Genomic DNA, 144179 nt, shown 5'->3' with positions numbered 1-144179 from the left:
TGCTGGCTAGGCGCCCGCGTTGGCGTCTCCATGCTTCCTTTACTTAGCTCTTCTCTTATTTCTCAGGTCTGGCATCCTTGCCTTGATCTGTTTCTTAGATGTTTCCTTCTCTTTTCCTCTCTTCTCTTTCTCTCCCTTTTCACAGGCCAATGTTGCATATTTTTTGCTCATTCATGTTCAGTTATTCTCTTTATTCCCCTCCTTGTCTTGTATCTTGTATTCTCTAGTATTCCTCATGGTTATCCTTACTTCGCTATATGGACTGTGATGTTCCTTCATATTTTGTTCTCCTGCATTTGCCCGTTGGTTATTGCTAATATGTATGTCTTCCTTGTATCTCCCTCTAGTTCCTTACCTGCAGTGTACCGGACCCAACTGTTACCCTCCTCCCTTACCTCCCATCATGTGTAACTTCGTAACGTGGAATGTTCGTGGTCTTGGTAACCCAGTCAAGCGTCAAAAGGTACTGTCCCACTTGTCCAAATTGAATGCCCAGGTTGCTTTTCTCCAAGAAACGCATTGTTCAGATGTTGAATCACTGAAACTCAAAAGGGCTTGGGTGGGTCAAGTGGTGTTTTCTCCTGCGATTGATAAAAAAGGGGGTGTGGCTATTTTATTCCGTAAAGGTCTTGATGTTCAAATTTTGTCCTCCCAGTCGGATGCTGAGGGACGTTGGGTTATGTCAAAAGTGTCTATACAAAGTAAAACTTTGGTGCTACTTAATATATATGGTCCTGTCCGTCCTGACCCTACATTCTGGAATGATATTAAAATCCTCATTTCCTCTATTGACTGCCCCAATGTTGTCATAGCTGGTGATCTTAACCAATGGTTAGACCCATTCTCGGATAGATTATCCTCCTCCAAATTCCACCCGGATAAGACTCACAAAGCTTTCCAATCTGCAATTGCCTCCCGTCCCCTTTTTGACGTTTGGAAAACATGTAATCCTGATTCACTCGAATATACCTTCTACTCTAATGTACACCATACCAGGTCCAGAATTGATTACATTCTGGTTAGTAAATCTCTTCTCCCTGCTATCCACAAATCGGAAATTGGTTCTATTTTTCTTTCGGACCATGCACCTGTGTATGCTACTTTTGACATGTCCCATACTACCACCTCTTTCAGTCGCTGGAAATTTAACACTTACCTTCTCTCTGATTCGGAATTCATGACTAAAGTTAAGAATTTTATTTCTGAGTACTTCTCCCTCAATCAACCCCAAGACACATCAGTTTCGAACAATTGGGATGCTTTTAAAGCTGCACTAAGAGGGTTCACAATTTCTTATGTATCTAGGAAGAAGAAACTTAACAAGGCCAAATACACTGCCCAACTCGCCAGTATTAAGACCCTGGAACATGCGTACTTCTCCTCCAAGGACCCTGACTCTCTTCATCTCCTTATTAAAGCCAAATCTGAACTTAATCAAATTGCCACAGTTGAAGCTTGCAACACCCTGTTAAAGATTAAATCCAAATTTCATGGGGGTCAAAATAAGGCTGGGAAAATGTTGGCTAATTACCTTAAAATCAAATCTGAACGCAAATCAATTGGCTCTATTCTTAATGAAGACACTAACACCAAGGTCTCCTCTGATGAGGAAATTGCACAGGTTTTCCATAATTATTATAAACTCTTATATACAGACGATACACGGCCTGGAGATGAGGACCTTTCTCGTTTCTTTGAAGGCCTTCCCCCCCCTCCGTCACTTCCTACTGAATTTCAACAGTTAGAAATTGACATTACACCTCAGGAAATACTCAAGGCTATTACTTCCCTTAAAAAAGCGAAAGCCCCTGGTCCAGATGGTCTCCCTATCGAATTTTATGCCAACTTGCACTCCATTTTTATTCCCCAACTTTTACAGCTGTTTAATTCTTTCATTGCAAATGCCAAAGCGTCGGGTTCATTTTTAGATGCCCTTATAGTCATAATTCCCAAACCGGATAAGGATCATTCCCTTTGCAAAAATTACCGCCCCATATCCCTCATTAACTACGACTGTAAGATTTTTGCCAAAATCTTAGCTGCCCGTCTAGAATCCCTTATACCTCTATTAATCTCGACTGATCAAGTTGGCTTCGTAAAAGGAAGACTTGCTGCAGACAATGCCCGTGTTTTTACCAATATTATTTCCCATAGCAACCGTTTTAAGGCTCCTCTTGCTGCCCTTTCCCTAGATGCAGAGAAAGCATTTGATCGAATTAACTGGCAATTTATGTTTAAGACTTTACATTGGTTTGGTTTTGGCCCCCAATTCATTTCCTTAGTTAGACTCCTTTATTCTGCTCCTCGTGCTAGTGTTTTTGTTAACAATCAATTCTCTAAGTTTTTCCCCTTATCTAGAGGAACCAGACAAGGTTGTCCCCTATCCCCATTACTCTTTATTCTCTGCCTTGAGCCCTTCCTTATTAAAATCCGCTCCAACCCCCTCATCCAGGGATTCAAACAGTCCTCGATTGAGACAAAAATCTCGGCATATGCTGATGATGTTCTGGTCTATATGGCCAATCCTGTTTCATCCCTCCCCCCATTCTTGGAAGAGGTTCGCCTCTATTCATCTGTTTCTGGGTATAAACTTAACCTTTCCAAAACAGAAGTTCTGCCCCTTAACTCATCCTGTTATCAGTATATGTTTGATTCCACTGATTTTGCATGGTGTCCCTCCAAGATCAAATATTTGGGTATCTGGTTTTCCTCCACCCTACGTGACACACTCAAACTCACCTTCACCTCCCTTACTCAGAACCTTCAATCGCTCCTCCAGACATGGTCTCCTCTTTTCCTTTCATGGTGGGGTCGCCTAGACACCATCAAAATGATGGTCTCTCCACACATATTATATACTGTCTCCATGCTTCCTGTAAAAATCCCTAAATTGTACTTTAATAGACTAAATTCCATCTGCTCTAAATTTTTATGGAACAACAAGCGTCCCCGAATTTCCTTACCAAAACTTCTACGCCCTAAATCTGAAGGGGGGGTTCGATTCCCTGACTTCCAATCATATCATTCGGCCTTTTTACTAAAACAAGCCTTTTCATTGGCGTTTGATTTCACTGATACCCCGCTGCCCAGATGGATTGCAGTTGAGAGATCTCTATTAAAGGATTTCACTTTTCAACAATCCCTTTTTATGTCCAATTGTTCATTTTTGTCGCAGTACCCCGTGCTAAAATATTCTCATACCCTGCTACACAATGTTTTTTCAAAAGATTTATCACCCTTGCAAATTTTCCTTTCCTCCAGTATTTGGTACAACAAATATCTTAAATACAAGGGTAAATCTTTCTACTTCAAGTATTGGAAGGAAAAGGATATTATGTTTGTTTATCAATTCTTTTCAGGTTCATCTATTATTTCTTTTGAGGACATGCGTATTAAGTTTGACTTATCTGTACAACACCGTAATGAATTTGATATTATTATTCATGCCATTACGTCTCACTTATCTACCCTTCCTATGTTTGACAACCTTCCCTCCCTTACCCCTTCCACCCCTCTTTACCCGTTGTTCATCCAACAGATCCCCAAAGCTGCTTTAATTTATAAATTATTATTAGAGAATGTTGGTCCTAGACCAAAAACTGTTATAGAAGTTGCTTGGGAAACTGATTTCTCTTTTTCGTTCTCTATTGATACTTGGGATCGATTATGGTCCAAACTGTTTAAGACTTCGGTCTCGGCTCGTATTACTCAGTCTCTTTTTTTCATTTACCATAGAGCTCTGTTCACCCCTATAAGCATTTCCAAATTCTCCCCTTCCTCCTCTCCCCTTTGTTGGTCCTGTTCATCTCACCCAGGCACACTTAAACACCTATTATTTGATTGCCCAAGGGCTATCTCGTTTTGGAAATCAGTTTGGAAATACTGTATGCGTATTTTTCATTTATCTGAACCGTTTTCATCATTGCATATTTTTCTAGGTTCTCTATCTGATGTTTTGGACTTACATTCTCATAATGCAAAATTGTTTGACCTCTTCATTGCTATTGCATACAAAGTAATCCTATCTTGCTGGAAGGATAACTCTAAACTGTCTGTACAGACATGGTGGAATTTTGTGTGTGATGAGCACAGAATTGCTATTGCTTCTTCTACATCTGTCACCTTAAAAATTAAATCTGATCTTATCTGGCTACCTTTCTCCAACTTCCTATCCTCTCCTCCCCCCCCTTAATCCCCCCTTCCTTCCTTTCTCTTTCTCTCTTCCTCTTTCTCCCTTTTCTTCTTTCTTCTTTTCCTTCTTTCCTCTCTATATGGTTTTATTCCATTACATGATTATACTTTCAAGTTTCTTTTCTTTATATCGCAAAAAATGTCTTTCATGATTATATCCTATTGACTTTACATTGCCTTATGTTATGATATTATGATGTATCATTTTGTTTTCTTTCCTTATGCTCAATAAAAATTTCTTAAACTGGTATTTATTTAGAATTAATTGTAAATTAATTATTAATTTGTAATTAAATAAAATATAATTTGTAATTTATTGTAATTGATTAATTGATAATTATGTTACTTTTATTAAATTAATTTCTGTAGTGGGTTGTGTGTTTTTGGGGAATGGCTTGTGAGGTAATTTAATTGTAAGTAATTACATTTTTGAATAAAGCATTTATTGAGTTAATATTTCAAAATATATTGTTAATTATTTTATTATTAATAGGTAAATAATTAGTATTAGTATGTACTTTTTATTTTTAAATAATTTTTATTTGTATTTTAAATTGATTATTTAATATATTTTACACAATTGTGAAATATTTTAATTAATTTGTAATTGGTGTTACTATGTATATTATTTATATTTAAATAAGAAGTATTTACTTGCCCTACTGTTGCACTCACTTTAGTTGGAATAGTAATTTTAACCCTACGCTATCCAACGCTTTCCCTACTGTTGCACTCACTGGAGTTGGAATAGTAATTTTTACCCCTACACTATCCAACGCATTCCCTACTGTTGCACTCACTGGAGTGGGAATAGTAATTTTCACCCCTACACTATCCAACGCTTTTCCTACTGTTGCACTCTCTGGAGTGGGAATAGTAATTTTAACCCTACACTATCCAACGCTTACCCTACTGTTGCACTCACTGGAGTTTGAATAGTAATTTAAACCCCTACGCTATCCAACGCTTTCCCTACTGTTGCACTCTCTGGAGTGGGAATAGTAATTTTTACCCCTCTGCTATCCAACGCTTACCCTACTGTTACACTCACTGGAGTTGGAATAGTAATTTAAACCCCTACGCTATCCAATGTTTTCCCTAGTGTTGCACTCTCTGGAGTTGGAATAGTAATTTTTACCCCTACGCTATCCAACTCTTACCCTACTGTTACACTCACTGGAGTTGGAATAGTAATTTAAACCCCTACGCTAACCAACGCTTTCCCTATTGTTGCACTCACTGGAGTGGGAAAAGTAATTTTTACCCCTACGCTATCCAACGCTTTTCATACTGTTGAACTCTCTGGAGTGTTAATAGTAATTTTTACCCCTACGCTATTCAATGTTTTCCCTACTGTTGCACTCGCTGGAATGGGAATAGTAATTTCTACCCCTACGCTATTCAATGCTTTCCCTACTGTTGCACTCACTGGAGTTGGAATAGTAATTTTAACCCCTACGCTATCCAACGCTTTCCCTACTGTTGCAATCACTGGAGTGGGAATAGTAATTTTTATCCCTTTGCTATCTAACGTTTTCCCTACTGTTGCACTCTTTGGAGTAGGAATAGTAATTTTTACCCCTACGCTATCCAACGCTTTCCCTACTGTTGCACTCTCTGTTGTGGGAATAGTAATTTTTACCCCTACACTATCCAACGCTTTCCCTACTGTTGCACTCTCTGGAGTGGGAATAGTAATTTTTACCCCTACGCTATCCAATGCTTTCTCTAAAGTTGCACTCACTGGAGTAGAAATAGTAAATTTTACCCCTGTGCTATCCAACGCTTTCCCTACTGTTGCACTCTCTGGAGTGGGAATAGAAATTGTTACCCCTACGCTATCCAAAGCTTTCCCTAATGTTGCACTCTCTCGAGTGGGAATAATGATTTTTACCCCTACGCTATCCAACACGTTCCCTACTGTTGCAATCACTGGAGAGGGAATAGTAATTTTTACCCCTACGCTATCCAACGCTTTCCCTACTGTTGCACTCTCTGTTGTGGGAATAGTAATTTTTACCCCTACGCTATCCAACGCTTTCCCTACTGTTGCACTCTCTGGAGTGGGAATAGTAATTTTTACCCCTACGCTATCCAATGCTTTCTCTACTGTTGCACTCACTGGAATAGAAATAGTAAATTTTACCCCTGTGCTATCCAACGCTTTCCCTACTGTTGCACTCTCTGGAGTGGGAATAGAAATGTTTACCCCTACGCTATCCAACGCTTTCCCTACTGTTGCACTCTCTCGAGTGGGAATAGTGATTTTTACCCCTACGCTATCCAACACTTTCCCTACTGTTGCACTCGCTGGAGTGGGAATAGTAATTTTTACCTCTACGCTATCCAATCCTTTCTCTACTGTTGCACTCACTGGAGTTGTTACAGTAAATTTAACCCATTTGCTATCCTACGTTAAAAATATTGTGTATGTTTTGTAAATAATATGTGTATATATATATATATATATATATATATGTATTAAAAATATGTATTTATTTTTAGTTACATTCATTATTTCTTAATTTTTCGTTTATTTAAGTATTTTAAATATGTTTATATTAATTTAATTTATTATTATAATACTTTTAATATACTTTTAAGACATTTAAAAAATTCGATATTTTGACAGCCTATATTTTTTACACTTGATATTTTGGAGTCGATATTTTTGTACTTACCTGTTTAAAGATAGGAAGTCGATATTCTTGCAGTCGATATTTTTACCTCTATATTTTGTCCTTTCGATATTTTGACTGTCGATGTTCTGTCAGTGATCCGTTCTATTAAATCATAGCATTGTGGAAGCAAAAGCCAAAGGGGGCGTCATTGAGGTAAACAAGCACTAAATATGCATTGACACTGATCTTTCTCCACCACATATTACATTTTGTCAGCAATAGATCTAAATATTAAGAGGACATGAAACTAGATCATGCTGAATTTTTATTACATGATTGTACGCTGGTATAGATACCATCTCCTGGGCTACTTGTAACTCACATCATTTCCTGTTTTCATCATGCTTATGCTACTGCATAGCTTTCGCACATGATTGTTGGTTCTAGCCAAAAAGTCTCATGGACTTTCATGAGGGAAAGGTACACAAGATCATTTGTTCTGGCAAACAGATGTTGAAAATGGTTATCTCACATTGAAGAGCATGGTGAAAGTCACTATTTGTCCTATGGACAGCCTCCTCGTGTAGCATTCATTAAAATGTGCATTTCCTGTGATAATTACATACTCTATGAGCAAAAAATACACCCACCCCTAGATGAAGCCTGTATTTATACATCCATGCGTCCATCTTTTTGCCTGATCATCCTTCAGTTCATCTGTATGTGCCTTTTCGATTATTTTTTAATATACATTTGCTGTGGGGGCTATAGGTGAATTTATAGGTTTGGTGCCTGTTTGTTAGACTGTGTTGGGTTTTATAAACTTGTGGTTAGTTTATGCTCTTGGGTACCTGACTCTCCCTGTCTCACCCTGGCATCTGTCTAGCAGCTTACCATGTATCTTCTCTGCGAAACTCCAATTCCTTATTACACTGTTTACAACCTCTCTTCATTTAGAGCTCTTAACACCGCCTGATTATAATTTCCATCTCACGCAGTGTATTTAATTCTCCGGCTTCCTCCTTTCCAACCACAGGCTCAAAGTTATCTATCAATTACCACAACATGTTTGAGGAAGCTAATTCCATTCACAAGACTCATTTCTCATTCCATGTATTTTATTCTTTCCTCTCTGCGCTTCTCTCACCTCTAGTGGTTTGAGGCAGCTTTAGGGCAGTATAAAGTGCTACACAAGTAACCAATGTATAATTTACACGTCTCTTAGTCTGTGTGTAGGATTCACTATATATAAGGTGTCTATGTGCATTGGTGCGTGTAGGTGTGGGTACATGGGTACCGGTTTGTCTACCAGTTCCTGTCTGAGGGGTGCTGTATGAGTGTCAGTCAGTATATGTTCAGAGAATGTCTTCGGATATTTTGCGCTGTCTGCCAGCTTACAAGTGCATGTCATGCCAGTAGGGTGACTGTTATTTAAAGGTTTGTTGCTGACATTGGCGTTAATCTACAGGTAAAGAGTTCAACTCAGCCTTTTATCCTTCTGAGTTTGATTAATCAATAGTTGGTAAATTAGATAAGCGTGACACTTGTTAACTACAGAAATTACAAGTTGCAGAAGAATGGTATACAGTGTCACATAAAAACGTCACTAGTTGTAGCTTTCAGTGTGTGTGCATGTACTATATAAAAGTCAAACCTACTCGCGGTGTCAGTGCTTTTTTAAATAAATATGGGAAGGTTAGGAAGCAAATGTTCCTTGTTCCTACTCCGTGCTGATATCCAGGTGGCAAAACATTTGTAATATTTAGGAAACTTTCTTACCTTTCAGATGAAAATGATAACATCTCCGAGCAGAAAGCAACAGGTGCTACCGCTGCTTGACTCTCAGCCCCTATCAGAGGTGCCGTGGTGCCATTTCTCCCACCTTAATTAGACCAATTACACGAGTAAAATAGATGAAGTTAAAGACTCCGTAACTAATGGGTTTACGGCTCAGGGGCAGACCTGGCCTGGTTCAAGGGCTGCGGGAGGGCAGGGGAGTTACAGACAGAGGCTGGGGAGATGACAGAGGCTGGGGAGATGACAGAGGCTGGGGAGATGACAGCCAGGTAAGACAGCTTGAGGTTGACTGACACGGGAGCTGACAAGGAGAACAACGAGAAATTTGCAGTGTTTTAGAGGGAGGTCGATAAGGATAATCGAGAAGATTTTTAATTGGAGGTTTTATTTCTACTTAGCACCTTTGCCCCTTTTCCCATCACTTGCTGGGCGCGGGGTTTGAGAAGATGGAAGGTGCCTATTGTCTGCGTAAGGTTAGACAGAGCCATTTTGTTGCAGAAGGGCTTTAACGCTCCGCGAGCACACAGAAAGGCCCAGCAGCAGGGTCGGATTGGAATCACAATTCGGCCCGGGCACTGACGAAAAAAGTGGCCCACATTCAAGAGGCGTGGCCCATATTTAAGGGGCGTGGCCCACATTCAAGGGGCGTGCCTTTTCATGAAACACCATTTACACAGGCAAGGAATGAAAGTGGGAGGATACTGTTCTTGCACACGACACAGGGCCAAGGTGACAATGGCCTACATGCTGAGCAACTAAAATAAATAGCAAGGCCCCGTTTTGTCACAAAATTATTCCAGCCCTCCAGCACAGGAGCACCTGAAAAGCAGCAAAGCCCCTGCTATTACTAACCTACTTAGCCCTCCCCCGACCTTCAGCTCAGGAGCACATGAACAGAGGTAAGGCCCCTGCAATTAGTAAATTAATCAACCCTCCAAGCCTTGGGAAAATGTCCTGCAGGGGAGCACAAAACACAGCTTTCTGGGTCATCCAAGGTAGCCAGGGGGGAGGCTGAGGTGAAGCTGGTGCATGGGAAGTGCCTTCCCAGTGTGTTCTGGCAGTTTGACTATTTACCATTGTACCTGTGTATGGTACCCTTTTGTAACTTGCATAAGTCACTTTTCTCTTGTAACACACTGTTTGCTACCTCTCCCTTTTGTTTGCTTTAGATATTTGCACAAGTGCCACCATTGCCTACGTAACGTTTGTTCTTGTGCTGGAGTGTCTGCCATTAATTGCAGTATTATACCTCTACTTGTATTTTGTATGCTTTTGTAACCAGCACACATATCTCTTTTTCCTCCTGTAATGTATCGTTTGCTCCTCTTGTATTTTGGTTGCTCACTATTGTCACTTTTGATTCATGTAACTTAACGCTTGCTTTTGTAATTTGTCCACTTATAATTTTCTCCTCATGTATTATTGCTGTTCCTAGTGTGAAGCGCTCTGACACCTTCGGGTAAAGTCCGCTCTACATAAAATCGCATAAATAAATAAGTAAATAAAGCAAAAAAATTCAAAACATCAGCAGGCCCCCACAGCAAGACCCATTCTTCCTCGTCCACAATGCCCTGAATGTGAAGGGCTGTGGGCGAGGTGTTAAGACTAACACCGTTTCTGGGCTGCATGGGCGCCAGGGGGCCGAGGTGCAAATGGCTCAAAGGCCTGAGAAATACCTGACCCCCAGGGAGGCCAATTATTGCAAACAATCACCCCTCCCCAGCCCAGCCTCAGATTGATTGCTTGGCAGGGTAGGGGTGAAGGAGAGCCCACAGCTGACAATCGCTGTCTGGCCGCACAGCGACGCTGCTTTCATTTTCTGTCTCCGTGCACTCTGTGGGCCGTTTTTTTTCTCCTCTTTCCTAGTCCACTCTCTGTGGACTGGGACAGGGGAGAAAAAAAACGGCCCACAGAGGGCACTGAGGCACCGGCCCTTTGGCCCATTCCCGAATGCCCGCCTTGCCAATCTGCCGTTGCCCAGCAGGTACCACTCACATTGCTCCAGATACCGTGCACCTTCTATTGACGATTATATATATAGCACACGCCACATAGAGCAGTCTCTCGGCGCTTGAATAATAAAAGGAGTGTTATCATTATTCAATTATGCTCGTCTTTTCAGTCTTGGGTGGGCGAGAAGCTGCGGTGTCATAACAAATTAAGTCACGAGCAGGTCATTACGGAGACTGTTTTCAGCACCGGACTAGCGTGCTAGGCTAATACATTCTGGGTGCTGTGGTCTCGTTTAGCTTCCATTTTACTTATTAGACTAAACCACTATACGCAGGGCAACAAGCAGAAGGTAGCAAAATATTTATGTGCAACACTGGGCACAAATATAAGCCCAGATGGAAAGCATGCAGGGCAGAGTACACGCACAACCTGCAGGGTGACATTCTCGGGGTCACTGAAGGGCAAACACGAGGAAAAATATCTCCCGCACACCCTTGTTCACCTTTATATAAAACTTTCAAAAAATAAAACCATCTGAAAATCTACTGTTCTTCCGTAGGGACCCACGCGCAGCTCTGCCAAACCACATCATTCCTGGTCTGTAGCACACTGCTGTTCCAGCACTGGAGTCCGAACAGGGGCAGGGCTCTTCCAATGCACCTCATTCCTTACCATCAGAATGCTGCAACTCCAGCAGTTAGAGCCGCGCACAGGCCGCTGCCGGGTCACTGCATGCTTTGAGCCACAAGAAGCATCCCTCGCGCGGCCCCCGTCCCCAAAAATGCTTGTTAGCCTTGAATTTGCTTTTCTCTGCAGGTTCATGCATACCACTCGTGTGATCTTGTTTATGCACCCAGCTCTCACACCTGCCCCAGTTCAGCAAATGTACTTGAACCTTTTTATTGATCCGGTAAAAGATGTCCCTGTCATGTAGGTGTTTTAGTCTCGAGGTGCCCACGGCTGCACATCACACACCTTCTCCGCGGTGTCCAGTCCTGCCCTGGGTGCAGGCGCTTGATCGGCCTTGTGGCAGGGTAGTAACTCACCCGGACCCAGAGCAATCACTTGGGAAGATACGTCAGTGACGTGTACAGAGATAGACAAAACGGGATGAAAGAACCCTCGGAAAAAGGTTTGTTGCACATTTGAAGCCAAATAAATAACAAGACGTGAGCGAACCCGAAAACTGTTGTGCGCCGCGACCACGGAGTGCCTGGCCAGAGGAGCAGTGGTGATGCAGGGCTCCCAAGCTCGAGGGAGAACCCCGCGGAGGCTGCAGAGTCCGGAGTGGCGCAGATGCGGTGAATGGGGTTAGTTTGGGGGGGGTCTCTGTATGTGTGCGTGTGTGCGCTCGTGTGTGTGTAGGTGTGGGGGCAGCAGCGACGAGGGGGGAGGTGTGGTGTGTGTCTCTGTATGTGTGCGCTCGTGTGTGTGCGTGCGTGTAGGTGCGCTTGTGTGTGTGTGTGTCTCTCTGTGTGTGCACGTGCGTGCATGTGCAAAAGCAGGGGGAGGTGTGCCTGTGTGTGTTGGAGGCTAAAGGAGACAGGAGATGGTGAACCCGCGTGCGACCTGATCCGATTACGGCAGGCTGTGCGTGCACATCTCTTGTCTCCTCTTGCCTCGTTGTAAGCAGAGCTAACGACTATAGGTCTTGCGGCTTCGCGCGCTTTTGCCAGGGCGAGACCTAAAAGAAGTGAAAGTGCTATTGATGAACACATTTCTGTCTAGTTCTCTACTCTCTGGACCCCTATAAGGCACAGGGACTACATCTGAGTTTATTTCCAGATATTATTGCCTTGTTTTGATGATTTGTCAGTTGGCGCCTAGGTGGTGTTTCACACCCTCCTTGGAAATGCCCCATCGTGCACCACTCTTGTGATTGTTGCTATTTGCTACTGTTTGCCTTACCTGTTTCTTCTTCCTTGACCATTTGTAAAGCATTCTGTTACCCTCTTAGGTCATGTTTGGGCTATAAAAAACTCTATACATAAATAAATACACACTCTTATGTTCAGTTGCAGTCCAGAATCTGAAACAGTGGGAGATAAAGGTCATAGATTTGATTTGAACTATGGTTGAGCCCCCTCAAAGTCACACCGATCTGGCTCTTATTTTGTAAGTTATTTTTATGAGAAATACATGGCTCAACCTCTGTAGCTTGAGATATGCTTCTAGAACGTTCCACCCCCACTTGATAAACCCTGCACAAGGGAGAGACTGTTAAGAACCCATGTGATCTAAGAACATAGATGCTGGAGAAATGCCCAGATGGAAAGAGAGGAACATAACCCCAGAGCAAGGATGACTTAACTATTTTGACTTCAACTGACAATCAGGAACTACAAGCATGTTTCCTTGGGAAGTGGTGCTGGCCTCATTGCTCCCTCTGAGGGACAGTGGAGAAATGGACCTTCTTGGAGGAATACCTATCTGCTGATATACAGATGTCCTGCTGATGACTTCCTGGGGAGTACTGCAGTGAATGTTTCCAGGCTGGAGGGGTGTGGAGGGGCAGTGTAGGAGCGTTCAGGTGAAGGCATGGCTCAAGAGCCCAGACATGCAACAGTTCCCACCTCAGGAGCAATAAAAACATTCTTCAGGATTACAAGCTCCAAAGTTTTTAAAATTAGCCAATTAGGGCCAGAGTAATACCCTTGGGAATTTCAGTCCCTCGTGCAGACCAGAAAGGAACTGGATTGCATGGTCCTTCACTACAAAGTTTGAGAATACCTCTAGGGTAGGCCATGGGTCAGTGGTTGGCACACAAAAAAACTGTCCCTATCATCTCAATCATACAAGATGTCCTCAGGGGCTCCCATCTCCCTTGGGGCTAAAGCAAAACTCTACTGTCCTGGGTGCCCCCATATTCTGGGACAGGCAACTGAGGGTCTCCTCCACTCCCTATGCCTATGTCTGGCAGAAGCAGTGATCACACAGCCAAAACTACTTTACTCGGTCAGATGAGGACAACAGACTAAAGAGGATGCCTCTTCCTTGCCAGCACACAACAGCTGTGCTGGCAGCATGAGGTGGTGGCCTGTACATGAGTGGCCTCCCCCTGCTGCCCTAGTATTGGCCCAACAAAGGGATTGGGACACCCAGCATGCAATTACATATATAAAATGTGGGGGATTGCCCCATAAGGCCACGTGGTCTGATGAGCTGTGGAAGAGGCGTGTCATAAACCTCTGCGAGGCCCTTAAAAAGTTGCATATGAGGGTTTGTTGTGTTACAGGGAGGGCGGGTCACTTAATGGGGAGTGATTCAATTCAGGACTGTGGAAGCTGGAATCAAAAAGTAACATATCTATATTGGGTTGCCTCCCAGACAATCAATTATCATGATTTAATACTTAAGGATCTTAAACATTATCCCTAGTAGGTTTCTCTCATTAACATCTGTCTACTTGCAGAAAATCATTTTTGGTGTAGATATTTTTTTAAACTCCCCACTTCCAGGTTGTTAATTTACTGACCCGCACAGTTAGTAAACAGGTCTACACTGCGACTTGTTTTCAATTCAATACCTTATAACAAAAAGTAATTTTTCAATTGGAAATAAGCAAAGACAAACATTTATATATACAATCACATCATTGTGGTGATAATCAATCAAAACATGTACATAAGTGACAAATATTACTAACAAGTATTACAAGTGAACCAAAATGTATTGTGACTGGGTACATCAACTTAAATTACATTTACGCTAATCCCTAATATTTTATTGTGACAAGACAATTTGTCATTCATCTATGAGTTAAGTCATTGTTTCTTCATGATAGCACAGATTACAAACATTGCTTTTACAAACACAGCTTAGAAAACAGTGTCATGTGTCCTTTTTCTTCAGTACTGGGACCTAATGGCATTATGTCCTCTAATGCTTTCAAGTACTGGTGTTTTATAGCAGTCCTGGTAAGGTCATAGATGTTAATAGAAGGTTTAAAGTAGCGCCCTTCCTTGCACTTACTAATCGGTGCCTTATGTGCACTTGCTGATGGTTCAACTAGTTTCTTGACCTTAAAATAATGTAAGCCAACGCGTTTCGACCTTCAACTGTGGACCTCAATGTTTTTTTTAATGGAAGGTCTTCTTCAGGGCCAAAGGTTCTTAGTGTGGACACTTGCATTCTTATCAGAGGTGGACTAGCTACTGGCTAATGGTTTATGGGCTAGCTCTTTCATGCGAGGGAGTCTTCCATATGGTGCTCCTACAGACTGAGCGCCTCTTCTTACATTTCCTATGTCTTGTGCTTTCTCTGGAGCGCTCCTTGTGTAGCCGTTTCCTTACCTTCTCCTGGAGGCACGTTTTTGAGTCTGGATGTCCAATTGACTTCCTTATTTTAAACAATAGAAATCCAAGTGAGCTAGGGCTGGAGCACCACCAAATATTTAAAAAGTGTTCTGGGAACTGCCAGGAGTGCAGAAGCCCCATCCTGAATCCACAACTGTTTTTCCACTGTTGCCCTAAGTCTCCTAGGGGTCCCATAGATGACCATGGAAAATGTTTCACGTGTTTTTGACTACTCCTGGGAGAGCTTTTGCCCATAGGCTCTGGAGTGTGGAGATCCCTGTTGATGAGCCCAGAGGTGCATTTTCAGCTTGATAAAGATAGAAAAGACTCTTGCACACATTGAACTGATAATGCTGAATTAATATTGACAATAATAAAAATGGAATGGAACATTGCAAGGTCATGAAAATGTTTTATTAAACAGTACAAAGTTAGCAGTCAAGCATTGTGTCTTGTAATTAAGGTCATTTACATATATTAAAATGTTTTTTGGCAACTTGAAAGTTAGCAGTGAGTCATGACAAGCATTAAAAGATTTCCCTGTAAGAGGTACCATCCGTAATGATTTTAGCGGTCTTGCATTTGTTTTGTGTCAACTCTTTCTGCCTTTTCTATATTTTATCTAGTGTATGTAGGGGTACTGTGGTCTTAGGGTTGAGTGCTTGCTAGTGGTGTTAAATGTAGTCACCGTGAGTGCTTCCAACTGCCCCTTCATATAATTGTACATTAATGTATAGTATTCAATAGCATATGCGTAAAAAAGTAATTTTACATTTTATAAGAAAAAGCACTGAGTAGACAATTATTTATTGAGTGTTCTTTGTTGCATACCTGCAAGCTGGGGTACTAACCAACACTACCTCCTCTTGGTAGGCCTTGGACTGCTCTGCTTCATTACCCTGAGAGAGTGAAGTGCTACAAATGAGTACTTGGTTTCCAGTACATGGAAAGTTGCAAACTTAAACTTTTGAATGACTCACAACCTTAGCAGCTAATAAGCCACTTTCCTATGTTTCTTTTTGCTAAAAGGAGCATTTACTCAAAAAGCTTGGATAAACTACATAAGTATTGTTACAAAGTCATCCTTTTGCCCTGTTCTCCCTCATTTTTGATGAATGATACTGGTGGTAACTGACTGACTGTACCCTGGGCTCTGCTAAGCATGTCCAGGGCCAGTGATATGTTTGAAAAGGTACATGTACTAGGGTACACTTACAATTGGCAATGACAGAACCTATAAGTCCCCAGTAGATAACAGGGAGAGGGGATGCAATCAACCTAAAGGTCCCTAGTATATATTAGGGCATGGAGGAAGATACTGCCATGACCATGAAGAGCACTCACTCAGGATCCCAACAGACTCCTGCCTTATGCACATCTTCCACAGAGCAATAACACCCAAGCTACAACGCACCATCAGTGCCACCTGCATATCTGGCACATTCCCCGATGACTGGAAATGCAAAGAACTTAGTCAAGCCCCTACTCAAGAAACCCTCTGCAGACCCGACGGAACTGAAAAACTACCAACCGATCTCTCTCCTTCCCTTAGCGGCCAAAGTCGCTGAGAAGATCGTCAACGCCCAGCTGACAAACTTCATCAAAGAGAGCACCATCCTCAACCCTTCCCAATCCGGATTCTGCAGAAACCACAGCAACGAGACCGCCCTCCTCGCCACCACAGATGACATCCGCACACTCCTCAACCAAGGCCACACCGCTGCCCTCATCCTATTCAATCTCTCCTCAGCCTTCAACACCATCTCCCACAGCACACTCACAGCCAGACTTCACATTAGGAACCCCCTTGGTCTTCCATAGGTGTCCCAGGGGTGGGGGCAATGTAACTATAAGCAGGGACCTTATAAAAGATATTTGATATGCCTTAATGAGGGAGCAACTGTCCATTTCATTTTCCCCATTGTAGCTACGTAGCTCCACAGGCTAACATTGCAATATTTTATGTATATATAACTATTGCTTGGAAAGGAGTTTGTGTTGATAAATGCAACAACTTGCCACTGTTGAATTTATCATAACTACTATAGAAGAGAAGTTATGGAACTTGTTCTCCAGCAAGTCAAAATCCAGCCTTTTAGTGGTCTCTGCTGATTGGTCAGCCTTAACAGGCTTAGCGAGACTGCTTTGATTAGGTGATAAGCAGACTGACCTGAGCAGAGGTTATCTGACTGAGAGACCTCTGGGGCTGGGGAGGATGGGTCCTGCAGAGGGGCGAATCAAAGAGAGAGCAGATCAGTAAGGAATGCCAGGCATACCTACCCGCACATCCTGTGCCCCATCCAGATGGCAGGCCTAGGACAGGAATTTGCCGGTGTTAGGGGGGGAGCTAAAGGAAATGGGCCACACTGTGGGATGATTTAGGTAGCTCTTACTCCTCTAGAGAGAAATTGTCCTTGTTCGATTTTGGAAGTGTAGTGCTTGAAAAGACAAGAAGATGTCACACTTTGGAAGAAGTTGTCTTGCTTTTGATTGACAAGCAGTATATCATTGGAGAGAGGTGCATCCTGCCTGTTGACACATAACAGTGAATAAATATGTGAGAGCTGCATCGTCTCTCAAATCTGCTGCCTGAAACTAAAAGGACAAGTAGGACTGCCCTGTTGGAATCTGGATATGCACCCAAAGGCCTGAACTTTGAATGACTGCGCCGGCTGCACAATTTGGTACTACAGCCATGGGGACTGTGCCAAGCTTCAAGATGGATTAAGAAGTGAACTCCCTGCAAGCTACAAGTTAACAGAGCCCACCTGCATCTTCTCCACCAAGAGTCCCCAACCTGGAGTGCGTCCAGTGGACTTTTAAGGATTTGGCCAGGTACATTGTGGGGACTGTAGTCCAGACATCCCAGGGATCATTTAGGAGATTCTAGACCTTTCAATTGGTGTTTTGGACACTTTGAATCTGCAAGGAGACCTTCAGGAAGCACCACCTGGAGTTTGGAAAGCTCTGGAAAACTTTTGTGAAAAAGATCTATGAGGTGATTGACCCGACCTCGAGAGTCAAGCTGACCAACTTTAACTGCGACACAGCCAGGATTTCATGTTTGTCCCACTGAAACCTCCGGAGCTCCGGACTTCCAGGGTTTGACCGGGGCCTTGCGGAAAGTCAAGCCAGAGAACCCACACCGAATCCACCCGGCTGTGGAGGTTCGAGCGAAGTCGGAAGAAAAAGCTCCAGAAAGGTTTCTAACTGTGAAGGTACAATTTTTAAGGGGGCTCCCACTTAGTGTATCTGACCAGGGCTCCATTGCGGTCAGTCTCAATTTTTTACTCTGTCCCAGTCAAGCACAGCCAGCTATCTCAGGGTGGCACTATATGTTTTTAAGCACTGTAAAGTGGTTAATCTTTAAAAGTTTATATCTCAGGTTTCCTACATTGGATTTATGTCGTTTTGGTGTGTTTTTGATCATAAATTACTTTGTATTTTTAAAAATGTTTGTGGGATTTTATTGTGTGTTATGTCCTATTTGAAGTATTGGTGTTTTTAAATGCTTTACACTCCTGTCTCCTCAGTTAGGCCTGACTGCTCGTTATCAGCTACCAAGGGTTGAGCAAGATGCTAATTTACTGAGACCTTTACTGGAAACTATACTGTGCTAGTGGCCTTATTACTGGTGGTAGGTGCATACTTGCCCCTTCCAATAACCCACTTTCCAACAAGCAGTATATCCTAAACATTCATACTATCTAAAGTCTATTACCTTCCATTTAATCTGCCTGTTTGACAGCATTTCTGATTTCTTGCAGAAGCCACTTTACGAAGTTAGAAAAGAAAGACAGAATAATACTTACTTTAAAATATATTATATATATGAAGATTTAACACAAAAACTGTTTCATAATGTATTATCATAAATAGAGGTAACTATTTTTAAGGCTCCCTGTTTTCAGTTTTTACTGATTTTTACAGATAAATACAGACAGAAAAACATTTATTTTCCTGTCTGTATTTATTTTTAAATGTGGATAACAATGGAAATTGGGTGCTTTTTGAGTGATTCTAAATACACTTTGCCTTGACTGCTAGGCCAATAACTGTGTGGATTGATAGGTAAGGGGGGGGGTTAAAGAAAGGAATTGTAGTAAAGAGGCTCAAACAGCAGTAGATATGCACAAGGCTGATACTGAAATGTGTATATTTTCACTTAAGAGCATTGATGTAACTTCTGCAGGTATTCAGATCAATGTAACCTGGCAGACATTCAAGCATGACTGCATATTTATTGGTTAAATAAATGTGGAAATATACCAGTTTCAGCTTTATTTTTTTCAGAAACCCATATTAAATGTGGATAAATACAGATGGAAATGTCCAAAAAATAAATACCATAAAACCGGGAGCCCTAATTATTTTTAAGACGAAAGACAATTATACCTCATAACATTTCCAGTGATACAGGAACAGTCCAAGAACATAAATCTGTGACAAGGCAGTCACTTCTTAAAATGTGTGACCGCAGCTACAAAGGGATTCAAAATAATCCTTTTGATGCCCCAGAGTAAGTATATTTGGTTTTCATGTAAGGCATCAATTGAGATCACCTCACTGAACACAGCATAAAGACATCCTGTAGACAAGGTGTTCTTACAAAAGACACCACTTCTAATTCAGACCTAGATGACAGCAGAGTGTGTCTATTAACATGGGGGATAACTTCTGAGTATTATGGTACAGGAAAGCCTCTGTTCATTAAGCAGGTGAGCACTCTATCAATCTGTGCAGTAGCTTAGCGTAAAATGGTGCCCCCCCAAACCCCCCTGCAGCATGTATAGCTGGACCCCTGAATGACCCATATCTCACAAATGTCTATTGGCCTTGGGCGAAACAGGGCCACTTTGATGGGTTTAAGGTCCCCCTGCACCGCTGATAGCCTTTGTAACGCCCCATAATCTGTGTGTTCTGCTAATGATACTTTGATCAAGGTATCTTCCGATGATGGTATTGTGCCGCCAAATCCGCTCAGTAGAGAAGAGTCATGTTACCTTTAGTTACAGGTGCCCTTCAGGACCCGGTGTTCTTTTTTAAACTCCTTCACACCCTAATACAGCCAGTCCTGGGCTATAACAATCGTATCCTGCCCATAAAAAGAAGTTTCATAACGCACCTTCAAGTAATGGCATCAGTACCTCTAGTTCTCAAAATATCGATTTGTCCCAGGTGTAATAAACAGTTAGAACAATGCTATTTTGTGCACTTTTCACGTTTACAACACTGCTTTGATCATCAGGATTTCCAAAAATAGCATAGAATACCTTGTTCTAAATGGGGCCGTCACCTTCCATAGTTTCTACAGCCCACACAGTGCGCTACCCATCCTGTTTATATTCCAACACGCATTGGTAATGCATTAATTTCGCCTATGTAATGAATAAAGAGCTGTTTTCACCAGTCATTGTCCAGGAGAAGGAAAGAACTCTCTGACTGAGAACACAGGAGTTGAGAGGATGCAGCACAGCAGCCAGAGCTGCAGACTCAAGCGGTGGGGCTCCCGGTTTGAGTATAGGCATGCTGCACAACATCCTGTGATTCTATGCAAATCATTTAATCTCTCTGGTGACAAATTGTTATGTAAATACGCTGTAAGAGTAAAAGGCTAATCTTTATGAAAATAAAGTTCCACCAAAGTGGAGTAAACAGTATTCCGGTGGAGGGAAACTGATCAGAGAAGCAGACAGGGAACAAACATTGGCAAATGCAGGAAAATATTCTACAGCCTAAAGAAATGGAGGAAAGGCAAGTGGCACCCATAGGAACAAATCCCTCATCTCCTTCCCTTCAGGAAACGAATCAAAATATGGCTCTTTCCTCCACCCCTTTAAACCAGCCAGCCATAGTCCATCCCCCCCCGTCAATAAACCCCAGGAGTAGCTACCAGCGCCAGGATACCTGCCAGGTGACAGATGCGCTCTATAAATATTTTAAATAAATAAATAAAATAAGGAACCAATGAGAAGTCAGGAAAGAGAGGTGGTGAGATCTAAGTCCCCTTTAAGAACAATAGATTTCTCTAGCACAGCCCAACCTAAATATCAAGGAACTCCCTCCAACATCAGCCACTCAGATATGTGAGCTGGGACTACATTTCTCATCACCACAAATGAGCTAGCTGATACCACACGTCCCGGTAGCGCTCACATTCGGGCGCATCCGACGTCCCGCACATTTGCTGGAAACGTCCTCTCAAAACAACACTTCATTAACACAGGACTGATTAATTTTAGTGGCTTTTTTCAGAATCTGGTTTTGTCAAAATATCCTATTAAAAATGCGGATGCAAAGGATGAGAGAAGTGGAGCCTGTTTCTCATCTGGAGGAATTCATTTTCCTCAGTGGTGTGGTGTGCGAGGCCTGGGCCTTGCACGTGGTCAGGAGCATGCACAAACGGACACAGAGGCAGGTTACAGTCGTGTGCCGGAAGAAGACCTCGAGCGATCTTCCGCCCATTTATTTTATACCCCGGAGCAAGCCCGCCCAGGGGGTGTGGGGATGCATGCCTTGGTAGATACAATGTATTGAGAGTCCCGGGTGGCTCTCTACATCCCTCCTTCAATTTAGTTTGTCCTTCTGGCCGGGTCCTATCAGGGTGAAGCCCAAGCAAAGTCTATCAGTCTCTGACTCGGGCCCAGATTAGGCCTCAGGTTGTAATGGCGGTTCCGATAGGCTGGTGAGGCCACAACCCCAGCCGGGGTTGTCTCGCTCCTCCCTGGTGGAGAGTCCATGCACGACGAGGTGGTGTTTCGTGCAGTCGTGGGACTGACGTCTCCGACTGGTCTTCCTCCACCTAGGTGTGGGGAGGGGGCCCCGGCCCATGGCTCGCCATCATCTTGAGTGTGATTGTCTTCCTGTTCTTGCCTGATGGCTTCCGCGGGAAGGCCAGCCGGCCTCCCTGCCTTCTTGAAACAAGAAATGTTCCGGGTCACCGTCTGATGACCCCGACGAACCGTGACCATGGTCCCTTGAATCTTTTCTACAGTCCATTTTTCGGGCTCATAAGACGTTCGGAGTTCCATCCGGGGTGTCGATCTTGCACCACCACGGTGTCTCCCTCTCGTAGGTTCGGTTGTCGGGCATGCCAAGTCTCACTCGCCTTTTGGTTGGTGGTCTGCCTCCGGGACTGGATAGCTTCTTCATCTCTCACCTCCGGTGTCCAGTTGGATGCGGTCGGGATATGGCCTCAAGGTGCTTTCTTGAAAGAGCTGTTTCAGGGTCGTCTCCATTGTCCACAGCAATTCGGAGTGCTCTGTTGAGTGTTCTCATTAGCCTCTCTACTTCCCCGTTTACCTGGGACCACAACGGTGTTATCTTTCTGTGTCTGATTCTGAGGTTCTCCAGGTAGCTTTGGAACTCCCTTCCCTGGAATGGCGGTCCGTTGTCGGATTTTATCTCCTCTGGGAGCCCCAGTGTGGTGAAGATGTGGTCGAGGGCCTTCTTGACTTGAGGGAACGCTACTGACGGAATTACTTCAACCACCGGGAATTTGGAAAAAGAGTCTACTACTACGAGCGTGTGTCTGCCATCAGGGAGGCTCCCGAAGTCGACGCTTAGGTGAGTCCATGGGGTTTGAGGGGCATCTTCCGTAATGGCTGGCGCTGGTGCCGGGTCCCCTCCGGTAATGGTGCAGGCATGGCACGCACATATCATCTCGTCCACCATGTTGTCCATGGCAGGGAACCAGACTTTGTTCCTCAGTCTTGCCTTAGTTTTGGCCATTCCTTGGTGTCCCGCGTGTGTGATTGTCAGCATGCGTCGCTGCAGACTCTCGGGCACGACAATCAGATGCCCTCGGAGTACAACTCCTTCGTCTCCTACACTCAGCTCCTTCCGGATCTGTCAAATTAGTTGCCGGGCATGACTGACTTCCGGCCTCAGACTGTGGACCCTGTCTAGGAAGCGTGTCCAGCGGTTATCCTAGAGAGCGCGTTTGACCCGGGTTAGCGTCTCGTCATTGGCTGTGGCCTCGCCTATCTCCTGCAGCGACATGGTGTCAGGGCAAGCCGCTTGAGATATCATGTGGACGAACTCCTCCACCCCTGGTTCATCGGCGAGAGGAAGAGCCTGTTTCGTCACGTCCGGATGCCGGGAGAGGTAATCTGCAGGGTTGTGTGCTCCTGGTCGGAACAAGAGTTTAAAGTTGTATCCTTGCAGTTGCACAGCCCACCGCTCTATCCTTGGGGGTGCGAGTCTGGACGATCCCGTAAACAGCGGCAGCAGTGGCTTGTGGTCCATCACTACGGTGAACTCTTGTCCACATAGGTATAAGTGAAAATGCTTGCATGCCCACTTTATGGCCAGGGCTTCACGCTCAATCTGAGCGTAGCGAGTCTCCGTGTCGGTCAGGGCCTTACTTGCGTATGCCATGGGCTTCCACTTGTCTGGCCCATATATTTGCAGTAGCACAGCCCCCAGGCCCACTGGGCTGGCATCCACGATCAGCTCTGTCTTCCGGCGTGGCTGCAAATATGCCATGACTGTTTTGTCGAGGAGGCTTGCTTTAATGTCCTGGAATACCATATTAGCTGTGCTGGTCCACTCCCACATGTGGTCCTGTCGAGTGAGTGCCCTCAAGAGTTCTGCGAGGGCCGCTAGACTGGGGATGAACCGGCCACAATAGGTGGCCATGCCGAGGAAGCTCCGCACCTCGGAGGGGTTCCACGGAGTGCTTGCGTCCGGATTGCTTCCGCCTTTCTGGGGTCAACTTTCAGCCCTTCACGTGTAAACGTGTACCCGAAGAAGTCGATGGACTCTTGGTAAAATGAACACTTGGACCGATGCAGGGTCAGCCCGTGTTCCACCAGCCGCTGCGGCGTGGCTCTCAGATGGGTAGGGTGTTCTTCCAGTGTGTTGGAGTAGATGAGTATGTCGTGGCTGAGGTTGATTACCCAACTCAGCCCTGACAACACCTCTCGTATTGCATTCTGGAAAACTTCCGCAGCGGAAGACAAGCCAAAGCTCAGCCGCCGGTATCTTCGAAGCCCTACGTGGGTCGAGAAAGTGTTTATGTAGTGACTCTCGGTTCCAACTCGAGGTGATGGTATCCCGAGTTGAGATCTAACTTGGAGAACCACTTTGCTCCGTTCATGTCCGCGATGATGTCATCCATGGTCGGGGTGATATGACGCTCTCTCTTCACGGCGGCGTTGGGGAGTCTCATGTCGACGCACAATCTTATAGCGCCGGGTTGTTTGGGTTTGGATGCTACGACCAGTGGAGACACCCATGGAGTCGGGCCTGACACCTTTTCTATGACTCCCAAGTCCTCTAGCCTTTTGAGCTCAGCCTCCAACTGAGGTCGGTGGTTGAATGGCACACGCCGGTGTCTGAGAGCGACTGGGCGCACTGAGGTGTCTATGTGTAGACAAATTTTCTTTCCTTTTAGCTTCCCCAGTCCGCTGAATAACGTTGGGAACTCCTGCAACATGTTGTCCACATGCGATTGATGCACTTGATTTGCGAAGAATACCAGACCTAAATCTTCGGCTGTATGACAGCTCAGAAGCGTGCCCTTCTTTCCTTCGGTGATATGGAATCAAGCTTCCATCGAGTATTCGCCATTCACGATGGTGGTGCTGATGACACCTTGCTGTGGGAGCGGGTCTGTGCCTCCGTAGGTGTAGATGCGTGCACTTGAGGGTGCCAACGCCGGTTTGGGTGACATCTGCTCATATTGTTCCGAGTCCATGACATTCACAGACGCCCCTGTGTCTATGAGTGCTCGCATTTCGGTGCCTTCCACGGAGACAGTACACATAGGCGGTGGCCTTCTCTTCGTGGATAGTCTGCTGACGTACGAGATGACGTATACTTCATCATCATCATCATCCTCGTACCGCGGCCTTCTTTCTTGAGCTTGGTTGTCAGGGGGCGGATGCTCTGACTCCAGAGACAGTTGCTGGACTCGCTGTGAGAATTGCCTGGGTCCATGTCCTGCCTGGGATCTTGGTGCGTTCGGCCTGTATCTCCCTCCCTGGCACACCGCTACGAAACAATTCAGTCGGCCACACTTTAGGCACATGTTCCCTTTTGCACTGCATGTCACAGTCGTCGGGTGGTCCTCCCCGCAGTATGCGCACTGTGTGCCTCTGGAAGGCATTTGTCGTGGACGGTTTAATTGTGGTCTTCTTTGTATCACGTCTACTCTTTCTTCTTTGATCGGCACCATCTTGGATGCTGCGGGGAGCGCCATCGGGGAGCGTAGAGCAGCCTCCATCTCTTCGGCTCGCGCATCTGACAGTTCGTGCGAACGGGCGGGGATAAGTATTTCATCTAGAGTTATACCAGGTTGTCGGATGATAAGCTTTCTCAGCAGTTTTGAGCGACACCCCACGATGATTTGGTCTCTTATCTCTTCTCTGGGATTGAGGAACGGGCAGCTGCTGACCAGCCGGCGCAGCCTGGCATAGTACATGTCGACGGACTCGGATTCAGTTTGCCACGCTCTCTTGAACTTGAACTTTTCGAAGTCATTGTTTAGTTGGGGTCGAAATGGGCATTAAGCGCGTTAACTGCCGCATCATAGTTGCCTTCCTGTCCGGTGTTAGGGAGAGTCTCGAAGAGGTCATATATTTCGGGGCCTCCATATAGGATGAGGAGGGATCTCTTGACGGTTGCGTCTGTCTCACGGGTCCCTCTGAAGTATAGAGTGAGTCTTCCGAGCCACGCCTTCCACCTCGGCGCTGCCGTCGCAGGGTCAGCCGACTCGCTGAACGGGGGAAGGGGCGCAACGCCGGTGTGGGCATCGCTGACTGCTTGGGGCCCAGCAGCTGCTGCGTTTTGGTTTTGAGCATTTCCTGCTGGGCCAGGGGCCGTCGCCGCGGGCGCTGCTGCTGCTCCTGGCGCCTGATTGGACATGGTGGGCACCCTCACCAAGCGTGTCGCAGCTTCTTGGGGAGTGGTATGCTGTGATATGCTCTCCCTTTCTCAATGCTGTCGCAGTTGCTACGGACAGTCTTCCCCTTCTTCCTTCTGTACTGGGCAAGCGTGTCCACTGATGACTGGTGTGAGCAGGGCTAGCTCGTGGGACTGTGGTGTCTCTTGCAGCTGCTAAAGCTTGTTTTATTTTATTTCTATATTTTCCTCTGATTTTGTTTCTCTTTCTTTCCAGGTGATGTGGCCGGTAAGCTGTGCCTCTGCACTGACTGGAACGCCCAGGGCTGGCAGGCGGGAGCCAGGTAGCAGTGTGATAGCTGGGAAATGCGAGGCTGGCCAACAGGATGCCAGAGCAGACGTGCACCGTAGCTCTTCTTCGTCCTCCACCCCTTGAGGCTGCGCGCGTGTCACTCGCGCGCCGGGGGGGGGGGGCAGTGTGAGCCCTGACACGGGTCGCGGGACCAAAGTTGAGAGGGCCGCTCGGTAGCGGAGCAGGTGGGGCCGCAGGGGGGGGGGCACTCATCCGTCTGTTGCGTGGGGCGAGTCCCGCCTGCCGAAGGCGCCCTCCCGAGGGAGAGACACGTGGGCGGGCTTCGAGCCACCACATGAGCAGCGCGGATGGCCAGAAATGTTCTTGGTCCGTGCGGGTGGGCTCCGCGGCGATCTTCACTCGGTGCAGGCAGCGCGCCGACGTGCAGGAACAGGAGGCGGTGCGGGGTGTAGTAAACTACTTCTCTGTGGTGCTCTACTGATTGGAATGTTGATGACATCATAGAATGCCTGGGGTGACTCTCTGGCTCTTAACGTCAGTTGATCTAGTCAGGCTGAGCTGATGAGAGCTAGCTCCTGGTGGGGTTCTTCTTATCTACTTCTGTACTTTAATATCTTGGAAGGAACATACAATAAAGGAACCTATAACTACAGTGGACTCCTGTACTTCCTTTACCACAGTTTGGCGACGATATTTCCAGGTTGTTTTTCCTGTGGTGTACCCTACTTTGGGGAGGTTGTGATTTTTAAGTATTAGTACCCTGTCTTCCCTACTTTTGGTGGAGATTGTTTAACATCGTTTCTTTTTGACACTCTGCTTTCGTCAAAGTCTACCTGCCTGAGATTCGTGGCCAAGGGTTTCATGTTGGTGGGACTTTGGGTGAGAAGTTTCATTTTTCTCTGTCAGATTGTTTTGTTAGGGGAGCTTGTAAAGGGTCTGTGTCTACGCTTGCCTTTGTTTTTCAGGGGGTTTCCTCTCTGGTGTACCCAGTTGGCAGCGTGACCATTTTTTTTCTTTGCTACTCTGCTCTTTATTCATCAATGCCATGTTTTTACTCTAAGGGAAGGGGATGTGGCATATAGTAGCATTTAGTAGTTTCTTTCCATCTAGAATTTAGCATGTTTTTCTATTCCTGCTCATACTTATGATTATAGCATTTCTGTTCATGCTAATCATACCTCATGCAGTACTTGTTGTACTTTATTTATTTGCGTACTTCACTTTTGTACTTTATGCAAATGTCACACTTGAGGTATCTTTGTTTGTGTTTTCTTCTTTCTTTCCTCATTCACTAAGGAGAGAGGATGTGTAGTAAACTACTTCTCTGTGGTGCTCTACTGATTGGAATGTTGATGACATCATAGAATGCCTGGGGTGACTCTCTGGCTCTTAACGTCAGTTGATCTAGTCAGGCTGAGCTGATGAGAGCTAGCTCCTGGTGGGGTTCTTCTTATCTACTTCTGTACTTTAATATCTTGGAAGGAACATACAATAAAGGAACCTATAACTACAGTGGACTCCTGTACTTCCTTTACCACACGGGGCACGCGCGAGGTAAGCGCCGGCCTCCTCGCCAATGTGGTGCGCGAGGCCTGGGCCTTGCACGTGGTCAGGAGTATGCACAAATGGACACAGAGGCAGGTTACATTCGTGTGCCGGTAGAAGACCTCGAGCGATCTTCCGCCCATTTATTTTATATCCCAGAGCGAGCCCACCACGGGGGTGTGAGAATGCATGCCTCGGTAGATACAATGTATTGAGAGTCCCGGGTGGCTCTCTACGAGTGGTTCACAGAAATTAAATCATATCCAGTCGCTGTGAACGATTAAAGTTAGAATGACGCTTCCATAAGTACCAAGTTAAATATTTCCTGGGATAATGACAGTTCGTAGATCTCCATTTTAGCCCTGATAGCTAGGCCAATTGTCAACGGTACTTGGAGTATGGCTTTCATAGGTTTTGCTGATCCTCTTGAAATGAGGGCCAGGCTGCCTCCCTACCACCCCCAGCTGAGACAGCACTCATGTTACTCGCCTCTTCCACTAAAGATAGGGGACTCACACGGCACTGCCTCTCTATAGCCAGTTCTCATCGCTTGGAATGGTGTCAGGGTGTGATACTAGAGGGGAGATCATGGAGGAAGCAGTGGCTGCGAGGGAGAGACAAACAGTAATGAGAGAAGTAACCAGCCACCTCTCCACATCACACACATCTAAAGGCAGCTTTGGAGCCAATATATTTCCGTAATTGATCGAGTCATTTGAGGCTCCTTGTTGATGTCTTGCTTATGTCCCAGTGCTTTCAGGCACAGGCTTCGACCTTGTAGCACTATGAGTAAACATAAATTATTATAAGATATCGTATTATTTTCCGCCATGTTTCAAGCACAACACCTCAGCCAGGTTTACCAACTCAGGGTTACCTTTCCCCATACTTTTTAATGCACTTTATGCTTCGCCGCAATACCAAAGTAAAGCCTGTAGTACCACTAAGTTATATCAGCCCTATGCAAAAGTGTATGCACCTTACAATGAATAGTTTGGAACAAAAAAAAATGAATTTGTCTTTGTGTAATGTAACCGGTGCTCATGTAAAGCGCTCCAATACCTCCAAGTCGAGTTCGCACTATATAAATCTGCACAAAAAAAATAACAAAAAAATCACTTAATGAGCAGTGATTTTCGAGGTCCACTATCTGTATATAGAGTCGGACTGGGAAAGGAAACAGGCCCAGCACCAACATAAAAGTGACATCCAATAGCTAATTAGAGAGTTAAAAAAGTAGCCTAAGTGTGTGATTCAGGGCTGATCGGAACTTGTAGTATCACGCTAAAGTGTTTTGCAAAGAAGGTATGGGAGACTATATACATCTGTGCCGGCTTCAGGTAATATTTTAGAAATATCAAGGAAATCAACAGTAAAATCCGTCCCAGCAGACCATTAAAAGGTCTACAAACTGCCTTAAAAAACAGCCCACACTTACATGTCAGAGCAGCCCTTCGGGCACTGCCAGATTGCCTATTGGCCACTCCCACCCTGCGTATATTGCCAATGTGTTGCGACTTTCCGATTACAAACACAGCGTCCCTGCTGAGAAGAGGCAACGCTCTCTCACGTTGCAAGCGTGTCATTGTGCGCTAAAACTACCCTGTGGCTGCCTCAGTAAAGATGCATCAGCCATGCTAGAAATGCTAGTACTCCCTGATAGAAAGAGAAACAGCGCTGCAGACAGGCACTGCCACTGAGCTGTATTCAAATTATAGCATGCGTCCTCGGAAATTTTAATTGTCAAATTATTATGGAATCTCTACTGACACCAGTCAGTCAAGTGCTCCTTAACTGAGTAGCAGTTTTTTGTCGGAAATGCTTGTGGTGCCCTTATGTGTATGACAGGTCTACTAGGAATGATCTTTGCTGTTTCAATTAAAGTAGAGATGTAGGGAGACTGCGCTATTAACAGCACACTGCCAGGCTGATTGTTGTCAAAACTGTTCTATTTAAGATACTTAATTCGTATTAATACTGATTTACTCATAAGGCAGTCTTTCTGGCGATCTCAGCAGCAGTCACATTAACGCACAGAGCTATATTCTCCAATAGATCAGGCTCTAGGACTGGAGTAGTATTAGTCAAATGCAAGACATACCTGACTTTATTGATTCATCTTCTTACCGGTATTCTAACAACAACCCGAAATGGAAAGCTGCAGCTTTAAAAAGACGCCGGTGTGTCTCAGACGGTGTCATCTCTCTGTCAAGCATGAAACTGGGTAATTTGTCCGTAAGAGTGAAGGAGGAGTTAATAGTCCCTGATAGTTCAGTATTTGGCCTCTCTACTCAGACAGTCAATAATGAACGCAAATATAAATGTCCAGTTACTCATGATATGCTTTTCACCGGCCTTTTTTCACCACTTCCATTTCCGCAGACATGGACACACATCGAGAAGGAGGGGACTATATTGAGATGTTGATCTGCCCAAGAAGGCACAGGGCAGGATTACAATACAACTGTTCACTATATTTCAGCTCTGCATTAATACCCTTTTTTGGAATGTCACAACGCAAGTTTAAGTGGGCAGACATGGGCATCCGCAGAAATTTTTCCATGGGGGGGGCTAACCCGGCAAATGAAGGGGTGTGGCTAATGTTAATCAATAGGTGTGGGGCTAAAATGGCAGACAATCAGGATCGGGTAATGCTCAGGCCAAGCTGAGAAAAAAAGTAGTGAATTCTGCATTGGAAACTGGACAACAATTAGAGCACACATGAACCCTAAAATTACCCCCTGGCTGCTTAACCCCTCCCACGCTCATGACGAGCTCATGAGCCACCGTTCTCGTGTGCTCATGACGAGCTGAGCTCGTCCTGACCGTTGAAACGCTCGCACGCGGGGATAATTCCCCTGCTGTGCTGAGCGTTCCACGGAAACGGGTGTGGCTATGACGAGCTCAGCTCGTCATGAGCACACAAGAACTGTGGCTCATGACGAGCTGAGCTGAGCTGAGCTCTTCATGAGCACCAGGGCGCTGTGAGCACCCCCTTCCCCAGCACAGCGAGGGAATCAAGCCAGCAGCAAAAGGGTTAAAAGTCATACATTCCCAGATCCCTAACATTAGCCCCCTGGCATCCCAAAAGCCATACCCACCCTGAACCCTAAAATTACCCCTGGCCCCCAAAACTCATATCCGCCCTGAACCCTAAAATTACCCCCCTGGCCCCTTACAACCCATACCCGCCCTGAACCCTAAAATTACCCACTGGTACCCCAAATTCCATACCCACCCTGAACCCTAACATTATACCCCTAGCACCCCAAAACCCATACACACACAACCCTAAAATTACCCCCTGGCACACCAACAACCATACCCACCCCAGGGGGGTTTATTTCGACAGACGATGGCGGGAACAAATTAAATAAATAATTCATTTTCGCTCGTCATTGTCCATCAAAATCCCCCACCACCCCCACAGCTCTTACCTGCACAGGATGCTGCTGTCGGATATGAATTAAGGCTGCTGCAGGCAGGTTCTTGTCAGCACTATCACAAATGAACAGGAGGAAGTGAAAAACTGCAACAAATGGCCTAAATTTTCCTTGTAATTATGGGAATTACTTTGATAAAAGATCAAATGTAATGTTGCCTAGGACTCTGAAATTACCTGCATCACAGCAGGTGTGCAGGATCCAAACTGCGGTTGGCTAAAACGCCAGGACTCACAGTGATAAGTTTCTCAACTGGGGCCTCTTCATAGCAAAGTGCAAGGACACTAGGTCATCAACATTTGCACAGCACAATTGTGCTGTATGTAAGACCCCATAGCGCTCATTCTTTTTCAGCTTGTTTTCAGTTAATGGTTGCTTTTTGTCTGCCTTTTAGAAACATTCTCATGAAAGACAGCATCACCTGGACCATGAGCAACAGAGGAGACTCAGAAGCACCTGTTTGCAAGTTAATAAAATGTCCTTGAGGAGAGAGAATGCAGGCACCTCCAGTATCTGCCACCATATAGTGGTTGTTTGCATGATTTAACATCTATAAATAGATTTTAACTGGCTGCTGCTACAAAAATCTGTTTAGCAAGCCCATCTACTGCTGCCTCTGCGACTAGCATGACTAGTGCCATCCAGCCTGGATTTTGTGGCACATGGCCCAAGGCAGTGTCAACTTACCATAACTGCAGGGCTGGAATCATCTGTAGTAACAGACAACAAATCTAATTTTTCAACTGACAAGGGAAAGACAAAACCAAAACGTATTGGAGGTTTTAGAGTTGAGGGGAGATCCCTCTCTGAGTTCTAAGGAGTGGGAGAAGTGTTGGGAGACTCAGTCAGTGTCAGACTGGAGTAGAAAAGGCCCGGATACCAAAATAAGAGACCCCACTTATGAACTGCGTTCATAAAGCAGAGATTAAAAAGAATGAACAAGGCTCGTAGAAAGAGAGAGGTGTAAGGTGGTGAACAGTAGAGGCATGAGCTGGAATCAAGAGTAAGCAGCCTTGGTATTTGGCCACCCTGGTGTTCAGCAGTGCTGCTGGCAGCTCCTAAGAAAAAAACATTGGGTCACTAAACATATTTATTTATTTTTTTGCAAATTAAGTAATGGAAATAGCACTGGAAACGGTACTATAAGAAGACCAAAAGAGAAATGAAGAGTGGGAGGATCGAATAGAAACATACTCTTCCTGGTTTTATGTAGTTTGTGCACATTGTACAGTAATTAAGCCAGATCCAGTGCAAGGACTGAGAAAAGTACCCCTGAATGATCTGGAAAGTAGACACCCCTTCCTCACAATCAGACAGCAGCTGTAGTATTTTAGCCCTTATGTCAGCACTCAGAGCAGTGGATTCAATAAAAAGAGAACACCCACTCCATCAGAAAGCTTCAGTACGAAATCATTGGCAATAGTAAGTAGTACACAATGTAGTTAGTCTCAGATCATCGTGAAATGTCCGAGTACATCCACTTGGCCTCTCAAGTGATATTACTTGCACTTGTAATCACAGTCATACTCATAGCTGGTTAGCCTCAAATAAAAATTCCAGTGATCCGTAGTGTACAACTCATGCCACTCTCTGGCCTGGTAGATGCATCGGAATTAGCTTAAGTTTCAGAGTGGATTCGAAGCACAGCAGAAGGGGTGGTGAAAATATATTTAGTCCCAGACCAAAGGCGCAACTGGAGCCCAAATTTCGAGGGGTGGAAGGCTACTACAAATTTCGGTGGGGGTAATTCTTCCAGCAATAGGCAGAGTGGAGATGAACGAGTGAAAAAACAACAAAGCCTCACAAAAAGCCTTGCTAACACGTAAATGATCTTTTAAAGACCTGTGAAGTACTCGGGTGCGGCTGCAAACAAGACCGTTGCCAGCCCAGGAAGCTGTCTCAACCCGGGCTGACACACACGAGGGGGGGGCAAGGAGGGGTGCTCCGGGGGGGCAAGCGCCCCTCCTTGCCCCTCCTTGCCCCTCCTTGCGGACACCCATGGGCAAGGATCACACACAAAAGTAAGCCATTATAAACAAGGCAGCATTTCATTTAGTCATTGGAATGTTTTATTGCATTATATCGTAGGAGTCCCCTCTGATGGTGGAGGAATGTCATAGTGCTTTATTTTGAAATATGAGGTAAAAAGCCTGCAGTTTTTGGCCAGAAACCTGCAGCCGGCACTGTCAAAGTGCTGCAGAATATTGTGCCCTCATTACAAGTGTGTGCGATCACCTCACAAACACTTGTGGGGAGCATGTTATATCCCTGAGGCTCAGATCAGGATGCCAGCAGACTAGTCCTTTGAGTCACTCTGGGTTCAAAATGGGATCCAGGTCCAATTTGTTTTCCCCTGGCAGGAGGGTAGCAGGTCAACACAAGTCAGCAGTTCCTTCAGAGTATCAGTCCAGCAGAGTGGCAGTCCTTTCAGCAGCACAGCAGTGCTTCTTCCTGGCAGAATATTCACAGGTCCAGAAGTGTACTGAGGTGATGGTGTCAGTGGTCCAGTCATAATACCCAGTTGGGCCTTTGAAGTGGTAGAGACTTCAAACAGATGCCTTTGAAGTGCGCACACAGAGTCCCTACCTTCCTACCTTGGCTCCAGACTCACGGGGGGGGGTATGCAGCCCTTTGTGTGGGGACAGGACACAACCTTTTCAGATGTTAGTGAGGCTGTTCCCAGTTCTACTCTCCCGACCTGTCAGGATGACAAGCAGGTAATACCTAAGCTCCCGTTTTGTGTGGCAGTCTAGGAGTAATACATAAAGCCCAGCTGTCACCCAACTCAGATTTGCAATCAAAGACAGACTGCAGGCACCAAAGGGCTAAAGCAGGAAAAAGACAACTTTCTAAAAGTGACATTTTCAGAATCGCAATTTAAAATCCAACTTCACCATTAGGTATGACTTATAATTGTGATTCCAGCGGCACGAAACTTGGGATCAAATCTCTTCCCAATTTGAAATTACACTTATAAAGTGTAATAAGGTAATCCCAACGTTGTTGTATAGGAGAGATATGCCTTGCAGTAGTGAAAAACGGATTTTAACGTTTTTTTACAACTAGGACATGTAAGATTTTAAAGTACATGTCCTGCTTTTTAAATGCACTGCACCCTTACCTTGGGCTGTCCAGGGATTTACCTTAGGGGTGACTTATTTGTATTAAAAAGGAAGGTTTGCGCTTGACAGTAGGGTTAACGTGTCAGGTCGACATGGTAGTTCAAAACTGCACACACAGGCTCTGTAATGGCAGGCCTGGGGCATGTTTAAAGATGCTACCTACGTGGGTGACCCAATCAGTGCTGCAGACCCTCTAGTAGCATTTAATTTACAAGCCGTGGGCACATGTAGTGCACTTTACCAGGGACTTCCAAGCAAATTAAATATGCTAATTGTGGATAAACCAAAGTTACTATGTTTTAGAGAAAGAGCAAAAGCACTTTAGCATTGGTCAGCAGTGGTAAACTGTGAAAAATATTAAGACCAGCAAAAACAGGAAGTTTGAAGGCAAATTTTCAGGGAAAACCACGCCATAGATGCCAGGTCTAACAAATGTTTACTGCCTGCAGCCTGTGCCAAGATGAGAGTCATGCCTCTATGCAACACCCCCGACTCCAGTAGGCGGCGGGCCTAGGTTTTGGGTCGTCTATTGCCTAAAGTCCTCCTCAGCAGCAGCCCTGCCAAGTTTAAAAGGGCTATGAGTTCTGAGCTACTCCTGTCCAGGATTTTTCTTTGAATTCTGGGACTTGTAGTCTTGTTTATTCTTTCATAAAACAAAGACTACAAGTCGAAGAATTGAAAGGAAAAAAAACATGACTGCGCAGCTCAAAATTCATTGACTTGGGAATCTTGGCAGCTATGCAGCGCTCATCCCGCTTGCTGCTTTGAATCTGACCTTCATGCTGAAAAAGTGGAAAACAATGTGCCACACATCCAAATGGCTGCAAACTGCCACTGCCAGGTAAGAGATTATTGTTAGAGTGTAATCATGCACACTACAACAAAAATAACGAAATATTATTTAATCGTTTTGCTGGTGTTTGATTTACAGGTAAATCTTACGGAAAACTTTTCTATTCTCTCAACTTTTCAAAGTTTGCATACGTACTGCACTTCAACACTTTTACCACTTCGTGTGTACATGGTAAAGTGTTCACTTTCACTCCAAACATGTCGACTCTTGGATTAGTACAGAAAGTAAACAACAATAAATCATAATTGAGAACTGTGATTACGTTCCTCACTTTCTATTTTAGTTCAGAACTATGTGATTGTGTACTTTATTGGCGCCTGTGCACTTTGTATAGAGTCAATGGAAAGTCCCCAAGCCTGTCCCCCTCCAGGAATTCAGCGTCTTCTACTGCAGGGCATATAGGGGAGAAAAGGGGCAAACATCAGCATGACCTAACAGACCCCGAGGGCTGCCCCTGCTCTACAGCGTCCAGCTCCAGCCCTGATTAATGTACAAATGCATAGGAGCTTTGAGACTCAGTATTCGCGTCATCAGTTGGTCAATCCTTCTTAATACCTACATCTTTTTTAGCAAAGCAAGTCAACACCCCTATGTTTTGAGGTTGTCTAAAATGGTGCTAATGGTCTTCAGAGGCCGCTGGGTGTAGGTGTGAAGACCACTCACGGCCTTCCAAGCTCTTTGCAGCTACGTAACCAGTAAATCAAATAAACAACGTGAGCGCAATTTAATTACAACCAAACTGCGAAATCCAGATTCCTTTAACGTGTAACGAAAAGGCAAAAGATGGATAAATACTCACGTGCAAGAATCTAGGGAGTCGCGAGATGGAGCGCGCACTTTGGAAATGGAGCGCCGCTGTCTTTAACAAGTTTACCAGACGCTGTGCGCAGGAATCCGAGGCAGTGTGTGCGGGCTGTGCGGCGCGCGAGAGGACACGGTCTATAGAATCGGTAAAATAAGGAGAGATGCTCGTTACTTTTATGAGATTCTTTATTCTAGGACGGAGCGCCGGGTACACACTTCTGCTCCGGGTGAAACGGTCGGCGCCAATGGTTACAACGGCCGCCTTCCGTCTACGCATTGCGTGTTTCCTGTTCCGCCTAGCGGAACACTAGTGCGCTGACGCAAGTGCATCACCACATATCTCCCCCCTTTACACATCGTAAATCAACAATAAAAGTTCTTACTTCCAGTCCATATTGAAGTCCTTGAATCTCTCTGGTGTCTTCACTTCTCTTCCCCTTCTGGTTCTCACCTTCACCGTTCCCTCTCTGCACTCCTGTTCCATGCTCTCCTTCACTTGCGTACCACTCTTGTCTCTCATGTCCTTGTCCATCTCTCCGTCCCTTCCGCTCCTCTGCTCTTCTTGCTCTCCTGCTCCGTTTTCCTCCTCGGCTACTTCCTGCTGTCCTTCTTCCACATCCACGTACCTTCCTCTGTTACTTCCTTCTTCTCCGTCTCTTCTGACATTCTCTAGACCATCTTCCACATCACATTCCTCTTTGATCACCCTGCTGCACTTAGCCATTCTGTCCTGCGACCATACCTTTCCATCGCTTAGCAAGGCTGATCGGTCATACGGTTCCAAGACTTGTAATGGCGGCGAAAACTTGCTCTCACCCTTCTTCTTATGGACTGCCAGCTTGACTCTGACCCAGTCCCCTTTGTCCAGCTCTGCTTCCTTTACTTTGTGGTTCTTGTTGAAGTGAGTAGTATAGATCTCCTGTGCTCTTTCTAGGTTTCTTTTCACTATTGCCGGGGACCATCTACTCTGTATCACCAACTTCCTCCACGCCTGATTGTCCTTGGTGAACGCTTCTCTTCCTCGCAAAATTTTGAATGGGCTGTACCCGGTGCTGCCTGGGGTGATCCTGTATGCCCATACCATCTTCTCCAGTTCCTTCTCCCAATCCAACCCATCGTTGATGGCCGCTTGGATGGTTCCCATGATCACACGGTTAAACCGTTCCACTTGGCCATTCCCTGCGGGGTGGTAAATGGGTGGGTGCTTTACTTCAATCCCATTCCTTTCGGTGAAGGTAGTCCATCTTGTTGAGGTGAACTGAGGACCGTTATCACTCACGATGATCTTGGGAATGCCCTCTCTTAGGAACGTGGTTTGTAAGAAGTTCACCACCGCCTCTGTGTCCATGGTTTCCCTTACTTCGATTTCAGGCCATTTGGAGAATTTATCTACCAGCGCCACCACATATTTCTGAGTGCCTGTTTTGTTCAGGACTGGTCCCAAGATGTCTACTGACAGCACCTCCCACGGGCCATCCGGTATGGGGAACTTCCCAAGGGGCGGTCTGATCAGGGTTTGAGATTTGTCTGCCTTCGCGCAGGATTCGCACTGTCTCACGTGCCTTTCTATTTGCATGTCGACAGCCGGCCACCAGTAAGCCTGTCTGGCGAGGGCTTTGGTTTTTGTGATGCCCTGGTGTCCTTCATGTAGTAATCCCATCAGGTGTTCCAGTACTCCCTTGGGTGGTATCACCTTATCTCCTCTCAACAGGAAGATGGAGTCTTCTGCCAGAGATAGTTCCTCCCTGACCTCCCAGTATCTTCGGAGTTCTTCTCTCAGGTGCCTTTTTTCCGGCCACCCGTGGACTACATATCCCTTGATGGCTTCCAGATCTTCATCCTCCTTGTACGCCTCCTCCCACTCTTGTCTGCTTATTGCCTTCTCTGTCTCCTGGATCGTGGCGACCACATAGCCTGCCCATTCTTGATCTTCTTGGTCGCTCCTTGCTTCCATGGCAGCCGCCCTGCTGAGAAAGTCCGCTACCTTGTTTTGAGGCCCGGGAATGTGTTCCACATCGTAGAGAAAGTCTAATAGACGCAGGGTCATCTTTGCGATCCTTGGGGTGGCATGCGCATGGCCGCTTGATGTCAATACGCGGACTAAGGGTTTGTGATCCGTTTTTACAAGAAATCTCGCTCCCCATAGGTACTGGCGGAATCTCTCCATGGCCCATACCACTGCCAGCATCTCTTTTTCCACCACGCTGAACTTCTCTTCGTTGGGGGCCAGAGACCTGGAAGCGAAGCTGACTGTGTGCAAGTCTCCATTTTCAGAGCGCTGCATTAGGACTGCTCCTAATCCTCTGTCACTCGCATCTGTCGTGAGGATTGTCTCTGCCTGGGGATCGAATCCTTTAAGTGGGATGGCGGTGCTCATTTCCTTCTTTAAGTTTTCGAACTCTCCTTGTTCCGCTTGACCCCACTGGAATCCGTTCCTCTCCTTGAGCAGCTGTCGTAGGTGGTGCGTTTTGGAGGCAAATTGCGGCACAAACTTGCTGTAGTATTCGGCCATTCCTAAGAATGACCGAACATCTTCCTTTTTGCTCGGGGTGGGTGCGTCTTGAATGGCCTTCATGTTGGTGGCTTTGGGCCTGATTCCTTCTTCACTTATCTCGTGGCCTAAGTAGGTAACAGATTTCACTCCTAATCTACATTTGGACCATTCCGCTGTCAGACCGTTGTCCTGTAGGATTTTGAACACCTTGTGGAGCTTCTCATTGTGGTCGTGTATGGACTTCCCCATTACTAAAATGTCATCCTGAAAGAATTGGACGTCGACCACTCCTCTCAACAATTTATGCATCATCTTTTGAAAGACTGCCGCTGCTGAAGCTAGGCCGAACGGCATCCTTAGGAATTCGTAGCAGCCAAATGGCGTGATGAAGGAGGTGAGGTGCGTGCAGGAAGGGTGTAGTTTGACTTGATGGTATGCCGAGGACAGGTCCACTGTCGAAAACCACTTGATGTTTTTGGTCTTGGACAACATCTCGTTTATGCGTGGCAGGGGGAATTTGTCAACGAGTATGTTTTTGTTCAACTCTCTCAGGTCCACGCATAATCTGACCTTGCCATTGGGTTTTTGAGCTACCACCAAGGGGGAAAGCCACTCTGCACTTTCTATGGCCCTGATGACCCCTTCCTTCTCGAGTCTGTCCAATTCGTGCTGCACTGCCTCCCTACTTCTGAACGGGATGTTCCTTACTTTGTGCATCACTGGCTTCGCACCTTCCTTTAGTCTGATTAGGTGTTTGTATTTCGCCAGCTCTCCAATTTGGCCATTAAACACTCTTGGGTACGCTCTTCTCCATGACTCCACATCGTCACTCTTATCCATGTCCATGAGCAGGATTTTCTCGATGCCTCCCGGATTCAACTGGATCCCTAAGGCTCCCTGATCTCTCCAGCTCAGGACTGAGGGGCCTTTCTCTGCTACGTACAGTTTGCACACCGCTTGGCGGTCTCTGAATTCGAATGACAAAGGACAATACCCCAACATTGGGATCCTCTGCCCAGTGTACGTGACTGGACGCAAGTCCATGGGACGCAGTTTCTCACCATGTGTGGATGCAAATTTCTCTTCCCAAACCTTCCTTTGGATGATCGAGATGGGGGCTCCGCTGTCCGCTATCATTTCTAACGGTATACCCCCTATGTGCATGTCCAACCGGGGCTTGTCATTGCCTGAGTCATCCATCTCTAAAACTTGGACATCAATGTACAGTATTTCCTCCTGGTCGTCGGTACCCTCGGAGTCATTGGTATCGTCTTGCTGTTCTCGGTCAACGAATGTCACAGTGGCTCCTTTAGGTTTCCGGCGGCATACCTTCTCGTAATGGCCAAATATTCCGCAAAACGAGCACTTAGCTCGGAACGCCGGGCACGCTTTATCATTCCCCAGATGGTTGACACTTCCACATCTGTAGCAGCTCGGACGTCCACCCTTAGCTCCTCTCTGGTCGGTGGAATACGTGGACTTCTGCCTTCTGCCCTCCGGCTTTTTCTGTGGCTCCTTCAGCCTCGGGCGGTCCCCTTTCTGTAGTGTCGATATTTGGCACACCGACTGCGTACCTCCTGAGTCTTTTTTGGCTGCTTGGGCACAGCGTTTTGATAGTTCGGCCTTCTTGACCATGGCCCAAATTTCTTTGAGTGGGGCATCTCCGTTTACCCACAGTTTGTCTTGGACGTGTGAGCTCGACGTATGCATGATGATTTGGTCCCGGATGAGCTCGTCGTGTAGAGCGCCGAATTTGCATGAGATGGCGAGTTTCTGTAGGGCAACCACATATTCATCTACTGTTTCGCTACTTTTCTGTTTTCTTTGGAAGAAATTGTAGCGGTCAATCGCGACACAAACCACGGGCCGAAAGTGCGCGTCCAAATCGGCAATGGCGTGGCTGAAAACATTGTTGTCCGCTGCGTCTCTTTCTGCTTTCACAATGGTGTCGTAGATCCTTATTCCCTCCGGGCCCAGGTTGTGTAGCAAGATCTTCTTTCTACGTTTGCTTGAGTATGGAGCGCCTGCCTCCTCCTCTAGGGCGTCGAGGTAGTTGAGGAAGTACCTCTTCCAGTCCTCCCATTGCCTCTCCGGTTCACCTGGGTTGGTCAGGAATGGCACCAGTTGCGTCAGGGACGACGAGTGCACCGCCATTTTGCCTTCTCTGTTTCTGGAGGGTTGAACAGAGACCGTCTTCCCCTGGGGGCTGCCCGGAGCGTTGTGCTTGGCGGGGTCCTCTTCTTCTGGGTCACTCTCACTGTCTACACGTAGTTGTGCGTTGGAAGGGGTGGGTGGTGGTTGCACCCCAGCCCCTGCTCCTGCCTGTGCTCCTGTAGACTCTTCAGGGCGAGTGTTCGATGACTCTCCCCTGCTTTCACTCTGTTCCGCCAGCTTGCTTGGCTGGTCCAGTTCTCCTTGGGGTGGTGCTCCCCAATGCCCCTTGGTCCGCTTCTGTTGGTGCGGGCCCAGTCGCTACGCTCGCTCGCCTTTCCGAGCCTCCGTGGCGCCTGGTGCTTCGTGTGTCTGCAGGCCTACCTCTGCCGTTGTGCAGTCCTGCGTGCTTCGAAAGGGGTGTGCGCCGTGTGGAGCCAGGTGTAGGCCTCTGCCACGCTCCGTCCTGCTGGTCAGCACGTGGACATCAGTTCGCCGAAGGGATCAGCGTTTTCCGATCTCCACGCCGATTGCTCGCATCCGGGGTTCTGTTTCAATCCCATAGACTCGTCGCCATTATAGAATCGGTAAAATAAGGAGAGATGCTCGTTACTTTTATGAGATTCTTTATTCTAGGACGGAGCGCCGGGTACACACTTCTGCTCCGGGTGAAACGGTCGGCGCCAATGGTTACAACGGCCGCCTTCCGTCTACGCATTGCGTGTTTCCTGTTCCGCCTAGCGGAACACTAGTGCGCTGACGCAAGTGCATCACCACACGGTCGCTGTCCTGCTCCTTTAAATACCGCTTGCACGTGTGCAGTAACTCTTCTCTTTCATTAGACGGGCTCTTGGGAACATTTCCCAGGGTAATCTACCTGTCTCAAAGGAGTCAACAGGGTAATGGAGCCAATTATGAACTGCTTGCAGGGCAGTGTGCAACAGTAACAATGTTCACGCGTCTTGCATGGAATAAGCATAGGCAATGCCAATCGCGTTAACTTTGGATTATTGAAAGATCAGATGTTCACAAGTGGAACACGCAAAAGAGGTACCACGTTGGTAGCACATATGAAAGGGTATGTACTGCTTCTGATTGTTCTGTTTCACTGCTGTGTTTTAATGAAGATTGCTGATTAATGCTGGTTTCATGTCCAGGCCTGAGTAATTAATGCACAGTTTGCGAATACCTGTATCAAGCAGAGACTATGGTCATTTGGACGTTTAATTAGTGGGAGTCGTATCACATTTGGGGGGCCATGGGGCAAACAGGGATGACCTCAGCCTTGGGGGCTGGTATACTTTGCCTCTGATATCGTGCGACCTGCCCTAAAATCGCACTGCGGACTGGGCCAAACACCAGCCCTCAATAATTCGCCAGCAGTGCAATAACTGAATGACCAACCAATGCTTTACATAATCGAACAGCACTCTAATCTTTTTTCTTAACACATAATATTTTACAGCATACTTCTCGTACCAGTGCTTTGGCATCTGTCCATTGTGTTCTGCTTCACCCTGGTCCTTTCTACGGTGGTCCCTTGGTTGGCAGTTCTGGGTAACCCTCCCTCCTCTCCTTTGCTCTAGGTTTGAGTGTCTTTCAATGCTTAGGTGCAGATTACCCTTAAACTCAGTTCTCAGCACTCAGCGACTTTGGCAAGTCTTCGATTTTTCAGTCTCACTACAGTGCAGGTCGCGGAGTGCGATTTGGCGCTGCCGGGGGCCTACAGGAGGTCTCACTTTGCTCCCATTTATGGGAGAGATGGGAGGACAGGATGCTTGACTCAAGATCTAGGGAGGATCATAGCAGAAGAGAAGTGGGAGCTGATGTACGACCTTGCAGACAGGCACCACATCTGGTGACAAAAAGCCCCTCTTCTAGGCCACTGGAGAGTTGTAGTAAGTGGGCCACCGAGGTCAGAGGTCACAGCATCACATGGGCAGCCACCACAGGGGTCACAAGGGCCTCGCCACAAACCGTCTTTATGGTGGCATGCTGTGACTAAGACACACGCTTTCTGAAGGCAGTGGCAATGAAATCTGTCAATATTTCCTCTGGGAATCATCCACACGAGGAATCAACAGCCATCATGGCTTTAGGGCTCACAGAGTGACAGATCTGTGGAGAAGTGTGGCTCACTGGTTAGAGGAGGCAGACCTGGAAGCAGAGGTCAGCCCGGGACCAGGGTTCAATTCCCGGCTCGGTGGGGTCTTGAGTCCTAAAATGTCCATGGACTTGACAATTCTCGCTCTGGTGCCTACTCGATTCACGGGTTCACACTCTGCGCCCCTCGCAGCGGGATGCCTGGCTTTCACCTTGCGGATACCCTGCCGGGGTTATCTCACAGGGGAATACCAGGACGGGTTCCCTAAGCAAGCGCTTAGAAACTGCTCGGTGATTTGCGCTATATAAATTCCTGTACATTTACATTTAAGTCTTTGTTCTGAGGTTAAGTTGCTTTGGTGCTTTATGTCAGTCATACCTCTGCAGGAATGGAAGGTTCCCTGCCACTCTCAACAGCAGGTTGTCTTCAATTCTGGGTAGCTGGCTCACAGGCAGACACCATATCTGGTTGGGCCAGCACTCTTCTGAGTACTCTATGAAGCACTGACTCTCTTGGCTTAAGAGACCTTGGAACTGAAATATGCAATTTGTTAGTGACTCCTTTTATACAGGCAAAACAAGCAGAGTGTAACATCTCTGTCTGAACTTTAAGAGCCAGTTTGGGTGGTTATTCTTTGATCTGTCCTCCCAAGCTGTTCCCAGAAACAGCCTTTATGCAGAATGATGCTCTTCATAGGTTGTTAGTGTGTTCGTATTTAGCCTGGTGGTGTGAGCTTTCTGCATCTAGCATTAATAGCCTTACTGGAAATACATGTGCAGGTATTTACAATTTGCTGTACGCTAGAGAAAATAACGTCCTTCAGTGCAGACTTTCCTCTCAAACCAACAAGACTGTGGCATACTTAGGAGGAGGCGGCGATGCCGGAGAACCACCGCCTCATGGGAAGTCGCAATTCGACACTGGGAGGTAGCAAGGCAGGCATAGTGGGGGAGTCCCACCTGCATAATTCCAGTTTTGAGAGTTCAGAAGATGAAGAGATACCACTGGAAGCAACAATAGAATCTCCCAGGAGGTCTATGAAAGTTAGAACCACTCCTACAATTTCTGCTAGTAAACCTGAAGTTATGGTGAATCAGACAGAAATACGCCTAAAAGGGGGAAAAAATGACAAGAAAGAGGAAGGGGGAGAAAGGAGTTCCCCTCTTCGTGAAAAAATCGGCACAAGTTACCTCTGAAGGACTGGGCTATTCTAAGGCCCAGCGGTGCCAGGGGACAACACCTGAAACCTTCGTGGGTTACCTGTTCCGGCGTACAAATTACAGAGACACGGGACACTTCCTTCGGCGTCAAAGATCGAGGTTTATTTACTGCAGGGAACACAGAAGTCACAAGAAGTACAACGCATGTAGGTTCTAGGAGACTGCTTCAAATTGCAACTGTGGATCGCTCCTTTTATACATATTTCTGTCATAGCACAACATGGCGAACAAAAGGTTACAACTCAGTTCCCACAGTAAACTTCAAAAGGGTCGCTTTCATGTATTCAGGGTCCCGGAACATAATTACAGTAGCATCGCCGGTTCCCAACTGTAAAAGTACGTTTCTCATCATCAAGTACATTCCATTCCGGCTGTAAACGAGTTTAAGGAAGAAACAGAAACAGGTGCAAGGAAGACAAACAACAGATTGAAAAGAGTGTAGGTGGCGATATCGGAAACACGATTGCAGGATCAAAGGAGACGTGCCTAATGAATGCACGGCTGAAACAATAGACCGGCACGGCAAGATGAGCCTCGAGCGGGGCCATCTGCCTTTGCAGTGTCACCCCCTCGTCATAAAGACACCCTCAAAGGAACACGTGTCTTCCGCAAGAGCTTGGAAATCCCAGGGTCGCGAAGCGGACAATGTCCGTTCGCTGGCTACTTGAGGGCAAGAGACAAAATGGCTGCTGTATCTAAAATGGAGCCCGTGGGTTCAGATGAAGAAACCCACAAATAAAACGAACGGTTCTGACCAGCGTAGCGAAAACGCGTACACCCACTAAACTCGTCATTTGCGGTTCATAGATACCAAACTCGTCCATATTCGAACGAGTCGAAAGCACCACTATTATTGTCACGGAACCTCAGACGCTCCTTTTGCCCTCATGTAGGCAAGCACTAGTCGATATCAGAATCGATCTCGATATTCATCAGATCATTCAGATGTTGCTGCAACATCATTCTATCCATCAATGCTTCCTTGGTAACAGATGGCCGTCTTATACACGTTGTAGCACAGAGGCCACATAAGGCAGGACCACACTGCACACAAAGACAACACGTGAACAGAAATGCTACAACAACCCCAATGATCATCAGAATCTTTCAACCCCACGTCGACATCAGGCCCCAAAACCATCCTAGTAGCGTCCAATCACCTACGTCCACGTGTATGGACTCGGAGATCTTGTGCAACTTCGAGATAGCTTGATAGACAGTTGGAGCGTGATCAGGGATGAAAATGCAGCAACTCGAATGGATCACCTTACATACACCACCTCTATCTGCAAGAACAACGTCTAAAACCATACCATACGGTTTTGCAACGTCATAAGCCTATCCGCCTGAAGCTCTGCTGTCAGATTACCAAGAGCACTTGCAGTTATATTAGCAGTCGATTCCACCATGCGAGTCAACTGTCTCAGGTTCCTACTATTGATCATAGGTCCCCAAAACGGCAAGAAACCCTTAAAGAAGTCTCCTGCTTCTTGACCGGCAGTGTCTTCTTCGCTAATAACGCCTCTCACAACTCTAGTCTTGTGATAGTCCAAGCACTCCTCCCAAGCTGAGCTCGCGGACTTCGGCCAAGACCCTTCAGGCAGAAATTACCGAGATGGGGTACGATCCAGATCGGAGACGAGCTTTTAAGCTGTCGATCACCCACTGACATACTATACTCAGCCTAACTCAGATCCTTGTATGCTCGCACCTCTTCCTCTGGGATGAGCGATGCGTCAAAAATATCTCTATCTAAGTCAGCAATCGCCCTTGCCAAAGGCTTGTGGTACGGGCCGGGACCATGATCTGCAGTGCGTGGCTCTCGATGGGGGTAGGAATCTAGTGCGCTACGAAACATAGTTTGGAATGCTCGAGCTGACCCCTGGGAACTATAAGGAAGAACCAAATACGGAATTCCCTTATCCATGGTATGTGGCATTAACCCACACACCCAACAATTGGTAGTATTCATCACCAACTGATGTTGATGAAGAAGCTGAACAAAGGAGTTATTCATGAATTCCGCATGTCTAACCTGTTCGTGTTGGGGCAGAGGATGAAAGGAATGTGGGGAAACAGTGGAAGTAGATTTTGGTTCAGAAGAAGAAGTAGGTAAAGCAGAAGGCGATAACGATTGCATTCCGAAATACACTCCACCCACAAATAACATGGAAACAGTCAAGAACAGCAGGAACACCTGAAAAAGAAAGCATTTTGTTCGTACAACCCTGTGTAGTATTGATCTTTGAGCTAGAGTTTTCTCCACTTCCGACAACGTTGAGAATTCCATCCTCTAAAAACCGTCCGCAACGTTCTTGACGCACTTCGTTCTGAGTAGCGATTATCAATTCCCAGGAGTTCCCAGGAATCGACAAAAGTACCGACCTAGTGTCAGGAACCTGCTAAACAGAAGGAAGTACCTGCACGGCCCTATGGTCAACCCGGATGTAAGGTTCTTTAATCAAGCATTCAAGTTTAATACGAAATCTCCGAGCTGTGGAAAAAAACATACATACGTGGAAAAGAACTCAAAAATTAAGAGAGGATGCAATTGTTCATAATGTTCAAAATGACAGTAGGGGTAATATGAACTCAAAAAGGGGAAAAAAAGGCAAAAAGTGTTTTATTAGTCTTTGTTGTGAGAACGAAGAAAATATCTGCTTCTTCCAGGACGAGTCTGCTCTTCAAATAATTGTTCAGGTTGCGGAACAGAGTCCCGTCGATCAGATGATAGTTCAAGTCTCGAGTTCTCCAATGCCAAAGGTTCAACAAATGTATCTGACTGCAATGACGTATCTCCTACAGGCTGAGCATCACTGAACCGCACAAATTTTACTGGGGTTTCTGTTTCCGTTGCGGCGATTCCTGTCCTCATCCACGAATCTGCTGGTAAAGGAATAGGCACCTTCTTGGTGTGGGTGGCATGCACCCAGTTTTTCCGGCCTTCCAGACGAACTGCAGTTCTTGTGGCAAGGAGGACTTGAAACGGGCCCACAAACCTTGCCTCCAAATTGCGCTTCCTGACGAAATTACGGGTGACCACCCAGTCACCCGGTTGGAGCGATGTCCAGGACCCTCTGTCTTTGCCGGTAATGCTTCAAAGACCTGTTGATGAATTAACCTCAGTTTAGCAGTCAGATCATGAAGATAATCAATTAACATTGGGTATTCGAGACTATCGAAGGCCTTAGGCCTAGGGACTCCCCAAACGTTCGCAGGACGGCCGAACACAATCTCATATGGGCTAAGCCCTACTCGAGAGTGTACAGTCGCCCTGGTCGACAAGAGAGCCAGAGGCAAGGCATCAGGCCATGACAAACCAGTCGTAGCTTGAATCTTAGCAAGTTTCAGTTTCAGAGTACCATTGTACCCTTCAACTAAACCCGCTGACTGGGGATGATTGGCACTGTGGAATTTTTGTCGAATTCCAAGGCCCTTACACACACTCTGCATCACACTCCCCACAAACTCACTTCCATTATCTGACCATACAATCCGTGGCATTCCATACCGAGGAAAGTATTCCTTCGGTAGGACTTTCGCTGTGGACAGGGCAGTATTGCCTTTGAGAGGATAGGCCTCGATCCATCTAGAGAACCCACAAACCACGACTAAAACGTACTTCAAGTTATTGCATCTCTCCATATGGATGAAGTCCAGTTGGATAACCTCAAAGGGACATGTAGGAGGAGCAAAATGGCCAGGTGGTGTGGGAGTGCCCTTGCTGGGATTGTACATCATACATACCATACAATTCTTAACCACTCTCTCAGCACACTTAGCGATACCAAAATTCTTCCATACAGGGGACAGCAACTTGCATATACCTTTCGCGCTAATATGTGACAAACCGTGCGCCATAGTTACAACGGCTAGCACATATGCATCCGGCAACATCCACTTCTGACTTTCCGACAAATCAATCGATCATCCGTGCACATCTAACTTTCCCATGCTTTCTTTCCACTTAGTCTTTTCAGTTTCGGTGGCCTCATTCTGAATCGCTTTCATGCTCTCAACAGTGTCCTCACACATACCAGTCTCTGCAGGCCACCTTACTGAACTCGTAACGTACATTCAGGTTGCAAGGTTCTTGGCTGTCTCTTTAGCAATCTCATCCGCAAACGCGTTACCACGACCAATATCATCCGTAACTTTTCGGTGCGCGCTGCATTTAATAATTGCCACCTGCTTAGGCAATGCAAGTGCGTCTAAAAGATCGTTCACGAGCTGTCCGTGTTGGATCTTCGTGCCATGCGATGTCATAAATCCTCTTTCTCTCCACAATCGACCAAAGCTATGTGCAACGCCAAATGCATATTGGCTATCAGTAAACACATTCACTCGCTTTCCCTTCGACAAAACACACGCTCTCGTCAACGCAATCAACTCCGCCGCCTGCGCAGAATTCTGACTCAATCTCGCAGTTTCCACAACCGTACTCAACGTCACCACAGCATACGCAGTCGTCACATCACCATTCGACAACTTAAAACACGAACCATCAACATACAAAGTACCATCGGGATCTACCAATGGAGTGTTTTTTAGGTCAACACGACCCTTCGTTTCTTTCTCAGTTCGCAAATAGCAATCATGTGGTGGTACATCATCTGATTCCATATTAGTTGTCAACAATGTCGCCGGGTTTAGTACATTACAACGTTTTATTTGTATATGACTTGCCAAAAGCGTCAACTCGTAACCGGACAACCTTGCGCTCGTCAAGTGTTGCGTTTTTGTACGATTCAAGAGAGTGTCAACTGCATGCGGAACCATCACCGTAAGCATATTATCCATGACCAATACTGCAGATTGTCGAATGGACACCGCAGCCGCCGCTGTCGCTCTTAGACAACTCGGCAATGCTCTAGCTTCTGGGTCCAAGGTCGAGGAAAAATATGCACATGGACGCTGCTTACCACCAAATAGTTGCGTCAAGACACTCAATGCACAACCCTCTCTCTCGTGAACGTATAGTGTAAACGGCTTACTGTAATCAGGAGTACCTAACACAGGGGCCGAACACAACGCATCACGCAATTCAGAAAAACTTTTCTGACACTCTTCAGTCCATGGCAAAGGAGTTGGAACATCCTTGCACGTGAGTGCTACCAATGGCTTCGCTAGCAATGAAAAATTTGGAATCCATTGCCTGCAGTATGACGTGATACCTAGAAAGGCACGCACATCTCTCTGAGTTGTTGGCACAGTCATTCGAGCGATCGCTGCAATTCTCTCTGGGGTCAACCTTCTTCCCTCCTTTGACAATAAGTGACCTAGATAGGTTACTTCTTGACAACAATATTGCAGTTTAGAAGGTGACACCTTGTGATGTAAGTCACAGAGATGCTGTAACAGCGATACCGTAGCAGTTTTGCAGATTTCTTTAGTGTCAGCAGCCACAAGCAAGTCATCAACGTATTGGATCAGGGCCGCACCAGCCGGTAACATAAGCGCATCAAGTTGACTCTTTAAGGCTTGGCTGTATATCGATGGACTCTCACAGTAGCCCTGAGGAGCGCGTTTAAACCTAAAGCTGCGACCACCTAATGAGAAGCCGAATAGGTCTCTGCTTTCCTCAGCAATCGGAATGCTAAAGAAAGCATTCTTCAGATCGATCACTGAGAAACAAAAGGCAGGGGCTGGAATCAGAGTCAGTAAAGCCGTAATGTCAGGCACCACAGGAAATTGTGGAATCACAATTTTGTTCACCTCCCGTAAATCAATAACAAAACGGTAAACAGGAGGCTTGGATGGATCAGTGCGTTTCAAGATAGGTAACACAGGACTATTACACACGTTTCCCCGAGTTTCCTCAATAACATCTTTCTCAATCAAGTCATAGATGATCGCTAACAACGCTCGTTCACCATCAAGCGAGATACGATACTGGGGAATACGTGGTAATCGCACATTCGATTTCAATTGGACAACATAAGGTGAGATGTCCAGCAGGCCCACATCATTGGGACCTGTTGCCCACAAAGACTCAGGAAGAGAACTCAATTCCGGTGGGAGCTTATCAGTTGACAAGTACATAGGAGAGATCACTCTCTGACCCAATGTAAGCTCCACTCCCGCAGGAGAACAGTACAAGGTCGCATATAACCGCTTCAGCAAATCCAGGCCGAAAAGATTTTCACCACAACCAGTAGTCAAAATCAAAGGAGCTTTCAGCTCACGAGGCCCAATGGTGAGAGGCAAAGGGCTAGAAACCGGATTGCTAACGGGGGCGCCAGAGAATCCAACGGAAACATTTGTTAAGCCAGACAAAGGTGCGCCAGGGAGTTTCGTATGCATGATGGAACTTTTCGCTGCACCAGTGTCCAACAGAAAAGGCTCAACTACGCCCGATGTGGCAACTGCGACGTAAGGCCCTCTCTGATCAACCGGAACTGATACTACTCCCTCTCTTTGTCCGTGGCTGTCCGAGTAATTACCATCATCAATATCATGTTCGATGTAGCAGTCATACACATGATACTGTGCAGATCTATCTGATGATGAACCACGCTGATCAAAACAATTGTTAGAATCAGATGAAGTATTAGAACGCTCATTCCGATTCTGAGTAACACCACGACCTCTACCACGTGGAGCCTGTTGAGGACCACTACGGCCTCCTCGAGCCAAACTACCATTATTTTGGTCGCGCAAAACCGGACAATCAAACTTCAAATGGCCCTCGCCTCTACAGTATGCGCGTTGATTATAACCAAGCATAGATCTCGGTGTGGAAGAGTCATTACGCGACTGCGACCTAGAAGACTGTGATTGCGATCTATTTTTCTGCTGAGAGTCATTTTGATTCGAGCGCGGAGGATACGCTTGCTGTAACAGAACTTTGGTTTTGAGATCCTTTGTTTTTTTATCCACACGATCATTTTCCTCCTTCTCCCTATTTTCGTAATATTGAGCTGTGGCTAATATCTGAGCAGAGGTAGAAACAGTCCACGAACTTTCGGAATTTTTCAATTTGTTGCTAAGATCAGGCAACAAATTCGATACAAATTTATCTACGAACAATCGTTGACCTCCCTCAGTACTCATATCCTGACCACTGTGATCGATGAATGCCTCCTCGAATCTCGTAAAGAAATCGGAGACACTCTCGTCCTTCTTTTGCTTGCACGGAGACAGTTTATCCCAATTAACTCTCATTGCTGGCATAAGTGTCTTCATTAGTGTAATAATCCTCTGGGGCAGATTCTCAATAAGCTGTTCAGGCTTAGCCCCACCAACTTGTCGACCGTCGGCCGCCGCAAGAGCAGCCCAATCACCGCCCAACTCGGCTATGTGATTCTCTTGACGGATTTTAGCCCAAATTGGTTGAGGTACTACGTTGCCGAACAACATATCAATATCGGCAAGGTTCATGATAGTAGCATCCACTAATTGGGACAACTCTTTGTAATAACCTGCAGGATTTTTACGGGGGTCAGGCAAAGTTTGTTTCACTTGCAAGACTTCCGACCGCTTCCATGAGAGATGTATCCAAACTCTCTGGAAGTGTGGTAGAATAGCAGGATTGACAGTCGCATCACCTGGCATCCACACTGGGGGGACTTCTCGCATGGGATACTGACCAGGTGTTGCCATCCACTCCTTAGTTTCATCTTTAAACAAGGCTCGAGGTATTACAGTAGGCCGAAAAGATAGAAGATGTTCTACAGCACGTCGAACATTACTACCCACAATCATACCACTCGAAAACTGATGCTGAAGTTCAGTCACTTCGGGCAGCACATTATCTACCTCATCATTATCCATCACTTCTCGTAAACATTTACACATTTCCTCAAACACAAATCTCTGTGTGGGCTCATAAAATTGAGAGAACGTCTCAAAAATTATGCGCGGGGTGTTTTTAACGGGATACCTAATCCAATTTCACGCCATTTTAATTAACGTATCACTCTCCCTACCACCAGGAATCTGACTTCGTCGTTGAGGGACATCGGAAACATCGGACCCAAGGATAGGCCCAAAAGGAGAGTAAAGGTTAGCAACGGCATTAGGTATGCGACTACGGACAGACGGAGAAGAGGAGAGAAGTGCAGGGGCAACAACATGGGGACTAAACACAGGAGCAGTAGAAGTATCCAAAAGAGCAGAAGTAGCGGGAACAGCAGACTGAGAAGGTATAGGCAGTGAAGCAGTAGGAAGAAGGGCAGTTAAAGGAACAGGGACAACTTGAGGAACAAGGGGATTCGGGAGAACAGGACCAGCGACAGGCTGACCAGCAGCTGCCGGAACAACAGGTTGAGGAACAGGAGGAACTACGGGAGCTGTAGTATCCTGTGCGTATGGAGGTGGTGACTTCAGTAGGTAGGACAACAAAGGGTCCTCTACTGCTTCCTCTCCCTTCTTATCAGTACTCGACGGTAAAACGGGATAACACTTATCCACCGCCATACGTTGTAATCTATCAAAAACTTCCTTTTCCTTCTCTTCTTTGTCTCGTTGAAACTGCTCTGCATTTCTCATCGTAGCAACAATACCTTCCCTCTTATTTTTCTTAAGCTGTTTGATTTCTTTTTGCTTGGCCTCCTTACGCCATAACCGAAAGGAATCAAACATGGCCGGCCTAGATTTCTTTTTGAACAATTTAGCTTCGAGATTATCCAAAATCTCAGTTTCGAAACTACCATGAGGTGGCCAACTAAGGACACCATCATTTATTGTATAGCGGATCCAATAATCATTATATGCGATAGGACCCACTCCATGGTGACTATATAGCTCATAGACCGGAGTTCCAACTGGAGGTATCGGACATGAGTCCTCCAATCGGGAATCCGCACCGTAACATTTAAAGCAACTAAACAAAGTACTACGGCCAGGCATCGCGCACACTAACCGAGTTTCACAAACTTCAAGGGTTTTCGAATTACGATATCGTCGCAAAAATGCAAAACCCTCGGTTTTTGGCAATTGCAATCGTCAAATAAAACCCAACAACTAAGAACCAACAACTAAGAACCACAATTGCAATGGAACCATGCAAACAACCAAGTTTCAACAACAACCAAGGACTCTGGGAGCGACCCACAAATACTTAACTGAAAGAGCAATGGCGTCACCAGGAAGGCCCGTCAATCGTCTCGCTGTACAAAGGACTACGCCAGGCGCCAAAACAGGTCGACAGTCAGGGCATCAGTCCGTCGCAGCCGTCAGGAGGCGGGGATCTTCGCGGGAAAAGTCTTTGAGCCCCTTATTTCGACAACAGGATCGATGAAGCGGGGTGCACCTTCCCTCGGAGATTTCACACGAAGTTCCTCACGATCGTCGGGCTTTGGACCGGTACCGCTGATGTCGCCCCACGTTGGGCGCCAACTGAAGGACTGGGCTATTCTAAGGCCCAGCGGTGCCAGGGGACAACACCTGAAACCTTCGTGGGTTACCTGTTCCGGCGTACAAATTACAGAGACACGGGACACTTCCTTCGGCGTCAAAGATCGAGGTTTATTTACTGCAGGGAACACAGAAGTCACAAGAAGTACAACGCATGTAGGTTCTAGGAGACTGCTTCAAATTGCAACTGTGGATCGCTCCTTTTATACATATTTCTGTCATAGCACAACATGGCGAACAAAAGGTTACAACTCAGTTCCCACAGTAAACTTCAAAAGGGTCGCTTTCATGTATTCAGGGTCCCGGAACATAATTACAGTAGCATCGCCGGTTCCCAACTGTAAAAGTACGTTTCTCATCATCAAGTACATTCCATTCCGGCTGTAAACGAGTTTAAGGAAGAAACAGAAACAGGTGCAAGGAAGACAAACAACAGATTGAAAAGAGTGTAGGTGGCGATATCGGAAACACGATTGCAGGATCAAAGGAGACGTGCCTAATGAATGCACGGCTGAAACAATAGACCGGCACGGTAAGATGAGCCTCGAGCGGGGCCATCTGCCTTTGCAGTGTCACCCCCCTCGTCATAAAGACACCCTCAAAGGAACACGTTTCTTCCGCAAGAGCTTGGGAATCCCAGGGTCCCTACTTGAGGGCAAGAGACAAAATGGCTGCAGTATCTAAAATGGAACCCGTGGCTTCAGATGAAGAAACCCACGAATAAAACGAACGGTTCAGACCAGCGTAGCGAAAACGCGTACACCCACTAAACTCATCATTTGCGGTTCATAGATACCAAACTCGTCCATATTCGAACGAGTCGAAAGCACCACTATTATTGTCACGGAACCTCACCTCCCAGCGATCTATTTTATCGCCATCTCAGAACACAGCTCCTAGTTCCGATCTTGCCTCTCCAGGTCCACTCTCACTTCCGCTGGACCTAAGTTTGTCAACTGTTAAATCTGTCAAATCAGGCACCCTGGCCCCTCCAGTCTCCCCACCTGGTGGTAATTCAGTGCAAGTTTTAGCTCAGCAATTAACTTCATTCATCCAGGCGAATCAGACGCAGATATCAGACGGGAGTAATTCAGTCTTCTCTGTACAAACACAGATCGCACAGAACCAGCAGATACCTAATCTTGAGCATGACAAGGAAGTATTAAATGTATTTTCTGAGAATCCAGAAGCAGCAACTGGGACTACTAAATACATGGAAATTAAAACATTACTTAATCTTACCCTGGAAGAGATTAGGGAAATGAAGAAATCCCAAGAAAACGAAATTGCTTCCCTACATACTAGATTAAATAAAATAGAGGAGGCAGTTACATGTCTTCCAGGTAGAGTACAAGAAGCCGATTCACGGATCTCTCAGCTGGAGGACCAGATGTCAGGATTGCTCACTAAAGTGCAGGATGTCAACAAGGACAAGCTTTTACTAGAAAACAAGCTTGAGGAGTTGGAGAACAACTCGCCGAGTAAGAACCTTCGTATTGTCGGTGTGCCAGAGAGAGTGGAGGAAGCTTGAGCACCACAATGGGTGGAAACCTTCATTAGAGAAAAGGTCGTTCCGGAGTTTTGGGGATACTTGACTATCACAAGGGCCCATAGGGTTACATTTCATTCTCTACCAAGTACAAGTGGTCCACGGATGATATTAGTAAACTTTTCAGATTGTCGAATCAAGGAGAAGATCCTGACTAGGGCCATACAACAAAAGCAGTTTTCAGTAAATGAAACTTCAAATTGTAGGTTTTTTCCAGATATGTGGGCTGCTGCTGCTCGGAGACGGAAGGAGTTTGTTAAATTGCCTTTTTTTGTTTAAATCACAAGGAGCACAGGCATTTATTGCCCAACAATCTAAATTACAGGTCCTTGTTAAAGGGAAGTTTCACATGTTTACTAAAATAGATGATGCAAGGAGCTCCTCAAGGAGATGTCAGAACCTCACTAAGGTGGTTTGTATCTGTCTTTTTCTCTTTTTTTCTTAGTTGGGAAAATCTAAAAAAATAAAATTTTAAAAAATGGTGTTTGTGGGTTGTTTTCATTGTAAGGATTTGGAAAAGAAAAGGAAAGACGAGGAAGATGAAGAAATGAAGTAATAATTAATAATTAATTTAGTTTGTTTTCAAAGGCTATCATTCTTAACTAAGATCAATTATGAAATATTAAAAAATGTCACGGAGGGAGGGTTAACGAGGTGCAATCACATTGCACCTTTAAAGGAAGTGGGGAAGAGCAAGAGGTGGAATGTGTGGGGAAGCAGTGGTCTCACCTCTTTGGGGGGGGGGGGGGTTAGGGGGAAGAGAAGAGTTGGGGTGGTTAAAAAGTTCAGGTATCAAATGAGTAGAAGCAGAGGTGTACTAGTTAAGAATACAGAAAAGGAGAAGTTCATGATCAGGCTTGAAAAAAAGGGGAACAACAATGATTAGTAGGTGTTGTATTCAATCTGTGAATGTCAATGGGATACTAAATAAATCCAAGTATGGGGCACTAATAAGAAGGCTAATCTCCTGTGCCCCACAGGTCCTATTTTTCCAAGAAACTCATTTGAAAACAAATTTTCCTAAATTGTATCTTCCTAGATATTTTTCACACATGTTTTTTGCCTCTCCCTGGGAGTTTGGGCAAATGGAACACTGCTAAACTTTATAAATTATTATGGTCCAATAGTCGATGATACTACCCCATTACTTAGAATTACTGAGCTACTTAGAGGAATCCCGGGAAAAAATTGTGATTGGTGTAGATTTCAATTTTATTCAAGACTTAAAGAAAGATACCTCAAATAAGAACAAAAAAGAGCTGAACCCTCAGACTAAGAAAGTTTTAGAAGCCCTAAAGCAGGAGCATTTATTAGTAGATCAATGGGGGTTCTGCAATCCCCTGGTGGCCGAATTTACTTGTTACTCCAAGCAATTTCATACAGCCTCCCGGATTGACTTTATCCTTAGCTCACGCTGTCTAAGGGTTTTAGGCACCTCTATAGGGACTAATCCTTTCTCTGACCATTCTTTGGTGGAAGTTAAAGTTGAGTGCAGGGCGGAGTTAAAGCTCAGTCCAGGTGGCAGATGGACCGGCTGCTCCTCCAAGATTCTATATAGGTGGCTTCAACTAGGGAATGGATACAGGAGTTTTTAATCGGAATGAGGGTACAGCGGAAATATTTTCAGTCAGGGGAGGCTTTTAGGCAGCTATAAGAGGTCATATGATAGCACGGTCTGCTGTACAGATGAGAGAGAGGCGAGACAAGATCATCAAGCTTCAGTTGGATATGTTTAAGGCTTCAGTTTCTATTCTGCCTCAGGGGGGAACAGATGCAGCACTACAATTGAAAAGGGCGAAAGATGCCTTAAAGGAATTTTTTTTAATCGAGGAGATTAATAGCTCTAAGACCTACCAGCAAAAGACATAAGAAGAGAATCAAATGGCGGGGAAGATGTTAGCGGGGCAGACAAAAGCCAAACAGGAGAAATCTACAATTATGGAGATTATTGATCCCAAAACACAAAATATAGTCAGAGATAAGGATGACATAGCCCGAGTATTATTAGAACATTACTCTCAGTTGAACTCAACGACATATGAGGTAGAGATGGAGCATATTTAGAGATATTTCGATGAAGTCCATCTCCCAACGGTATTTACCTTATTGGTAGATAAACTAGAGAGTGAAATTTCAGATTTAGAAATCCGGGATACAGTAAAATTGATTGCTGGGACAAAAGCATGTGGAGCAGACGGGCTCCCAATTGAATTTTATAAATCTTTTGCAAAATAATTGACTCCATTCTTGTCTAAACTATTTAATGCTGTTAGACTGGGAGAACATGTCCCTCCTAGTTTTAAGGAATCCATCATAATCAGCTTTGTTCAAAAGGGAAAGGATGATAAAGAAGTCAATTCGTATAGGCTAATCAGCCTTCTCAATGCCGATTTTAAAATCCTTATAAAAATCTGGGCCCAGTGTTTTCCCCGATTGCCCAGAAATTGATTCATGTCGACCAGTCCGGCTTTGTCCAGAGAAGATCGATGGCCTCAAATACCGGGTACTTAATCCAGGCATTAGACTATGTAGCCAATAATAAAATTCCAACTTTAATTTCAATGGTCGACGCCGAAAAGGCTTTCAACTTGGTTAATTGGGAAGCTTTATTTATCAGCTTATTAAAATTTGGGTTTCCTGAGGCAAAAGCAAGGGTGGTGGTTAACTCTAACTCAATAGGGACAGTAAATATAAATAGAGGTACCAGGCAAGGGTGCCCCATGTCCCATTCTATTTACATTCTTTATTGAGCCCCTCACATTAAGGATACGCGGAAACCCTGACATTAAGCCACACATACCAGGAATGGCTACAATCAAACTATTCGCCGACAACATTATTTTATATCTACATCCTGATAGACCAAACCAAGATCAAGCAAAAGGTGAATTTAGTAGATTCAAACTGATTAGTGGATATAAAATCAATCAGAGTAAAACCGAGGTATTAGTGATGAACTCGGACTGTAATTTTTTACCTGAAAACTTGAAAACCCAAGCTCTTAAAAAACAACCAGTTAGATACCTGGGTATCTATGTCTCCAATCAGTTTGATCAACTATTTAGTCTGAATTATGAAATATTACTAAATAAAATTAAGCATTTGTTGGATAGATGGACACTATTGCCATTGACTTTAATTGGCCAGGTTGACTTAGTAAAAATGTTGATCCTTCCGTTAATTATCTTTCTTTTTACTAATGTACCGCTAAGAATGAACTCCCAGTGTTATAGAGAGGTTGATTACTTGATCAGGGGATTTGTCTGGAACAAAAAATGCTCGAGGGTAAAATTGAGTATACTCTAGTTGGAAACTATGCAAGAGGGCTTAGCTCTACCAAATATGCGTATGTACTATATGGCAGCAATAATGGACCTCACAGCACGTCTACTGAGGCCCAATGGTCTATTTGACATATTTTTCTATGAAAAGATGATTCAGGAGGGTGGATCTCAAGTTCTGATCTTTTTTAAAACAGCAAAATTACCCAAAGACTATACGGGACTTTGCTTTTAGACTGCAATCTTTATTTAAGCAGGGAGGGGGCAGTGGGTTTCATTATTTGAAATTGGAGGAGTGTAAGAGTTTGGGGCTTCAGATTCAGTCAAACATACTTCAAAAGTTGAAAGATTTAGGCTTTGGTAATCTGGCTTCATTCTTTGTTGTACAGAGACCTATTACCTGGCAGGAAATGATGGCCAGAACTGACGATAAGTTAAAATCTGGATTTCTGGAATTTCTTCAGATAAAACATTTTATAAATAAATACAATCTATCACTAAGCACAACACCCCTGTCCACTGCTTTATATAAAATAGGATTAACAGGAATAGGTCTCTGCTACAAGTTTCTGAGAAAGGGTGTTTTAACTCCCTTAGTTGATGAAATGTCAGCTAAAATATCTCAGGAAACCAACTCAAAACGGGAATGGGAACGGATTGCCCAGTTAGGTGGCAAGACTCTTCGCGCAGCCAATTTTAAGAGAATGTCTTTTATGTCACTCTGGCTGGCTTATCTAACTCCCAAAGCATTAAATAAGCGCTTTTCGGGAGTAGAAAATAAATGTTTTAGATGTCAACGCCTGAAGGGGGAGATTGGCTTCATACTTTTTATACATGTCCCAAAATGGGCAACTATTGGTGTGAAATTTTCTCTGTAATCAGTCGGGATATTAACAAGGTAATTGAACCCGAAGCTGAGATCACGCTCTTTGGCATTTCAAAGAAGAGAAGTGATTTGTCTTGGTCAGAAGAATCTTATATGGCAATCTGTACTTTGGTGGCCCGCTCCTTAATATTACAAAACTGGAGGTCAACGGAGATACAAATCTTATTTTAAATGGGGGAATAAGATGAGTCGGACCAAAAATTTTGAAGAGGCTTATGCCAAAAGAGTAGGATCCACGAGAAAGTTTATTAAAAACTGGAAGGATCATAACAAAAGTGAACTTTTAGCCTCCATATTATATTTCTATAGTAATAATATGTCAATTTGAAGATGTGTCCGTAAGTTTACACTGTAAGCCTTCTATTTCCTGATAGTAATTGGGGTTATTTTATATCTAAGCACTTTAGCACAAGACACATTATGTATATTGATAGTAGAGTGCAAGTTAAATTGGTCTTGTGGAATATTGTGTTGGTATAATATGGTAGCACTTTGCACTTAGCACTTTTTGCACAAGGCACTTTATGAACGACAACAATTCTGGCCGGATATGTAGAGTTAGGGGCATTTATTATCATATTGTGATAGCAAAATGGGATCAGGGAATAACATTTGTTAGGCATTTTTTAAGTGATGTGTAAGCTGCTATGTACAGAATAATTATTGTTGAATATATGATGATTTTACTCAATGTTATCCTGAGCTGCTATAAACCCTTGTAAAGGATATATGTTTGTTCTTTTTCTGTTTATCCTCTGTTTTGCTCAATAAAAAAAAAAAAAAGACTGTGGCATACTTCATTTTACAAAATGCATCCACTTTGCAATCAGAGAAGGAAGGCCTTAATGTCCATGTTCGAAGGATAAGCAGAAGTTAGTCAGAAGACAGAGTCTGACGTTTGGCTTGTCTCTGACCACACAGTCCACGCGACAAAATAAAAACACAATGTAAGGTATCTTTATTGCTCATTCACCTCTGGAACCCTAGCAGGGGTACTTTGGTGGTGCTACAGCGCCCCCAGCACACCTACTTCCATCGCCTGTGAGTGTAACTTCACTAGACATGCAGGGCTTGAAGAGTCAGCCACGGATGTGCGCGGTTTCCAGGGTTTGATTAGGGCGGTGCCCAGGCTTAAATTCTTTCAGGAGCTTAGAAATACTTGATTAGTGAAGGGACACAGCTTACATCCTCCCAGAGCTGCTGAAGGGAGCTCGAGGCGCTAGGGCAGCCTGGGCCGAGGCAGGTGAATGAAGGTGTGGAAGCACCACTGCTGCCTCACTCTCAAGGGGTCTGATTGCGCCAGTTGGAGCTGCAGCCCCATGCAGACAACGCTTCTAAGTCCAGGGCTCCTGCACTCCCACCGTAGGGAGTTTTACTCAGTCCATCCGTCTGGAAGTGATATTGTTGGACCTTACAAAGCTTTCTACGATTGTTGTCGATACCCTGCACATACCCTATCATTATTCCCATCATTTCAGGTGTGACTGAGACCAGTTGTGGAGCCCCTGACCCCATCCCCACTTTTAACCCGCCGCCCGTGCTCAATACAACCACAAGATTTGTTTTCACTTCTTTATGTGAAGTGATGGAAAGATAAGAACAAACATTTGCAATGCAATAGGTCACGCAATTGTTAAAGTTAGAGCTGTTGACGGTGAAAATCCTTTTTTTTCTACTTACTTTTGCTTGTTTTCAGTGGTGTGATTATATTAGCATAGGAGTATTGGCATTGGTATGACCTTGTCCGGCTGGTGAATGAGTTAATGGTAAATAGGTTATAAGAGAGGGGAGATAGTAAAATGATGCAAGGAAATAAAATCTATCAACATTCTGGCAAAAGCAAACACTTAAACAGTTAGAGTGAATGCACGATCAAGTAAAGGATGTGGAATGTAATCAGTAACAACATGGCTGCCAGTGGGCTCGCAGAATGCAGCCACGTGCCATTGGCAATGGAAAGGCACAGGGAGATTCAACTCCAAAGCTGCAACTAAAATATGAAGTGGAAAGTCCCTTGTGAGCTCATAGTCCTTTTTTTCAAATCTTTCTGGCTACATTTGTGGTGTTTATTGTGGAGTCGTAGTTTAATTCCCTTGCGACCAAAAGGGCCACCTCGAGATGATGACAGAAGCTGGTGGACCCAGACATATTAGGCTATATTATACAATTAGTGATAACATCAAACAAGTGGTCTATCCCACAAATGCCACTCCTAGACTTAGTGCAAAGTGGTGCTCCCTCACTCAATGCCAAAAGGCACTTCATCAGTTGGAGAGGAGGTTTCTGCACTGGACTACGAAAGCATTGGTTTTTGCTCTATGCACATAAAGATGATATGGTCATGTAATACAGGTCTTGACGCTATAATGACGATTAATGGACGGGTGGCTCAAGTAGTTAATATACAGAGGAGGGAGAGGCAGGGTTTCCGCTTCTCCCAACTCATCTAGTTTTACTGGGATTGAAACCCCAGGCTTAAGGAGAGTGTACTAACCGGTCCTCAGGCTAGTAAAAAAGAAAAGATTATTGGTGCTACAGTAATATTACTAAGTTAAACATTAAACGAACATAAGAAAAGCGTTAAGCGTGGAAAGCTGACATACGTCTGGGGTTCTGAAAGGCGCATGCGTTCATCTAGTGATTCTTGAAAACACAGGGAAGAGGAACGCTGCAGGGAAGCGCTGAAGCCTAAACTAATGACGGAGACCATTGAGTGGCACTCAATTTTTAAAAGACTTACGGGGGCCTGCTGCTATTGTATTATATTGTAATTGCATTTATATAGTGCTTAGTACCCTGGACGAGGAGTCAAAGTGCTTTTTTGGTGAGTAGCACGACCCTCCAGAAACCAAAAAGGATTAGTAGTGAAGTAGTATAGTGAATTATGAAACTAATTTAATCTTTGGATATATAAGTCTGTTATTTGGATTAAAAAGGATAGTGGATGGATAGAAGAGGGGAAGGGTTTTATATGAATATAGTGCTTTCTATGGAGAAAAAGATGATCGAGAGAAGGATGGAGAGTATGTGGATATATGGGGAGAAGGATGGAGAAAATATGGATAAATGGATAGAAGAATGATGATAGGGAGAAGGATGCATGGATGGAGACAAAAGACAGATGGAAAGAAGGAAGGATGGAAGTATGATGGATGGATGGAGGGCAAGAATGAAGTACAAATGATAGATGAAAAGGAAATGAATCCAACCAAAAGAAATAGGATGAATGGCTGGATGGATGATGTACAGAAAGGATGGAAAGAATCACGGGAAAAAAAGAATGGTGACAAAGGAGGTCAAAAGACTGAAAGAAGGATGGTGCCACTGAAAGAGCCAATTTAAGAATTTCAGAATTCCCTCAGGCGGTGGATTCTTCTAAATGTATGCAGGGTTCACTTGCCTCATCCCTCCGCTCAGGAGCTTTTTGGGACATGGTTCAAAGTGTGTTGTATATTTTCTGGTTATTCCCATGAATGTGTGATCGTTTGGATCTCACCAAAAGTGCAGTTACATAGCTCATCCATGCTCATGTAAAAAAATTTAGTGCCATTTTATAATAAGGGCCACTCTAAGCCTGGATGCATATGTCAAACATGGCAGAGCGCAGCAGGGATTTCAAAGGGAGGCATCAAGGTAGGTGGCGGGGTCCTAAAACATACATGACCTACATAATTAAGGACATGTCTCAAACATGTGAACTACTTTTTTGTGATTTTTAAAGTGTGTCTTCTGACTGTGGTTTTGATGCACTGACATGAAAAATAAACCGGAACTACCTCAGTGAGATAGTGCTTTATTTTTTTCAGTAATTGTTCAGAAAATTCTCATGAATATAGGTCCTAATCGGAACCTGCTTCAATGTCCGTTTTTTATTGCTAATTGCTCTTAGACATGAAGGGACCTGGCACGCGCAAGCCATATGTTGTGGAGGTATGGCTCAAAACCATACTGCAGGGAGTGGTACCTTACTCTAATGAGAATGGTTCCTAAGTAGGCAGTCAGCAAAATGCCCACAGGCACATTAACCCTTTAAGGTATTTTGATTTTCTTCAGCAAGCGCATTAGCTGCCATAGTTATCTTATTATTAATATTACCAATGTATTATTAGTTGGAATTCTTGGAAAAAAATATTTTAGGACGGGAGCGTTGCAGCAAAGATTGTCGTACAAGGTCAGTAACTAAGCCAGCTATATTTGTCTTCCTTATCTTTATTTTCCCGTAGCCTTGGCTGCTTCCGTCTTCCCGTTTTGCAAACATTACTGTATGCTTGTTTAAAATGTGTGAGATGCCCTGAGGAGTATTCCCAGCACACAGGGACACAGCAGGTGTATCCTTCCGGCACTAATTTTCAGGAGGTACTGGCCACACTTACGGTTAATAACTCCTCTATCTTACTATTGGGAGATTTTAATTTTTGGTCTTCAGATCCAGCGGAATGTCCGTCCTCAAGAGAGTTCTCAGATACCCTTCAATCTATTAACTTTGTGTCCCATGTCCACTCTCCCACTCACGTCAAAGGACATATCTTAGATCAAATCTGGTCCCTAAACTGTCCGGTAGACTCCCTATCCATCTCACCCTGCACCTGGTCTGACCATCATCTGATTTCGTTTACCCTCCCCATCAACCCCACTGTTAGGCCCCCGCTCCCTAAGAATGCCTGGGTCCGCTCATGGAGCCGAGTGGATCCTGACAATCTATCCCCATCACTAACCTCTTCCAACCCCACCCTACAAGGCCTATCCACTCTCTCTCAGGCCACTGCCATTGAACAATGGCTCTCCTCAATGCTGTGACTCCATTGCCCCAGTTAAGCGGGTAACGTCAAAGAGGGAGAAGGATGCCAATTTGTGGTTTAACAAGGATCTTAAGATCACCAAACTAGCGGTATGCCGAGCCAAGCGTGCCTGGAGGAGAAATTACTGCCCCTCACTTAGATCTGAGTTTATTAGTATTCTGGCTCAATACAAGAAGGCTATCTTGACTGCTAAAACAGCCTACTTTTCCTCAAAGATCCTTGCAGCTGAGAATCAATCGAGGGAAATTTTCTCGATTGTTCACAATCTGGCATTCTCCGATAGGATATCTCTGAACCCCCCCCCCTTCCCAGGATCTTTGTCGGTCCTTAAATAATTTCTTCATTGAGAAGATTGCCATTATTAAAGCCAACATTCCCTCACCTTCCCCCACCTTTGTTGACCTGCAGTGCCCTCCTCCTAAGGGACAAATTCAATGCCCCTCCTCCCCTGACCAAGGAATCCCTGACCTCGATAATTCCCCTCGTTAAGTCTGGCTCCCCATTAGACACTTGCCCCGCGCACATCCTCCGCCATATTTATACCACTTGTCCAGACCCCGCTCTCCACTTCCTCAACAGTTCTCTTTCTCAGGGGGTTGTAACCAATTCACTGAAAACAGCAGTTATTGTCCCCATTCAAAAGAAGCCCGGCACAGACCCTTTGGTCCCCGCCAACTATCGCCCCATTTCCCTCCTGCCATTTCTGGCCAAAGTGCTCGAACGTCATGTCACCAGTTCTTTGAGCACTTTTGTGGAGGAGTATGGGGTCTTAGCCCCTTGCCAGGCTGGTTTCCGCCCGCACATTCTACAGAGTCCGTAGTACTCTCGGTCCTTGACAACCTCAGGGAGGGCATGGATACCAACCGGACCCAGGCTTTGGTCCTCCTCGATCTCTCAGCCGCCTTTGACACGGTTGACCATACCATCCTACTTTCCCGTGTCAGGGCGGCGGGGATCGGGGGTACCGCCCTGGTGTGGTTATCCTCCTTCCTGAGGGACCGCACCCAGGCTGTTCGCCTGGGTGATTTTTCTGCGGACTTCCAGAAAGTCCAGTGCGGGGTCCCCCAAGGTTCTTCCCTTTCACCCCTTTTGTTTAATCTTTATATTGCCCCTATTATTATTTCACTACAGCAAATGGAGGTCGGCGTATACAATTATGCGGATGACCTCCAACTTGTTTTCAATCTGTCTTCTTTCCCTGCTTCCATCTTAAATTTCCAGTCTATTATGATTTTTATCCGGGACTGGATGAACCACAACCATCTGAAACTCAACCCGGACAAGACCGAGCTGGGGTTGACGGGTGGTTCATCCAGTCCCTGGTCCTCACTTTTTTGGCCCCCTTCCCTTGGTCCTCCCCCGGTCCCTTCTACCTCAGTCAAAACATTAGGTATTAAACTTAATTCTCAGCTCACTCTTCACTCCCAGGTTAGTTCTGTGGTGTCTTCTTTTCTGTCACTACGCACCATACGCTTCTTTTCCTTTGATGCCTTGAAACTGATCATCTTGGCAATGGTTATCTCCCGCCTGGATTATGGTAACGCTCTATATGCAGGTATACCTGCATATAGCTTAAGGCGTTTGCAGTTGATCCAGAACCAGGTGTTCAATCTCCCCAAATCCCATCACGTAACACCCCTTCTCAAATCCCTTCACTGGCTCCCTGTTCGTGAACGCGTCCAGTTTAAACTTGCTTCCATCATCTGTCAAGCACGACTGGGCATGGCACCAGCTTTCATTACATCAGAGGTCGTTCCCTATGTTCCCACTAGGGAACTACGCTCATCTACGCAATCCCTTCTGACAGTCTCTCGCTTCCGGAGGAAGAAATGGGGAGGATCGAAGTTTGCGACCCTTGCACCAGCTCTATGGAATTCCCTGCCTTTAGAGCTTAGATCCATACCTCTTTACCCTCAATTCAGAAAAAAGCTCAAAACCTATCTATTTGCTAAAGCTTTTAACTAGACCACTTGCTGCTTTTGTTTTACTATTTATCTAACTTCTGTTATTCCCGCCCAAGGGGTTTGTTTGTTGCAGCGCCATGAAACCGCTGGTGAAAGTGCGCTATATAAATATTTTTAAACTCAAACTCAAAACTCAAACTAATTAAAAATCACCCGTTTAGCTTTTCCTGTGCACTTCGGATATGCTCAGATGGCGCAGCACCCTAGCTGGTCTTTAGGGAGGGAGAGGGAAACATCTCTCAACTTTCTGTGGTAATACCTAATCCCCAGGCCGGGCCTTACTAACCACACATCGTGTGATTTAAAACGAGCTGCGCCGTCACCCAAGCTCAGACATAGTTACAGAATAAGTCAGCATAAGGCTGATACCAATCCAAGGCTGAACGTGACACAAACTCTGACTTGCAAAGTATTCTCATTAGTACACAAATGAAGCCTCAAGGAGCATGCCAGAAATGGAACCACTTTCTTGTTCAGGAGCTGTTGATTTATTATTTTCACTGAGTACCTAGGTCACAGATAAGCTCATCGATGGCTGCATGCGTTTCATGTAAAAATGTAAATGTAAATTGATACTTGTATAGCGCACTACTCACCCGCAAGGGTCTCAAGGCGCTTGTACGAATGCCGCTGTGGAACCCATCCTGGCTTTTCCTGTGAGGCGTCCACTCATGGGCACCCCCAAGGTAGAGGCCTTGCATCCTTAGTGTTATGGGGGCCGTTGTGGAGATTAAGCAAGCTATTGCCCAGAGTTGCAGAGTGGGACTCCATGATTGGAATACGCACTGAGGCGAGAATTATCAGGTCAATGGAATTTTGAGCCCAAGACCCGCAGAGGCGGGGAATTGAACCCTAGTCACGGGCTAGACTTCTGCATCAGGGTCTGCCGCTCTAATCATTGAGCCATACTTCTCCACGTACATTTTTATGGGCATCCAATAACGGTCACCTGCATGAAATATGCAGCTTCGCCTACAACAAATAACGCAGGAGAAACAGCAATGACCAAGGTAGATTGTTGGCCTAGGGGCCTGATTCAGTGGTGGCGGGCATCTACGGGGGGCGTGCAAATAACATTAAAAAACAAGCATTGGCATAGCCAATAGATCTCGCCTTTGGGACCTTATAAGTGTTTAGCCATGCAACACTTGATGTTGTTGCTGCTTATTGTGCTGGTTAACTAAGCACTTATAAGGTCCCAAAGGCAAGACCTTTTGACTACGCCTTTGCTTCCTTTTTATCCAGCTTACACCAGACAACAAAGATGCTGGATTTCCCCCTTGTGCAGACATCTTGGAATACTGTTTCATAAGCAAGCTTTGCGTATTTGTAGGCCAGACACTTGGTGTTGTGTGTGTTTTTTCAATAGCAAAATTCTTAGAAGCAGCCTGGCCTGTTCATACTAGGACACTCATGCAAACACCAACATCTAAATATTAAGTATATAAATTACCTGTAACTACGATAGCTACAATTGCACACTTCTGTCCTGCTAATTATAAAATACAACTTACCAAGAAAGCATTTATTTTTAGCAAAATATTGATTTTATGCAGTTCTGCTTTTAAAATTGTATTTTAAACTGTGAAACTGGCTTTTTCGTATAGATTCGTATAGATTTTATTCAATTTTAATTCAATTTTAACTAAATATAATACTGTGGCTCCCTCTCTTGGGAATGTTAGCTTTTGCTTGTATTCATTTGTTTAACATACATTGTGTTTCTTATTCTGTGCTGCTTTTATGTTCGTCAACCGAAATTAAGTATTTAAACTCAAACTCGTCTTACCATGCTCTCTTCAGTTGACTGTTCTGACATGATCATACCAACTACAGCATAATGATAAGTTTACACCCACCAAGAAGGGAAACTACAGTTGCTGGGGGAGGGTACGAGACTGGGAGAATCAACAATGGCTTGCAGCAGGGGATGGTCTTGTAAAGAGGTACCCAAACACCAAAAGAAACTGTTGAAATGGACAAAATGGCTAAAATAGCGTGCACCGCCCTTATGGCGGTCGAGCCTGTCCCCGGGGGGAAAGGAGGAGGAGGGAGCACTCCCACCTCTCCCATCAGCATCCAGTAGGCGGGTTACTCTGGGGCGTGAACCAGAAGCACTTTAGTGCTTCCGGTTCACGCTGACACCCAGCAGCGGGGTCCGACCAGTTTAGACTGGCCTGTGCCCCCTCTTTTTAAAAGGGGGTGTGGGGAGCAGAACATGTTATGGGCTCATGTGTTATGTTTGAAGTGGTCATGAGCGCTCTTGCACTCGTGTCAGCTCCAAACAACTTTCCACGCGGATCGCGTTATTCAAATGGTACCGCGTGGGATGCGAGTTTTATGTGTTGATTTGAATTGGGTATACAGTAGTTAATGTGGGGGAAGTGGATGTTGAAACTATTCTGTTACTGGACTTGAGACTCGTATGTCCTGAATAAACGTCTCTTCGCTCAACCTGCTCTCTTTCGTTTTCCCTACTGGATTCATGCTGGCAAGAGCTTTATAACACTGGCGACGATCGGGAACTAACCACGTTTGCAGTATTTACGGAGAAAATTAATATTTCAAGTTGGATGATTTCTACCACAAGATTGGTAGCTTCACACCCGGAAAAACGACACGGATTGGTGTGTTGAGTCTAAAATCAGCGTGATTGGCTGGATAACACCTTTTTGGTAACCTACCTTTTCGGCAATTTCAGATTCTTATTGGCGCTGTGTGCGTGTCTTCCTGCTTAACGCACATGAAAATTCAAGATATCCTGCCCATCATTGGTTGGTATTGTTTCTAGTCAGAACCGAGTTAACTCGTTGTCTTCCGATTTAAGGAACACACAACGTTATGAAACCCGGTTTGGTAGCGATCGGCAAAGGATCTAAAGCACGATCGAGTGGAGCAATGTTGGGCTTTTGTGAGTATTTCAGAGAGCAAAATTAAATAACTTTGTGTTCTTAGGAGTATTTCAGCAGGTACAATCAAAGCAAAAGGAATTACAAGTTGTTATTTTACCTTTTGTGTATCTCTTCTGTGACACACACACATTTAAATTGTGTATCATAGTTTTGTCTTATAAATATCCCCAGCTTCATCTGTGACACACACACATTGTTAGCAACTGTTATGGTAATTAAAGATATATTACACAAGGAAGTAATTTTAACAAAGTATTACTAATGTCTGACATTCAAGCTCCTCCATCCTTTCTTAATTCACCTGGTGGGCCACAAATAGAATTGGACATATGAGAAGCAATGTTTCTGGCCTATGTAGATGTTCTAGAAGGAGAAGAATGCGAGCCAGAAAGGAAATTGGCTTTATTGAAACATTGTCTTGGTGGCATTGATTTGAAAGAATACAAGAATGTACCTCCTTTGACCAATGTTTCAGATTTAAATGTTTATGAAATTGCATCCAAACAATTGTCTATCCGTTATGGGAAGAAGATAAATATGGTCATGGAGAGATTTCAATTCTATTCAAGGAAACAAAAATCAGATGAATACATCGACAACTATGTATCAGCTTTAAGAGCTCTAGCAGTTAGGTGTGATTTTGAACATATTAACTATGACCATGTTTTGAGAGATCAAATTCTGATGTGCACCAATAATAATAAAATACAACAGAGGCTGTGGACATCTTCTGACATGTCTCTCAATGCAGCCATTGAAATAGCAAAATCTATAGAACATTCTGAAAAATGTGTGGATGAAATAGGGTCATGCAATAAATCAGATATACATCTTGTAACCAAGGAAGTTGATAAACAGAAGGAGGTTGATAAAAACAAAAAGTACTCTAGTCATAAAAATGAAGGATATCAGAGAACAGAAAACACAAATAGATGGCAGAGACCTGACACAAGGTGGAATACTATTTATTGTTTCAGATGTGGTAGCAGCCACCAACTGGAAAAAATATGTGCTAGATGTAACAAAAAAGGACATTTTCCTAGGGTTTGTAGGTCAGCTCCGAGAAGAGTTAATGTCATTCAAGAGCAAGAAGATTCACCGGATTGTGATTATGATGTAAACACTATACTCTGTGTAACTAAAGATGAGCACACAAAAAAATTTCCATCATGTAATGTAACTATTAGTGGTGTTTCTACAAAAGCTTTAGTAGATTCATGTTCATGGTACACTATTGTATCTCATGATTTATTGCGTTCTAACTGGCCTAACGTAGCACTTATACAACCTGATATTTCTCAAAGTGGATATACTGGTCATAAGTTACAACTTGTTGAGCATTCTCTGTCCACTTTAAGTTTTCATGAACGCAATACTAAAAGGAAAGTATATGTTACCAATGCAGGGCAAGCACTTTTAGGTTGGTCGCACCAAGAGAAACTAGGTATAAAATTGGATCCTCCTGTGTATTCTGTTGATACAATTATTACAAAACAAAGTTTGAGTGAATCTGGTGACTCCTTTCTTGTTTCTAAATTAAAAAATTATTTTCCTACCCTATTCTGTAACAAGTTAGGTGAATATAAAGGTTTTAAACACCGCATAACAGTGAATGAGAATGCCATACCTATACGTCATAGAGTTAGAATCATACCTCTGTCTTATAGGAACAAATTAAAAGTAATGCTGGATGATATGTGTGCTAAGGGTATTATCGAGCCAATAGAATCATCTCCTTGGGTTTCACCAGTTGTGATTTCTATTAAATCTGGAGGCGATCTTCGGTTGTGAATTGATTTGCACAGTCTCAACAATGCTTTGTGTGTGGACTCACACCCATTACCTAATCTGCATGAGATGGTTTCCACTCTAGGTGATGCACAAGTGTTCTTTTGATTGGATTTGGCTAGTGCCCATCATCAGGTGTACTCCATGAAGAATCAAGAGATCTCACTGCATTTATAACACCAGAAGGATTGTATAGATTGTGCAGGATGCCCTTTGGCTTAGCCAGTGCTGCTGCTGTTTTTCAGAGGTTGATGAAAGAAACATTACATGGTCTCACTGGAGCCATAGGGTTCCAAGATGATATTCTAATTTTTGGGAAAAACGATGAGGAACATGACTACAATTTAATGAAAGTGCTTCAAGCCTTGGCGGATAAAGGTTTAACACTACGTGCAGAAAAGGGCAAATAAAAAAAAAAAGAAGTAGAGTATTTAGGAAACTGCATACGTGGAAATGGAATTAAACCAAAATTGTCACATTTGGAGAGCATTAGTAAGGCTCCTATACCTGAGAACAAAGAACAATTGGGTGCATTTCTAGGATTAGTAAAGCTTTACGCAAAATGTATTCCAAATTATGCAACTTTAATTGAACCTTTCAGGAAACTGCTAAAAAAGAATATGAGATTTATTTGGACTGACACCATGACAGCAACGGTTTCCACAGTCAAAGAATTGATTATCAAAGTACCCTGCTCAAACCTTTTGTTATCGGCAAACATTGCATTGTTATGGTTGATGCAAGCAATTGCCGATTGGGTGTTGTGTTAATTCAAGAAGAGTGGGGTAAAGAATGGATTGTGGCTTACGCTTCAAGAACATTGAGAGAAACTGAGTGCCACTATTCTGTAATTGAAAGGGGGCTATTAGCTTGAGTCTGGGGTGCTGAACACTTTAGGCCATTTTTATGGGGAACCAAGTTCACGATCAAATCTGACCAAAAGATTTATAACAGAACAGTCTCTGTTCTTACGCTCCCCACCGGTACACCACCCGGGCCACCAGTGGCCCGTAATTTCCTTTCTTTTTTCTCCTATTGCAGGTGGCAAAGTTGTATGGATGGTATGAGGCGGCTTCGAGGGCGAGAACCGCAGTGAGGCGTGGTGATGGTGCTCAGCGGCAGACAGTTCCTGGTCTCAAATTGATCTTGCTGGAGTGCGCGAAGAAGAGCTTCGAGCGGAGAAATGATTTGCAGCTGGAATGGAGTGCCCTATCGGCGGAGGATCGTGCACAGCTTAAGAAGAAGATCTGCAGATGGATCCAGCTGTGCACGGGCAGCTGAGTATATGTGCCGGTATAGCCATCGCTGAATGTAGAGAGGAATTGGGCTGTTGAAGAAAGTGACCGTTCCGTGCCCTAGCGATATGGGAGGGTGTTCAGGGGGTCAATTATGTGGGGATTTGTATGTAAGGATTTACAAAGTCGGGCTACAGAGCTCCGCTAAGCCGTTCAGCTCCTTGCCCCTTTTTTCCCTGTGGGATAACGATGCAAACATGTGGAAACTTGAGCGTTTTTCCTTTCAAGCACCACTGTGTCATTTGAACCGAAACCAATTATAGCTCGGTATGTTAGTCGACAGGCAGTAGTGTACCTGAAAGCATTGTAAATGGTAAGCGGTTTAGGCGTTGCAGTAATTTGTGCCTAATTTTATCATAATGAATGTAGATTATTTTGTGCGTTGTTTAGCTGTGAGTATAAGAGATTAACTGAGGAAGGTGTTGCAAGTTAAAATGACAGTTAAGACTAAAGGAATATTTCATGCAGAGGAGTGGCTAGGGGATTATGTAGTCTAAAACGCCATGCTATATAGAAGGAGTAGATGGGACACATATGGCTGATTGTGATTAGCAGATCACAGCCAAATGGATTGGGTGCAGGAAAAGACGACCAGAGTAAACAAAATGAAGCGTCCACCCCTGGGGCACTGCCATATGCGCACAACAAAAAGGCCATTTAGAGGTGGGATGACGTAGCTAACCAAAATGAGATTTTGTAAGAGTTGCAATGGAATGTGGCTAATGTTGATCCATCACACTGTCAATTGTTGCACAAATACAATTCTCCAGGCTATAACCAGTAACACTGCTAATAATGAGAAATATACACCCACCATGAAGCTCTCCGTTTAAAAAGGCACAAAAATAAATCACAATAATTCTTTGCAACTGCAAAAATCCATGCATAAAACTGGCATTTCCCTCGGTGTCTGCAATTGTATAATTTGTAAGCAGAAAGCTCCAGGGTCGTCATGGTAATTTTGCCCGCTTTTTGTCTAAAGGATCTCAGCATTGTTACATTCACTGCGTGGTTTAGCTGGGGGCTGTACCAAATTAATTCTGAACATTGGCACTAAAGCAAAATAGCAAATATCGGTTTTGGGAGGGAGGGGTGGGGGGGGGGGTGAGCAGACCAAGACAAAGGTTGTGTGTGAAAAAGGCCACTTTATTTGAAACAGGTGCACATTAACAAATTAAAAACCTTGGCTAAGCCTTACAAAACTAGTCCTCACTAAATATGAAATTCCTCAACCCGAAGTCAGCCAACCCCACCCCTAATACATCATCAAAACCCGCCCCCACCCGTACATTACATAATTACAAATTCAAACAATGCCAGCCCCTGCATAAACATTTCAACTTGTCCAATTTCCCAACCATAACACAAATGCCCAAATTGCCCCCAACCAATCCAGGTCCCCCAACCTCTGGAACCTACCCAAGAAATCATCCTGCCCCAAAACCCCATGACAATGCCACAACTTAAACACATGCCAACCGAAATCTTACTAATCCTGACAAAAAACACTAAACTTCCCGCACAGCACCTGTTCCAAGCGACAAATAAAACAATACAAAAACACCCCATGTCCACCTGTTACAACAAAGCAAAGAAGAAAAAAACAAAAAGAAGGGGGGGAGGGGGGAATTTTTTTTAGACAGGAACCTCCCGGCCACCAGGTCACCAAGCCTAAAATGGTGGCCGGGAGGAGGAGCCCAAGGCATTTATGCCTGGGCTACATTTGGGCGGAAAAGGAAGCCCAAGCGGAGAAAAACAGCCCGATTGGGCTGCTCAAACCCACCCAAAACCCTCCCAAACCGCCCGGGGGGACCTCCCTGCGGTCGGCTGCCCCCCCCAAGCCCCCCTTGGGAGGGAGGGGTGGGGGGGTGAGCAGACCAAGACAAAGGTGTTGTGTGAAAAAGGCCGCTTTATTTGAAACAGGTGCACATTAACAAATTAAAAACCTCGGCTAAGCCTTACAAAACTAGTCCTCACTAAATATAAAATTCCTCAACCCCAAGTCAGCAAACCAGACCCCTAATACGTCATCAAAACCCGCCCCCATCCGTACATTACATAATTACAAATTCAAACAATGCCAGCCCCTGCATAAACATTTCAACTTGTCCAATTTCCCAACCATAAAACAAATGCCCAAATTGCCCCCAACCAATCCAGGTCCCCCAACCTCTGGAACCTACCCAAGAAATCATCCTGCTCCAAAACCCCTTGACAATGCCACAACTTAAACACATGCCAACAGAAATCTTAATAATCCTGACAAAAAACACCAAACTTCCCGCCACCCAGAAAGCGGGGGGGGGGAGAAAATTACAACACCCCCCCTTCTGCCCCCCAACAATGAAAAGAACGGAAGAAGGGCATGAGCCTATGACGCAAAATGCGAAATCTTCAAGAAACGGGAAAGCACTTCTCTCAACTCAAGGAGATACAGATCCATACCAATCCTGGAAAGATGGACACCATCACCATGAAAAAAGTCCACTGTGTCATACCTGATATCCCCATGAGTCACCCGACCAAAACCCAAACCTCTACAGAATCTATAAACCTCAACATTGATCTTCTTACGGGCCCTATCAATTGCTTTAGGCTTGAGTGCACCTCTCCAAGACCTCCACGGAACCAATTCCGTCCAGAAAACATGACATCCCTACCACTGCTGCTTCAACAAAGAAAGATCTTTCTTCATGGCACGTAACAAAACAATACCTTTAACAGTGCACAAGTCATTCTCCCCTAAGTGAATAACTAAGACTTCCGGGCATTGACCCCCGACCAACCAGGAATTGAGAGCAGGGATTAAATCTTTCCACAGCATACCTCCCCTACCCTTCCAAATTACAGAGAAAAAACGCTCATTGAAACCCAGCATAGAACCAAAATATCTATCACAAGCTTGAACAGCTGCTCTCTTCACGAAGGAGTGTCCTACTATCCAAATGGTCATAACCGCCGAATGGAGGCCAGCCACGGAACCTGAAACAGAAAAGGCAGTATCAAATTACGACAAAGATGATGTGGCCAGCACATCTGAATCACTTTGTACATAGCGCTTAAAACATTGTGAAGACCAACGCCCCAAATGCTTGATGTCCTGAGAAGACCAGCCCCTGTTATGAGCTTCAGTGTCTGCCCCCGATCCTGAAGGAATGAGTCCCATATTTAGATGCATCTAAACCAATGTCCCGTAAAGCTTTACGTAGCACCATGCGCAATTGATAATCAGTGACTCGGGATCCATTAGCATGCTGAAAAACAGGGGCATCCAGACGTCCCCCAGAAACAGAACACCAACACCGGGCCCAATGCAAAGGGCATGTAAGTAGAGGGGAAAATGTGTCAAGCCATATACCTGTACCTTTTGCTCTCTGGTCCGTTTTTGAACAAGGCAACCACAGGTGAACATCTCTCTCTGACAAATGAACATCCCCTCAAACCACCCCCCCAGAAATCTAGAACCTAACAACTCCGAAACTCAAAACGCACCAAAAAACATCCACACCATAAGGGTGGAGAAAAGTCATGCCTCAAAATCATCCCTACAAATCCGGGGCAAAACTTCCACCACTCTGGCTAAATTTTGCCAAGAAAGGGGGCGCCGAGGTAAGTGTTCCCCTCCCCTCTCCCGAGACCAGCCCTCCAACATTCTTGTACCTACCCCACAAAAGCTTGCCCATAAAAGAAATGCCAGCTAATTTGCCCGCAATGGTCACTTTGGAAAGCTGTCTGTCCATTAAATCCAGAATAAACTGCATAACATCTTCCACTCGTCTCCAGCCAGGATCACGCCTGCAAGCCCCTGAATTAAAAAATTCTCTCCAGGCTAACTCATATGCAGACCGAGTCGATCGAGACAAAGATCCTACCACCAGCTGTATGACCCTCTGTCGCCTACCTCCCACAGATGTTCCGGCATGGGTGTTGGAGTCCTGTCTGCTTCCGAGGCCAGCCCATGGAATCTCTCCCACTGTGATTGAGACAAAGCATCCGCAATGTCATTGTCCACACCAGGAATGTGCAAAGCCCTGAAACTAATGTCATACCCGAGACAGCCCAGCACAAAAACACGGAGCAATTTCAAAATCTGCATATCCCTGGCTGACTGCCTATTGATGACATCCACTACAGCCAGATTGTATATTCGAAAGAGAACTTTCTTATGTGCCAAAGCCTGTCCCCGCAATGTCAAGACCACCACCACTGGAAAGAGTTCAAGGAAAGCAGTGCTCCTACCACCATTCTTCCACTTGGCAGGCCACTGTTCTGCACACCACTTCCCTTGCCAGTATAGTCCGAAACCCTCACTACCGGCTGAATCCGAGAAGATCTGAACATCCCAAACCCAATCGTCCTCCCTGAATAAAGGAACACCATTGAAGGAATGTAAAAAGGCCTCCCACATGCGCAGATCTTCCTTGACTCCGGCTGACAAGCGCACATGATGATGGGGTAGATGAAAACCAGACAAGGACCTGCCTAGGCACCTGCAAAAAGTTCTCCCAGCTCTGACCACCCTACAAGCAAAGTTCAGATGGCCTAACAGCACTTGTACTTCCTTGACAGTAACCTTTGGTTTTGCCAACATTGATTGTAATAACTCCAGCATTTTCACCTTCTTATCCATTGGTAACCGAGCTTCCATTGCCTGAGAATCAATTTCAATACCCAAAAATGACATGGTCGAACAAGGACCCATTGTCTTTTCAGGTGCCAACGGTACTCCTAGAAGGCCCATGAGTGTCTGAAATGTGTCTAAAGCTGCCTGTCATTCTGAAGAGCCCTGGGATCCAACAAAAAAGAAATCATCTAAATAGTGTGTTACTAACTGATGTCCAGACTTGTGTGTAAAAAACATTGAAGGAAAGTACTGAAGGTTTCAAAAAGAGAGCAGGATATGGAGCAACCCATTGGCAGTGCCTTGTCCACGTACCATTTACCATTGAAATGGATACCCAGAAGATTCCAATCTTCAGGATGGACTGGAAGCAATCTAAATGCAGATTTTATATCGCATTTTGCCATTTCAGCCGAAAGGCCAGCGGTCACCACTAATGACATAGCTACATCAACTGAAGAGTAAGACACAGAAGCAGCTTCCTCATCAATAAAGTCATTAACTGAGAAACCTTCTGGCCATGACAAGTGTTGAATCAATCTGTACTGACCCGCTTCCTTTTTCGGAACAACACCAATGGGGGAAATGATCAAATTCTCCATAGGCCAATCATCAAAAGGACCGGCCATCCTACCCTCCCGTACTTCCTTATCCAATTTGTCTTGCACTATAGCCTTGTGCTCATCAGCCAATTTTAGATTCTTGGACCAGCGCCGCAGACGCGGCCTTGAGTAGCCTAGACGGAAACCTTCTTGAAAGCCGGCCATCAAAAGTTGTTGTGCTCTAATATCGTCATAATCCCGGAGACCTTGCATCAATTGAAAAAGGTTAACCGGAGTATGAGCCTTTGGGCCCAACCCCTGCAGTGTGTTTACCTCCCCTTGTAACCTGTGACTGCTGTGGTGTGCTTGAGGCGCCAGCACTCTGCTGTGACCACTGCTGACCCCCTGCAGGTCGAGGTCCCAAGCATCTAGCCAAGGGGTGTCTCCTACCACATTGTGAGCACTCATGACGATATTTACAGAACTCTCTGGTGCACAAACCTTTGTTGAAATCCCAACAGGTACCCACCCAGGATCCCAAGCCAGCCGAGCTCTAAACTCTTCATCGTATTGAGCCCAAGCGAAACCACCACTAGTTAGCTGTGCCTTCCTAATAACGTCCATATATTTAAATATAGTAACACAGCGCTCTGGAAATATTTCGCTATGTATGCTAGCGTATATTAAAAACGCCGCTATCCAATTTTCAATGGTGAGGGGAACTTTGGGGCGCTTAGCCAATTCGTACTCCTTCTCCTTGGAACGTACCTCCCTGTGCAATAATTTTAAAATCTCAACATACTCACCCTTCCAAATTCTCTCTTTTGTGGAGAGCATCAAATGTGCACCTAAAGGTTTTGTGACGCCCATGTAGGGCAATTTCTTAATTTTTAACTCCTTGCTATGTAAATTACCTGTCACCAAATCAACGGCATCAGTATTCATGCCCCTTTCCACCTTGGAAGTGATGTCCGCATCCCTTGTGCCTACCCCATGGTCTTTAACATAACGTCCTTTGTATAATTTCCCTGCCTCTCCTGCAACGAGTGCCTCTCCCCCCCATCCCCACAGACACCATTTTTGGTCTGGCCCGTGGTTCAGAACTCTCACCTGGTTGTAATAGCGGGGGTTGCTGAGGCCTCGATCTCCATGCCATTTGTTCAACGTTGTCAACTGTCCGAGGAACCATTCCTGCGGGGCTGCGCTCTCGATCCGGTGCAGACACAACCACTTTCTTTGGTCGCACCACCACTGGTGCCTGAAAAACACTAGAAGAAGCATGAAATTGCCCCCCCCCCCCACTCTCAGTGTCTCGCAACTCCCCTTCCTCAGGGGTATCTTCGTCATAATCTAAAATCAAAGGCTCCTCCAACCGGGGAGGGCTGGAGACCGGCAATCTTTCTTGAACCATTATAGAACCAGCACGACCTACATGGGCCTTACCAACCCTTTTCTGACCACTTGACGGAGGAGCCGACTGTACCCGGCGGTACTCTTCAAACTGCTGAGCACTCAATTGTAGATGTTGAGATGAGCAATCCGGCTGAGGATGTTGAAAATATGTTGGGGCCAGCGAGGTCGCGCTAGACCTCCATTTGCTGACCGCGCCGGGATCCCTCGACGGTACGGGTCGTGCTGCGCTAGACTCCACCCTCCCTTCACCTCGGCGCCAAGGGGCCGCACTTCGCCCTACCGAGTCAGCTCCTCTTGACCGACCTTGCACCTGCAAAGAAAAAGGCTGGACTGATGTGCCGGGACCCCTATTAAGAGGAATCGCAATATTCTCACTCCTACCTGACACCTTATCACCAGAGCAAAAACCCCTACCCTGCAAATCCTTCTGCGAACCTGAAATATCCTTCTGAAAAGACACACTACGAAGAGCGGGGAGGGTTCAACAAACTGCTCACCACTGCTCCAGTCTAACATAGCCTGTACCATAGTGGACGCCGGACCCGCAGACTGACCAACCCCAACCTCCACCTTTGAAGTATGCACCTCCTGTGCACTCCCCTGTAAACTACCAACCTGTAAAACTGGAAAACCCAAATGACCATGCTGACCACCTCGAGGACCAAAAGCAGCAGACTCCCTATGAGATACAGCCTCACGGATCCCTTCTGACCAAGAAGAAAAAACATCTAACCCCTCCCAAGACCTAGCAGGCACACCCTGAGTTGAACTACCACCTTTGGAAGGAGAAATAAAAAATTCCCTACCACTAGCACACTGTACTGCCTCACTAGGGACCATAGAATGAGAAGAAGGAGGTAAAAAACCATAGCCATGAACATGAGCATCCAAAGAAGGGCCCCCCATCCTCCTACCTCAGCCCACTCCCCCAACCCACAGAACCACTGTGAACAGACACCACATCGCCACCATGTGAGCTAAGGGGGGAGAATAAAAGAGGGCTACCTGGAAAAAAAACCTCCCGACCAGCAGCTTGCCCCACCCCCTGCCGCTGAAGAAAAGAACTGGCGCCTTCAGGGAATAAATGAGGAGGGGGGCCGGTGAAAGCAAACCAGCCCCCTCCTTCTCCCTCAACAAAGTCTCGCCCGCAACCAACACCGGCTTGACCCGCACCAGAATGACAGCCTCCGAGTGAGAAGGCGCCTGCGAGTGCACCACACGCTCCGTCATTACACCCACCCCCACCCGCGACTCAGCCGACACCTGCGCGGAGGCCGAAGCGGACCGCTTCTTGCTGCCGCGCCCGCCACCACGTTTACCCCGCAGCGCGGGGGGCGAAACAGCACGAGCAGCAGGCAATGCAACAGGGAAAGCCGCAGCATGTTCCGCCACAAACTCCGCCACAGCCACTTCAGGCACCTGTACGTTACTCGTACCTTCAACCAAATCAAGCCCCCGAGTCTTAACCCGCGGGGCCGCTTTTCGAACTCGAGAGCGGCCCCTTTCACTTACCAATTCCGTACGAGTACGTTATGGCATCACACACGCTGCTACAACCGCCGCCACTCCTGCAGAGGCCTGGCGCTGGGGACGCGACGGGCCCGCGACATCACCGATGACCAGATCTAAACGGCCAGCTTCGCTAAGAAGCCTTATTGCCTCCAGGACTCTATAGTCTTCACCTGACATGACTATCAAAACACACCAAGACACAAAGAAAACTTATTAGACAGGAACCTCCCGGCCACCAGGTCACCAAGCCTAAAATGGTGGCCGGGAGGAGGAGCCCAAGGCATTTATGCCTGGGCTACATTTGGGCGGAAAAGGAAGCCCAAATGGAGAAAAACAGCCCAATTGGGCTGCTCAAACCCACCCAAACCGCCCGGGGGGGGACTTCCCTGCGGTCGGCTGCCCCCCAACCCCCCCTTATGTGTAGAATTATGTCTTCATTTTCCCTCTATGATATTTTACGCTGACCACTGGAGAACTCCTTAATTATATGCATGCAGCGAAGAAAACTGACACCCAACTCCACAAACGCACGCGCTCTGCTCTGCTAGGGAGCACGCGCTAACCTAATTTTAGTCTGCCATTTAGATCAGCTGTGTCGCAAGCCTTTCGATAAATGGTCACAAATAAGAGACGCCTCGCTCCTAGATCAAAGTGCGCCACATTCAAGTAAAGTCTTTTTGCACTGCGCACCTGTTGGGTGTCACTCGAGGTAATTCCATGTCAATAGTAATAAAAACACACTGCTCCGTTCACACCACAGTGCATCGTTTCAATATGGGACAAGATTTATTGGCCACTAAGTTGGGTATTCATGATGCCAGTTATTTGCCATCAATGGTTTTTTGGCATATTGTGTTGAAGCTAGGATGGGCAGATGTCGAAGTGAGCAGTACTATTGTGTTTGTGTTCCCAGGACATTTTCGTTTGTAGAAGCAATTCCCACAGGTTTTGAGGGGAAACTACCCAGGCATTGTCCTGTTTGAGGCATAAGGGCAGGGAGGCTGTCCAGCACCGCAAGCCTGGAGGACAAACAGATAAGCAGTAGAATCCGTTCATCCATCGCCCTCCATCACTTGTATCAGGTTTTATCCCAGGAGTCAATTTTGCATAGGCATGAGAATGGGAAACAGAGCGCACTCATCGAAAGGTCTGATTCCAAGGTTCATCAGGTAACATTGTCCCTCATGTGATGCAACAGGTATTGTGCTAAGCACTAATTTGAGAGGCTGATTATCATTAACAACAGCCCAGGAGCGTTATCACTACCTCCACTGTTTTTATAATATGCTTTCCAAGGAGCACTACTGTACAACTTGGGGTTTACTCTTTCATTGTAATAGGAGCACCTCGTGGTGCGCCACCTTCACGGGTCACAAGTATTCACTTTGCTAAATCATAGTGGCAGGGACACTGCAGCTTGCACCCCCATTGTCCAATTATCGTGGCCAAAGCCGGTGCCAGAACAACTGCTAACAATCTCTCTGCACGTGCGACAGGGCAGCTTATGTCAGGCCCCCAAGAGCTGAGGGGTGGCTGGGTAGCGCGCAGTAATGTATTTATGTATTTGGTGTCTTAAACAACATTTGTTGTTGCCCATATCTAAAGTCGTTAATTCAAGCGCCAACGTGTGGCAGAGCCTCATAAGGTTGGCGATGACAATTGAGGGCTGGTGTCGAGAACCGGAAGCCAATTAAGTGCGGCTGAAGCGCAGCAGAAATCACCAGCATTTTCATTCCCAGAACATCATGGCTTATTTTTCAGCTATGCTATTTGTCAAAAAACGCTCTGAGTCCCTCATTTGCGGATCAGCCAGCCCTGAAATGAGCCAACATACTATTCTTAATGCCAAGAGAAATTACTAACAAAACATGGAGATTAGGATTTCACCCGGCAAGATAATGCTAACAAACTAAGGTTCCTATGAAGGGGAGGCCATGTCTTGGGCAAGTTGTCGGACTGTGACTTTAATGAGGGTATGTTTCCTGGTCAAAAACTAGGGTACAAGGTAGCAGTCAGAACGCACACAGTACAAGTCGGCGCAGATCTTGGTGATCTGGCCTCAACTATGCAGTGGGACGTGACTGCGCTACACGAAGTGCTCCCATTTGAAAACTCTGATTTCAATGTTCTGCAGGTAATGCAACTAGTCCAATGCTAAGCACTCTGATTTGATGGTGCGATGACAATGTTCCTCATGTAATAAACTGGTACTATGATTAGCGCTCTCAAAGTCTCTAAAAATCAGATTTCAATGTTCTTCGGGTAATACAACGAGATATGTTAGGCCTCTTAATTGTCTGATGTCAGTGTTGCTCAGTATTGAGTTGGCCCTGGTGGCATAGGGGACTAATGTGCACACTATAGGGGCCTGTGTTTGACCTCATGGTCCCAGGGTCAAATCTCTGGTGGGTGGCATTCAGTTTTTATCCTTCTGAGATTGATAAATGTGTATCATTGAGTTGGGTAACAATAAACATTCTGAGATTCAGTGCTAAGATGCCCTCTGGTTTACGAGGGCTCTGCAAATGCATGTTTATTTACAAGGTGGCAAAGCTCCCAAAGATGGACATCAAGGTTTTTTTTAGTGGGGGGTAACATTGCGGCACCAGAGTTCCAACCCGTGGCAGTCTTCCTAGGATCATCAACAATGCCAAATAACTTCCAGAAAGGGTCAACTGTAAACAGAGGGAGTCATATTTTCACAAGTCTCAATGCAGTAATACTTAAACTCTACAGAAAGCAATTGAATTAACACAGATAATACCGAGCAGTGTAGATAGGGCATATGCCCTCTTTCTGGGGACAGTTGTAACACAACTAAGGCCATGCTAAGCGGTCAGAATGAAAAGTCTGATGCCCTACAGTTCCTCACTTAATGAAACCGGTGCTATGCTAGGCACTCTCGTTGATAGTCCGATAAGCGCTCTCACTGAAAGTCACATGCAATGTTCCTTATGTATCAGAACTGAGGCTATGCTAAGTGGTCAGAATTGATAGTCTGATTTCAATGTTCGTCAGGTAAAAGCAACAGGTGCTACGCTAGGTGTGATTAATTGGTAATATGATTTTCTATGTTCAACACTTAATGGAAATGGCACCAGACGCTCTCAGTAAAAAGCACATACAATGTTCCTAACGTAATGGAACTGAGGCAATGCTAAAGTGGTCAGATTCGAAAATCTGAGTTCAGTGTCCCTCAGTAGAATGCAACTGGTGCTATGCAAGGCGCTCTTAATTGGTTATGATTTTCAGTGATCCTCACCCTGTGCAAATGGCTCTACGTTAAGCGCTCTCATTGAAAGTTGCATGCATTGTTCCTTATGTAAGGAAACGAAGGCTATGCTAAAGCGTTCAGAAGTGAAAGTCTGATGTCAATGTAAAGTTTTAAAAGCCCAGTTTCGGGTCAGCCTGCAAGGTATATATATGGTATTATTACCCTTATTCTTGTAGTTCCACAAACAATGCCTTGCGAGTGCTAACACATCCCTGCTTGTTGCAAATTAGGCCTCGTGTTCACACCTTCAGGAAGGCAATAGGCACGTGGGTGCTATTACAAATATGAAGTAGGACTGTCATCAAAATAACAATAGGCATGCGGGAGCTATTACAAATATGAATTAGGGGTCTGTTGCAAATAGATTCTAAGCCCATCACAGGTACATGTATACATTGGAAGCTGGTTATGTCACACAATACCTATGCACCCTTATGCGCATACACTTCTGAGAAGTTATGGTATTATTTCACATAGTATTGTGGCCCCCGCGTAGGCATTGGGATGTCCGTGTTATATCACACAGTATCTGTGCACCTTTTCTGTTTATACAATTAAGCTTTAAATACCTGGGATCCATCACCCCCTTTGTGCTCCTACACTTAAAACATTAAAGTTTTGTGCCACACAGCGCCCGGTGCCCGAACATTTATACAGTGGATGTCCGTGTTTGTCCGTGTTTGTGTCACGGGCATATGCTTGGGTGCATTCCGACATTAGATGCCTAGGTCGTAGCATTCCATACCCAAGCACCCAGGTTTTGTACACCTTTTTTCGCACCTGACTCATATGTGGTGGCACACAGTATCATACCTATGCAGACTGGGCTGAGGGTGTTGGCGGAACAAGAGGGGTGCAGTCTCATAAGGTAGGCAATAGGCCTGGTATACAAACCACACCCCTCATCCAAAGGCTAGGAGCACTAACCATTTGTTCTGTACCTACTATGTGCAGCGGCACATGCTGTAGCCCATTGGTTCTGTTTCACATGAATTGCAAGCTTCTTGACCCTGTGACTCAGGGAGAAGTTTGATGCAGTACACTGTTACATAGTATCACGTATGGTAGTGTAAGGTTTTAACCTGTCAGTAGGGCAATACACTGACGGATGTGCTATTTTCATGTTCGCTTGCAATTTCCCCGAGGCCATGGTGCGTAATTTGGAAACGAGAGCATAGTTTCGTAGACATACTCCTAGGGGGTAACGACCCGGTTCACCTGGGAAGAAGGGTTGGTGTTGAGTCCAGGGAAAGATGAATTACAGGGCATGACCTTCCTAGTAGGCTGAGGGGGAGGACAGATAGTCGGGCAACTATGCTGTCCTGTGGTGGTAAAGTCATGATTGGTAAGCATAGTCTTCGGTCCTTAGGGTTCAGAAACATGTAACTCCTGGGGCAGTGACAGCCGGTATGTCATGGTGCGGGAGCCTGGGGAGTCATTCTTCCCAAAGGGCCTGTGGCCAGCCGCGCAAGCGCATGCACATCAGGGCGCAAGTATGCAGAATTTCTGCAGCCCCCGTTATGGAGTTTAAGGCACAGTGAGTAGGGGGGGCCCGGGGGAAAGTATCCGTCCGATAAGCTGTACCCCCTGCGCAAGCCGACTCCAGTAGAGTACTTTCTCGTAGTTTGCTGGGATCAGGAGGCAGTTATCTCAGGATATAGAATTAATGTAAGCTTGATAAGTGGGTACATGTTAATGATGTCTGTCAGTAATCTATTTGTTATGTTCTTTTAAATGTTATTGCAGGTATCTCAGGAGATGGAAGTAATGTACATTTGATATGTTTGCTTTGTTCTTTTACTTTATTGCAGGTATCTCAGGAGATGGTTAATGTAAATGTGATGTTTTGGTGAATGTATAAAAAAAAGTGTCAATATTTGTAAGCTTGTCAAGTACAGGATTGGTTAATACAGAGTTATCTAATTGAAGTGTGTATTGTTGAATAAATGTCAGTACATGGTATTTGATTTCAGGTAATAATGTCATATTTAGTTGTGTGTCTCTGGTCAGGCGGTAAGGTCATGATTGGTAAGCATAGTCTTCGGTCCTTAGCGGTCAGAAACATGTAACTCCAGGGGCAGTGACAGCCGACAGGTAGGCTGTCGGGGTGCAGGGGGTGGGGGAGTCATTTTTCCCAGTGGGTCTGTGGCCAACCCCGCATGTGCATGCGCATCAGCGCGCAAATATGTAGAATTTCTGCAGCCCCCATTATGGAGTGTAAGGCACAGGGCGTAGGGGGGGCTCGGGGGAACATATCCATCCGATAAGCTGTACCCCCTGTGCGAGCTGACTCTGATAGAGTAATTTCTCATAGTTTGCTGGGATCAGGAGGCTGCCAGTCATTGACCTTGCTGTAGGCTCTAGAGGGGACACGCAGAAAGTGTATACATTTATTGTTAGAATTACATAAGGAGTGTTGTGTGTATTAGAGTTAAGGTTAGCCATGTCACATCATCGGTCTAACAATGTATCTGGCCTTTCTGCGTAATTGTACATAATGTTAATAAATAATGTTTTTTAATTTTGTAATAAATAAATACGGCCATGTGGGTTACACCCCCTAATCCAAAATTGGTGTGGTCTCAATACTTGCCTTGAAGGAGGGAGGGAGACCCCATCCAGGCAAGGGCTGGGCATGGGTACTAAAGGTAAAAAAGGGGACTTCGGGGAGTACCAGGCCATATAAAGAACCACACTTTTACTCTACAGACAAGTACTCTGTAGAAACCTCAGCCATTCCTCTGTGACTGCTGTGCATCAATATGCTTCGATGACATCCTCATGAAATAAATGAGTGCGCCCACGACTGCTATGACACAGGTGTTTGTATTAAGAAAACGGCAATAAAAATGTAATTAAAAAAAATCACTAGCTAATTGTGATCTGGGGGAAATTAAAATAACTTCACCTTAAAAAAAGATGCTAAAAAGAAGCAAAGTTTGGGGAAAGAAATAAAGATGTTAGTACAGTGAAATTAGATGTGTTAAGGTGTTGTTACTGAGGGATTCTGCACAAGCTGATGAAAGAAGCCACCATGACGTGGCTCGGTCCTTCAGGGTGCTTGAAGGCACCGTGGGAGTGTGTTAAATATAAGTGCCAGGGAAAGTTGGAAACCAGTATGCGACTGACCAGACTGAGTTAGCAGAGGCATTCACCTTTCACAGGTAATGCAGCTGCAAGATTTACAGGTCACCTCAGAAATCTGTAAATCACAGTCTGACGAGCAGCGGATTCTACTCTCACTTTCACCCTTCTGATGTCGGCTGATAGTAACATCCGCCAATAAAACAGATGATTAACCCCATAGGGGTCCGAACTAGAACTTAAAAGACTAGAGTTTCCAGCTCCGGATCTCAGGAACTATGCACAAAGGGAACTTACCCAGGCGCAACTGAACCATTCAACACGCGCACACCTCTGCTATCCAGCAGAGGAGGCAGGGATCGGTGCAATAAATGGACAGGTGACGACAGGTACAAAATACTTCCACTTCTCAGCTGAGGTTCAGTACATTTAATGGGAGTGTACCGGCTCTGCTCAATAGAATATAGATACTTTGACAGAAAGCATTTACACTTTTATACTTCCATTGTAAGGATGGACATTTTTCAAAGATGTCCGACATTTTTTTACAAGGAGGGGCTTAAGCAACTTAATAGTGGCATAAAGGCAGAATGAAAGTAAAGGTTGCGTTAATATGTGAACCTTCCCTTTTTCTCTCTCTCTGAACTGCCCAGGAGAGACAGATATATCTATACAGGAATAGAGAGCCTAAGGTATCAGCTCCAGAGAAGCCGCAACAAATTTCATCAGTACATAATTTGGAGCAAAGCTTAAACATGGGACTCGAAACCACTGTAATCTGTAATGTATTATCCTACCCAGTGGGACTGAAGACGTTAGCCAGTCAAACCCTGACTGTGTCTAGGAGTTTGTAGTATCCTGCATATACAGATTTATTGAGGATTTATGAGCTTGGCATTAATACATTAATACATAAAGACAACTGCCCCACAGTAGAGTAGCCAGTGTGTTGTGCGCCCTAGAGCAAGCAAGGAGATGCCCCCTGGCTCCTGTTTGAATGATAAAAAAACAGGAGGAAGGGGACCCTCAGACCTCTGGGCCCGGTGCTACAGAACCTGCTGCACCATTCGAAGCTATGCTCCTGCTGCCCCACAGGACAACAGGACCCAGCCAACTGGCATCGATAAACATGCCTAGAGCACTCTGCGTTCCTAAGAGACTCAAGTGGACCATGAGCCGGGCATTAACACTCAATCCAATATGAAACTGTACTGTTAGCATCTTGTATCTAACACCCCTTTACATTCTGGGTCTTATAGTTTATTTTTGCCTACCAGAAGCATAGTCATGCAACTCCCACCATGCAATGCTCTGCAGGAAAACAGCCAAGGCAAGCTGAATGTGTCATACAAAGGGCTTGTAGCTGCTTGGCAGTTATGCAGAAGAGGTCTATGGGGGTGGGGGAGAGTGACATCGAAAGTCTATAGGGGGGCACTGAGCCGGCTGGTAAGAACAAGCTGACAGTCCGCACTGCATATATCGTGACACAGGACTTACGGTGTCTTCGCCGTAGCTATACTGCATGCTGTGCAGGGGATTGGGTGAGCTTACGTTTCCAGCAGCCCCTTGGGTCGGAGGAGGCTGGACTAAAAGTAACAGCTAGGTTAAGCCAGCGCAAGGGCAGAAGCAGACCCTCTGTGCCCACCCTGTACTGTATACAATGGGGGCCCCATACAAGCAGAACAGCCACTGCCCCCACCTCATGTATAGCCACAGCCCCCCCAACCACCAACTCCCTCTGAGGACCTTGACCTTACTAAGCCGAGTCCCTTCATGCAGACCATTCTTCATTCAATCCCTTGCACCCAGCACTCACCTCCTGTGCTATCTGGTTCAAGGCTTTGTCCTCGGTGCCCAGCAACCACTGCGGAAGCCACTTTCTGCCGCTAGGGCCCGGGACCTCCATTAGGATGGGTAAAGCAGCACTGGAGGGTCCGGGGAGCGAAAACGATAGCCGGACGCACTGTAAGTGGGATCTCAGGGAGGAGAGGCCGAGAGTGGGAGGGACCAGCCTGCATGCCACCCCCAAACCGCCTCTTCTCCAATACCACCCTGACCCTGTGTGCAGTGGTTCCCAGACCGCTCCCTTCTGAGGTACCCAACTTCCCCATGAGCAGCGACTCATTGACGGCTCAGGCAGAGACAGACAGCTCTAAACAGAACACGCTCCTCTCTGGCACGGTAACAGAGAGAGAGCAGTGTTAAAACCATAGACCACCCATACACCATCAAAGAACACCCGAAGATGTTAACGGTGTGGCTTTTTTTAGATATAGCACAAACTCCGTAGGCACTGCAGCGCTTTACATGCACATCATTTTTAGGTATTAGGCAAGTGTAGAGGAAGTGAATTGCCCAGAATCACGGGGTTATGAGTTGACACTAAGGCTCCCACACCTTGTTCTCTAGTTACCAAGTCAACGGATCTGACCCTAACTCCACATCACCTTTAGAGTTAAAGAAAAGAAGCAGCATCAGACTGGGCCAGAAACTTACCAGGGCACTAACAAACAAGCATGTGCACTTCGCGCAGAAAGAGGAGGAGGCAGCAGGGGGAGGGGAAGAGAGGAGGGGGCCTGCGCCTGTTTCCCTTGCGGGAGAGAGCTTTGAAACCATCTGTTAAATACAAACAGATCATTTTAAAGCTTGCTCCCGCAAGGGAATTGCCAAACATGCTCACATTGCTATTCAAAGCAATGCAATGCGTGCATGTTTTTGGCCTCAAAACTGAATCGATTTCTAAAAGTCTCCTCCTATGCAAAGCGCTGCACAGACGAGACCTAAAAAAACAGTCGTATAACACGCACTCTGCTCTGGATGTCTTCTTTGTCCACTGGTGCAATGCAAGAGTCAAAATAAAAAAACATAAACACTTGCAGAACCCATGCTCCGCTCCGGATGTCTTCTTTGTCCACTGGGGAATGCAAGAGACAAAATAAAAAAATGAACAATTGCCGAACCCACCCTCCAATCGGGATGTCTTCTTTGTCTACTCGGGCCATGCAAGTGAACCTGCATATAAACACGTGTAATATAATTTTTTTTTACAGTTAACGGATTACAGGATGTTGCCAGTGTAAAGTAGCAACTGGCAGGAGGTGATGTGTGTGTGGGCAGGGAAGGCCAGGCCAGGAAGGGTGGAAGCAACACAAGAGCGGGGACCCAAGCACGGCAACACAGGCTCTCCACTCCTCAAACAATAAACAAATCCCAGTGCTTTTGCCACTGCTCATGCAAAGAGCTGACTTACCGGGCCGTAAACTGGCAATTTGAGGAGCCGGGAAGCCAAATGTGCGTAAACACTGTGCATTGAACATGTCCACCCCCAAGTAAACAGTATAAAGCATCTCTACAGAACAGGAATCAGTCCACAACGTTTAAACGCTGCATTTGTGTCTGAGGGTGGTAGGAGGGCAGAAGTAGCGATGGGGTTAGAGCAACTTCTTAAAAAAAAGAGTTTGCTAAAACCCAGATAAGGACAGTAAGAGAAAAGAGACTGTGCTCAGCCGGTGCTCATTTGTCTTATTCGGAAGTGACGTGTCGGCTAAGTGAATGACTCAGGGCCTAGCAAAAAAGAGCAATGGAGCAGTGAGTCAATGAAGTGGTTTTGTTGAAGACAAAAGGTCTTGCAGCAGTGCATGCGCGCTGTGTAGGCTCAACCTAAACATGTGTTTGCTATGTAAAGGAACTACACCCTCAGAATTTTCTGTTTTGTTTTCTTCTCTGTTCTCTTGCTTCTTTCTTAGGTCACAATGCATTTGTCTATGGCATGGGATTATATAGGAGAGTGGCGTACATTCCTTTAAACGTTCTGTCATAACTTTGGGATAAATGTCCCAATACTTTGGTGTGCAGGTGTCTTGGCCCGTCATACCGGGTAGGAGCGTGGGATACACTGCTTGCATTGTTTGGGCCTATCACTTTTCACATGTGGTGCATTTGCCCGCCACTTGTATATGCAGTGCATGGATCACCTTATTATTTCATAACAAGAGTGGCACTGCTCTGACCCATGTGCCAACAGAGTGGAGCAGGTGCCCTGCTGGGCAATGTTTGTTTCTCAAAAACAGAAGTGCCTGCTGTGCTTGCTGTTGGATTGTGCAGCATAGGCCTGTGAGATCACCAGAATTAATTTGTTCTGATTATCCAAAGAAACTTTGAAAAATTATTAGTATTTGCATTATTCAAAAAAAAAAAGAAGAGCGAGGACCTGGTGGCCTAGCAAGAAGACATGTCCTTTCTCTTGTCATTCTGTTAAAGGATTACCATGGAGAAGCCCACACAAAAGAGGCATCATTTATCTCCTTCATCTCAGAGAGATTAAAAGGCGGTATAGAGGGAATAGGTGCAGCAGATCTTCTAAAGACAAACGTGACAGATATCCTGTTCTCCATATTATAACTTCCAGAAGGTACAATGCACTTGTAGTAAGGTGCAGTGGTGGAATATTAGTCCATGCAGCCCATGTGGTGCGGGGGAGGGCTGAGCTCAAGGGGGCCTCCTCTGACATTGTACATGGGTGGCGGACCCCTTGCCTGAGTGCTTCTGACTGGGCCGTGGGTGCCCTCCTTGAACTTTGCAAGGGGCCCCTCAAGTTTCATTATGCTACTGGTAAAGTGGAGTGGAAAATGTACAAGTTTGTGATGAAGTTGCCCATCCTCTATACTTTAAATCAGGCTCAGGTGCAGGAGAGACAATATGTCAGCTAAACATCTTCAGCTACTGGTGAAGCCTATTTCTGAAACCTTCAATAACCAGCAAGAAGACCTTTATTGATTACAAGCCTCTCCACTTAGAACTGTTTCTTCTCACAATTCATTTTCATTACCCTCTTCTGTATCCTCATCTTGATAGTTGCCAAATCATCATGATGATGATTATGAGAATATGCTTATTTTTGGCATGATCACCCACATTTTTTTGACTGACGCTGCTAGTTTTTCTGACTTTGCTAACCAGACCCCAGTGCAAGTGCTTTGACCCGTACACATATCAAAACTGTTTTACTCCTATTTGGACTCCATTTAACTCAACTTTAAGTCTCTAGTATAAGGTACAAAATACACTCAGAACTGGTAAGGTAAATGTTACTGGTGGACTACATACTTGATGGGTCTAAATCCTCCTTTTAAATATTACTAAGCCACCCCTAAGTAGGCCTTAAAAAGCCCATAAGGCAGGGTGCATGATGTTTAAAACTAGGACATGTAGAATTGCAATGTTAAATATGTCGAAAGTTATTTTCACTGTAGCAGGATTAGCTGTTCCATAGGAAAGCATTGGGATACATTATACAATTTAATAAAGTTATCTACCACTAGAAACCAGATAAAAAGTTAATTCTTGGACATTTATTACTAATCCGAATCATTTGTAAAGTCTTATTTACGGTAAACTAAAAATATTACAAACTTCACTTTTATAATATCATCTTTATCCTTCCTAATTCCTTTAGAAGGTCATTTGTCTGAGCATCCAACTCTCACTCATGAGCGGAATAGCTCATTGATGAGGTGTGAGTTGGCTTCCAGAGCAGCGACAAAGGCCGTGGATATAGGGAAAGCTTGACCTTCCCTTGACAGTGTAGTCTGGGGCCGTGTCCAGCCCTGTGCATATCTTTAAAGGATGCCTACCCTGTCACTGGCAGATGCAGCTCACGCGTGACCCTGACTCCTTTTGTATTCTAGCCAGCCAGGCTTCAATCCCATTTAAAGATGAGCTGCCTCAGGACAGGTTTTGAGTGACCACAAAGGAACATTTTCTCATTTCCCTGACTACACCTTTAGGGTGGGCGCAGGAGCTCTGAATAGGAAATGGTTCTGCTATGATGGATTTAGATAGAGAGAGGCACAATGGGATTTTTTGCAGTAGTGCACACAGATGATGTTGCAAAAGTGTATAAATGTACCCTTGGAAACGGATTCCCTATTGGTTAGAGAGGGGGCAGTAGTCACCTCCTACCCACAAGCTAGTGCCAAGCTCAAATGTGGCTCTCTTGGGTACATTTTTCAGAACACTGCTAGACCGGAGGAAGAAAGAAGAAGGGCTGCACCTGCTGTTGAGAACTGTGAGAAGGACCCTAAGGACTTGACTTTCTCCCACTTGTACCCACTAGAAAGAGACTCTGAGGTTTTGTTAGCTGATCTCCTTTTAAGCAACAGGAAGACAAAAGCTGCAAGACTCCCACTTTCCTGAAGGCGCCCAGCTGACTAGGTCAACTGAACCTACCCTTGATCATGATGGTGGCTTCTGTTGGACTGAGTTCCAACCCCTAATTGGTGCCGCCAAGGTCCTGGACCCTTGACCGGTGTTGGAGTGAAACACCATGTCCCCAAGCGGCAAGAAGTGGGCTTTAGACATGGTTTGTCAGCCATCTGCCTGGAGAACTGATAGAGACCAGGATGTCCGTCGAAGCAACAGCCAAGACTTCAAATTGCAGGTCAGCTTCAACTTGCCTGCTTGCCCTGCTAAAGGAGATCTAGATTCAGAAAACTGTCTATGTCCAAATGTAGAGGGCTTCACTGGGACGGAAGCCGAGCAGCATCCAAATTATGTTTAGCCCATCCTGAGCACGGACTTTGGACTTTGCCCACCTGGAACTGTCCCACCTTCATTGGCAACTGCACCAATACCTGACTCTTCAGTAACCTGTTGATCCCCACTTCAGATCTAGCTCTCAGATTGCCCGATTTTTTCTCTATAAAAGTCAGAAGGTAAACTTTCCCCCTGTACGTACCTGGTCCCTGTATCCCACCGGCGATACATCGGGGTCAGTCTTAACGTTTGACTTTGACCCAGTCTAGCACGCCTTGATACCTGTGGTTGGCGCTATGCACTTTTTTTTTTTCACAACCAATTTTATTGAGCAAATGAGCAATAAAAACCGTGGCATCCCCAAGATCGAAGATCACCACGACAATCGGTACAGTAAATCACATAGGCAGCAAATGTTTAAGCAGGTCTTAAGAATAGGCTCAGTATGAAAAACCCCCTCTAACCCACCCTACCCCTCAACCCCGACCCCTCCAACCCCAAAACTCCCCCCCCCTAACCCCCCCAACCACACGTGTACATATAGCAATAGAATAAAATGTGTAGGTGCAGCGCAACGGGAGCGTCGCTGCTTCGGGGCCTTCAAATGTCCTCCTCTCGCTCCGCTGGGGGATCCAGGGACAGACCCCGGTAGTCGGCCCATCACTTCCAAATTTTGTAGTGTTTGCGCGGGCAGCCCCTCGCCTCAAAGATCGGCCTTTCCAGGCCCATGAAATAATCCAGCCCAGCTTTCCACGCAGACAGGGGGGGGGGGCCCTCACCGCTTTCCACGCCCGGGCCAGCACCCGCTTGGCAACAACAAGCCCCAAGAGCAACAAATGGCGCTTATATATGTTCCCCCCAATCCCATCCATGATGTGCAATAATCCCAGCCGATGGGTACGGGGAAGGTGCCAGCCCAGGACCTCGGACAGACAACTCCACACACCCCTCCAGAACCCAGACAACCGACCACACGACCACACAGTATGTATCAGAGACCCAGGCACCGCCCCACAGCGCAAGCATTCCGGGGATGCAATCAACCCAGCTCTCCACATCCGTTCACGAGTATAGTAGGCTCAATGCAAGTATTTAAATTGGATGAGTCGGAGCCGGACAGCGATGGAGGTTCCACGTGGGGATTCTAGCGCCTCCCTCCAATCGTCCTCATCGAGAGGGCCAATGTCCACCTCCCATGCCGCCCGAAGAGAGTGTAGGGTAGAGGAGCAATGAATGACCAACGTCTGGTATATCCGGGAAACCTTTCTGTCCCCCAGATCCCCCATAAACACTTTTGCCTCAACCGGGCTGAATTCCGGTAGGGAGTCTAGGTTAGCGATGCTCGGGGTGAGGGCATGGCGCAGCTGCAAGTAACGGAAGAACTGGGACTGAGGCATTTGGAACTCTGTACGGAGTTCCTCAAATGATTTAAGGGTGGCGCCGGACATGACCTGGCCCAGTAGCGTGATACCTATGGCTTCCCAGCCCTCAAAACCGGTCAGGGCCGCCAGCTCCGGGAGCAAACCACTGTGCCAAAGCGGCGTCTCGGCCGTTAACTTGCCCCACCAGCCCATGCGGCGTAGGGCCTGCCTCCACACAGCAAAGACCACTCTGGTAACCGATGGCAATACGCGGCGCAGGCGAGGTGAATACAGAATGGTGTGGAGTGTATGATCACCCATGAGCGACCGTTCCAAGGCATAAGCCGGATCCCCCCTATCACTGTACCACCATTCATTAAGAATAAGCAGTTGGGAAGCCTGGTAGTAGGAGAGGAGGTCCGAAGTGGCCAGGCCACCACAATACGTAGACAAGAAGCATGTCTTCAACGCCACCCTGGCCGCACCGCCAGCCCATAGGAATCGACCCAGCACAGAATTAACTTGACGAAACCACTGTGGGCCGATAGGGTACAGGAAATTCTGAAGTTGATACAGGAGACGCGGAAGCGCCACCATTTTGAAGATGGCCGATCTTCCAAAGATGGTAAGCGGCATCCTGGACCAAGTCTTGACATCAGCCTGGACCCGCTCCCACACCGGCAGGACGCCACGAGCCCAAGCCACGACGCGTGACTCCGATAGGAAAATGCCTAGATACTTCAAACCATCCGTCGCCACCCGCAGTCCCTCAGCCCAGGGGTCAGTCACAACTCCGCCGCCCAGCACCCACAGGGTCGACTTATGAAGGTTGAGTCGAAGACCAGAGATCTCACCAAAGACGCGCATGACCTCCAGAACCCGGGGACCCGAGCGTTGTAAGTCGGTGAGAAAGAAGAGGACATCGTCCGCATACAGTGCGATCCTATCCACCAGGTCATCGTTCCAGACAAATCCGCGTAGCTGAGCATCCGCCCGCACCCGGGACGCCAGGGGCTCCATAGCAAGGGCGAACAGGTACGGGGATAGAGGGCAACCCTGCTGAGTGCCCCGACCAATGCGAAAGCGCCCCGAGGTGGCCCCGGCCACCCGGACTGAGGCCGTGACGTTAGTGTAGAGCAAACGTAGGTACGACAAGAACACTGGACCTAGGTTAAGGCAGGTCAATAGGGTAAACAGGTATGCCCAGCTCACAGAGTCAAAGGCCCTGTCCATATCTGCCAGTAGGAGTGCCGCCTGCTCATCTCGAGCGCCCATGGCGTCAACCGCCGCTTGCGCCCGCCGAATATTATGACGAGTGGCCCTACGGGGCATGAATCCAGCCTGGTCAGGATGGACCAGGTCAGTAATAAGGGGCAGCAGTCGGTTCGCCAAGGCCTTAGCCAGAATTTTGGCCTCGATATTTAAAAGAGAAATGGGCCGGTACGAGTCGTGTCTGTCCGGCGCCCTGCCCGGTTTCAAGAAAACTACAATTTCGGCATGGCGCCAGTCGGGCGGCAGTTCCCCTTGGGTCCGCGCTGCCTCCAGCGCGCGCCTATACTGAGGCCCCAGCTGGAGGTGGAACTTTTATAGAATTCGCATGGGTAGCCGCTCGGGCCCGGCGCCTTCCCTGTATTTAGTTGTCTCAGGGCCTCCCCGAGTTCCTCAGCCATGAGCGGGGCGTCCAGTGCGGCTCTGGTCTCATCCGAGACGGCCTGTGGCAGCAGATCGTCAAGATAGGCGGAGATCTCCTCCGTCTCTAGGTGGTCTCGGGAGGCGTACTGCGTCTCATAATAATGGGCAAAGCTAGCTGCGAGCATGTCTGGGTCTGTCATAACCGAACCGTCTTCCGCCGTAAGACCCGGCAATGCGAGAGGCTGGAAGGTCGCCTGGCACAACCTGTGAAGCATTGTACAGGACTTGTCGCCCCACTGATAAATCCTGCTACGCGTGGCGAGCCACGCCTGTCTGGCCTCGTCATATAGGACCGAGGCATACGATTGCTGGGCCTGCAGGAGCTGCCGTATCGCGTCCTCGTCGCCCCCATCTCGGCCACGGTGTTCCAACTCCTCCACGCGGGTGGCGGCGGCCACAATGGCCTCCCGGTGCTTCCGCCGTGCAGCCACACACCAAGCAATATCAACACCCTGTATCGTGGGCTTCAGCGCTTCCCACACCACCATTGCATCCACATCCCCCACTAGGTTGTCTCTCCAATAATTATCAATCGCCTCACGCAAGTGATGCACATACTCGGGCTGCTGCAAATGCCACAACGACATCCGCCATCGAAACGGCTGTCTCTTCGAGGGGAGGCCTATAGTAGCCACAACTGGGGAGTGATCAGACAGACCTCTGGGGAGTATCGCAGAGTCCCTGACACGGCTCAGACAGGCACCAGGCACAAACAGATAGTCAAGTCTCGAGAAGGAACCATGCACCACCGACACATACGTGAATTCAGGATAAAAGTGGCGCCAAACATCAACCCAGCCCAAGCTATCCACCGTTGCACGCAATCTCGTGTGGGCGGCTGCAGGGGGGGGGATCCACAGCAACAGGCACCCGTCTCTGGCGGTCCAAGCCCACATCCATAACCTCGTTCCAATCACCCCCAACCACAGTCAGCACATTCGGAAGTTCGTACCATAACGCAAACAGTCTCTCAGACAGGGCCCACTGCATGGGAGGGGGGGCATACACGCTACCAAAAACCACCTGCTCGGCACCCAGCAGGCCCTTGATGAAGACATATCGTCCCTGAGGGTCAATCCACTGCTTTTCATGTACATACGGCACCCTGCGATGGACCAAGATAGCCACCCCTCGTGAGCCCCTCGCGAAGCCTGCATGGTACACTTGCTGGAAGCCGAATCTCTGGAGGCTAAGGACCTTGGAGCCCAACATATGGGTCTCCTGAAGCAACAGCACATCCACAGTCTCCCTTTTCCCCCAGCGTAACACAGCCCCACGTTTGATTTTATCAAGGATCCCCCTCACATTCCACGTCACAACGCGAATGGCCTTATGAGGAGACACAGTCGTATGATCAGCCATCATCAAAACAGTTCCCTCCACCGGGCCCTCCGCGCCACCCCGGTGCACCCCACCATCCAATAGATCCAGCAGCAATATACACGTGTGGTCCCACCCCCCCAACCCTAATGCCCAGCAGTCCACCCCAGGCCCAAACCCCCCCAAACACCAACAACAGAACAACGTCCCCCCTCACCCCGCTCCCCCTACCCCAATACCTTATAGAACATTGAAGTATCTGTCGCGGCATGGAGAGACCCGGGTCCAGAACAGAGGACCCAGGGCCCGCCATACCAATGGATCCCCACACCCCGATCATCACACACTCACCAACCCCCCAACAACACCCACAACTCGTGAGGGTCTGAGGCCCATAGAAGCCGCCTCCCGAGCCCCTCAGCGTTCCCACCCATAGTCTCAGAGTGTCTCAGACGTATACTGACTGGCATGAATAAAGTCTCAATAGAACAGTCTCACCAGCCGATCCATCGCGATGTAGGGCAACACATTACCCGGCAGAACTAAGGTCCAGTCCCTATCAGATTTCAGCTGCCATCATCGGAATGTTCCGAATCCCTCGCGCCATCGGTCTGCGTTGCACTAGCGGAGGCTGACCGTTTCCGCGATCGAGACCTCCGGTGTCGTCCTTTTCGGTTTGGGCGGTTCGTCCGCTCCGGCGACGATCCCTGGGACCTGCCTGGGTCCAGCCCCGGTTGGGCATGCGGCCTGAGTCTCACTGCTTCATCGGTCCAACGAAATACCTCCTCGGGCGTATCAAAGAAATGCGTCCGGGACTGGTACACCACTCGCAGGCGGGCCGGGTACAGGAGGGAGTACTGGAGCTTCAGGCCCCGCAACTTGGCTTTGGCGGCCACAAAGGATTGTCTCTGCTGCTGCACCATTTTCGTATAGTCCGGGAAGATCATGATGGCATGGTTTTCATAGGTGAGCGAGCCCTTGTTCCTCGCCTCCCGCAGTATGACATCGCGGTCGTGGTAGTTCAACAGCCGGGCAATAACAGGCCGAGGACTTTCACCCTCCGGCGGCCGCTGAGTCAGGGCCCTGTGTGCTCTCTCGATCACAAAGCACGCGGACAGTGTCCCTTCGGGGAGCCAGCTCTCCAGCCACTGGGTCAGAAACCGCTCCATGCTATCCTTCTCACACCGCTCGGGAAAACCGATGAAGCGGAGGTTGTTCCTCCGTGCGCGCCCTTCGGCATCCTCCACTCGGGCCGCTAGAGTCTTCTGGATACACTCCACCTCCGCCATTCTCTTCTTCAGTGCACCAATGTCCGTTTCGGTCACCGAGATTCGAGATTCGGTCTCGGTGATCCGCTCCACCGCATTGCGGAGGTCTTGGCGTAGCAGTGTAACGTCCGCTCCCACTGCCCCGATTTTAGCATCAAGCATGTCCCGAGATTGGGTGATGGCAGCAAGGATCGTTGCATTGTCCGGCCCAGACCCGCTACCGCCGCCAGATGCCCCGGAGCCACCACTGGGCCCCGTAAATTTATCAATAGGGCCATGCTTAGGCGGGCCTCCTCCACCAGCCCTGGTCATGGCCGATCTCAGGCTCAACGGGACCTCACTCTGGACGGGGCGGGCACCACCCGCGACGAGTCTCAGTAGTCCCTCGGGAGCAAGTCCGCTGCTATGAGCGCCGGAGGCCTCTGGCCCTGGATCGGGATGTCGGCGCTGGTGCCCTCTAAGGAAGAAGGGGCAGGCCAGTACAGTCCCGGAGTCGCGAAACTCGAGGCCCCGGCTTCACAAGGGCGGGACAGGCCTCCACCACACCTCGTCGCCTGCAAGTGTCCTCTCAAGGCTCAGGAATATATGGCACCTCTGCGATCCGTGAGCAACTGAAGCTGCAGAGCCGGGTCGAGATCTGCGCCGTTGATGCCACCTCCAGCAGCGCGCCTGCAACTGCCACCGGGCGTCCTGAAACTCGAGGTCCCCGGTTCACAGCCAGTCACTAGGCCGCACATCGCCGCCGCCGCCTCTGGGTCCCAGAAGAGATGAAATCGCAGGATCAAGACACCGGAGAAGGCAGGGCACTCTACTGAACCGATGCCACTCACCAGGTACCAACTGTGGGCTCGGGGGCCAGGATAAATGAGCGGATTAAGTCCGGGCCGGCGGGAGCTCTACAAGGCTGCGGCCGCCATCTTCGCCCGCCAAGCCACGCCGGCGCTATGCACTTTTTGGCAGTATTTTTATTTTAGGAGCTTGGAATCGCATATCTCCAGTCCCCTTATTTCATTTTGTCATTTTAGTGTAATTTTGTTCATTAAAGTAGTCTCTATTTTTATAAATTGGATTGCGATTGTTGTGTTTTTGAGTCATTAAAGGTTTTGGTACTGCTAAATGATTTACACATGTCTTCTCTGTGCCGTAGCTAGTAGGGGTTAAGCTGAGGTTTAAATTAGTAAAAAGTTTACTGGACCTAATGTGAATTGACCAAATATTATTTACTGGACATTTTCTATCTCCTCCACTGAAATACATACAGAAAGAGGAGTTTCAGAGATCAGTATCCCATGTATGTCAATATCTGTAATTATTACCTGTTGATGAACAATCCTTGATGAGTGGAAATAGTTTAGTCCCCAGATTAATGGGTAGGTTGTACCCACTAACTAAGTGAAATACGGAGCTTTGACAAAAATAATATTTGACTCTTTAGTAGCAAATCTAACAGGCCAAATTACTATATTAACAGTGGACATATTCAAATTTGATTCACAGCCCCGCAAAATGCCATGCATCACGGGTTAAATTAAGGCATTTTAGATTCATATCTGAAGTCATGAATTTGTCACACTTATCAACTGATTTTAGCTGATATGAAGTTAATGATGTCAGTTTTCCTGTTCGTGGTGTAGAGGAGAAAACTTTGGGGCAGATTTATGTTGGTCTTGCGCCACGTTCACACCGCCGTTGCGTCACGCAACGGCGCAGAAACGTGGTGCATCCCTGCGACCTATTTACAACGTGACGCATCTAGGCAGATGCGTCACGTTGTAAAGCCCTGCGCCACATGAAACCTGCGTCAGGTTTCATGTGGGCGTTCTGTCGCAGGGTGGGCGTTCCCTCGTAGGAAAGCCCCGTAAAACTGGCGCAGTGAAATCTACAAGATTTCACTGAGTCAATTTTACGACGCTGCTGGGTCAAATCCTTACGCCTGCTTGAAGCAGGTGTAAGGAGGGACGCACCAGGTTATATGTGGGTGGCCTCTGTACATTGCAGGAGTTGCGTCGCACTTGCGACGCTACTCCAGCAATGCGCCGCCCGTACACCACAAGATGTGTCACGCATCTGCCCTTCCTTGCACCATGGTGCACCACATTGTAAATGCAGCGCATCTGAGGTGCCGCAAGGAGGGAATTGCGTGACGCATCAGTTCTGGCGCATTCCTGCTGATTTGCAGAGATGCGCCAGAACTCATAAATCTACCCCTTTATTTTTTCCTTGCTGACTACAGATTTATCAGACACAGTTTGATTAGTTGAACATAAACTTTGAACTCACCAGTTGGGGGACAGAGGTCCTTCTGCTAGGAAATAGTAAAGACCTCTGGAACGACTCACATTGGCCATCGTCATTAGGCAAACTTCTACCTGCAGCCTCTCAGGTTAGAAACCTTGGAGTCATCATTGATGACAGTCTATCTATGACTCAACAAGCAAACAAAGTGGCAGGTTTATGCTTTACCATTCTTAAATGGTTACCAAAAATAGTATGGATGTTGCCGCCCACTACCCAGAAGACCGTGGTCAATGCCCTAGTGACATCTCGGCTTGATTATGGTAACATCTTATATCTGGGCTCAAACAAGGCAGTGATAAAGCGTCTGCAATTAGTGCAGAACGCTGCGGCCAGATTGCTCTGCAGAATCCCTAGATCCGCTAGGATCACTAAACATCTCAGGGAGCTGCATTGGCTCAGGGTTGAAAATCGGATTCGTTTCAAGGCCCTGAGCTATTTATTTAAAATCAAAGCTGGCACTGCCCCTAAATACCTACAGGCCCTTGCTAAACCCTACCTCCCAAATTGCAGCCTTCGTTCAGGCACAGCTGCAAACTTTGTGGTACCAAGGTTCAAACGGGCCAGAATAGGCGGGAGATCTTTTTCCCACCTGGGCCCAATGTTGTGGAACTCACTGCCTATTCATATACGCAAGGAGGAAAGCTATATGAATTTCAGGAAAAGTGTAAAAACTTGGCTATTCAATAAATAAATGCTGTGACTGCTCTCTCTCCAGTTGGTATTGTGTTCTTGCGAGTCCGGCGCCGGGAAACCCTTTGTGGGTAGCTGTGCGCCTTACAAGTGCTATAAAATAAATAAATAAATAAATTGGGGGATCTGCACAGAGGGTCCTTGAACAACTTCGCCCACCTAATTGTACCGCACACCTTTGCCAGCATTGTACCTTAAGTGATGGTGGTGCCAGGCCAATTTGGATCAGTAGCACGGTGCGTTTGGCAGCTGTTTTTGGAGAAAGCCTTCACAAAGACTTCAGCTGGACAGCCTCGTTATATGTTGAAACCGGGCCTGACATCGCTGAGTATGCTTTGCTGTAGCCCATCTTGTCCTACTCATTCTCTGCAGCCCGAGATCTGCCCAGGGGCGTTGTTATGAATGGTGCAGCAAGAGCAGTGGCACCAGGGCTGTGAGCCAGCGTCAGTAAAACCTTTGCGGCATTAGTATGTTCACACACAAATTCATGGATAGATGAGTCGTTGCTAGTCGGTTCCCCATAGTTTGGTCCAACATTATTTATTTTTTGCTTTGGTTACATCATTTTCAATTTGCTGGTCATCCTGTCGACATGCGTGCTATTACCCTGGCAGTTTTACTATCTTGCATCATTGTCCAGTTGCCGCACATTCATACTTGGCTCGGCCGGTGAGTGTCAGACATGGATAGATTATTATTTCCTGCAATCCCAAGCTTGGCCGCCTTTGATTTTGCTTATGTCAGTTTTAATTTTTTCTTGACAGTCCGTTTACTGACTTTCCGCCTGACATCCCTGGACATTAGGCAGCAGATTTACAAGCCCCTTGCGCTGCCAGTATGGCACTCTTTGTGACGCACTGGCAGCGCATTTTTCTGCCCCATTTTTACAAGGACAGGAGAAGCGACCCTGCATGGCTTTTCCTGTCCTTGTTAATATGGCCCTTTACATGCAGCACTTTGCGTGAAAGGGGCGTTCCATAGGTGTTGCTGTGGGTATTCCCACGCAAGATGGTCTAAATGTAGATCCACCGAAACGTGCGGTGACCATAGTTTCACATGTGGATAGTCCCTTTAGAGACAGACACACCAGAGATATCTGATGGGTGTAATGGACATCACCAATAATTACAGAGTCTGTCTCTATTAGATGGTTATGGGATCTCCCTTATGTCTGGATCTCTTTTAGTATGAGTGCAGGTGCGAATTAGTAAGTTTGAATGGTGAGAGAGACTTGGTGTGATAAGAGGATCGGTAGCCGAGTTGTGATGATTCAAGTAGATTTATTGAAGGATAATTAGGTTGAATCATATAATCATTAAAGTATCATCTAAGGATCATATAAGTACAAGTCTCTTCTAAGCCCCACCAGGAGCAGCTCTCTTGCTGCTCAGCCCTCTTTTTCAACTGTCATACATCCACCAGGCACACCACACATTCCATATTACCTCACACATTCCACCATTCACCCAAATACGCTGAGCAGCAAGACAGGATAATAAGAAAGGCACGTGGCATCCAAACCAGGACACCACACTTGGGGATGGTGATTGTGGGCTTACTTATTCATGTATTGATTTGTGCTTCTCAGACTATTACACTTTGATTTAAGACACGCTTTTGTGATTACCTAGTCTATATATAAAGAATATACAAAATAATTTAAATAATAATTGCATACTTTAGTGATGCAATGATATATGACTAAAGCACATCTAAACTTCTGTGATTGTATATTTTTCTAGGTAACTGTCTGTTGCACGTAAATATTGTGTACACGTATGTGTAGGTAACTTTGTATTTGGCTTTTTTAAAGCATTTATACAATGATATAAAAAGTTTAAATACAAAAAAAGTGCAAAATAATTTTGTATAAAGAAAAATGAATAAAAATATCTTTTTGTGCTCAACTGTGTCGTATGACAGTGACATTGGGGTTGGGTTAGCTTAGAGCCAATATTGGCCATATCAAAAAAAATATAGGTCAGTCCAGAGGTTGTTCTTGTTAGATACCCATGCAGCACCCATGGAACCTGACACATTTCCAGATTTACAAGAAATCGTAAATCTAGGAAATGCGTCTGAATGCTACGCCTTCCCAGGGGAGGTGTAGGGAGGTGCATCAAGACTTGTTTTCTTCCTCTTTCTATGCGTGCTGCATTCTGAAGCACGAATAGAATGAGGAAATAACCTCTAATGATTGTTTATGCTCAGGAATGTGTCTCTTCCTGCACATAAACAATCCTTTAAATACATGACATTTTACAAGTTCTATGTGTATTAATGCAGCACACAAAGAAGTTGGAAAATCCCATTTCCGTTGTTTTATATGCATGAAGGGAACCCTTCTTCACATAAACAATCTCCACACAACTCAGGCATTCTTGCACCATGGTACAAGGATGCCGGTGCCGGCGCATGGCAGCAGTTTGTGCAGCAGCATAGGGGGGAGCACAGAGATGCGACATATTGTTGAAAATATGCTGTATCCCTGAGCTTTGAAAGTGACTCAGTGCGGTGCAGCAAAATGGCTTGTGGCATGAACTGAGTCACTTTTCTTGTAAATCTGGCCCGACAGATTTATCCAGCCAGTGGGTTTAGCTCACAGAGGCAACAATCAAGCCTATAGCAGTCCACATAAAAGGTTTTGTCTGTCTCTTTCACCTTGATTTTTTCGAACCCAGTGTATTCTGAGCATAGGCGCCCCTATTTCCCTTTTTTAAATTAATTTATGCTTGTTTTTGATTTGCTACCTAAATGAAATTGCAACTAGCATAATTTTCATGTTTATTCTCCTGCTCTTATCATCACAGGCATCTTCACATCCCATATACGTACGACCAGAACTTTCCTCCAAAGTCTTTTGGAGGTTACAAATCGGTAGAGGTTTATAATTTGTTGGGCTGTCTTCATTCCTCCTTATCTTTATGTTATTATTTTTTTTGCTGAGCACTCGCATTTTTTGGCACATGGAATGATTAGCATCCAGGATGTATTTATCACATTAACCTCTATTCACCAGTTTTTGGTACAGTTTGGTCTATACCTCAGTTCCTTCATTTTCTTTTCCCAGCTTTTCCTCACAGTTGACCCATAGACACAAACATTGTAAATAATGTTCTAGTTTGTGAAATATTCCTCATAGGGCTAACCATTTTCTTTATAGGCACAGGTGCCTTACAAGTGTTCCTAGTGGCTTTCCTGAAGAAGACACCCCTGGCCCGAAACACACATAGATGGCAAAAGAAAATGTATTGTTGGCAGGGGCGCGGCAGCGGCAAGATGGCCGCCACCTGAGGAGCTCAGCAACATAGAGCTGCGCTCGATTATGAATGGACCTCTTCCGAGCAGCGCTTCTTTACCCCGACAATGGATTTCTGCGTCGGAACACATGGAGGCTGATTTGGCAAGTTTTCAGACCATGACACAGTCTGGTTAACTGTTTATTAGCACCGACATTTTCTCGTCATTGCGGCAGCTATTTTGTGCATTGTTCCCTCTGTGCAGCAAATTGCTTTGGCGCAATGCTGCTACTCAAATGCCTGGCTTTAAAATTTATTTCTCTCTTCCCTGCAGCCTGAATTTTGTACTTACTGGTTATGGAAGGGATGTTTTAGGTCTCTCTTTCCTGTATTTTGCCATGAGTGATTTGCCTCACATCATGTTGTAGAGAATTGGAGACTGGCAAGTTAACTTCAGTCCTGCTTCTGTGGCTGCTGTTATATCGCTATTTTTATATTAATTTTTCATTGCCTGCCTTTATTGACAATCCTTGTAAGCTTTCAACAAACTTATTTGGCTGGTCCCCTGCTACACTCCTTTGTTTACAATCTGCTGCAACCTTAATCTTTGGCATTTCTTCCCTTCACATCAGCACTGTTTCGGCTCCTGCCTCTTTTTCTCACACGGCTGCACCTCACCTATAGTACTTCAGCTTCTAAGCCACTGTGGATCATTCACATAAATCCCAGGGGACCTCATCTAGAGGGCTTAAGGACTTAACCGCTGGAGTTGGTAAACACATTAAAAAAGACGCACCCTCCACCTCTAAGTCACCGCTTCCCCTCACGTTAGAAGATATCATGGAGGAACTGCGTCTTATTCAGCCATTTATGTCTGATACTGCCGCCACTCTTCAACAGATTATGGTTTAATCCATCCCTGCTTCTTTAAAGTTACTTACAAAGACAGAACTTTGAGTATTGAAGATCCAGCCAACCTCCAAAAGTTTATTTACACTCACAAAGGAGAATTAATGAGCAAACCCTAATTGTCTTGTCACTGCTTCTCTGAATTGTTTTGTCGGGTGTTTTAGTTTGTTTAATACAAATGTTTCATATTTCCTTGTTTACTCTTTCTCGTGTTCCCTAGGTCTATCTTTTCCAGTGTTGCTGATGACGTTCTCTACCCATTTTGCCCCCGTGTGTGTAACATATAATTCATCCCACTGCATTTTTCCCTATTGTCTGGTAAGCTCCCTTCATTTTGTCTTATTGGTTTACCTCCTCGTTTTCTGGATCTTACTCCATATTTTTATTTAGTCTTGTTTGGTAATCTCTTCCTTTTCAGCGTCCTTCTTTTGCGTGGCTATCTTGTTCTTTGCCGCCCCTCCCCTCACACTTTAATGTCCTGTTCTTTGAAGTGTTCCATTGCTAAAGCCTGTGGGCTTTTTGTCATCTTCTTTTTGATATCTCTTCTGGAGGAATCTTGCTCTCCTCTTTCTGTTCCTTTCTTTTCTTCTTATCTTTCTTTCCTTGTCTTCTTTTTCACTTATGGGTCCACACACGGTACTCTCATCTTTAGACTTTTGCACTCTTATTTAATGCTTTTTCTCTGTTTTTCCCTTCTCCTTTCACTTTGGTTCTTTATGGTCAAACTTTAAAACTCTTCTTCTTCCTTGCTTTATTTTTCTATTTACGATTTACCGGTTCACTCCTACATTTCTTTATGTAGACCTTTTTTGTTCTCTGCACTTTTCCTTACTGTTCTCTCTCAATCTAGTGTACTCCTCTGCTACCACTCTTTTTATATCTTTTATTCATGAAACGACTTCATTTCATTTCATGGAATGTTCAAGGCATGCTTAATCCTGTCAAGAAACAACGGGTATTATCCCACCTTGACAAATTGAATTGTCATGTAGCAATTTTGCAATCTTTAGTTACAAGATTTACCTTTGTTACGTAAGCATTGGGTGGGTGAACATTTTTACTCACCAGCTGTTAATAACAAGAATGGTGTAATAATTTTATTCCATAAATCGTTGAATGTTCCCTTATAAAATGAGTTTATTGATACAAATGGTAGATGGTTATATTTAGATGTCAAAGTTAATAACAAACAACTTTCTTTCTGTAATGTTTATGGTCCAAACGATATTGATCTATCTTTTGGGAGCAACTTTTCCACCTTCCTTTACTCACACTCTGCTGAGAATTTTATTATGGGCGAGGATTGCAAACAACTTATGGTTCCTTTCCTTGACCATAAATCCCAAACCAGATACATTCCAAATAAGATGCAAAAAGGATTCCTTAATGCCATTACCACAAGGGGATTGATAGATGCTTGGCACCCCTCTCAGCCTGATGTTCTAGAATTTTCCTTTTGTTACCTGTCCACAAATCCCATTCACACATTGACTACATCTTCCTCCGACAGCCTACCTTACAATTCATGAATAAGGTTGAAATTGACTCTTTCCTAATGGATTATCCCTCCTCTTCTCCTACATCTCGACGGTGGTGCTTTAATAATTCCCTTCTTTTAGACTCTTAATTCTCTGAACAGTTCACCTTATTTGTTTAAAAGTTTTTTCTTCATAACCTTTCCTCTGTCTCTGTCTCTCAATTTCATCATGTTTGGGATGCTTTTAAAGCATCTGCCAGGGGTTTCAATATAGATTTTGTATCCCGGAAAAAAAGAAAGCCCTGTCACAGTCAACATTGCTTCTAAAACAAATCAAAACGTTAGAGCATAAGTACTTCACTACTAATTGCACTGACACACTAACGCTTCTTATTAAAGCAAAAATGCAATATAATAAGTTATCTTGGGATTCTGCTTGTAATTTTCTTCTCAAATTTAATGCAAAAATGTATGGTGAATGTAACAAAGCAGGAAGATCCCTAGAAAATTATCTCAAAATTAAAAGACAAAAAACTAAAATTGTAGCCATAAAGGATGATTCTGGGAATCTTCATCTGTCAGATGCCAAGATACTCGAATGCTTCACTGAGTATTATTCCTCTCTTTACACTCCTGAAACCCATCCTTTCCCAGATCTCATTGATTCCTTTTTTCAAAATATTCCCAAACCCCCTGATAGTTCCCTCGATATTTCATCTCTAGAGGTCCCTATTTCTGAGCGAGAACTTATAGAGGTCATTGCTCTCCTACCCAAAGATAAAACACTGGGACCGGACGGTTTTACTGTTCTATTCGTTTTGCATTTCAAAGCGTTTCTGGTACCCACCTTATGTAACTTATTAACTCTTTTCTGCTCGCTGGTGCGTTCCTTCACGCAAGTGATGCTTTGTTTAATACCCAAGAAAGATAAAGATCCCTCACTGTGCAAGAATTATAGGCCCATTTCCTTAATAAACAGTGATTGCAAAATGTATGCTAAACTCCTCGCCCTTCGCATCAATAAAGTTATTCCCAATTTAGTCAAGATATATCAATCCGGCTTTGTTAAGGGACATTCTATCACAGATAACTCATATACTTTTTTTTAACATCATACACTTAGCTTCGAAGTCTGACTCTCCTGTGGCTGCTATCACCCTGGATGTGGAAAAAGCATTTGTTAGTGTTAATTGGGATTTTATATGTGGTGCTTTAAGATGGCATGGTTTCAGTCCCCCTATCATTAAATGTATACAACTTTTATATTCAGCACCTACTACCTCCGTCTGGGTAAATGGCTGCCGATATTGATTGAAATGATTAGAATCAATCATACTGATATTCTTAAAAAAACTCTCTGCCCTCATTGATGGTTGGTTTCCACTTTTCCTTTCTTGGTGGGGTAGATTGACAACAATTAAGATGATGCTTCTCCCAATCATTAATTTTTATCTCTCTATGCTTCCTGTTTTTCTCCCTCATACTTTTTTCGGTACCATCAATAGTTCATTGACCAAGTTCCTTTGGAATAATCGCAAACCTAGAATTTCATTGGCTCGTCTTCAACTTTCTAAAGGAATGGGTGGGGTTAATTTTCTTAATCTCAGATAATATAATTCGGCTTTCACCCTGGAACAAATTTAAACTTTTCTGTCTGACTCCACTGTTCCGCCATGTACAGCATGGATTTCCTTAGAACAGGCCCAGTATTGTCCTTTTTCCTTTCTTTCTGCTACCCGTTTTACTTTGCCTCCGAAACGCCTTTGTTCTTCTACTTTCATTCACTCCAGGGCTCTCACTATCTCCTTGTGTGGCTTTAATCTTACCTTGGCTGATCATTCCTAATGCATCCCGATCTGGTATAATAAACATTATAAGATCAACAATCGTGCCTTATTTTGGAAGGAATGGATTGACGGAGGCATTATCACCCCTCAACATTTGATGAAGGACGTGTCTTTGATGTCATTTTCTGAACTCCAAACTTTATATGATAGCTCCTTTCTACACGCTCCTCACTTTATTCTTCTTAAGGATGCTCTTACTCGCTTCTACTTTCAGGAAAATCCTATTGTCGCACTTGAACAATCGTCACCTCTTTCTATTGATTCTATTGACTTTTCCAACCAATTTAAAGCTGCCACCATTTATAAGTTACTATCTCATTCCCCCATGATTAGAACCAAATCCAATTTGGAACTCTTATGGAAAAAAGACTTACTTGACCTCTCTCTTCATACCTGGAATTTCCTCTGATCAAAAATTCGCACCACTTCACATTCTGCCAGCACCACTCAGACCCTATTCTATTTTTACAATAGATAATTTTTTACTCCTAATGACCTCTATAGATTTAAAATATTGGATTCTCCTAAATGTTTGTCCTGTCCCAATAAAAAGGGGGATTTTCTTCACATGTTTTTCCATTGTCCTTTTGTTAAATCCTTTTGGTCACGTATCTAGTTAAAATTAAGCGATATCATCTAATGTCCCCTTCCACATTACACATGTTTTTCTGGGCAGCTTTTCCCCTGCCTGGGATACTCACAGTAATGCTGGAAATGTTATTAACTTACTTCAGATCATTACCACTAATTGGAAGGATACCTCAAAAATGTTATATTAAGCCAAGTGGAATTTATTGTGTCATCATCACAGATTGGACCGCGCTTATGCTACCTCTACTGCTTTGTTGATTAAAAGAGATTTATTATAGTTGCCACTAACTACCTTACTTTTCAGAGTACACAACTTGACTCCGCTTGTTGCATATTAAAATGCATATTAAAATGTTTTCACAATATACCTACTTTTGTTTTAAAAATTGTCTTTGTTTGCATTACTTCCAGGACTCTTCTTTTCCTTCTCCTCTATCTCCTCCTCCTCTCTTCTTCTTCTTTCTTCTCCTCCCTTTCCCCCTTTTCCCTTTTCCTTAAAACTTTTTAAAAATGCATTTACTCTTAGTACAGTTTTTTAGTATGAGGATATTATTTTGATATTGTTTTTCATATCATGTTTTGTTTTATTCATATCCTTTCGCTACATGACTTTTTACTGATGATTTACCTTGTTTATTATCTCAATAAAGCATTCTAAACTAAAAAAGAAAGTTTATTGTTAAGCTACCAACCTCTTTTGATTAAATAATGTTGTTTGTTAAATCAGTGGAATAGTATTGAATCAGAGGATATAAGCACAAATCCTAATGCTTCGTCGGTATAGCTAAATCCTGTGCACACATACATAATCAAACAAGAAATACAAGTGATAGTCTTAAGCAAATTGTACAGAATTCTTGGGTGATGTCGTAATTTCTTTATTCTGATGAAAAACGCAACCAGCCGACACGTGTTTCGTCAGGGAAAAGTAGTCCCACAACTCTTCAGGGCTGAAGGGAGGTGCCTGAACTCTGTGATGTCCCTAGGCCGGTGATAATTCCAAACCGGTTGGGCACGAGTACAGGATAAGGGATTCCAAGATGAATAGAAGTAAGGCGTCTGAAAAAATTTATCAGCAGTATTTCGTGATCAGAATGCCAGTGATACTTCCAACCCGGCAGACCTCAATCGGAATCAAATTGCGAGAAGCGAGTATCATGTGGTAATCTTTATTAGGTTAGTCAATCGACCAGTACCGCCAGCAGACTACAAGTCTATTTCAAGATAATCCAGTTCAAAATGTCTTTATTCTATGCACAATAATGGATTCCCAGCGTATAGGGCAGAACTCGGGTAAAGTTAAGACTGAACACGTGTCTGCTGTAGGGTTTCCATTCACACATTAAGGGGATACAAGGGTCTCCCCTTCCTGGTCAGCACCATACTTACTAGTGTGACCCATATACACCTACGTGAATCTGCTGAGCGCCATTACTTCCTATACACTAAAATCCTTAACTTTAGGTGGCAACCGTCGGTGCCAAAGAGCACAAAAAACTGTAGACACAATAGCACATACAACAAGTGTAAATTAAATGTATTCTACCATGATGTTAAGGTCCAGTGCTGTTTGTTTCACTGTGCTAGTGAAACAGCTGCAGAGACAGCACACTCTCATAACAAGGAGGCTAGGAAGTTCTGAAGTAGTAAGTACGTCTTTATTGCTTGGTTAATTAAAATCTTAGCAGTCCATACAGCTATAAAAAACACATATAACACAATTTCATTTTTCCTTTAAAAACAGTTACTATGTTCTAAAACACGAGTTTAACTGGTTAAAAATACATGTACTAAAATGATAATGAACTTTCTAATTCAGGCGAAGTCTGTGTGCGAGTCCCGGGCTTAGGTCGCCCCCTGTGTCTATAGATCTAAATGGTCGATTGTTGAGTCGTGGCCCTCTAGTTTTAGTGTCTATGCCGGGTAAAAATCATATACAATCACCTGGCAGAAGGCCATGGATGAAGGTGGTTGTACTCAGATTTCTGTGCCCAGTTTTGTTTGTACTTCTTTCTTTAAACGGACAAAACTGCAAACTAATCTAACATTGGCCCCATCAAAGCACGCCGTCACTGCCTGTCTGCAAGACCGGATCTGCATTTCGTTTATTTGTGGCTTTAACATCTCTCTCCTCTCCCGGTCTAGCGACTTACAAATACACAAAAAATGCTACACATCTTCTTTGGTTTCTCCACATAATCTACAGAGGGTGGTTGGAAATGAGCGTTTCCAGAGGGGCATGTGGGTTTTTAACAGGTAAAATCCCCATCCTCATTGCCAAGAAGCTTTCCTTCAGCATTCTGGAGAAGCTGGTGCCTAGGTACAATTGTGGGGAGCACTGTGAATAACTTTGAATCACAAACCAGCTATGGGCCCTCTTATTTAAGTCTGCTTGATCTTTTCAGTGGAGACGAGGTTTATCTACTTATTAACCAGGTCTTTGACGTTGTTAAAAAGGAGTCCAGACTCTCAGATGTTCTGTAGGGCTAACACGCTGATCCCTGATTGAAGATAAGCCATGGCGGGGGAGTTGTTTTTCCTTGATATTTCTTTCCATAGAAATGAGTTTAGTGATCCGGCCACGGCGCTCTTTATTTTGTACCAGTTTTTAACGTACACGCCCTTCCGGTTTATTGCCTGGTTTGGTAGTCCGAATTCGAGCCTTAGTTGCACTAGAGAAGTATATTTTGGAAGCTTGAATATTATTCTTAGCGCTTTAGAGATCGTTTTGTCCAGGGTTGTTTCATCCTTCCCTCGCATGGTCTCGCTGCCGTAGGTTATCGCTGGCAAGAGCTTCGCTCAGAGTACTTCGAGCAGCGGGAGCAGGTTTGGACCAGTTATTTTATTTTTAAGATGTTTTAAGGTGATTGCTAGGAGGGTCCCTCGCCTTTGGATTGCCTCTTTTTGGTGTTCATAAGACCCGTTATTGTCAAAGATTATTCCTAGGTATACTCTTTGACTACTTTGGGTTCACTCTTGCCCAGCTGCCATTTCAATCGTTTTTTTTCAATTCACTGGTTTAGTGCCATTATTTTCGACTTTGCTAAGTTTATTTCCAACCCGTTATTTGTGGCAAAGTTGTTTGTAGTAGAAAGTAAGTGTTTAGCTGATTAGTAACAGGTCGTCAGCATACAGTAAATTTAAAAGGGGGAGACCACCCAAATTAGGAGCATGATGATTACAGTTGTCTAGTTCAATTAAGAGGTCGGCCACAAAGAGGTTAAATAGGGTTGAGGCAAGGACGCAGCCCTGCTTTAAGCCTCTCATCAATAGAATCCGCCTGGACACGATCATGCTGCTTCCCAGTTTTATTTGAACCCATGTCTCAGTGTGTAATAAAATGAGTTGATTCAGGAGAGCGGGAAGGATCTCCCATCAAGCTAGCTTTGACCATAATTTTCCTCTGTCAATGCTGTCAAAAGCGGCTTTATAGTTTATAGTCAACTAGCGCCCCCCCCGACGTTGTCCGGGTATGAAAATGAAAGTCTAGAAAGTTCTTTTTTACTTGTGTAGTCGAGCAGTGCATACATGGTAATGCTAGGTGTCCATTGCAGCCGAACATGTGCCTCCGCTTGTCCAGCCAGTGTGAGGAAGCGCCACAGGGATAGGTGCCTCTGCAGCGCCAACGTTTAGCGCATGTGGATGCAGTTTTGGCCCTTGTCCTCACAGTGTCCAACAGCGGTCACGTGATGCTGTGCGTGTGTCTACAACAGTCCGTGGCTTTTTAATAGTGCCCCAGCGATGCTCAAGTGCCTCTGCACCCCCAGATTAAAGTGCAGAAGTTCCGCCTGTGTGGGTGCTCAGAATCGTCAATCGTTTGCGTGTTTGCGATGAAGGCGCTGAAGGTGAGCGTGTACTCTGCGGTTTTGTGTCCTTGCCGCGGAAGGTGAACGTGTATGTCCGCTCCCGCCGACACCCCTGATCGGTCTTTGCATGCACAATACGCACTCCACAAACACGGCATGGTGCATTTAGACGCCACACAGCGCGTCTACGTCAAACGGCCTATAACGCTATCCCCCGCACGACACGCCCACTTCAACCACACACCCATCATCTTACAGCACAACGCTCACGCCCACAACGGACTACTTCGTCCCTAACGGTCTTTTTCCCTTGTAAAGTATATGTTGGGCTGGTGTATAGCCTATGTCCATCTGCTTATACTCGCCGTTCCGAATCTGTATGCGGTGTTCCGGTTGGCGCTATGGCTCTAGAGCTTACCCACCTCAACGGTCTGGGCTCTCTCTTTATAATATTAGTATGGATAAAACAAACAAATAATGGTTGTCTCGTTTTTTTTGTGGCGTCAGCTAGGAGTGAGAAGGCCAAAATATTTGTAGTAGTACCCAAGTTTTCCTGGAACTCTGTTTGGTTGATTGGGATTAATGTTTTTTCCCTGGCCCATTCCTGTAAATCAGCCAGTAAAAGGCCTGCCTAATATTTGGCCTCAATCTCAATTAGAGCTATAAGCCTAAAATTTTCTAGTTCGCCTTTTTTATAAATAGGGGAAATAATTGAGCTTTCCACGATTCTGGGATTGTTCCTGTGTCAGCAATGCTGTCAAAGAGTGGTAGTAATGCTCTGGACCATTATTTTGGGTCTTGTTTATATAATGTTGGTAGCAAGCCATTGGGCCCTGGTGCTCCCTCTTGATGGCTTTGCTTAATTCTTCTCTCAATCATTTTAGGAGAGAAGCTGAGTGGTAATCCATTCTCTTGGGGAGGACTGGGTGGTTGGGCACCATGATACTCAGCTATTTTTTGCAGATTACTGCGTGGTTCTAAATTGAAGTAAGTTTGTAAATATTTTGCCCAATCATCCTCCGTTATGTGTGAGTTGATCCCAGGTGCTAGTGGGTTCTCAATGCTCTTAACCGTTTGCCAGAATCTTGCGCTATTATTCATTTTTGCTTCGTACAATAGTTTTGCCCATAGTGATTCCGGGTTTCCTTTTTTGCACACCAAATGATTTCGTTTTTCCTAGTCCGAAGCTTTCTTAATATGTCTGCAGCACCGTCGATTGGGTTGTTTTGGCGGAGGATGCGGATTGCTCTGTTTATATCTCCCCTTATTTCTCTTAGTTCGGCATGCTAACTTGATGAAAGATGGATACGCTGGCTTTTTTCCACCCTAACGCTTTGTTTCTGCTGGTGCTCTCTTTTTGCTTGTTGTGATACTGCTAAAGGGGCGGATTGACCTAGAGCTTTAGTAAAGGTTTCCCAGGCGGGGGCGATGTTTCCTTGGGAGGGTTTAGTTCTGAAGTAGTGTATCCTGCCATGATGTTAAGGTCCAGTGTGGAGGTGTAGTCATGCAGAACTCGGAGCCAGAACGGTGGCTATGATTATGTTCCAAGAGCCATAAGCACAACTGTCAGCTAGCACAAAGGGTAATACTTTCAGTACAGACCATTTTACCTAAGCACCCTGAGATGTGTACTTTCACTTTTTAAGACCCAGTGATGTTGGCTAAATAGTAGCAGTGGCTGAAACGTGCCCTCCTAATATTGAGTTAATTAGCAGCTATAATTAAGGAAAGGAGTGATGCAGGAGTCCAGAGAGACGGGTTTCGGTACCACTGTTAATGAAGAGGTCACCCCACTGCTATGAGCAGAGTAGAGGAAAGGAAATTTTAAATTATAACGTTTAGTCATTATCATTTTATGTTTCCTTCCTCTGTGGGCGGGCGGGTGTACAGGCCTGCTCTGCTCACGGAGCAGGGCAGGAGAGGAGTGGTTGGTCCCTTCCAAGTGCACAATGACTGTTTGTTCAGCCCTCTTGGGCCACCCAAACCAGTCATGCGCACTTTCTCCTTTCTCCATGCAGGCTGCATTACAGCCTACATGGAGAACAAGTCCAGGCCCCCATTCCCTGGATGAGCGTCAAACCAGGACACTCAAAACAAATCACAAAGCTGCATTGATTGGTCAGGGGAGCCTGGCTTCCTGTCCCATGAGGAGAGCAGGAGCAAGGTAAGTGCTGTATCCTTTTAAAAAAAAAATTGTTTTCCATTGCACTACCTTGCACGGCCCTACTTCCCCCAGCACCCACCTCTGCCACGCCACCTGCGAGTCATGCCGGCAACCATTGGAAGAGGACGATGAATCATCAAAAGACATTCATTGTTGCAGCATCCTAACTGAATGTAGGAGTGGAATAGACTGAAAGGATGGGGACTGTGTGCTGCTGGAGCACAGAGGAACACAGAGGGAGTAAGTGCTGCAGGAACTGCTGCAGGAGTAGAGCACTCAAACTTTTTATTCCCTATACCACTTCCAATCAAGGTCTTTAATTTTCATTCTTGTACTTGCAGTGTTTTTACTGTAATATAAGTTCAGGGCTCCAGGTACAATAGTTAAATACAGTTCCTGTGGTGATTGAGATCCTCACACTTGGAGTTGTTAAGTGAGAGCTTTGCAGGAGTCACCTGGCTTTAAAGCTGGTTCAAAGTCACCTGGCTTCAGTGGCATATTTGTACTGATGGGTATGTTGATAATGCTGCTTGGAGGAACTCCATGCTTGGATGTTACTCATTACATGTCTATATCCTAATACTGTTTTTTCTGCTGAGTCAGCAATTACAATTGTAATGCAGTGCCGCTTGAGATGTCACTCCTAAGCCATAAAAAATGTCACAAATAGACAACATAAAAACATGGAAATGCCACATATGGACACGGTAAAGACTTGGCAGCCCTGGTTTCAGATGATATGCTATAACTGGCATAAAAAAGAACCTATTCTAATCTGAACTTGTTTGTAACGGTGGGTGTATGCAATATATGACTCACAGTTTTAGGTGAAAGGCTTTCAGTCTTTATCTATGCTACTATGGGGAGGTGAAGATTGCTCCCACCTGCTGGCTGTAATGGAAGCTCAAGCTAATTATTAGTCAGGGTAGTGGTTATTTATGCTGTCACTAGTCAGATAATACATAATATCAGCGACTGGAAAAATAATGCATATCCTCTGCTATGTAGCCAACGGCTAAAACTTCGCTCTGTATCCGGCCACAGGCTAGGTAGTAGAAACGTATTAACCAGCATCTGAATAAGTAGTATATAGGAGGTTGTTATTTAGGCAGACATGAAAGGAAAACAAAGGACTTTGGGCAATGGTAGGGTGGTATTCATCTTGTAATGGGATGCAGGAAAGTGAAGCATTTGAAAGTAAATGCCTACTCAAATGCACAAAAGTGCATGAATTAGGGTATTTTTTTTTTACAGATGAACAGTAAAATTAAGTTTTAATAATATGCTAAGAATAGAGCTTCTGCTTCAGATGCCTCATGATATGATACACATATTTTCTGCTACAGTCTGTGAGTACGCTGCTGTAAAGAACACTCTACACTCATGAGAATACATTGTTCTATTACTGTTCATGGTCTGGGCACATTTTGGGCTTCTGATGAAGGGCCCAGTGCTAGTTTTGAGCTTATTTTCGAGGGGTATCTTGCTTGCTTACGATTTCAGACCTAGCAGCTGCCAACAAGCAGCATCATGCAGGAAGTGCAGGCAGAAAGTTGGTATCTGGGCGACAGAAGGAGGAATGCTTACATAAGACGATTGATACCGAGGGTGAATCAAAGCCGCAGCCCCGGTCTCAGTTATGAGTGGTGAGTTTGCCTCCCCAGCAAATCCGGGCCCTGCTCTCATGCTTGGTCACAGCAGGAGCAGTGTCTCGATTGGCTTAAAGATGCAGTATTGTTAGTAGAGGCCTCAATTGCAGTGTGTGCACTGTGCACATGAGGCGCCACAGGGGTGGGAGGAGGCTGTCTCTCTATCTCTCTCTCTCTCTCTCTCTCTCTCTCTCTCTCTCTCTTTCTCGCTTCCCTCTTTGTGCAGCACAAAGAGAGAGAGGTGTTGATAAAAAAGAAAACTCTTATCATGTAATGTGAAGTGAATTGTCCCCTAACGCATATCTGCATGCTATTGCTTGTGACTCTGGCAAAAATTTGAAAAATACAACAAAGATATTTTTTTTTCAAAAGAGAGACTGGTGTTGTTTGCTACGGCACACATTAGAACACACACAACAGGGAACGGTGGAGAGGATAGACGACATGCGAGCAAGGCAGTCTTTAACTACTTACCTCTACTTCAGGTTAAACTCAGCCTCCATTAGAAAAAGAGCTTCCACAGCACAGGTATGTTTAATAATTAGCGTGTTGGTGACCACAACTTTTATTTCAGTATATAAGTGTATGTTGTACACGTTGTTAGCGCTATTATCATTTGCATAACATCTTACGCAACCATACATACTTTTGAAAATTCAAGTGCAGTATTTGGCTGAAATAATTGTGCACATTTTCGGTTGGCAGGAGAACATTTCTGAAGTCTGTAAAGGTGTACACGTTGGCGTGTTCTCATAAACCTCTCTGCTTGTACTTGTTAGTTGAGCAGCATTCTGTGAAGGGTTCTTAATGCTAGGTTTTCCTCTTCAACCCCCTCTCTTTGACCCAGGAACATTTACTTTTACTTTTGTGGCCGTCACTGGGTGTTTAGTTCTGCACTGGTTTTGTGGAAGGCTCATAATAAGCAATATAGTAATACAGTCTTAATATAATGGTGATGGATGACTAGGAGGGCTGAAGATATGGGGAAACAGTTGGAACACCGCAGGCCTCATTTATGAGAAATGACGCACTGCTGCGTGAAAGCAGCGATGCGTCACTTCTCAGTGCGCACTCCTTGCGACATACCTGATGCATCATATTTAATGTATGACGCATCATGTCGTAAGGAGTTACAGATACGTCAGTATTTCTGACGTATCTGTAAGCGCAAAAGTGACACATTGCTGGAGTGCGTCACAAAAGTAACGCAACTCCAGCAATGCGTCCTGTGAAAGGACCTGCGTCAGTCTGCCTGTGAGGCAGGCGCAAGATTTTGATGCAACGGCGTCCTAAAAGTGACGCAGTGAAATCTCATAGATTTCACTGCGTCACTCTATGACCCTTCCTTGCGTCAATACGCCCCCCTTGCATACATTATACCCGGCACAAGTATAATGTGGCGCAGGGGTTTACAAAGTGACGCATCTACCTAGATGCGTCGCTTTGTAAATATGGCGCAGCAAGGCGCATTTTTTACACCACTGGTGCAGACAATAATCTTCTGAGGAATAGATTTTCTGTTCTATATAGAATGGATGAATTACAGAATCCCCACACGTCAGCTCCGTGCAGAATCACGGTACAGCATTGGGCGGTGTAAATATTAATGAGGGACTTGGTCGGTCGACAGCCAAGTTTCCTGGCAAACCTAAATACGGCCTCAAGCGTTCTATCAAAACTCCTCTTCTTGACTTCTAAGAGGTGGGCACATGAGCCTTTTTGATCAAATGGGACTCCTAGGTAGCAGAAAGTTGACACTTGGGATCATTTTTCATTCTTAATGAAGCAGGGTCCCATTTTGTGATAGCCTTTCCCCACCACATGACCTGTGACTTGGAGGTGTTGGTCTGCAGACCCAACCCATGCATAAAATCAATAAATCTGTGGATGAGGGTCTGCATGCCCACACCTGTTCTTGAGATCAGTACACAGTCATCTGCATATAATAGAGTGGGGAGGTTTCTCCGTCACACCGGTGGCACATCGATCACCCCTTCATTCAGGAAACTCTCTAGATCATTTACATATAAGCAAAACCGGAAGGGGGTCAACACACACCCCTGTTGGGCACAACTGTTCATTTTGATTGGGGCTCATCATTCTCCATCTGCCCTATATCTTACTCTGCCCGTAACATCCTGATGCATCTGCGCTAAAAAGTGGACCGGGGGCATCTATGCCCATAGCTAACATCTTTTGCCATAATTTAGTGTTTTTTGCCATTGTGTATTTGCTTATTACCAAATGAAGGCTGAGGCATTGCTCCACTGTGCCCAGGACCCTTCTGAAACCATATTGGATGCCGAAATGTTCCCCTTTTCTACTATCCAGCTTTCAAGGGGGTCGAGTAAACCCCTGTACATCAATGCATGTGGTGTCAATCAGTGATATTGGGCGGTAACAGTTGGGGTTCGACCTATGTCCCTTTTTGAAAATAGAGACAATAAATGCTGTTGTCCAGGATTCTGGGGGACCGGTGACTGATGCAGCATGAAACTTTCGTTAAAATTGGGAGCCAAAGGTCAGGCTTTGCCAGGAAGAGATTGGCTGGTATGCCATCTGGACTGGCAGCCTTGTTTTTCTTTGTCAAACCTAAAGCCTTTGTAACTTCCTGGCTTGTGGGTGGGTTTAATTTTCTTGCTGCCCCTTTTGTGTAGTTTCAGCATTCTATGATGCCAGTCGGGTCCTCCCATTATTATAAATTGTGCAGTAGCGGCCCTTGGAGGGAGTGCCATGGGGCGGTGGAGTGACGCGCGGGAGGGGCAGGGTAGGGGTTAGTAAACTCTGGCTTACAGCCAACCAGAGTAATGTAAACAGATAAATAAATAAAAGTAATTTAATTGCGCGTGCTGAAACACATTTGACGTTTCAGCGCGCACAACAAAATCTGTTTTATTTCATTTCAGGCACTCCCTCCGCTACTGAAATTGTGTGAAAATGATCAACCCACTTATATGAGGGTAGTGTGACATCAATGGTGTTATTATGGTTCTCTTTGAAGAAGGGGGCATTGATGGTCTTCCAAAATAGACTACTATTTTTAGTGGTGCTGGCTACATACAGTCTCTGTCATGCCTCCTTCCTAGCAGTCTTCCTGCAATCTGCTAGAGTCTTTTTATACTGGCATCTACAAGCTCTCACCTGTACTAAATCTTTGGGCTTTTGTTTTAAAGTTTCGATAAGCTTGTTATGGCTCCTTGTACAATCATTATTGAACCACTTAGACTGTTTGCAGGCTTTGGGCCTTCAGTCACATTTTAAAATTTCATTTAAAGTTATAGAGATGTCTGTGAACGCTACTAGCATGGTTTTTGGATATAGTTAATCTTCAAGGCAAGTCAAGAATTGCGACCTGTTTTTTTTTTGCAAAGTTTTCCCAAAACCACCTCAGGGTTCATAGATGCCCATTTGCACATGAAACCCTTATTTCTATGATGGGTTAAGGGGGGCGCTACTAGGGGCAGATTAATGATTTGCGCTTCAAAGTGAATCGCTAGAGGCAAGTGGTTGCTAAAAAGTACTTTTTGAATTGAAAAATGTGCCGACTTGGGCTTATAATAATCAGAAAGAGCAATAAAATCAATGAGGCTTCCACGGCCACAACTAGTATACACGATCTACTCCTGCTCAACCCCCAGATCAAGTCTAAAGTTAAAAAAAGAGTATATTTAAAAAAAATAGAATTAAAAACATTGCACCAGGAAGTGCGTACAAAATGACTTTGCCCTCAGGGGGTATACAACGTTTAGCACGCATTTTTTACCACGCACTACCATTACAACGCAGGCATTACCACGCATACCATTACAACGCTTTGCGCTGGGGGGCGCTCTAGGATAGGGAATAAGTTTAATTTTATATCTAACACCTTCCCTAGTGTCCACGGGGACTGGAGTTGGAATATAAAATTATACTTACCACTATCCAGCACCTCAATGCGCTATGCGTTGTAACAGTATTTGTTGTAAATACCGCGTTGTAAAGGTATGCGTGGTAATAGTATGCGTGCTAACGTCATACATCCCCCTCAGGGGCATCTTCCATGTGGGTATAAACAGAACCTGTGATAATGTGCAAAGTCTGCAGTTAAAATGCCTGCCGCATAATATGATATAATCTGTGGTCAGTTCCATAATGTGTTTACTTAATAATGCTTCAAGGCTAGTCGCTATTTCTGTATTAAAAGGAATAAAATTGTTATGATCAAAATTTACAATTATGAGTGTGACAGTTAGTTCATATGTGACATTATTATATTGAAAGTGCGGAGTGTCCAGGTTAGAGGAGCGTATTTTGTTGCCCAAGGTTGTTGTTATTAAAGTGAAGTTCGAAGGTCCCCCTACTGGGAGGGGAACAATCTAGTGCACAACAAATGGACCGTAGTCTTATTCCATACACAAATTAATCATGAGTCTATGTGTATGATTTCATAATTTTAATCTTCACGTTGTAAATATTCTCTTATATTCATCTTCAAAATTGCAATAGAAACCAAAAACGTGTAATTGCATTATTTGTAAATCAACCATTGTAATCCTCAAAAAATCCCGATGCAGTTCGGGCCAAAGCCCTTTGTCAAGGGAATACTCTACAATGAAAAATAAACAAAACCAGAATCAATCTCTTGTCAAAAACTAAGGGTGTACCATCAGACTAAATCATGCAAAAGCCGAAATTTAAGTGCCTAAAGGTTTGTGACGAAGACTAAAGGAGTGTGACATAGAATCAGCCTGGTGATTGTCTGTATCCCAAGGTACATAAGAAAAGAAAGCGTGACGGAATTCCGGAGTGGATACAAGAGCAAAGCGTGAGTAAACGCAAAGTGAGGTAAACAATAAGAACCCGATTGTTTTCCAGAGAGTGCCAGATTTCAAATGCGTGTGTGAGCACTGCGAGCGCTGAATAGTCCGCGAGAGAGAACTCCCGTGCGTTACTTACTGGAAGAGGTTTACGAGGTGCCTCGGGGTGTGCCTGCGGGACAGAGATAACACTGTTCTGTGTGCGCGTGTGAATTAAACCGCTAATAGTGAACATAGAGGAAGGGTAACAAACCAAGGGTGATGAAAATGAAGAAAGGACAATGAGGTGAATTAAAAGTTTAGAAAAATGAAAACGCCATGTTTGACAGTGTGTAAGAGACAGTTAAGGATGGTGGAAAAAAGAAAAAAGATAACATGAACAAAGTCTGTGTATAAAGACAAAGATTAGGAACATTTATAAATAACATAAGAATTCGATGCGTCATTCAACCCGTTGGGCGCCATCGTGGAAAGAAAACGGATCCAGAAGTTTTCTCGCTTGAGTAAAGTGTTCTTGTTGTTCTTGGTGACTTGAACTTGTTCCAACACCTGGAATTTGAGTTGGGCTACAGTATGTCTAAATTCAGTAAAATGAGAAGCTACACTAGATTTAATGTTGTTAGTGCGGATGTTACTTTTATGTTCTAAAATCCTGGTGCGGATTTTTCTTTCGGTGTGACCAACGTAACATTTGCCGCACGGGCACTTCAGGAGGTAAATGACATTATTAGAGTTGCATGTGGCATTGACTTTAAGTCTGATGGAGTGTCCTTTCATGGGGTGACAGATGACATTACCAATGATGCAATTATTGCAATTAGAACAGTTATAACAAGGTTTCAGTCTCTTATATACCTTCTGTTTGTCAACCTGGCTGGGTTTACACAAAAGTTCTTTGAGGTTTCTTCCTCTTGTGAATGCGAAAATGGGTGTTTTTTTGAATAGGCCCTTGAAGTCTGGTTCAAGTGTTAAGATGGACCAATGTTTTCGAATGATGGCTTGAAAACGGTTAGAGGTCTTGGAGTATTTGGATACAACGACCAAACGTTCTGATTGGTCTTTGCTCTTTGGTTGCAACAAGGCAGACCTACACTTTTTGTCACTTCTGGACATTGCTACATCCAATATAGGTGAGGGGTATCCTCTCGCTTTCAACCGTTCAAGAGTATGTTTCATTTGTATTTTGCATTCATCGTCATTTGAAACAATGCGTTTAATGCGAAGAAGTTGAGCATAGGGTAAGTTGTTCTTAAGGCCGGGACGGTGAAAACTGTTGTAGTGGAGGGTGGAGTTTCTATCCGTGGGTTTACGGTACACAGTTGTAAACCAATCTTCTGTACTCCTGTGAATTTCCACATCAAGGTAATGTACTTGTTTTTCACTGTGTACCCATGTAAACTGGATTCTCTGATTGAAATGGTTCCATGTGTCAAGAAAGGTGTTCAAAGACTCTGTAGTGCCCTCCCATAGGAGGAAAATGTCATCTATGAAGCGCAGATACAATCTGCCATGTTCTTGCCAACTGTTTTGGCATAGAATGTGAGACTCCTCAAATTGCTTCATATAGATGTTCGCATAGCATGGAGCTGCCGAATTTCCCATGGCAGTGCCATTGAGTTGTAGTTTATTAAAGTGAGCAAGCCACCCCGGTCATGTCCTCTAGGCGGTAGGACAGCTGTTATGTCCTTAGATATAAAGCCATCCATATATTTCTTCTCGTGGGCCCACGTCTTTTGGAGACAGATAATGTGGTAGGTTTTTATACAATCCAACCAGTCATCATTTTTAGGTCTCGTAGAGAGACCTAATGCCGTCCATCCACAAAGCTGACTTTTTACGATGAGGATTTTCAACAGTTCACAAGAAGCGAATCACGTGACAAGCTCCTCGTGCACGAGCTTGCCCGAGCCTTCCCCCTGCCAGCAGCATTTGGCACATCAAAGGCTTCCGCTGCCCCGCCCACTGTTTCACGGCCATCTGTCGCCGTCACTTATTCACGGCCGCACGCCGTGACTCGCAGAGTTTCACATTCTTCCCCATGTTTGGGATCAAATACTAGCTGCCTTTCACCATGTACATGTATTTTCTGTTGCCGATTAGTGGTGTGCCTTTTTTATTTAGTACATTATTATTTTTTTATGCTCGAATATTAAGTGCAAGAAGTTGTTTGTTCAAATGATTATTACATTTTATTTTCCACCCACGGGTTGTTTCTTGCAGTGCATTATGGCATCTTGAGGTCACCTAATTGCGCTGAGAGTTCTGGAGTTAGTTTTCATGTTACAGTGCTTCATCCGTATGGGAGGGTGCTTGTGTCCTGCTTTCCACAAGAGGCCTTAGCAGCATATTGCTTGTGAGTCTTGAAACAGACTCTTTAATTAAGCACCAGGCTCGGGCTATGCAGGAAATGCCTCAAGCCGTTTCTCAGGTCTTTTCGTGAAGCTCAGCAGGTATGAAGAGGGTGCTGTGTTGCGAAAACAATGCATATCCTTGCTGTTCTGATGCCCTTGTAAATCGTTCTTTAAATATGAGCATGTCCACCGTGATGCGGTTCTTCTGTTTGCAAGTACTACATACAGGTTTAGCCCGACCGACTCTTTAAAAAAAAAAAAAACGTTGTCGAGGAGGCAAGCACCGAGGCGTGCACGAGCTTGCCTGAGCCTTCTGCCTATCAGCCAGTTCTCATCCCCTTATTGACTCTGGCTCTTCAAAGGCTCTGCTCACATCTCCCAGCAGGCAGCCCACCCCCCTACCACTCCATATGGGCAACCCACCCCCTCCCTCTCGAGCGCCATATCTGCCTCCGCTTTGCTCTCGCAAAACCTCTCATTTAATCTAACTAACATTTATGACTTGTTTTCAAAGTGTACATTAAAATGTTGGTAATAGCACTAGCGCACCGCCAGTGCTGGCGGTCTTATTACTTTCAGTGCCAGCGAACTTTATTCAGCACAGCTCACTAATGTGTGCAGGAGCCCCTCTTTTTATCTGGGCAGTGTGCGGGCTCTGCATTCCCATTATATTACGTTATGTAAGTTATTTCATAACGTGTTGGGTTGCAGGGCCTGCCTGGGAACTGTTTAGCTGTGAGCCTAGTGTATTTAAACAGTTTCACATTCTTCCCCATGTTTGGGATCAAATACTAGCTGCCTTTCACCATGTACATGTATTTTCTGTTGCCGATTAGTGGTGTGCCTTTTTTATTTAGTACATTATTATTTTTTTATGCTCGAATATTAAGTGCAAGAACTTGTTTGTTTAAATGATTATTACATTTTATTTTCCACCCACGAGTTGTTTCTTGCAGTGCATTATGGCATCTTGAGGTCACCTAATCGCGCTGAGAGTTCTGGAGTTAGTTTTCATGTTACAGTGCTTCATCCGTATGGGAGGGTGCTTGTGCCCTGCTTTCCACAAGAGGCCTTAGCAGCATATTGCTTGTGAGTCTTGAAACAGACTCTTTAATTAAGCACCAGGCTCGGGCTATGCAGGAAATGCTTCAAGCCGTTTCTCAGGTCTTTTCGTGAAGCTCAGCAGGTATGAAGAGGGTGCTGTGTTGCAAAAACAATGCATATCCTTGCTTTTCTCCTGCCCTTGAAAATCGTTCTTTAAATATGAGCAAGTCCACCGTGATGCGGTTCTTCTGTTTGCAAGTACTACATACAGGTTTAGCCCGACCGACTCTTTATTAACTCTGGCTCTTCAAAGGCTCTGCTCGCATCTCCCAGCAGGCAGCCCACCCCCCTGCCACTCCATATGGGCAACCCACCCCCTCCCTCTCCAGCACCATAGCTGCCTCCGCTTTACTCTCGCAAAACCTCTCATTTAATCTAACATTTATGACTTGTTTTCAAAGTGTACATTAAAATGTTGGTAATAGCACTAGCGCACCGCCAGTGCTGCCGGTCTTATTACTTTCAGTGCCAACAAACTTAATTCAGCACAGCTCACAAATGTGTGCAGGAGCCCCTCTTTTTATCTGGGCAGTGTGCGGATTCTGCATTCCCATTACATTACGTTATGTAAGTTATTTCATAATGTGTTGTGTTGCAGAGGCCTGCCTGGGAACTGTTTAGCTGTGAGCCTAGTGTATTTAAACAATGCCTTGGTTTGTGTAAATTCCTTGCCCCCCGCCGTCACTTAATCACGGCCGCAGGCCGTGACTCGTTTATTTGTTGCTTTTTTTTACCTGTTTAGTCTAACCTCCCTCTCGCCTGCCCCCTCCCCCCTTTGCTGAACTATTTCCTCCTTCTGTCCCTCACTACCGCTGTCCCCCTCTGTCACTTTTCTACATCATTTGCCTTTTTTTTTACCTATTTAGTCTAACCTCCCTCCCTTCCCTCTCGTCCTCCATCTCTCTCTCCCCTGACTCTCTCACTCTGATTCTCTCTGTCTACCTCTCTCCCTTTCCCTCACTTCCCTATCACTCTCTCCTCTCCTCTCCCACCCTCCTCCTCTCCTCTCTCCTCTCTCCCTCTCTTTACCTTCCCCCTGCTCTCCTTTTTCTTCCTCTCCCCATCTCTCCCTCTGCCTGCTCTCCTCTCTCTCTCCCTCCCCTCTCTCTCCCCTCTGTCCTTCGCTCTCATCCTCCCCCTCTCTTCTTACCCTCCCTCTCTCCCTCTACCCTCTCTCCCTTTCCCTCTCTCCCTTTCCCTCACTTCCCTCTCCCTCTCTCCCTTTCCCTCTCTTCCCTCTCCTCTCTCCCTGTCTCCGTCTCTCTCTCTCCTCTCTCCCCCCTCTCTCTCTCTCCCCCTCTCTCCTCTCTCCCCTCTCTCTCCTCTCTCCCTCTCTTTACCCTCCCCTCCTCTCCTTTTTCTCCCTCTCCCCATCTTCCACTCAGCACCACCACAGCACTCTCTCACTCTCCCTCTCTCCGTCTACCTCTCTCCCTTTCCCTCACTTCCCTCTCACTCTCTCCTCTCTCATCTCTCACCCTCTCCCTCTCCTCTCTCCTCTCTCCCCTCTCTCTCCTCTCTCCTCTCTCCCTATCTTTACCTTCCATCTGCTCTCCTTTTTCTCCCTCTCCCCATCTCCCCCTCTGCCTGCTCTCCTCTCTCTCTCCCTCCCCACTCTCCCCTCCATCCTTCGCTCTCGTCCTCCCCCTCTCTTCTTACCCTCCCTCTCTCCCTTTACCCTCTCTCCCTTTCCCTCTCTCCCTTTCCCTCACTTCCCTCTCCCTCTCTCCCTTTCCCTCTCTTCCCTCTCCTCTCTCCCCGTCTCTCTCTCTCCTCTCTCCCCCCTCTCTCTCTCTCCTCTCTCCCCCCTCTCTCCTCTCTCCCTCTCTCTCTCCTCTCTCCCTCTCTTTACCCTCTCCCTCCTCTCCTTTTTCTCCCTCTCCCCATCTTCCACTCAGCACCACCACAACACTCTCTCCCTCTCCCTCTCTCCGTTTACCTCTCTCCCTTTCCCTCACTTCCCTCTCACTGTCTCCTCTCTCACCCTCTCCCTCTCCTCTCTCCTCTCTCCCCCTCTCTCTCCTCTCTCCTCTCTCCTCTCTCCCTCTCTTTACCTTCCCTCTGCTCTCCTTTTTCTCCCTCTCCCCATCTCCCACTCTGCCTGCTCTCCTCTCTCTCTCCCTCCCCTCTATCTCCCCTCCGTCCTTCGCTCTCGTCCTCCCCCTCTCTTCTTACCCTCCCTCTCTCCCTCTACCCTCTCTCCCTTTCCCTCTCCCCCTTTCCCTCTCTCCCTTTCCCTCACTTCCCTCTCCCTCTCTCCCTTTCCCTCTCTTCCCTCTCCTCTCTCCCTGTCTCTGTCTCTCTCTCCTCTTTCCCCCTCTCTCTCTCTCCTCTCTCCCCCTCTCTCCCCCTCTCTCTCCTCTCTGTTTCTCTTTACCCTCTCCCTCCTCTCCTCCTTTTTTCCCTCTCCCACCCTCACACCCCCTCACTCTCACACCCCATCACACACCCTAATACCCTCACCATCACACCCCCTCACCATCACACCCCCTCACCATCACACCCCCTCACCCTCACACAACCTCACACCCCCTCACCCTCACACACCCTCACACCCCCTCGCCCTAACACCCCTCACCCTCACACATCCTCACTCACACCCTCACCCTCACAACCCTCTCACCCTCACAACCTTCTCACCCTCACACACCCTCACACACCCTCACTCACCCTCACACACCCTCACTCACCTTCACACCCCCTCCCCCTAAAACCCCTCACCCTCACACACCCTCACTCACCCTCACACCCTCACCCTCACAACCCGCTCCCCCTCACAACCCTCTCACCCTCACACCCCTTCACCCACCCTCACCCTCATACCCCCTCACCCTCACAACCCTCTTACCCTCAAATACCCTCACTCACCCTCACACACCCTCACAACCCCTCACCCTCACACACCATCACATACCCTCACACCCTCTCACCCTCACACCCCCTCTCACGCTCACACCCCCTCACCCTCACACCTCCTCACCCTCACACCCCCTCACTCACCCTCACACCCTTTCACCCTCACACCCCCTCACACACCCTCTCACCCTCACACACCTTCACCCTCACACCCCTCACCCTCACACCCCCTAACCCACCCTCACTCACCCTCACACACCCTCACCATCATAGCATAACAAAACATAACATAGCATAAGAAAGCATAGCATAGCATAACAAAAAAGCATAGGATAGCAAAACATAGCAGAGCATAACAAAACAAAGCATAGGATAGCAAAACTAAACATAGCATAACAAAACAAAACAGCATAGCAGAACACAAAAAAGCATAGCATAGCATAACAAAACACAACAAAACATAGCAAAGCACAACAAAACATAGCATAACAAAACAAAGCATAGTATAACATAACAAAGCATAGCAAAACAAAACATAGCATAGAATAACAAAACATAGCATAGTATAACAAAACATAGCATAGCATAACAAAACACAACAAAACATAGCATAACATAACAAAATATAGCGTAACATAACAAAACATAGCATAACAAAACATAGCAAAACACAACACAACATAGCATAGCATTACAAAACACAACAAAACATAGCATACATAAAAAACATAGCATAGCAAAGCATAAAATAACATAGCAGAACAAAGCATAACATAACATAACAAAACATAACATAACAAAACATAGCATAGCAAAACAAAGCATAGCATAATAAAACACAACAACACATAGCATATCATATCAAAAAAATACCAAAGCATAGCATAGCATAACAAATCATAGGATAGCAAAACAAAACATAGCATAGCATAACAAAACACAACAAAACATAGCATAACAAAACAAAGCATAGGATAGCAAAACTAAACATAGCATAGCATAACAAAACAAAGCATAGGATAGCAAAACATAGCACAGCATAACAAAACATAACATAACAAAACATAGCATAACAAAACACAACACGTAGCATAACAAAACATAGCAAAACACAACAAAACATAGAATAGCTTAACAAAACACAACAAAACATATCATAGCAAAACATATAATAGCATAGCAAAACATAGCATAGCACACCAAACACAACAAAACATAGCATAGCATAACATAACAAAACATAGCATAGCAAAACAAAGCATAGCATAATAAAACACAGCAAAACATAGCATAACATAGCAAAACATAGCATAGCAAAACATAGCATAGCATAACAAAACACAGCATAGCATAGCATAACAAATCAAAGCATAGGATAGTAAAACATAGCATAGCATAACAAAACATAACATAGCATAACAAAACATAAGATAGCAAAACAAAACATAGCATAGCATACAGCATCACTCAGCACCACCACAACATCACTCAGGGGCACCACAACATCACTATGCGCTACCACAGCATCACTGAAAGGCACAGCATCACTCGTTCGCCATCACAACATCACTCAGCGCCACCACAGCATCAATCTGTGCAACCATTCAACAAGAACTGGTTCAAATATGTTCTCTCAATGTTTCAAGCTTTTTTACAAATGTAACAAAAAGATGTTAATATTTCACTTCTGTTCTTGGATTTTCGTCACAATAAAATACACTGAAAATAATCTTCACAAAAGTTATTTACAAAAGTTTAAGCTATTGCCATTCTTAAATTACAATAACTTTTATTTAAGTATTAATTATTTAAAAAAATTAAAAGCCATTGTTATTTGTAATATCAATACATGTAAGTTACGTAAATACAACACATATATTGCATTACAAATGCATAGGTGTCACATTTGCGAAAGTTATAACTAGTGGCATTGTAAATGACAAAGCTATTAATTTTGCTATTTTCAAAAACAAAACATAAATAAAAAATGTGTCATTTACAATACCAATAGCTCAAACTTTACTAATACGAGACCTATTGCATTGCAAATGCTTGTTCACCTTGGGCGCAAGCCAAGCTACATTCCATAAGATGCAACTGAACTTATTGGCCTCTATCGTAATTAAACCAATCTCTCTGACCACAGGAGTATTGATACAGTTGTGTGAAGCATTTGTGACATGCTCTTTTATATTATATCTGACCATACAGGGGCAAGCAAGTGGCCTTGATAGCCTGTGTTGTTGCCCTCCCATCCTTGTTAGCACGATCTTCAACCGGAGCAGTCTCTTGTATATGTAGTCAATCAATTTGCTCAAGAAAAGCGGTTGTAAGTTGGAATGGCAGGTCGCTCCGGAACAACCCCATTAATGGAGAGCAACTGCGGGAGGGTTTGCTTAGTGGGCCCGTAAAAGTATCCCAGGGGCACTGCCTCAATCCCTCCTCCCATCGGGGGTAGTTGGGATGCTCTATCCGGAAGACAGCCTACCATGCGCTTATTCTAAAATTGACTATGATACAATCACCAGTTGTCTCTTTTGGATAATGCCTACCCAGACGTTATTTATACTCACATGTATATACATATATATAATATTAGCTAAAGTAAATGAATGCCTTACCAAGGAACAGAAAGGGCCTAAGGGAATAAAGAAAAAAGGTTGGTTTAGTCCAGGTTGTACGGCTGCCCATAAACAATTAAAGAGAGCCCTGTCAAAAACAACAAGAAACCAGGAGGAGATTAGGACCCTGAGGAAACAATACAGGCTAGCGTGTAGAGCGCGTAAAGAGGAACTAAAAAAGGCCCTATGGGATCAGCTGCACGAAAGTTCACTCAATAAAGACAGCGATCTATTTTGGAAGGTGGTAAAAGCACCGTTCCTGAACGACACAGACGACCACCCTAGCATAGATGTGGCCATTGAGGGACAAACCTGGGTCAATCACTTTGCTAAGATCTTTGGACAAACCCAGCCTGTAGTCCCTATAGATAGAAGACACTCCCTAAATCAGGATAAAAAATACCCAATTCCATTGGAAATTCAATTATATGAAGTTATCACGGCAGTTAACGCTAGTAAGAGCGGAAAAGCGCCAGGCCCTGATGGGGTCCCGGTCGATTTCTTTAAATTCAAAATTGACCTGTGGGCTCCCATCATAACTAGGGTCTTCAATGCAACAGTGCAGCAAGGTTTACTTAACTCTTGGACACAATCTATATTAGTACCCATCTTTAAAAAGGGCAATAGAGAGGAGGTGACCTGTTATCGGCCTATTTCCCTTCTCGACTCACTGGGGAAAGTACTGGGAAGAGTGATACTCCAGCGTCTGCAGGAGTGGGCAGAGGATACAGGGGCCCTCTCGGATGTCCAGTACGGCTTCTGAGAGGGACTTGGAACAACGGAACAAGCCCTGAACCTGGCCCTTTTGCTGGGTAAATACGTGTCAGCAAAACGCGGGAAGGTCTACATGGTTTATGTCGACCTTTCCGCGGCTTTCGACTGCGTATCTCATGAAAAACTGTGGGTGTTGCTGTCCGACATGGGAATAGACGAGGCCTTGGTGACTTTTCTCAGGGAACTTTACTCGAACGCCTCCTCCAGGGTGCGTTTTGGAGTACGGGGCGAATTGTCGGAACCATTTTCTGTGGAGCGTGGGGTCAGGCAGGGGTGCGTCCTCGCCCCCTTCCTCTTCTCCCTCTACACGAATAGTCTTGAGGCGAAAATGTTGAAGGGGGGTTTGGACCTGCCCCGAGTGAACAAGAGATTGGTGCCCGCGCTCCTGTACGCGGATGACGCGGTGCTCCTAGCACGCACCCCACGAGAGCTCCAAAAATCCCTGAACACCTATGCTAAATTTATGAGCGACCTAGAACTTCACATAAATATAAAAAAAACTCATGTGATGGTGGCGGGACAAGCCAGGAAACAGGGAAAAGCTATCTTCCTAAATTGTGAAAAGCTGGAAACCACCTCCCAGTACCCTTATTTAGGGATTATGATAGATGAGAGGCTCACCTGGAGAGCAGCCATAGAAGCGCGCAAACACCAACTGCTGCGCTCTATCGCTGCCCTAATGAAATTTGCTCAAAAACTGGGGAAAAAACCCCCGGTAGAATTACTTAAGATATATAGAGCCAAGTGCCATTCCATCGCTCTATACGGGGCGGGCCTATGGGGACACAAAAATACAAATGCCCTGCAGGTAGCAGAAAACATTTTTCTGAGATTCTTGCTCGCGGTGCCAAAAAGAGCCTCCACCTATGCCTGTCATGCAGAACTGGGACTCCCACACATTGAAGATCTGGCTAAAATTGAACCAATACTCCTTTGGCGCAGAATATGGGTCTCAACAAAAAACACACTTACCAAAGCTATAATCACGGACTGTATGACTCTAGACAGGGCCGAAAAAATAGCCTGGCTCACATATGTAAAGAAACTTTTTGCAGACCTGGGAATGCCGGAGTACTATTACAATCCTGAAACCATCGCCGAAATAACAAAAAAAGAACTAAAGGTAAAAGCACTGAGCTATTTCCAAGAGCTTCGCATCACTGTGGAGATCAGGAAACAATCAGTACAGCATTCCATAGCAGTTATGTCCACCCTGGAAATGGAACCCTATCTAACATACGTAAACTCGCAGTTTGAACGCTTTTTATTAACGAGATTTAGGTTGAACATTTTCCATAGGGTGGTAGCATTCCCTAAAAGAAACAGCTGGGATGAATGCTTAACTCTTTGCCCATGCGACGAACTATCAGAACAGTCAACAATGCACACTGTTTTGTTTTGTAAATTCTATTCTGCTCATCGAAAACTTTGGTTAATACCTCTGCTTCGTTCTTTACATTTTAGAAGATGTCGCCCTGCTATTTTATGGTTACAATTTTTAAATTCGGCTTACGTGTGTAAAGTTGTTAGCACCTTCTTAAAATGCATTTTTAAGCATAGGCTAAACCTTTAAAAAAAAATTAAAAAAAACAACTTCTAAAAATATTTGATAAGCCAATGATGAGCTCCTACCAAACTGAATTTTAATCTGCATTGCTAAATTTTATAAAATGTCTGTACACTTTTATGGTTCTCTTTGTAAAAATGAAACCGAATAAAGATTTTACTTTACTCACATGTAGTTCTTCACAAATAAAACAGTGGGTAGTTGTTTTGAGCCAGTGAACAACCTTATTTTTTAATTGCCAGTGCTCTTCGACTAGGGCGGAATGAGGGCGGAATGAGGGATATTTCTCACAACTATCACTGGCAGTGTTGCCTTCGGGGGGAGTTGCGGAATTCTTTGAGATCTTGTACATACTACTTAATGATTTGCAACAGCTAAATGTTTTATGGATGGAAAGTCAGGTCCATTGCTGGGCCTCCTTAGCGAGCCTGATTGTACACTGGGAAGTGAAGGACTGGGTTCTTTTGGACCCAGCGGTGCCAGGGCACAACACCTGAAACCTTCGTGGGTAACCTGCTCCGGCGTACAAGTCACAGAGACACGGGACACTTCCTTCGGCGTCAAAGATTCAAGGTTTATTTACTGCAGGGAACACAGAGATCACAGGAAGTACATCAAGTGTAGTTCGGGGAGACTGCTTCAAATTGGTTCTGTGGATCGCTCCTTTTATACAGTTTTTACCCATAGGATAACATTGGACACAAAAGTTTACAACCCGGTTCCCACAATTAGCCCCAGAGGGGTCGCTTTGGTCACTTTAAAACACACAAGGTCCGGAACATAAGTGCGGAAACATTTGGCGGTTCCCAACTGTAAAAACCCATCTTCCCACCATTAGCAAATTCCAATCAGCAGTAAAGTAGATCGAAATAGGAACGAAGACAGGTGCAGAGGAAGACGGAGACAGTAGGGAGATCGGAAAGGGTGTAAAAGGGGAGGTAACGGGAAACACGAGATACAGGCATCAAAGGGACGTGCCTAATGAGATGCACGGCTGAAACAATAAGTCCGTGCGGCAAGATGAGCCTCGAGCGGCGCCATCTGCCTTACAGCAGCAACCCCCTCGTCATAAAGACACTTACAAAGAACATGTGTCTTCCGCAAATATCTTGGGAGTCCCAGGGTCGCGAAGCGGACAGCGTCCGTTCGCTGGCTACTTGAGGGCAAGAGACAAAATGGATGCCGTATCTAAGATGGAACCCGTGGGTACAGATGAAAAGCCCACATAACAAACGAACGGTTTAAGTTAGCACAGCGAAACTGCGCACACTTACTAAACTCGTCATTTGCGGTTCGTGGATACCAGACTCGACCATATTCGTGCGAGTCGAAAACACCACTTACAATTGTCACGGAACCTCAGACGCTCCTTTTGCCCTCATGTAGGCAAGCACTAGTCAGAATCATATTCAATATTCATCAGACCATCGAGATGTTGTTGCAGCATAGCTCTGTCCAATCGAGTCCCCTTGGTAACAGATGGTTGTCTCATACACGTTGTAGCACAAAGGCCACATAAGGCAGGACCACACTGCACGCAAAGGCAACACGTGAACAGGAACACTACCACAACTCCGATGATCATCAGAATTTTCCAACCCCAAGTCGACATCAGGCCCCAAAACCATCCAAGTAGCGTCCAATCCCCTACATCCACGTGTATGGATTCGGAGATTTTGTGCAACCTCGAGATGGCTTGATAGACGGTAGGAGCATTATCTGGGATGAAAATGCAGCAGCTCGAATGGATCACCTTACATACCCCACCGCGATCTGCTAAGATGACATCTAAAACCATACGGTTTTGTAACGTCATAAGTCTCTCCGCCTGAAGTTCTGTGGTGATATTACCAAGGGCACTGGCAGTAATATTAGCTGTCGATTCTACCACTCGAGTCAACTGTCTCAGGTTCCTACTATTAACCATAGGTCCCCAAAACGGGAGGAAACCCTTGAAAAAGTCTCCTGCCTCTTGACCGGCAGTGTCTTCTTCGCTAATTACGCCTCGCACAACTCTAGTCTTATGATAATCGGCATCTACAGTGAACGTCGGAGGCAACAGATTTGCAATAAAACATGAGCCCATAAAGTCTGCGGGCAACCATGTGTATGCACGATCATAACAGATAAAGTATGTACCCTTGGCAGCCAGAAGCACAGGGGACGAGGACATTGGCAGAATGTAACTTTCAGTGCAAGCACTTGCTCCAAGTAGGGCTTGCGATCTTCGACCACAACCCACAAGACAAAGATTACCAGTGTGGGGTACGACCCATATTGGAGGCGAGCTTTTAAGCTGCTTTTCGCTAGTGAACACACTATATTCACCTCTACTTAGGACCTTATAGGCTTGTACCTCTTCTTCAGGGATAAGAAAAGGATCATGGATCTCATCCTCCATATCCTCTATTGCCATCGATAAAGACTTCTGATACGAGGTAGGACCAGAGTAGGGGGAACGTTGTTCTTGAATGGGGTGGAAACCCAGTGCGCTTCGAAACATTGTTTGAAATGCTCGAGCTGACCCTTGGGAACTATACGGTAACACCAGATATGGAATTCCCTTATCCGTAGTATGTGGCATCAACCCACACACCCAACAATTAGTAGTGTTAACCACTAGCTGATGCTGATGGAGGAGCTGAATAAAGGAATTGTTGCGGAATTCTACACGTCTAGCCTGCTCGTGTTCCGGTAACATGTGAAAGGAATGGGGAGAAGCAGTAGAGGTAAGATTAGGGTAAGGAGTAGGAGTAGGTGTAGAAGGTAAAAAGTAGGACAACGTGTAATACACCCCACCCGCCAATAATGCAGAAGCAGTCAAAAACAATACAAACAACTGAAATATGAAACATTTGGTACGACTGAGTTGCTGCAGCTTGAATCTATAGACTTGAGCCCCTTCCAAATCATTCAGCTTCGAGAATGCCATTCCCTACGACCGTCCGCAACGTTTCTTGACGCACTCCGTTCTGTGCAGCAATAGTCAATCCCCAGGAGTTCCTAGGAACCGACGGCCTTTAACCTAGCGTCAAGACCTACTGTCCAGAAGGAAGTACGCGCGCGGCCCTACGGCCTTCAATACACAATATGTATTATATATAAGCACAATGTCTCTCAGCTGTGGAAGTAAAAAGATACAAGGAAGGAAGCTTGATATATGTACAAAAAATTTTCAATGATACGAATGTTCAAAATTGATCATGGGAAACGAGGATATTGCAGTTGTCAATTTCAACAAGGCAAGAAAACTTTATTTGTCCTTAGTGTGAGATCGCAAAGAATATCGGTGTTTCCCGGGACGTGTCTGGTCGTCAAACAAAGGATCCGTTGAAGAGACAGCGTCCTGCTGATCAGTTGATTGTTCGGGTCTTGAGTCTTTTGCTGATAAGTGTTCAACAATGGCTTTCTGCTGCGCTGAGGATTCTCCAACAAGCTGTGCGTCGCTGAAAGGCACAAACGCCGGCAATGTTTCTGTTTCTGTTGACGCAATGCCTTTCCTCACCCACGGGTCTGCCGCCAAAGGAATAGGGACTCGCTTACAATGGGTAGCATGTACCCAATTTTTCCGCCCCTCAAGACGAACGGCAGTCCTCGTGGCCAGGAGTACCTGGAAAGGTCCGGTAAACCTTGGGTCCAGATTATTCTTTCGTGAAAAGTTGCGTGTAACCACCCAGTCTCCGGGCTGGAGCTGGTGGCCTGGACCCTCCGTCTGCGTCGGCAATGCGTCGTAAACCTGTTGGTGAATTAACCTCAGTTTAGCAGTCAAGTCATGTAAATAGTCAATCAACATCGGATACTCAAGATCAGAGAATATTCCTGGCCTAGGAACCCCCCACACATTCGCAGGACGGCCGAACACTATCTCATAGGGGCTAAGCCCTATTCGGGAGTGTACAGTCGCCCTAGTTGACAGTAGTGCTAGAGGCAAAGCGTCAGGCCACGAAAGTCCAGTCGTAGCCTGAATCTTCGCTAGTTTTAGTTTAAGGGTACCATTGTACCCCTCAACTAATCCAGCTGACTGGGGGTGATTGGCGCTGTGGAATTTCTGATTAATTCCAAGGCCCTTACACACACTCTTCATCACACTTCCAACAAACTCACTTCCGTTATCTGACCACACGACTCTAGGCATTCCATACCGAGGAAAATATTCCTTCAGTAGGATTTTCGCAGTAGACAAAGCAGTATTGTCTTTGAGGGGATAGGCCTCGATCCATCGGGAGAATGCGCAAACCACAACCAAAACGTATTTCAGGTTATTGCATCGCTCCATATGGATGAAGTCCAATTGAATCACCTCAAAGGGATATGAAGGAGGAGCAAAACTGCCAGGGGGAGTTGGGGTTCCTTTGCCAGGATTGTACATTATGCACACCATACAATTCTTCACCAGACGTTCAGCACATTTCGTAATGCCATCATTCTTCCACACAGCAGCCAACAACTTGCAAATACCTTTCGCGCTAATATGTGCTAACCCATGTGCCATTGTCACAACGGCCAGCACATACGCATCAGGCAACATCCATCTTTTCTGATCCGACAAATCAATCCAACAACCACTCGCATCCAACTTTCCCGTACTTTCTTTCCACTTCGTCTTTTCAGTCTCAGTGGCCTCATTCTGAATTGCTTTCACACTCTCTATAGTATCCTCACACATACTCGATTCTGTAGGCCACCTGACCGAACTCGTCACATACATTCGAGTGCTAAGGTTCCGGGCAGTCTCCTTAGCAATCTCATCTGCAAACGCATTTCCACGACCAACATCATCCATCACTTTACGATGCGCACTACACTTAACAATCGCAACTAGTGTAGGCAAAGTCAAAGCATCCAAAAGATCGTTCACAAGCTGGCCATGCTGTATCTTCGTTCCGTGCGATGTCAAGAAACCACGCTCTCGCCACAATCGTCCAAAACTATGCGCTACACCGAAAGCGTACTGGCTATCGGTGTACACATTCACACGTTTCCCTTTTGCTAACACACATGCTCTAGTGAGAGCGATCAGTTCTGCAGCTTGGGCAGAATTCTGATTTAATCTTGCAGTCTCAACAACAGTATTCAATGTTACAACAGCATAAGCAGTAGTCACATCTTCATTCGGCAACTTAAAACATGACCCATCCACATACAGAGTGCCATCCGGATCTTCCAATGGGGTGTTTTTAAGGTCCACTCGACCTTTCGTTTCCTCTTCCGTCCGCAAGTAACAGTCATGTTCTGCTACTTCATCTGACTCTGCACTAATTGGTAACAAAGTTGCCGGGTTTAGGACATTACAACGTTTTATCTGAATATGGCTTGCCAAGAGCGTCAATTCGTACCCAGACAACCTCGCACTCGTCAAGTGCTGAGTTTTCGTACGATTCAACAGAGTATCAACTGCATGCGGAACCATCACCGTAAGCATATTATCCATGACCAATCCTGCTGATTGTCGGATGGAGACCGCAGCTGCCGCAGTTGCTCTCAAACAACTCGGCAATGCTCTAGCTACTGGGTCTAAGGTCGAGGAAAAATATGCACATGGACGTTGCTTACCACCAAAAGGTTGCGTTAAGACACTCAAAGCACAACCTTCCCTCTCGTGAACATATAGCGTAAACGGCTTACTGTAATCAGGGGTACCTAACACAGGAGCCGAACACAATGAATCACGTAATTCAGAAAAACTTCTCTGACATTCTTCCGTCCATGGTAAAGGAGTTGAAACATCCTTGCACGTAAGAGCCACCAATGGTTTCGCTAGCAATGAAAAATTAGGAATCCACTGCCTGCAGTACGACGTGATACCTAGAAAGGCACGCACATCTCTTTGGGTTTTTGGCACAGCCATTCGCGCAATCGCTGCAATTCTCTCTGGGGTCAATCTCCTTCCCTCCTTTGACAATAAGTGACCTAGATAGGTTACTTCTTGACAACAATATTGGAGTTTAGAAGGTGACACCTTGTGATTTAACTCACAGAGATGTTGCAGCAACGATACCGTAGCAATTTTGCAAATGTCCTGAGTATCGGCAGCCACCAATAAGTCATCGACGTATTGGATTAAAGCCGCACCAACCGGCAACCTAAACGCATCCAGTTGACCCTTCAAGGCTTGACTGTAAATCGATGGACTTTCACAGTAGCCCTGAGGAGCGCGTTTGAACCGGAAGCTACGTCCACCGAGAGAGAAACCGAAAAGGTCCCTGCTCTCTTCGGCAATCGGGATGCTGAAAAACGCATTTTTCAAGTCAATCACCGAAAACCATGATGCAGTAGCTGGAATCAGAGTCAGCAGCGCCGTGATGTCAGGCACAACAGGGAATTGAGGAACCACAATTTTATTTACCTCCCGTAAATCGATAACAAAGCGATAAACAGGCGCTTTTGTAGGATCAGTACGTTTAAGAATGGGCAGTACAGGGCTGTTGCACACGTTTCCCCTAGTCTCTTCAATAACATCTTTCTCGATCAAGTCATAGATGATCGCTAACAAAGCTCGCTCACCATCAAGGGAGATACGGTATTGGGGAATACGTGGCAATCGCACATTCGATTTCAACTGAACAACATAAGGGGAGATATCAAGTAGGCCCACGTCATTTGGACCCGTCGCCCACAAAGATGCAGGAAGTGAACTCAATTCCGGTGGTAGCTTATCGAGGGACAAATACATGGGAGAGACTACTCTCTCTCCTAGCGTAAGCTTTACACCCGCAGGAGAACAATACAAAGTTGCATACAAACGTTTAAGCAAATCCAGGCCCAAAAGATTTTCACCACAACCAGTGGTCAAAATCAACGGAGCTTGGAGCTCACGCGACCCAATTTGAAGGGGCAAAGGGCATGAAACTGGATTGCTAACGGGGGCGCCAGAGAATCCAACGGAAACATTGGTTAAGCCAGACAAAGGTGCGCCAGGGAGTTTCGAATGCATGATAGAACTTTTCGCTGCACCAGTGTCCAACAGAAAAGGCTCAACGACGCCCGATGTAGCAACTGCGACGTAAGGCCCTCTCTGATCAACCGGAACTGATACCACTCCCTCTCCTTGTCTCTGGCTGTCCTAGTAATTACTGTCGTCAGTTCCCTGATCGACGTAATAATCGTCTACATTGTACTGCGCAGATCGTCCTTGCGATGATCCACGTTGATCGAAACAATTATTAGAATTTGATGAATTGTCTGAGCGGTCGTTCTGAGCACCACGACCTCTACCACGTGATGCCTGTTGTGAACCACCACGACCTCCTTTAGACGCATTACCGCTATTACGTCCATTTAAAGCAGGACAATCAAATTTAATATGTCCCTCCTGTCTACAATAAGCACATTGATTGTACCCTAACGAAGATCTTTGGAAAGAGGAATCATTACGTGGCTGCGATCGATTCGATTGCGACTGCGATCTATTCTGTTGAGGCGCATTCTGATTAGAACGCGGCGGATACGCTTGTTGCAACAACACTTTAGTTTTTAGTTCTTTCGTCTTTTTGTCAGCACGGTCATTCTCCTCTTTCTCCCTATTCTCATAATATTGCGCCGTAGCCAATATCTGAGCTGAGGTAGAAACGGCCCATGCACTCTCTGAATTCTTCAATTTATTGCTCAAATCGGGCAGCAAGTTCGACACAAATTTATCCACAAACAACCGTTGTCCACCCTCAGTACCCATATCTTGCCCACTATGATCAATGAATGCTTCCTCAAACCTCGTAAAGAAGTCTGATACACTCTCATCTTTCTTCTGCTTACAGGCTGACAACTTGTCCCAATTGACTCTCATGGCTGGCATAAGCGTTTTCATTAATGTTATTATTCGCTGAGGAAGAGCAGTAATCAATTGATCGGGTTTAGTAGCAGCCACTTGTCCAGCATCTGCCGCTGTAATGGCAGCCCAATCACCACCTAATTCATTTGCGTGATCTTGGTGACGAATCTTAGCCCATACCGGTTGCGGTACGACGTTGCCAAACAACATGTCGATATCGGCAAGATTCATTACCGTAGCATCTACGAGCTGCGATAATTCCTTATAATACCCAGTAGGATTTTTACGAGGATCGGGCAGAGATTGTTTCACCTGAAGCACTTCCGATCGTTTCCATGGGAGGTGTATCCACACTCTCTCAAAGTGCGCCACTACCTGAGGATTAGCAGTAGTATCCGCTGGTATCCAAACCGGCGGAACTTCACGCATAGGATACTGGCCAGACTCGTCTTGTCTTTCAATATCCTCAACAAACAATGCATGAGGTATGGGAGCGGGACGAAGAGATAGCAATCGCTCAATAGCACGTCGGACGTTAGTATCTACTATCAGTCCAGTTGCGAACTGAAGTCGAAGCTCAGACAGGGCGGTTAGCACCTCGTCAGGCGCATTGGCCGCTATCTGATCATGTAGGAACTTGCACATTTCGTCAAACACATATCTCTGAGTTGGTATGTTGAATTGACTAAATGTTTCGAGAACAACACGGGGTGGATTTCTAAGGGGGTTTACCATCCAACCCATCGCCATATTATATAGCGCAACACGCTCTCTGTTTCCAGGCAGCTGACTACGTCTCTGAGGACCATCAGAACCAGCGGACCCATGAACAGGTCCGAGCGACTGAAAGAAGCTTGTCGCAAGGGGAGAATTACGATTACGGGTAGAGGGAGAAGAGTAAGACACAGGACTAACAAGAGAAGGAGTAGAAACAGTAGCAGCGACAGGGGTTAACAACACAGGAGCAGTAGCGGGAGCAGGAGTATGTGGAAGCGGAGGAGCAGTAGGAATAAAAACAGACAAAGGAGCAGGAACAGTTGGAAGAACGGGTGCAGGTTGAGGAACAGGCGGAGGAACAATAGGTGGAAGAACAGGTACGGCAGGGACCACAGGAACTGCGGTACCCTGTACGTACGGAGGTGGCGACTTCATAAGATAGGACATTAAAGGATCCTCAACTGCCTCTTCCTTATTATCCGACTCCGTAGGCAAAGCGGGATAACATTTATCTATGGACATACGCTGTAGCCTCTCAAACACTTCCTTATCCTTATCCTCCTTATCACGCTGGAACTGCTCAGCTTTCTTTACTATAGTAGTAACAGTATCTCGCTGACTACGTTTATTTTGTCTGATCTCTTTCTGTCGGGCTTCTTTGTGCCACAACCGAAAGGCATCAAACATGGCCGGCCTTGATTTACGTTCGAACAACTTTATTTCAAGATTATCTAAGATCGACGCTTCGAAGCTACCGTGAGGTGGCCAACGAAGGTCGCCGTCTTTCTTTGTATATTTTATCCAATAATCGTTAAAAGCAATCGGGCCTAGCCCATGTTTGCTATATAAGTCATAAGTAGGAGTTCCAACCGGAGGTATCGGACACGAGTCCTCCAGCAGGGAATCCGCACCACAAGGTCTGAAACAACTGAACAAAGTACTGCGACCAGGCATCTTGCACACTAGCCGAGTTTCACAAACTTCAAGGGTTACGGGATTTACCAAGTCCCAGCAAGAACAAAACCCTCGGTTTTTGGCGGCTGCAGTCGTCAAATATTACAACAACAAAGTACGCTAGTAAAGTGTCACCGACAAAAACACTCACACAGCGTTCACAACAAAAACACTCGCTAAAGTGTCCAACAACCAAGAACTCTGGGAGCGACCCACAAATACTTATTCAAAGATCGATGGCGTCACCAGGAAGGCCCGTCAGTTGTCTCGCTATACCAAGGTCTACGCCAGGCGCCAAAACAGGTCTACAGTCAGGGCAGCAGTCCGTCGCAGCCGTCAGGAGGCGGGAATCTTCGCGGGAAAAGTCTTCGGGCCACTTATTTCGACAACAGGATCGATGAAGCGGGGTGCACCTTCCCTCGGAGATTTCACACGAAGTTCCTCACGATCGTCGGGCTTGGACCGGTACCACTGATGCAGCCCCACGTTGGGCGCCAACTGAAGGACTGGGTTCTTTTGGACCCAGCGGTGCCAGGGCACAACACCTGAAACCTTCGTGGGTAACCTGCTCCGGCGTACAAGTCACAGAGACACGGGACACTTCCTTCGGCGTCAAAGATTCAAGGTTTATTTACTGCAGGGAACACAGAGATCACAGGAAGTACATCAAGTGTAGTTCGGGGAGACTGCTTCAAATTGGTTCTGTGGATCGCTCCTTTTATACAGTTTTTACCCATAGGATAACATTGGACACAAAAGTTTACAACCCGGTTCCCACAATTAGCCCCAGAGGGGTCGCTTTGGTCACTTTAAAACACACAAGGTCCGGAACATAAGTGCGGAAACATTTGGCGGTTCCCAACTGTAAAAACCCATCTTCCCACCATTAGCAAATTCCAATCAGCAGTAAAGTAGATCGAAATAGGAACGAAGACAGGTGCAGAGGAAGACGGAGACAGTAGGGAGATCGGAAAGGGTGTAAAAGGGGAGGTAACGGGAAACACGAGATACAGGCATCAAAGGGACGTGCCTAATGAGATGCACGGCTGAAACAATAAGTCCGTGCGGCAAGATGAGCCTCGAGCGGCGCCATCTGCCTTACAGCAGCAACCCCCTCGTCATAAAGACACTTACAAAGAACATGTGTCTTCCGCAAATATCTTGGGAGTCCCAGGGTCGCGAAGCGGACAGCGTCCGTTCGCTGGCTACTTGAGGGCAAGAGACAAAATGGATGCCGTATCTAAGATGGAACCCGTGGGTACAGATGAAAAGCCCACATAACAAACGAACGGTTTAAGTTAGCACAGCGAAACTGCGCACACTTACTAAACTCGTCATTTGCGGTTCGTGGATACCAGACTCGACCATATTCGTGCGAGTCGAAAACACCACTTACAATTGTCACGGAACCTCAGAAGGCACACTGTTGAGTTCAGCTGGGCAGTGCGGTAGAGCTATTTTTCCTGCCATCCTCTTGTATGAGGCCCTTGCCTGGCACTCCCTGATTGAGGTCTACCGTGGTAGTATTAGAGTCCTCTGAGCTTTGCCTGTGCTTCACCAGGCTTTTGAACGTGCTCGAGAGAGTGCTTAAACTTGATCCAATCAAGATTTTTTGAGAAGTTTCAATATTGTCAAGGACAGCCAAAACTGGATCAAGGCACACTTTTAACATTTTATCCAGGAGCTCTAAATGGTTGGCTTGTGCCAGGCTTCCCTTTGTGGCTTCATTGACTGGCCCGGCCTTGGCGGCAGCTCATTATTTCTGCTGACAGGGGTTGATAAATATCCAACCAGG

The sequence above is a fragment of the Lissotriton vulgaris genome, chromosome 5, assembly GCF_964263255.1.
Source record: "Lissotriton vulgaris chromosome 5, aLisVul1.2, whole genome shotgun sequence".
In the NCBI taxonomy this organism is placed as follows: Eukaryota; Metazoa; Chordata; class Amphibia; order Caudata; family Salamandridae; genus Lissotriton; species Lissotriton vulgaris.
The sequence above is the reverse complement of the archived record's forward strand: the minus strand, read 5'-3'. Positions refer to the sequence as shown.